Genomic DNA, 113,795 nt, shown 5'->3' with positions numbered 1-113,795 from the left:
GGCTGGGCCCAAGGGTCTGCTTTTCGAACGCATTCTCTGAGGATGCGGGAACAACGCTGACGTCGTGAACTAAGGCCTGTGGAAGTCGGGACACGTGAAGGCGAACAGCAGCTGACGGAAAGCACCTTGCAGGGCCATGGTGTTGGGGGAAGGGACAGGTGAGGACCCTGCTGAGGTGTTTGGCACTAGTAGGCAATCAATATTGAATGACTGAAAGGAGGAAAATGCTTAAAATGGAAACTACTTTGCAAGTTAGCGTGATGGTGGTTGATGGGGTCTGCAGTCAATAAGATGGTTTTAATGCTGAGAAGTCCTCAGAGTAGAACTTTAAGACTAGGGGACACAGGTGTTATTCATCTAACGTATCAGTAAAATGTCCGGCAAAAAAAAAAAAAAATCACACAGAAGTCTTGCAAAAATAACCAAAATTGTGGCAGCACCAAAGGAAATAGCCACTAGCCCCTGAAACCAGGAAAATATAGCAGATTTCTTGTTGTGGTTGTTGTTACATTTCTCTCCCATGCCTTCTCCTTTGACCAGCTTTGGTTTCCTCATCTGTGAAATAAGGAAACTAGAGCTGACGATCTCTTTCAGTTTTTAAAAATTCAGAATTGTAAAGGATCCTCTCGAAACCTTTCCGAAGTGGACTGACATAAATGATTAAAAAAAAAAAACAAAAAAACAAAAAAAACCTTCTAGCAGAGCCCCCTAGCGGTCCTAGGAGGAATAAACTATATACTGTACATAGGTTATGATACAATGGTTTATTGGCAAAATGTAAATTAGGCAATGATTTGTTCCAGTACAAATTATTTGAAGCATATGAATTTTCTGAACACTTTGCATTTACCATTCTTTTTCATTCTGCAGTCCTAAACTTAAAACTTGAAAAGAACTTACTAAACTCAAATAACAGGTGGATGGATATAGATGGATTTGGGTATTTCTTTGAGGGAGTGAGGTTTGGTAACTTCTAAAAAATGCGTAATCCTTAAGTGTGCCACTTCCATTCTCTAGGCCTTCCAGAGAATTAGACAGTAGCATATTAGCCACTGTGAAAGAACCTTCAAGATACCTTTTAAATGAAGACAGCGCCATACTAAAGTAGCATCCTGGGTTAGATTCTAGAACTGGAAGTACATGTTGAAGAAATATGAATAAGTTCTATCGTTTAGTTAGTAGTGCTATAGTGACATTGATTTCTTAGCTTCTGTATGGCAACATAGTTATATGAAAATTTTTAAAAAGATTTATTTTTATTACAAAGTCAGATACACAGAGAGGAGAAACAGAGAGGAAGATCTTCCGTCCGATGATTCACTCCCCAAGTGAGTGCAATGGCTGGTGCTGTGCCAATCCGGAGCCAGGAGGCAGGAACTTCCTCCAGGTCTCCCACACGGGTACAGGATCCCAAAGCATTGGGCTGTCCTTGGCTGCTTTCCCAGGGCATGAGCGGGGAGCTGGATGGGAAGTGGAGCTGCCGGGATTAGAACCAGTGACCATATGGGATCCCGGTGCATTTAAGGCGAGGACTTTAGCCGCTAGGCCATGCTGCCGGGGCCAGTTACATGAAATTTTTAAATACTTGTTTTATCTTTTATAATGATTATATGGTTGATCAGGGTGGGAAGGATTGAGGTTTAGGGAAAAGTGGGTAAACTCACTATTTCCAAATTTGCTATTTCTTCTTGTTTCTGGGGGAAGAGAAGAAATAAAGGGAGAAACAACATCCAGCCTTCCAAATGTTCCAGTCCCCAGGGAGGGAAACTGCCCCCTGATATCAACCCAGGGTCTTGATATTCTGAGGGTTCTGCCCCAGGGCTTTGGATAGTTCTGAAATGCTGTCAGTTTCACTGATCCAAGGATGATGCAGCCCTCCCAATATCCACTGGCTGACATGGTCAACCTCAAGTCTCCATTCACTGAGATTTTACTGTCATTGTTTATCTGGGGTAGTTGTCCAATTTGTTCTGTTTTCCTTCTTCTGCTGTGTATCAAAAGAGCTGCCATATTCTCCATTTGCATCAGGGTCTTTGTCCACTGCTCTGCCTTTTTTACTGAGGAGGACATAGTCTTGCAGGTGAGCCCAAGGATCTGGGCCAGGAGACCTGAGCCTCCCAAATCCCCCACCTCTGGGGCTCACAAACCCAGCACCCACCTCACAGGTGAACACAGGGATCTAGACCAGGCAACCTGAGCCCTACTGGATCCCCTGCCCCCAGAAACTCCCAACCTGGAATCCGCATTATATAAGATTGTAACAGTAGTAGAAATTGAGCAAGAAGGATATAAGATCTCTGTACAATTTTGTATCTTTTCTGTGAGTCTACAATTGTTCCAAAAGAAAAAGCTTACTTTTAAAACAGCACAGTGTCTTCTGTGTTGTGTATAGCATACTACCTTTTGTGTGAGGGAAAAGCAATCCACTTCTGTATATACTGCCTGTGAGTCCATGAAAGATCAATGGAAAAATCTGGAAGAAATGGACAATAATGGTTATTTCAGAGAAGTTAAGTGCTTTGGAGGAGGCCAAGCGGGAGACTTCACCAAGTATCCTGTTGTATTTTTCACCTATTTAAAAACAAAGGTTTTTATTTAACTTTTATTATTATTATTATTATTATTATTATCATTTTATGATACAGTTCCATAGGCCCAGGGATTTCCCTTACCCTCTTGCCCAAGTTCCCCATAAACACACTGAATTCCCCTATAGTATTACTGTATAGTTCTTCATAAACTGTCATGTTTATTATTGCGGGCATGGACAATGGCAAAGAGTCCAGCATCTATTGTCAAGATATAGTTAACAGTTTCATTGGGAGTCCATCTTTGATCTGGAAGTAGAGATGCATACTGCATTGTATCCTCACATCCGAATAGGATAATCTCCATTACACAAATTACTATATATCCCCTTAAATGAAAATCAACAAAACAAAGCCAACAAAAGGAAGAAAAGAAGAAATTAAAAGCACCATGAAGTTAAATAACATGTTACTGAATGACTAATGTGTCACTGAAGAAATGGAAAATAACAGTAGTAGTACAAATTTAAGTAAAGCCCCTCACTCTCATGATTTAGTTCTGATTATTGTCATTAGCTACTTAAATAAACCTTTCTTGACCCTGGCAATGTGACCTAGTGGCTAAAGTCCTCGCCTTGAACGCGCCAGGATCCCTTATGGGTACCAGTTCTAATCCCAGCAGCTCTACTTCCCATCCAGCTCCCTGCTAGTGCCCTGGGAAAGCAGTCAAGGACGGCCCAATGCTTTGGGACCCTGCACCCGTGTGGGAGACCCGGAAGAAGTTCCTGCCTCCTGGCTTCAGATTGGCACAGCACCAGCCATTGCGCTCATTTGTGCTCACTTGGAGAATGAATCATCTGACAGAAGATCTTCCTCGCTGTCTCTCCTCCTCTCTGTATATCTGCCTTTGTAATAAAAATAAATAAATAAATAAATAAATGTTTCTTGAGCATTCAAGGGATTAAAAGCCCCGAGGAATTGTGTAATTTAAATTCTAAAAGGGATGGAGAAAATTCACATCCAACTATGGTCTGTAGACACTTAGAGAATCCCTAAGATGTTTTTAGGGAGTTATCCAGCATGCCTGAACTATTACCAAAATAATACTAAGATATTATTTGTCTTTTTCCTTCTGATGTGTGCACCAATGATGTCAAGCAATAATGGGTCATATAGTTTCTCTCTTAGTAATAAATTCATACCACATATTTTTTTAAATGCCAATTTCACCTTAGAATATCCTTGAAGAAGTAGTAATATTAATTGTATGAATCCCTGACTTTTGAGTAATAGTCTGTGTGGTAAAATGGGAAATATATAGAAAGTACTTCCCATGCTTAACAAAGTCTGTGTGGTAAACACTTTAGCAGTTGGTTGAGCTGCAAAATGAACAAGCTACTTTATTCCCTGGTATATCATATTTTCTTAAAATAATGATTGAGACAAACTTTATTCAGACTCAGGCATTTGGCAACTATTTCATCAAAAATAAAGATAAGCCTGTCATTTCAACAAAAACAACTGGAAGAATCTCAGGCCATTAGTCAAATTCAGCTTTCAGCTGAAAATTTTAGAATTTTAGAACCTATACCTGAGACCATGAATAGATTTGATGAAATTAACAAATGTGGTTTTGTGCCATGAAATGTATTGGCATCTGGAAGATTTGCATGAGTCAATGCACCAGTATTTTTCAAATAATCAATGAGTACTAATAATAATAATGTACTGTAAAAAATCCCTTCAAGATTCAGGAATGAATTTTAGTGCTGAATGTTAACATTGCAGATTGCAGATTGCAGTTAAGAAACCATTACTGGTCTAATTTTAGTGTAGTATCAAACAGCAAGCACATTTCAAAATTCCTCTCCTTTTCAACTACATATCTATATGTAGATTTCCTATGTGTGCTTCAATTCATACAACATATGCCATGTATTGAATGCAAAAGCTAATAGGGGGCCTGGTGCAATTACTAAATGGCTAAAATCCTTGCCTTGCATGCACCATGATCCCATATGAGTTTCGGTAATGTCCTGGCAGCTCCACTTCCCATCCAGCTCCATGCTTGTGGCCTGGGAAAACAGTCAAGGATGGCCCAAAGCCTTGGGACCCTGCACCCGCGTGGGAGCCCTGAAAGAAGCTCCTGACTCTCTCCTCTCTATGTCTGACTTTCCAATAAAAATAAATAAATCTTAAAAAAAAATGCTGATAGGAAAATTTAGCCATGTTGTTAAGCCAAGCATTACAGAGCTTATAGTTTTGAAGAATAATTATTTTTGATTAAAGCTTTAGGGTATATGTAAGCATGCCATGGGGTTGTTAGATTTATTAATGAGTGTTCTAATAGGTTTTTTTTTCATTTTTCATACAATTTTGGCAGATTTCAGCCATGTAAATGAAAGTTGTTTGGGATTGTCCGTATTTTTGAAGAGCACATTTGAGTACCTTTTTTAAAGACAAGAGGATTAGATGTAAAAATCACACACTTTCAGAATATGTAATATACAGAGTGTGTGAAGATTGTGAAATCGCTTTTTGGTTGAATGGAGTAAAGTTCATCAGGTGACTTCAGTTGTCTCTAAATATTTTGATGTGTTGATTCAAGTGAAAAAAAAAAAATTCAGCAAGGCGTCATAGCGCTTGGCTAGCCCGCAATCATTTGAAAATGCAAGCGTTTCAAATGCAAGTCTTCCTTTGGGTAGATCCTGCAAGTTAGTATTACTATCGTTATGATTCACATTTTCTTTTCTTTGGAATGCAGATTAATTTTATTTTTATTATTTCAGCCTTTTCCTGACTTTGTGCTTTGCTGGCTTCTTGACACTTTTTTTCCTGTCTATTTCTTACGGCTGGCTGTTCTCCCAAAGCCTTTCATTGAACTCTCTTTTTGGAATACACAACCCAAACTCTGACAGCATTTTAGTTTTCTCTGAGCTCTGCCCCCTCCGTCTTGTTTGCTCAGCTCCTCTCTCCCTGACACTCTGACCTCCTCTGCAGCTGGAATGAGGAGCTGAAACAACAGGAGTGGACACCAGCCTTCAGAGCCACAAGCTGCTAAATTTAGCTCCAAGTCGGTGGGCACAATGGTATTGATTGTCATGCAGTCTCTATCATTTCCAACGTAGAACCTCCACCACCGTGGCTTTCAGAAAATCCACAGCACGACGTGGAAACTTGGTGTCTGTAACTTCACTGCCAGCTTTTTGCATGGGCCCTGATAGTCACACAGGTCTTTCCAGGAGGTGCTTTTATGGCAAGGACTCTCCTAGGTCTGCTCTGTCCAAGGAGAACACAGAGGCAAGTGAGACAGAGGCAGCTGGGCCCTCACACTCCCCACTCAAGACGCCAGTCACCTTGGAGTGCCCTCAATTGGTCAATTGGTATTGCTGAATTGGTTCATTCCTTGGGCTCCTGTAAAGCAGTCCTTTATTTTAGAGCTTAGAATTGCTGAGGCCTCAATGCGGTAACCCTAAACCCAGTTGAAGGTACTTTCCAAATCTGCCTAACTCTGTCTCAATGACATGAACTGGCCAACAAGACAACTGGCTGTTCACTGAAGTCTACAAGCAACTAGCTTCTACCTAGCCAACCTTTCGATTAGAGTAGCCAGTAAGAGGCTCCCACAGGAGGTGAAGACAGGATTTAATGATGCTGCTTTTGTTTTCTTACCAACATTCCTGCCCGCTAGCTTCCCTTAGCTTCCGCTGCCATACTGCTGTAGTTCTTTCAAGCATCCCTAATCTTGCCCCCGCCTTTCTTCTTCAAGCCGGGAGATTCTAGGGATCCCCTGCTGATTATTAGCCTTTGTCATATTTGTAACTTTTACAAATAGTCAGTTCCTCTAATTCTTCTCATTAACTAGCTATTTCCTACTGCCGAAGGACAAAATTACAACATTTTTGTTTAATGATCTTAATTAGTTTTATTTTTCATTCTGGGATAAAATAAATGACCCGGTGAGCTGAGCAGCAGAGGTGTTTTTGTAGATTGCAAAAGGCTTTTTAAAGGCAACTTCCTTGTAAGGCAGGGACAGGGAGACAGAAAACTAGAAAAACAGCTAATGCAGCCACCAGGTTGTTGCTTTACCTTTTCTTGTGTGTAAAGGACTAAAGTAGTGGGAACATCACCGGCATGCTCATTGAAATGGCACTGTTTGAGGGCCAGGATTATGGCTTAGCAGGTTAGACCTCCCGTGCGAGTCCTGCCCGCTCTGCCTCCAATCAGCTCCATGCATCTGGTGCCCCTTGAACGGTGGTGGAGGATTGCTCAAGTTCTCCCACATGTGCCCATGTGGAAGACCCATGTTGCTGCCCGACTCCTGCCTTGGGCCTGAACTAGTCCTGGCTGTTGCAGCCATCTTGGGAGTGAACTAGCAGATGGCAGATTATCTCTCTGTCTCTCCTTCTCTCTTTGTAACTCTGCCTTTCAAATAAATAATAGTATTCTGCTTTCCCTTCAAATCAAACAACTCTTGCCTTTCACTAAAATAAATAAGTAAATAACATAGTAATAACAATAAAGTGACAACACTGCCTTAAAAAAAAAGATTTAAAAATGTATTGCTTCAGAAATTTGGCTCTCCAAAATTGATCTCTCACAAGGTCATTTCCACCTGAAAACAGGTTTCAGCTTGGTGATATGGAACTTTAGTATGAGCCACACCATTTGGTTTTGGGTCTGGTCTGTCGGGGCCTAGCACAGGAGCTTAGTCCAAAGCAATGGCCTACTGTGGTTTTTATTGAGTGTTGCTATGACTTTGTCTACAATGCCGAGGTCCAACCTTAATTTCTGGCTGTCTCTGGCTGTGTTACTGTTACCGAGGAAAATGACCTGTCTTGTGTTCTGCAAGTGAAGAACCAGCCTCTCAGAGCAGCTCAGTGTTAACACTTTCCCCCCTTGGCTGAACGTCACCATCTGAAAGGCCAAAGGGAAGTGACCTCCGCACGTATCAGCCTCAGGATTCGAGACAGATTTGTCTCTCAGTGCTCAGTGGAAAGGGTATTCGTATTCACCTTCACCTCAGTATAGCTAGGCTGAGTATAGCTGACCCATCTTAGGAATGGCTTCTTTCCAGTGTGCATGACCCAGTTATAAGTCCCTCTTCTCAAAAACTTCAGGGCATAAAATGCAAAAAAATTCTCCCATATCTTCTGAATTTATTTGTTTACCTTCTGAATTTGGTAAACAGCATGACTTAGACACGATCACGCAATCTTACACAAGTCTGATCATTACTTGTTGGAATTAAAACTAAAACCAACCCAGCAGGAACATGCTCTTCATCTACACATCCCAAGAAAAAGCTTTGTGCTGCGAATTTCATACACATCCCAGCATGATGGCCTAGTGGCTAAATTCCTCACCTTGCTTCCACCCAGGATCCCATATGGGCACCAGTTCATATCCCGGCAGCTCCACTTCCCATCCAGCTCCCTGCTTGTGGCCTGGGAAAGCAGTCAAGGATGGCCCAAAGCCTTGGGACGCTGCACCCGCGTGGGAGCCCTTGAAAGAAGCTCCTGGCTCCTGGTTTTGGGTTGGCTCAGCTCTGGTCATTGCAGCCACTTGGAGAGTGAGCCAGCAGATGGAAAATATTTCTCTCTGTCTCTCCTATCTGTAAATCTTACTTTCCAATAAAAATAAGTAAATCTTTTTTAAAAAGAATTTTATACAAATACATTTATTCACCTTTTTATGGTTTTGCATTTTAAAAAAGATTTATTGGCCTGGCACGGTAGCCTAGCAGCTAAAATTCTCACCTTGCATACACTGGAATCCCATGTGGGCACCAGTTCATGTCTGGCAGCCCTGCTTCCTATCCAGCTCCATGCTTGTGGCCTGGGAAAGCAGTCGAGGACAACCCAAAGGTTTGGGACCCTGCACCCACCTGCGTGGGAGACCTGGAGGAATCCCCTGGCTTCACATTGTTCGGTTGTTTGGGGAGTGAGTCAGCAGACAGAAGATCTTTCTCTCTGTCTGTCCTCCTCTCTGTATATCCACATTTCCAGTAGCAATAAAAAGATCTTTAAAAAAATTTTTTTAAGAAAAATGATTTTCACATTTATACATCATTAAGATGTTAGTATAGTTTTTTTTATAAACTATATTGCTATCAGGAGGGATGTTAGTTTTAAAGCAAGATAGCATAAAAGTAATATTGAGTAATCTTGAAATTTCACAATTCTGTGTTTTTGATTAGGGACAACACATCTCATTCCTCAATTAGCTAGCATAACATAGGGTTCCCATATGTATATATAAGTAACAAACTTAAAACTAAGCAGATTTTTTTTAAGATGTGCAAAACCTTTTTACCCATTCTAGATACCAGGGACCAAAGTGGTAGTGTAACAGGCTGATCTCTACCTGTGACACTGGCATTCCATATAAGCAGTGGAGGGTAGCCCAAGTGCTTGGGCATCTGCACCCCTACAGGAAACCCAGAAGAAACTCCAGGCTGCCAGTTTGGGATCAGCCAAAGCTCTAGCCATTGTCGCCATTTGGGGAGTGAGTCAACAGATGAAAGCTCTCTTCCTGTCTCCCTTTCTGTCTCTCTGTAACTCTTTCTTTCCCTCCCTTTCTCTTTCTTCCTTTTTTTTCCCCCTTTCTTTTAAATAAATATTTATTTATTTTTATTGGGAAGGCAGACCAGCTTTATTGAAAGAAGAGACAGAAAGATCTTCCATTCAATGGTTCATTCCCCAAATGGTCACCAAGGCCTGTAGCAGAGCCAATCTGAAGCCAGGAGCCAGAACCTTTCCCAGGCCACAAGTAAGGAGGTAGTTGGGAAATGGAGCAGCAGGGACATGAGCTGATGCCAATGTAGGATCCCAGTGCTTACAAGGCAAGGATTTAGCATTGAATCGTTGCACCAGGCCCATAATTCTGACTTTCAAGTAAAGTAAGTAAAATAATTTTTAAAGTTATGTTCCAAATCTTTCTATACAGACTTACCAGACTTCTTTTCAACATTCCATCTTGAGCATTTTATCTGCAGAAGTGATGGTAAAATATACTTGACATAAAATATGCCATTTTGACGATTAGGTGAAAAACTCAGTGGCCTTATGTATGTTCACCTTGTTCTGCAGCTGTCACCACCTTCTATCTTCAGAACTCTTTCATCTCTAAGCTGAAGCTCTGTACCCACTAAATAATAGCTCCATACTCCCTCTCTGCTGTTGGCTTTGCGAGGCACTATTCTACTTCTTTCTGCCTATCAATTTGAATTCTGGGTACCTCACATCATTGAAGTCATGTAATATTTGACCTTTTGTGCCTGGCTCATGTATAACATCATCACTTTCATCCGTGCTGTCTCATGCACAGAATCTTCAAAATTTCATGGAAAATGAGTACTATGAAAAAATTTTAATTTGGTTTTCCTTGACCTTTTGGCATACTTTTGTATTCATGTTTACTACTGGGTCTCCCACATGAGTGCAGGATCCAAGCACTTGGGCTATCCTCCACTGCGTTCCCAGGCCATTAGCAGGGAGCTGGTGTGGAAATGGAGCAGCCAGGGCTGAAACCAGCACCCTGGAGTTAAACTGAAAATTTACCTGTTGTTCAATATATTCCCTTCTCCACCCTCCCCCCACCCCGCTGCTAGTAATCAACTTTGTACCCCAATCTCTGTGATTCTACATAGAAATGAGGTTACATAATATTTATCTCTCTGTGCTAGCTTATGTCATTTAGCTTATTTTCCCTCAGGGTCTTCTCTGTTGTCACAAGCTATAGCATTTGTCTTTTAAAGGCTATGTAATATTCAGTTATATACATGTATCACATTTGCTTCATCCATTTGTACGTTGATAAACACCTAAGTTGCTTATTTATCTGGGCTAGTATGAAAAATGCCACAATGGGAATGCAGATATTTTGTTGACATACTGATCCCAGGTCCTTTGGATCCATACCCAAAAGTGGAATTGCTAGATCTGACGTGGTAGTTCTGTATTTAATGTTGGGAGAACTACCATGCCTTTTTCCACAGTGGCTCTACCATCTTAGATTTCCAACATGAATGCACATTCAAGTTTTTGGGCATTTTTGATAACTGTTATTATTTTGCTTTTTTTGATAATAGCCATCCTAATGGGTATGAAACTGTATCATTATGGTTTTAATTTGCATATCCCTAATGACATTTCATATCTTTTCATGTGTTTATTGGTCATTTGTACTTTGGAAAAGCATCTATTCAAATCATTTTGCTTATTTTGTTTGTGTGTATGTGAAGAGAAGGCAGAGAGAAGACTAATAGATATCTTCTATTCCCTGGCTCACTCCCCAAATGCCCACAACAGGCAGAGCATGGCCAGGCTAAAGCTGGGAACTGGGAACCCAATCTGAGTGTCCTTGAAGGATGTCAAAGATCCAACTACTTGACTCATCTGCCGCCCAGGGTCTACCTTATTAGGACATTGGGATTTGTAGCTAGAGTCATGAATTGAACTTAGGTACTCTGACGTGGAATGTGGGCATCCTTAACTGCTAGGCCAAACACTTGTCTCATGGAGAAATAAAATCACAGTAGGATGTGGCTCAAATGGCACAAGTGTTTATTCCTCTAAAATGGCCAATTATCTTAACTTCCAGATGTCAAACTTGAAGGAAGAAGTACTGGACCCAAACTACCTCCTTTGCACTGTTATTAACATGGTGGTTAGCAGACAACAAGACTAAACTTGAAGGCTTCTTTGCTATCAGGCTAGGCTCAATTAAAACTTCTGTTTCAAAATAAAACCATATTAGCCAAAATTAAGATACCAATTTGGGCCCAGTGCAATAGCCTAGCAGTTAAAGTCCTTGCCTTGAACGTGCTGGGATCCCATATGGGCACCGGTTCTTATCTTAGCAGCCCTGCTTGCTTTCCAGCTTCCTGCTTGTGGCCTGGGAAAGCAATCAAGGACAGCCCAAAACTTTGGGACCCTGCAACCATGTGGGAGACCTGGAAAAGGCTCCTGGCTTCATATCAGTGCAGTTATGGCCGTTGTGGTCACTTGGGGAGTGAACCATCAAATGGAAGACCTTCCTCTCTGTCTGTCCTCCTCTCTGTATATCTGCCTTTCCAATAAAAATAAATCAATCTTTTTTTAAAATACCAATTTATTTAGATTCACTTGAAACATAATACAGCAAGACAATATAGAAATTCTTGGCCCGCACTCCAGAGCTGTGGCATCAGAGACTCTGGGTTGGAGCCTGGCAATATATGGTTCAGTCCTCCAGGTGATTCTTCAGAGGAATATTTACGAATTGCTTCTCCCGATGACAGTTGGTGAAGACCTGAAAGAGAGTGCCCATAATGTGAATGAAGAAAACTTACTCTGTGTAAGCAAACTATTCCACTATTTCTTGCCAACTATCTGGATATGGAGGGCAGAGAGGAAGCTAAACCAAGGAATTTATGAAAGAACAGTTTATTGAGCCATCACAGATGCCAGCCAGAAAAGGAGCAGGTGCAGGAGCAAATTCCTACAACTATCACTCGCAGGGTTAGTTTAGCCTCCAGAGAAACATGTCTGCTGGACCAGGAGCCAAGAGCATTTTGATGCAGAAAAGTTGTGGAAGAAGAAAATAGTAAATTTGTTGTTTTCATTTGAGCTACAGATAGGAGAGGCAGGATAGAGATAAATTTTGTGATGCTACAGTTAAACCACCGTTTAAGGCACCCATATCCCGTATCTGAGTACCTGTGCTTCCAATGCAGCTGTCTGCCAATGAGCACCCTGCAAGGAAAGAGGGGATACATCAAGAATTTGAGTATCTGCCACCAAGGAGACCTGAATTGAGTTTCTCCCTTGATCTCTTGGCACATGTGGGCGTTTATGGAAGAGTCTCGCTCTGTCTTGCAAATAATACACATTATGAAATATTGATTAAATATGTTATTATATGCTACATATATTTAAGTACAACTTGTTGCTTTTGAATTAGTTGAGGTTGTAAACAGGACTCCACGGTTCCCAGAACATAGAGTCACATTTCATTTTAAATTTTTAAAAGTTTATTTATTTATTTGTAAATAAAAGTTACAGACAGAGCGAGATCTTCCATCTGTTGGTTCATTGCCCAGATGACTGGAAAATCCAGGCCCAACTGGAGTCAGGATCTAGGAACTTCATCCAGGTCTCCCACCTGAGCACAGGGGCCTAAACATTTAGGCCACCTTCTGCTGCTTTTACAGGCACGTTAGTGGGGAGCTGGATCAAAAGTAGAGAAGCTAGGATGCAAGCAACACCCATATGAGGTGCTTCTATGGGACTCTTCAGAGCTTACACCCTTAACTTAAATGTTCTAAATTATAATGATCATAAAACTGAGGGTAGAATTATAGTTATTTGTAGGTGTGATGACACAAAAGATAAGAAAAAACTGAACATTTTTTAGGAACATTCAGTTCAGTAAGGTAGTTGAGTATAAGATAATTATGTAAAATTGCTTTCCTTTCACAACAAAACTAGTCAATTAGTATGCAGAGTAGGTTAAAAAAAATGCTGTTCACAGTAGCAATCTGATCTACAACATTTCTCCAAAACTGGGAAATAAAGCAAAGGATAATTATAAGACCTTTTAATAAGCTAGAACATTTAAAAACTAATAGACACTTTTTAGAGCAGCTTTTGTTTTACGTAAAATTGAGCAGATTGTACGGAGTTCCCACTACCACCCTCCGCTATTTCCCCAGTTTCTCTTGTGGTTAGCATGGTCCTTTCAGCATGACCTGTTGATTGTCGTTGATGAAGCAATACATTCGTTGTTAACTGAATTCCATAGTTTACTTTACAGTTTCACTTTTTGTGTTTGGTTCTGAGTTTGCAACAAATTCATAATGTTGTATATCCATGACAACAGCGGATGGGTCATACAAAATAATTTCACTCGTATATGAAGTCCCCTGTGCTTGCTATATTCAATTCTTCTTTCTTCCTCCCTTGTGTTAACCACTGGTTTGTTGTTTTGTTGGGTTTTTTTTAAAGATTTATTTTTATTATTATTTTTTTTTCATTGGAAAGGCGGATATACAGAGAGGAGAGACAGAGAGGAAGATCTTCCATCTGATGATTCACTCCCCAAGTGAGCACAAAGGCCAGTGCTGCGCCCATCCGAAGCCAGGAGCTAGGACCTCTTCCGGGTCTCCCACGCAGGTGCAGGGTCCCAAAGCTTTGGGCCGTCCTCGACTGCTTTCCCGGGGCCACAGGCAGGGAGCTGGAAGGGAAGCAGGGCCGCCGGGACAGAACTGGTGCCTACATGGGATCCCGGGCGTGCAAGGCGAGGACCTCAACCACTTGCGCCACCGCGCCAGGCCCTGTTTTGTTGTTTTTTAAGCTAGAATTCTAAGGGCCTTCACATCTACCTTTTTTGAAGATTATTCTTTATCTACTAGCTCCATCTTATTGTTATTTTTAATATTTTTAGAATTTATTTTTAATTGTGAAGGCAGATTTACACAAATAAAAAAAGTAAGATCTTCCATCCACTGGTTTAACCCCCAAATTACCACAATGACCAGAACTGAGCCAACCCAAAGCCAGGAGCCAGGAGCTTCTTTGGCTTTTCCACATGGGTGCAGGGTCCCTAGGTCTTGGGTTACCCTCTACTGCTTTCCCAGGCCACAAGCAGGGAGCTGGAAGGGAAGTGGAGCACCTGAGACATGAACTAGTTTTCTTATGTTTTTCTCTGACCTGATATCTATGTCTTTTTATTGCTAAAAAATTGCCTACTATATGGAGAACTCACAGCTTATTTTTCACTCATCTTCCAAGAATATGTTGGTTGAACCCAATTTGACAGTTATGAATAAAACCTTGTATATATGTTTTCACTCCCTTCATAAAATATGTAGACATGAATAGATGTCTTATATGGCTAGACTATGTTGTGTTGTATAAGAAAGTCCCAAACTGAATTTCCAATATGGCTATGCCATTTTTCATTGCTACCAGCAATGAGAGAGAGTTCCTATTGCTCTATATCCTTGCCAGCATTTGCTATTTTCAGTGTTTTGAATTTTTACCCTTTCTAACAGGTCTGCAGTGGTATCTGTTTTTAGTCTGAAATTTCCTAATTACATAGATGCTAAACATCTTACTAATTATTTGCCATCTATATGTTTTCTCTTGTGAAGCATCTTTTGGATGTCTAGACCATTTTTAAGAAGATTTTTATTTGAAAGGCAAATTTACAGAAAGAGAAGGAAAAATACAGAAAAAAAGATCCTCCATTCACTGGTGCACTCATCAAATGAGCTCAAGGGCAAAAACTGAGCCATTCTGAACCCAGGAGCCTGGAGCTTCTTCCCCCACGTGGGTAGAGGACCCCGAGCTCTTGGGCCATTTTGTGTTGCTATCCCAAACATATAAATAGGGAACGGGATCAGAAATAGAGCGGTCAAGACTTGAACCAGTGACCATATAGGATGCCAGTGCTACAGGGAGAGGATTAGCGAGTTACACTACCATGCCTACCCCATAGTAAATCTTTAGGTTGGCTAACGTCAATCCTCTGGCTTTGATATTAAATGTTGTACTGATTATTCTAAGCCAGTGCATTCTTACAGCATTTTAAAGTAAGCCCACCCAGAGATCATTGACTCAGATAATTGATTAGGAGATAGGGCAGACATTATGGTTCAGTGGGTTAAGCTGTCAATAGGGGGTGTAACTCCCAACCACTCTGCTTGTGATCCCACTTCCTGGATTGTATCCTGGGAGACAGCAGATGACAGCTGGAGGGCTTGGACCCCTGCCACCTGCATGGGAGACTTGGGTGGTGTTCCTTGCTCTTGGCTTTTTGGCCTTGACCATCTTTGGTTTGCACACATTTGGGAAGTGCAATCATTGGTTAGAAGATTTCTCTCCTCCTTTTTCTGTCACCCTACCATTCAATTGTATGAAAAGAAATAAATCAACATTTTTTAAAAGATTTTTTAAAATTATTATTGCAAAGTCAGATATACAAAGGAAGAGAGATAGAGAAAAATATCTTCTGTCTGAACCCCAAGTGACCACAATAGCCTGAGCTGCACCAATCCAAAGCCAGGAGCCAGGCACTTCTTCCAGGTATCCCACACAGGTGCAGGGTCCCAAAGCCATCCTTAACTGCCTTCCCAGGCCACAAGCAGGGAGCTGGATGCAAAGTGGAGCTACCAGGATTAGAACCGGTGCCCATAAGGGATCCTGGCGCATTCAAGGCAAGGACTTTAGCTGCTAGGCCATTGCGCCGGGCCCAATCAACACTTTTTAAAAAGACAAAATTATAATAAATTTAATATAGAACTAATTGATGTCAAAAATGACTGATATTCAGGCATGTTCAACCTTTAACAATAGAGCATAATATATAGAAGGAAATAGAGCTGCAATCTTTCTTTCTGTTGGTAGTGAGGATATTTCTTAAAGTTATGCTTTATTGTCTTTCAGTATACTAACCAGGTTTCCCTGTAATTTAGCAATCTTATTTCGGCATTCTTTGACCCACTAATTATATGTTCTTAGTTCTTCTCTCCTAAGGGAGTTCAAACATTTTATCTTAGTGCATGATGTAAAACTTGACATAAATTCACTATTTGTGTAAAGTTTTTTTTTAAATTAAAGAATTATGTTTTCACAAAAGATAATTAGCAATAAACATTGTAATTATATAGTACATATGTTTTTATAAATTACATGATACTTTACTGAGAAAATTTTCTAAATTTGGATAAATTGGATAAATTTTCTAAAATGTATTTCTGGGGCCTGGTGCAATAACCCAGTGGCTAAAACCTTGCCTTGCTTGCACTGGGATCCCATATAGGCCCCAGCTTGTATCACAATGGCCCTGCTTTCCATCCAGCTCCCTGCCTGAGGCCTGGGAAAGCGGTAGAGGACGGCCCAAAGACTTAGGACCCTGCACCTGCATGGGAGACCCGGAAGAAGCTCCTGGCTCCTAGCTTCAGATCAACTTAGCTCTAGCCATTGTGGCCACTTGCAAAGTGAGCCAGTGAATGAAAGATCTTTCTTTCTCTCCTCTTCTCTGTAAATCTGCCTTCCAATAAAAATACATCTTTTTTAAAAATTTATTTATTTCTATTGCAAAATCAGATATACAGAGAGGAGGAAAGACAGGAAGATCTTCCCTCTACTGGCTCACTCCCCAAGTGGCTGCAACAGCAAGAGGTTGGCCAGTTGAAGCCAGGAGCCAGAAGACTCTTCCAGGTCTCCAGTACTGGTGCAGGGTCCCAAGGCTTTGGGCTGTCCTCCACTGCTTTCCCAGGCCACAAGCAGGGAGCTGGATGGGAAGTGGAACTGCTGGGGTTAGAACTGACACTCATATGTGATTCTGGTGTAAGGCAAGGAATTAAACTGCTAGGCTACCATGCCCATGCCCATATGCTATTTTTCAATACTTTTTTTTTTTGGGAAGTGAACCATGTGTTTAATCCAAGAATACTGTGTGAAAGAAACACATTATTATATAAGTTTTAAAGAAGCGAGTTATTTCTTGAACGGACAGAAAGGACAGACTCAAGCATTTGTAAAGTTTAGTATGTGAAGGGCCCAGCGCGGTGGCGCAAGTGGTTAATTCCTCGCCTTGCACGCCTGGGATAGCATATGGGCACCGGTTCTATCCCGGCAGCCCTGCTTCCCTTCCAGCTCCCTGCCTGTGGCCTGGAAAAGCAGTCGAGGACAGCCCAAAGCTTTGGGACCCTGCACCTGCATGGGAGACCCGGAAGAGGCTCCTGGCTTCGGATCGGCATAGCACTGGCCGCTGTGCTCACTTGGGGAGTGAATCATCAGATGGAAGATCTTCCTCTCTGTCTCTCCTCTCTGTATATCCACCTTTCCAATAAAAACATAATAAAAATAAATCTTAAAAAAAAAAGAATTCACTATTTCTCCACCAGTTTGTAATGTCACATACTAATTTTTTTTAAAAGATTTATTTTTATTATTATTATTATTTTTTTTTATTGGAAAAAAATAATTCCCCGATGGCTGGAATGGCCAGGGCTGGGCTAGGTCAAAGCTAGGAGATGGAAATTCCACATAAGTGCAGAGACACAAGCACTTGGGCCATCTCCTGCTGCTTTTTCCAGGTACATCAGCAGGAAGCTGCCTTGCAAGCAGAGCAGCCAGGACTTAAAACCCTGCCCATATGGATGCTGGCATTACAGGCATCAGCTTGACCCACTCTGCCACAAAACCAGCCCCCATCAATTTCATTTTGATGTACAGAGGCTTTATATTGGGTCTAATAATGTTTTTTGACTTGATGGATTAAATTGAATGTAACAGTGCTCTGAGAGTATGATTTGGTGAATGACTAAGTCTGTTTGGTGGTCATGACATAGGCTGTCACTACAGATTGTGTGAGCTTGAATTCCATGTCCCTGTTTACTAGTTGGGTGATCTTGAGCTAAGGACCTACCCTCTCTGCACTACAGCTTCCCACATGAACTGGACATACTTGTGGTTACCTCACAGAATTGTCACAAGCATTTAAATGGTCACATAGCTCTTGCTTCTAGGAAGAAATGGAATGAGCTTGTACTTTTCCCAACTTTTTTTTTTGCTAAAAGCAACTGATATTCCTGGAAATTCTACATAAAACAAAACAAAAGCTCTTAAAAGTGAAAATAAAACATCAGGGGCCCAGCGGCATGGCCTAGCAGCTAAAGTCCTCGCCATGAACGTGCCGGGATCCCATATGGGCGCTGTTTCTAATCCTGGAAGCTCCACTTCCCTTCCAGCTCCCTGCTTGTAGCCTGGGAAAGCAGTCGAGAACGGCCCAAAGCCTTGGGACCCTGCACCTGTGTGGGATACCCAGAAGAAGTTCCTGGATCCTGGCTTTGGCTCGGCATAGCATCGGCTGTTACGCTCACTTGGGGAGTGAATCATCAGACAGAAGATCTTTCTCTCTGTCTCTCCTCCTCTCTGTATATCTGACTTTGAAATAAATAAATATTTTTAAAAAATAAAATAAAAAAAAAATAAAACATCAGGCTTATGAGAGAGACCTTGGGTCCCAATAAGCAACGTGGCGATGAGTTTCCCTAGATTTTATTTTCACCACATTATATTGCAAACTGGATATTGGAAAAGCTACATCCTGGAAAAACCAACAGATAAAGACAAAAACAAAACAAGATAAAAACTCATCCTCTTCCCACAAAATTTGCATTCTTTAACTGAAGGATAAGGAAAAAGACTAACAAGATGAAACACCTTTGGACAATAACTGCTATACTGTGCTTTTTCTCTGTCTTTATCAAATATCACAGAGGAAAAATACAAGGAAGGAAGGAGAGAAGGTAGGAAGAAAGAGTGAAAGAAAGAAGAGACAAAAAGAAAAGAAGGAAGAAAGAAAGAAAGAAAGAAAGAAAGAAAGAAAGAAAGAAAGCAAGCAAACAAGCAAGCAGAAACCACTGGGGCCCAGCTGTGGCCTAGCAGCTATAGTTCTCACCTTGAACATGCTGTGTTCCCATATGAGTGCTGGTTCTAATCCCGGCAGCTCCACTTCCCATCCAGCTCCCTGCTTGTGGCCTGGGAAAGCAGTCGAGGACGGCCCAAAGCCTTGGGACCCTGCACCTGCTTGGGAGACTGGAGGAAGTACCTGGCTCATGGTTTCGGATCAGTGCAACACTGACTGTTGTGGTCATTTGTGGAGTAAATGACTGGATGGAAGATCTTCCTCTCTGTCTCTCCTCCTCTCTGTATATCTGACTTTCCAATAAATAAACAAATGAATCTTGAAAATGAAAAAAAAAAAACCACTGGTCCAAACTCTATTGTGAATAGCAAAAGCTAAGTGGGGCAGTGGGAGCCTAGACTTTCACTCTTTTCAAACTGTAATGAGTTGGTCCAACCACTATAACAGGATAGTGTCAAAGAAAGCCAAATGGAAAGCCTGAAATTTCATCTGTGCCTGGTAGTCCAAAAAAAAAAAGACTGGCTCCTGTGTGAGGGCAGTGGAGACCACATCGGGAGCCTAGACCTCTGTCCCTACCTGGTACCCGTGTTCCACCTTGCAAAGTAACATCAGAGGGCAAGTGAAATGTTGGAGCTTTTTCTAGCTCTTATAATAACAAGCCACATACAGACTCTCACAGCCTCCGTGGGACCACATGGGGAGTCGGAATTCTGACTCCCACTCAGGGGTAGAGAAATATGTCCCTTCTCTCATCCAGAGTCCATGCAGGAGAACCTGGACTTGCACCTGCAGCTGATAATAATCCTTTATCCACCAAAACACTATCAGGAGGACTCTAGTAAAATGCAAGATTTAAGTAAGATCTATAGTCCTGTAACGTCCCAAATTCCCAGGTCTTCATCAAACACCCTGAATCATATATCATATAAAAAGTAAACTCACATTGTTTGAGAAAAATAGATGACAACAGCAATTTGGCACAAATGTTGAAATTATGTGTATGACAAATTTATTTTGTTGCTAAAAAATCATTTACTTACTTGAAAACCAGAGAGGCACAGAGAGAGAGAGAGAGAGAGAGAGAGAGAACTGGTTCTCTCCCTAACTGCCCACAATAGCCTGTAATGGCAGCAAACAAATGGGCACTGTTTCAAGTTCCAGCTGCTTCACTTCCAATACCCAGGTCCCTGAATTCAAACCAGGTCGCCACATGAGTGGCTGGAATTCAGCTATCGGAGCTATTATTTGTTGCTGCCTAGGGTATACCTTAACAGGAAGCTAGACTGGAAGTGGATTTGAGACTTGAACCTAGGCATTCTTATCTTGGATACTGTTATCCCTAGCAGCAACTTAGTTGCTATACTACATGTTCACCACATGAGAAGAATTCTAATACAACAGTCATAAAAAATATTCCAAAGGTCCTGGCACAGTAGCCTAGAGGCTCAAGTCCTCGCCTTGCATGCACCAGAATCCCATATGGGCACCGGTTCTAACCCCAGCAGTCCTGCTTCTCATCCAGTTCCCTGCTTGTTGCCTGGGAAAGCAGTTGAGGATGGCTCAAACTTTTGGGTTCCTGCACCCACATGGGAGACCCAGAAGAGGCTGCTGGCTCATGGCTTCGAATCGGCACAGCTCCTGCTGTTGCGGCCGCTTGGCAGTGAATCATCAAACCGAAGATCTTTCTTTCTCTCTCACTCTCTCTCCTCGTCCTCTGTATATCTGACTTTGCAATTAAAAAAAAATTTAAAAACATACTCCAAGAGTCATTTACTAGAATGCTTCAAACAAATGAAAAAATAGGAAATCTCAACAAAAAAATGAAATTTTTAAGAAAACAGACTGTATGTAAAGGAGAATAAATTTATCTCAGTACATTTTCACAGCCACAGTAAAAACAAAACAAAACAAAATAAAAAAGAGAACCAAGTGGGAATTTACAACTAAAAGTGTAATAACCAACATAGAAATACTTTTTTATTTGTTTTTTTAAGACTTATTTTATTTTTATTGGAAAATCAGATATACAGAGAGGAGAGACAGAGAGGAAGATCTTCCGTTCGTTGATTCACTCCTCAAGCAGCCACAATGGCTGGAACTGAGCCAATCCTAAGCCAGGAGCCAGGAGCTTCTGGGCCATTCTCTGCTGGTTTTCATAGTTCTGAGATCTGCTGATTTTGTTGCTCCAAGGTTTAGGTACTCCTTCCAAGGTCCATTGGCTGACACAGTCCACCTTAGAGTCTCCACTTGCCCAGATTCTTGTTATCAAAACTTGGCCAGGAGAGCTGTCCGGTTTGTTCTGCCCTGCATGGTACTAGACATCCTCTGCTCGCTTCAGTGAACTGGTTGCCATGTCCCCTATGTGCATCTACGCATGCCATCCATTGCACAGGCTTCAACAACTGAGGAGAGAGGAGACCCAGTTCTGCCAAAAGTATTTCACAGTCAGATAACAGATCCTATCATTTGCCCTATAGATGAGTATAAATAAATATTTTTTATGGGAAAGTCAGATTTTTACAGAGAGAGAGAGGAAGAATTTCTGTTCGCTGATTCACTCCCCAGGCAGCCGCCATGGCCAGAGCTGAGCTGATCTAGAGCCAGGAGCCAGGAGCTTGCTCTGTGTCTTCCATGTGGGTACAGGGTCCCTAGGCTTTGAGCCATCCTACACTGCTTTCCCAGGCCACAAGCAGGATCAGGATGGGAAGTGGAGCTGCTGGGACATGAACTGGTGCCCATATAGGATTCTAGTGCATGCAAGATGAGGATTTGGGCATTAGGCTACTGTGACAGGCCCTTGTTGATTTTTTTTTTAAGATTCATTTATTTTTATTGCAAAGTCAGATATACAGAGAGGAGGAGAGATAGAGAGGAAGCAGGGCTGCCAGGATTAGAAACAGCACCCATATGGGATCCTGGCGCATTCAAGGCGAGGACTTTAGCTGGTAGGCCACTGCGCTGGGCCCCCTTGTTGAGTTTTAATGAGACTGTGAAGCTGATCTCGAAGAAGGCCAAGGGTGAGGGCAAAGAGGATTGCCTACTTTGGATTAGATAAAGGGTTGGAAGTAGTTGTCCCAGTCTTATATTTGGGTTTGCCCATACTTTTTTGTGTGTGAAAGATTTAATTATTTATCTGAAAGACAGATTTACAGAGATAAGGAGAGAGAGAAAGAGAGAGAGAGATCTTCCACCTGCTGGTTCAATCTGTAAATGGCCTCAACAAATGAAGCTGGGCTATTGTGAAACAAGGAGGACCTACGAGCCAGGAGCTTCTTTGTATCTGCCATGTGAATGTAGGGTCCAAGCATTTGGGTCATCTTCCACTGCTTTCACAGGCCACTAACAAGGAACCGGATTGGAAGTGGAACAGCTGGGACTGGAACCAACACTCATATGGGATACCAGCACTGCAGAAAAGGCTTAACCTACTACGCCAAGGCACTCATCCCCTGCCCATACTTTTTCCTCCCACTATCTTGCAGGGATTAGACAAATACAAATACCCTGTAGAAAGGAAGAAGGATTTATTTGTATATTATATTGGAGCCAGGATTGTGATACCACCTGCAGTATCAGCATCCCATATGAACCGTGTTTTGGAGTCAAATCTGCTTCATTTCCAATCCAACTCCCGGCTAATGTGCCTGGGAAAACAGCAGGGGATTGCCCAAGTGCCTGGGGCCCTACGTCCATTTAAGAGACCCAGAGAAGCTCTTTCAAGTCCTGGCTTTCAAGTCCTGGCTCAGCTTTGGCTGTCCCAGCCAATAGGGATTGAACCAGTAGATCGAAGATCTCTGTCTCTTCCTCTCTGTAACTCTACCTTCCAAATAAACACACACACAAAAATCTGTTTTAGAAAAGATCTTAGTATATTTGTGCTTCCTCCCTTCCGCCACCAATTTCTAAAGATTGACAAAGCCTTTTGTCTGACTATCTGTCCCAGAATTTTGCCAAAGAAAGTGTGCTCACAGGTCATAGTTTTTCCTTTAGAAAATGGGCGTGTTTGGGGCTGGTGCAGTGGGCTTAACAGGCTAATCTTCCACCTGCAGTGCCAGCATCCTATATGGGCACCAATCTGTGTCCCAGCTGCTCTACTTCTAGTCTGGCTCCCTATTAATGGCCTGGGAAAGCAGTAGAAGACAGCCCAAGTTCTTGGGCTCCTGCTCTCAAGTAAAAAAGATGCAGCTTTGGACTGGCTCAGCTCTGGCCATTGAAGCTGTATGGGAAGTGAACCAACAGACGGAAGACTCTCTCCGTCCTCTCTTTCTCTAATTCTTTCAATTCTAATAATAAATAACTTGTAAAAAGAAGAAAGGATGAAAATGGGAATGTTTGTCCATCTCCTGTTCTCGTACCTCTTCTGTTCCCAATGAAGTTACTACCATCACTTTGATGTCTTTCAGTGATCGGAAAGATGGAGTTATGTTAAGGGATGGATACTCTGGTTGTCCCTCCTCTGCCTCGGGCTTCACATCCCTTCAGATCATAAAGGTCAGATCCCTTCTGAGGAAGATTCTCTGTGATGGAAAACAAAAGCAGAGCAGAAGCTGCTTGATTCTGCCTTTGTCTGTTTTCAATTATCATGACACACTCCGTCCCTCCGTCTTACTCTGCACGTTAGCTGTCCTGACATTGCTTTGATACGTTAGTGCTACTCAACACTGTCATTATATGTTAGTATTTGGGGACTACTCCATTAAAATGTGTCACAAAGGGTTTGATGAAAAATCTTACTTTGAAAAAAGACTATTCTAAAGCATTTTATCACCGTTCTCTTATGTAACAAATAATAATTACAATTCACAAAATATCCTATTTATAATATTTCATCTAAAACATAGTTTCAGGCAGTGATTCAACTATTTTATTGTTCAAATGAAAGCCTTTTCAAATGGTAGGGACAGGGAGTGTGTGCTGTCTCTAGAAAGTACAAAATGATAACATGAGAGAAGCAAGGCACTATATTTATAATAGAACTTTTATTTAGGTATTCTTTCCCCCTTTTCAAGTTACTCACTTTTCTCCAAAACAGTAAACTTGCCTTACGTTTTAACACTTGATTTGAAATCCCATATCTTCTCTGTTTTTAAAACAAAAGATATTTGCTTCTGTTTGTATTTTCCTGAGTGACCACTTCACTGCATCCAGGAACATGCTGTAAAGCTTGGCCAGCAGAGTGGTCCAACCTGTTCTGCTTTCCATCCTTTGACGGAGATACTCGATGTCCTCTGCTGGCTTCATGGAGGTAGGGAGCTGGTGAAGTGTAGCTAGATAGGTGTGGGCATAGCAGTAGGCCAACGCCTGGTATACCTGTGTCCTATGTTGAAGTGCCAGGACTTGGGTTGCAGCTTACCTCTGAGTCCACCCCCTGAGAGACAGCCGGTGATGGCTCAAGTGTTGGATGCCTGCCACTCTGGTGAGAGTGCTGGACTGGGTTCTCAGCTTCAGCCTGGCCCAGCTGGCTATTATTGTGTTTAAGGAGTGAAGCAGCAGAACGGGAGATGCCTGTGTCTCTTTTAGCTTTAACAGAAACTTTTTAAAATATTTATTTATTTTTGTTGGAAAGGCAGATTTACAGAAAGGAGAGACAAAGATCTTCTGTCTGCTGGTTCATTCCCCAGGTGGCCACAACGGCCAGAGCTGAGCTGATCCAAAGCCAAGAGTTTCTTCTGAGTCTCCACTGTGCTCAATTGCTTTCCTAGGCCACAAGCAGGGAGCTGTAAGAGAAGTGGAGCAGCTGGGATACAAACTGGCGCTCATATGGGATCTCGGCTCATTCAAGGCAAGGACTTTAGCTGCTAGGCCATGGCGCCTGGCCCCTGAGCAACTCTTTTGTGTCATTTGTTATTTTTCCTGTTATCCTACAACAACCAGATTTAGCAATCTTTAGTGGACAATATAATGAATCGTGTGTGTGTGTGCATGTGTGTGTGTGTATACATGATTTTGTAAGGTATGGAGGGTTCGTTCTTGTCACATTTTCCCTCCATATTATTACAGTAGTATAGTCCTTTAATAATAGTAACAAGTTTAACTTTTGCTATTTAAATGTATCATATCATGGTATTGCAGGTATAGTCAAAGACAGAAAATTTAGTTTTGTACAGTAAAGGTATATTTAAATGCTTCATTGGGGTCCTACTTTTATCAGACATTTAACAACATATTGTAAAGTTTACTTACTGATACAGTTCACCTATGAGAATATATGTATGTATATATTTGTTTACCTATATCTGCTTCTTTTCCATATTGTGTAAAGGCTGACTTATCTCAGAGAGACCATATGATATTTGTCCTTTTGGGATTAACTTATCTCACTAAGCATAGCGGTTCCGGTTGGGATCATTTTTGTTGCAAAAGGTAGGATTTCATTCTTTTTAAGGCTGAGTAGTATTCCATGGAGTAGATGTACTGTAGTTTATTTATCCACTTCTCTGTTGTTTCCATATCTTTTTCGGCATCTGGGTTGTTTCCATGTCTTTGCTATTGTAGATTGTGCTGCTGTAAATGTAAATCTCTCAAATGAAGATTTCATTTCATTTGAATATATTCCCAAGAGTGAGATGGCCGAGTTGTACAGAAGGTCAGTTCTCAACTGTCTTAGCACTCTCCTTACGGACTCCCACCGTGGCTGTGCTAGTTTACATTGTCACCTATAGTGAAATTTTCCTTACATCCTCGCTAGCAGTTATTATTTATTGATTTCTATATGTATGGCATTCTCCATGGAGTTAGGTGGAACCTCACTGTGATTTTTATTTGCATTTCCTTAATAGGAAGGGAGTCTGAGCATATTTTTCATGTGTCTATTAGTCATTTGAATTTTATCTTTTGAAAAATGTCTCAGGTCCTTTGCACATTTCTTAACAGTTGTTTGTTTAGCTGTCATTGAGTGTGTGAAGTTCTTTGTAGATCTTGGGCACTAGTGCCCTATCTGCTGTACAACAGATTTTCTCCCATTCTCCATTTCTGCCCCCTCCCTTTGTTGACCACTTCCCTTGCTGTACAGAAGCTTCTTAGTTTGCTGGAGTCACATTTGTTCACTTTGGCTTTCATTGCCTGTGCTTTTGGTGCCTTTTCTAAGAAGTCTTCGCCTACGCCTTTTTCTTACAGAGTATTCCCTATGTGTTCCTCTAGTAAATGAGTCATATTTTGGAGATCAGTTTTCTCAGCAGTTGGTGGCTGCAACTCGGTGAATGTTTTCAGTGGAATGCAATTTCCTCTAAGTGCTATTGTCAACTTACCACACAATAAATATTTTATGGGACTGGGTTTGAAAAAAAAAAAACTTTGCATTTGACTTATTTGAAAGAGTAACAGAGAGTTCATGAAATCTTCATCTGTGAGCCTGGTGTTCCATCCAGGTCTGCTGTGTAGGTGGCAGGGGCCCACACACTCAGGCCGTGTTGCACTGTTTCACCCGGCGCATTAGTACAGCACTGGATCAGAAGCAGAGCAGATGCTGTGAACAACCCAGAACTGCAGGCAGTGGCTCAATGTGCTGTGTCACAATACCAGCCCCTGACTCTGCCTGTTTGTCTCTAAAATAGGGATAATAATTCTATGCATATATCTAATTAAAATGGTGAAAGAATGATAAAAAGTATAAAGTGTATTGTTTTCTAGAATATTTATTGTGTTTCTTTTCAAATAAATGACAGTGGTACAAATCGGAACTATGACATACCGTAGAAGGCACTATTTCTCTAAGGAAGTTTAAAATGAATACAACACAAAGTTCTTTTACCTTAAATTCTCATTGTACTCAATCTTTATTCAAGACACTGAAGAAAAAGTACAGTATGAGATTTAAAAATACGTATTTGTACAATGTCCTAAGCAGCATAAAGAAAAGGGAGGACTAGTGACATAAAGGATATATTGAAAAATGTAACTCTAATTAAAAAAAGGCAGAAACAAAAAAAGCTGCAAAAGGCAATAAAGGAGAAAAGGGATAACAAAAAGAAAATGAGGTCAAAGCAAGTTTATTCTATACAACATAATATATGGGACCTATTTTTCCATGTTATAGTAAAAATGCTGATTTGTAATTAACCAGTGATTCTCGGTCTAAATTGGCTCCCTTTGTCACTCTCCTCACCCATCCTGCTCCTTTCAACTGGAGTTACCATGGAAATGCAGAGCAGCATTTTTTATTTTAAATTTTAATTAATACTTAACAGATTAGATACACTTTGTGGGGGGGAGGATTTATTTTTATTTGAAAGGCAGAATTATACAGAGAGGAGAGACAGAGCCATTCCATCCACTGGTCCACTCCCAAAATGGTCATGACAGGCAGAGCTGAGCTGGTCCAAAGCCAGGAGCCAGGAGGTTCTTCCAGGTCTCCCACGTCAGTGCAGATTTCCAAGGCTTTAGGCCATTCTCTCCTGCCTCCCAGACCATAAGCAGGAAGCTGGATTAGAAATGGAAGTGGCTGGGACATGAACTGGCACCCATATGGGATGGCAGTGGAGGCTTAGCCTAGTTGGCTATGACACTGGCCTTTTTTTGGGTACAGTCCTAAAAACACAGTGATATTCGTCTCCTATTTCCTTTCCTTCTCCCTTCTATCCTCCTTGCTTCCATTCACTGTGTCTTCCTTTTTCATAACTTTTGAGATAACATATTTTAGATTTACACTACAATAAAAAGTTTAATTCTCATTTCACTCATATACCATAAATTATAATCCAATCATTAAAACTAGTCATAAAACACTTTTAACTGTTGGAATAAAGTTTTGCAAAACTATGTTTGCAGTGACAAGGATAGCACATTTTTTCTGTTTTTTTTTTTTTTTTAATTGGAAGGGCAGATATACAGAGAGGAGGAGAAATAGAGAAGATCTTCTGTCTAACGATTCACTCCCCAAGTAGCCGCAACAGCCAGAGAAGAGATGATACGAAGTCAAGGGCCTCCTCCAGGTCTCCCACTCGGGCACAGGCTCCCAAGGCTTTGAGCCGTCCTCAATTGCTCTCCCAGGCCACAAGCAGGGAGCTGGATGGGAAGCAGGGCTGCCGGGATTAGAACTGGTGCCCATATGGGAACCCAGTACATGAAAGGCGAGGACACTAGGGTACCACACTTGACCAGCTATTTTTTATTTGGTGAGAACTGACTCTTGAGGTCATTTTCCCATTTCTCATCTGGATTAGTTGTTACCTTTTCTTGAGTTTTTTAAAGTTGCTTATATACACAGAGCATTTTGATAGTAGTGGCTAGTGGGAAAGAAGAAAGGTAAATCCATTTTTTAAAAAGATTTATTTATTTTTATTGCAAAGTCATATATATAGAGAGAGGAGGAGAGACAGAGAGAAAAGACCTTCTGTCTGATGATTCACTTCCCAAGTGAGTGCAATGGCTGGTGCTTCACTGATCCAAAGCCAGGAGCCAGGAACCTCCTCCAGGTCTCCCACATGAGTTCAGGTTCCCAAGGCTTTGGACCATCCTCGACTGCTTTCCCAGGCTACAAGCAGGGAGCTGGTTGGGAAGTGGAACTGCTGAGATTAGGACTGGTGCCCATATGGGATTCTGGTGTATTCAAGTCTGAGGACTTAAGCTGCTAGGCCACTGCTCCAGGCCCAAGAAAGGTAAATGTTAAATAACAAGACTATAAAAGGACTGAAGGATTATGATTGATGGAGGGCTAGCCTGGATTGGGTGTTTTTCAGACTTTTATAAAAGACTTTATGGGATTTTAGATTCCACCAGTGGTCTCACTCCCCACTGCTTGTCCTCTCCACCACCCCCTCTTCTCTCCTCTGCGCTGGAGGTTGACTTCCGCACTTTTAAATTATTGACTTACAGATGAAACCAGGGGGAGCCAGAGAGCTAGCTATTTAGGATTTTATTTAAGTGGAAGTTTCATTTATAGTCAGTCCATCTTGGTTAACCTGCCTAGAAGAGGAAATGGGACTTGAAAATCATAGACTTGTGCAAATTAAATGTTATGCATTTGGTCCACAAATGTACTTGGTTTGAGATTCTAAGGAAATTTTGCTGTCTTTGAGGAAAAAGAAATTTAAAGGGCTCCTCTAGTGACCTGAACATTAGACTATAGGTTAAAAAGCCTGAGCTAACTGGCGGGTCCTGGGTCCCCTGGCCAGTAGCCTGGGCCAGTTCCTTTGCCCTGCTTTTTTATGGTGGGTGCTGTGTCAGTTAGCCCTGGAGGCATGGGGTCCAGTGGGGCCCGGGATGCCTGGCCTGGGCCCTTGGGCCCGCCTGTGAAAATTTGTCCTCCTCAGTAGAAAAGACAGAGCCATGGATGGCAGGCCCAGATACACATGGGGATATGACAGTCCATTGGAGTGTGCTACATCCAGAAGACATCTGAATATAACAGAGGAAGGAGAACAGAACAAATTGGGCAACCACCCCTGCCAAACCGTGACAGCAAAAATCTGGGCGAATGCAGACTCTAAGGCCAACTATGTCAACCAATGGACATTGGAAAAGCTCCTTCACCCTCTGAGCAGTGAGATCGGCAGCATCAGAACTGTTTAAGCCATTCGGGCAGAATCCTTGGGGCGTATGTCACATCAGGACCATGGGTTGATAGCGGGAGGCCATTTCCCATCCCCAGGTACAGGGGTGGTTGGGAGGCTGGGTCTGGCTTCTCCTCTTATCTTCCCCTTCCCCCCAGATACAGGAAAAAGAAATAGAGAATTTGGAAACAATGATTATACCCACTTTTCCCTAACCCTCAATCCTTCCCACCCTGATCAAGATGTAAACATCATCAAAAATGATAAAAAAAAATTTTTTTTTAACCTGAGCCAAACAATTTCTTAATGATCAATCACCTGTTCACCAACTTCAGAGAATTACACCTTGTATCTCATCTATTTTATTCATCCTTGCACCTTCGCCTCCAAAGAATGGTGTAAGGAAGATAGTCTTTAATGGGAATTGGAGGCAGGTGTTTACACAATAGTTAAGATACTACTTGTGATACCTCCTTTTCCACACTGAAGTACCTAGACTCTCCTGGTGATTCTTGCTGAGCAACACCATTGCCTCATCCCCTCGGTGGTCACAGGGGCCTACTGGTCTGAAACCCCTGAGACTTAACAGAAATCACTTTGGAGGAGCAGGAAAAGTTTAACTTTTAGGAATGGGGTGGGGTTGTAGAACTGGGTGTCTTGAACAGGAAGGGTTTGAGCAGGGCAGAGGTGTGGTCTAGGTGTGTTTTCAGGTTAGGAAACAGGGATGGTTCGGAGGACCTCGTCCTGATGTAACCTTGAGTGCTATCCCCTTTGGAACACAAAGGATGTCTGAGTTGGCTAGTGAGTTAACTGACCAGCTAGTCAGTTCAAGTTAGTGTTTAGTGCAACGGTTCAATGGCTAATCCTCGCCTTACACATGCCAGAATCCTATATGGGTGCCGGTTCATATCCTGCTGCTCCACTTCCCACCCAGCTCCCTGCTTAGGGCCTGGGAAAGCAGTAGATAATGACCTAAGGCCTTGGGACCCTGCAGGCATGTGGGGGAGCCAAAGAAGCTCCCGAGTCCTGGATTCAGATTGGTTCATCTCTGGCCTTTTTGACCATTTGGGGAGCAAATCAGTGGATACAAGATCTTTCTGCTTCACCTTCTCTCCATAAATCTGATCTGCCTTTCCAATAACAGTAAATAAATTGTAAAAAGAAATTCAAGTTAGCTAATAAGTTATCTTCCCTCTTCTCTAATTCTCTCTCTCTCTCTCTTTTTTAATTCTCTCTCTCTTTTTTAAAGTTTGGAAAGGCAAATTTACAGAGAGAAGTAGAGGGAGTGAGTGATTCATCTTCCATCCACTGGTTTACTCCCCAAATGGCCACAATTGTCAGAACTAAGCCAACCCAAAGCCAGGAGCATGAAGTTTCCTCCTGGTTTCCCACATGGGTACAGGGGCCCAAGGACTTGAGCCATTCTCTACTGCTTTTTCAGGCCACAATCAGGGAGCTGGATGGGAAGTGGAGTATTTGGGACACGAACAGGTACCTGTATAAGATGCCAGTCGCACAAGCAGAAGATTAGCTTATCACACCACCATGCCAGTTCCTCTAATTCTTTTACAAATATAGTCATGTTCAGCATAATTATATCTTGGTCAGCAACTGACAACATATAACAATAATGGCCCAATAAGATAGAAAATCCTGACATCTATTAATGTAGCTATCATAAAGTCATAGTACTATGTGTTATTCACATGCTTGTAGTGATGCTAATGTAAATAAGCTTGTGTTGCCCATCATGTCAACATACTTGTTAATGTTAATAAATGATGCTTCTGTTTTATAAATTCACTATATCATACTTTTATCATTTAAAATTTTTCTATTTTCATTTTATTTGAAATACAGAGAAAAAGAAAGCAGATCCTCCATCTGCTGGGTCTCTCTCAAATGCCTGCAACTGCTGGTGCTGGTCCAATCTGAAGATACAAGCCTCCTGGGAATCAAATCAAGTGTTGCAAGTGGGTAGCAGAGGCCCAATTACTTGAGCCATCAGCTGCTGCCTCCCATTAGCAGAGTGTGTATCAGTAGGAAGCTGGATGAAAAGTGGAATCACAGGAACTTGCCGGTCAGCACTTCAATAGGGAATGAGGGCAGCCCGAGGAAGGACTTCACACTGAACCAAAAGCACACTCCTGTGTTATCCTTTTAAGGTATGCTCCTTCTGCTCATAAGAAAACCATTCGCTGTGAAACATTATGTCATGTTATAACAGCTTCCTCAGATATTTCATGTGCCTTTGGGATGCATCCAGAGGCCACACTGTGTGACTGACCTGCACCGTTTAGGCTCACATAAATCTGCTCAGTGATGAAGATGCCTAAGGGTGCATTTCTTACAGCGTGCCCCCATGTGTAGGAGACACACTCCTCCTAAGTAAGTATTCTCTATTCCAGCAGAGTCTGTTGTGTTAATCATGTGGAGCGTGAAGAGATAAGATGGTGATGAAAGGGCTCTTCCTCGCAATTTCTTTTCCTCTTCCCAATGGAGAATGCTGTGACTGATGGCTAGGGGTTTAGGTCTCTTGTCATATGGACCTCTAATGATATAGCAGCCGGTGCCCCCAGAATGTGTGATCCTAGCAACAAGGAAGCTAGTCTTTCTGACCTGGTCATGGTCAGAAAGAGACTTGCTATATTCACTAGCTAACCTTGATATTGTGTGAAAAAAGCAGACAGAGTGGGCAAAACACTCATCATCAAAGGCTCTCTTAGAATTTGGCCACCACAGATGAAATCCCTCAATTTATTTGATCACAGATCCCTTTTTGTGCCAATTTCCTGTAACTGTTCAATGGAACACGTTTTGGGAAATGCCATTATAGATAATAGAAATCTATTTGGGTTTCCACAAAGTTATGGCATGGATCTACGTGCTTTGAAAGGTTACCGGCAAAAACAGGTTGGCTGATTGAAAGAAGAGGAGAGGGCCCAGTGCAATAGCTTAGTGGTTGAAGTTCTCGCCTTCAATGCCTGGGATCCCATATGGGCGCTGGTTCCAATCCTGGCAGCCCTGCTTCCCATCCAGCTCCCTGCTTGTGGCCTGGGAAAGCAGTCAGGGACAGCCCAAAGCCTTGGGCTCCTGCACCTGCATGGGAGACCTGGAAGAGGCTCTTGGCTCCTGGCTCCGGATTGGTGCAGCTCCGGCCATTGCAGCCACTTGGGGAGTGAACCATTGGATGGAAGATCTTCCTCTCTGTCTCTCCTCCTCTCCATATATCCGCCTTTCAATAAAAAATAGATAAATAAAATAAAAAATAAATAAAGATTAAAAAAAAAGAAAGAAGAGGAAAGAAAGTTAGACTCTGGTTAGGAAGCTTTGCGACGTTGAAGGACTTGCGGTGTTGTAGATGAGAGTAGGCAGTGGAGGATGGCAGTTGGGGATAAAAAGGAACTAACGTGTGACATGTTGTGAGGTCACAGGCAGCAGAACAGTGTGACTGGCAGAGAAGGTCTCTTGGACCCAGAATTCTAGCTTATGTGATTAGATCCATGATTCCATTAATCAACACTGGAAATTAAAGAATTAGGTGCAGACTGAGTAGAAAAATCACTTCTTGACATTTTGTGTCAGCAAAGGTTCTATTTAGATTAATATAACCATTAATATAACCATTACGTGTGCTTTTGAATACAAGTACAAAACCCCTATTCAAACTGGCTTAAACATTCAGAACAATATTTGCTCAGGATTTGAAACCTAGAGGTGGGGTGGGCTTTAGCGTTTCCGGTTCAGTTTTCTAGTGCTTCTCTTGGTTCTCTTTTCTTCCTCTTATCAGCTTTTTCTGTAGATTACTTTTTTTTTAAGATTTTTTTTTTAAATTGGAAATTTAGACATACAGACAGGAGGAGAGACAAAGAGGAAGATCTTCCATCCATTAGTTCCCTAAAGTGGCTGCATCCAATCCAAAGCCAGGAGCCTGGAGCTTCTTCTGGGTCTCCCACACGGGTGCAGGGTCCCAAGGCTTTGGGCTATCCTTGATTGCTTTCCCAGGCCACAAGCAGGGAGCTGGATGGGAAGCAGGGCTGCGGGGATTAGAACCCATTTGGATCCCAGTACGTTCAAGGCGAGGACTTTAGCCGCTAGACTACTGTACCAGACCCCTGTAGATTACTTTTAAGAACATTAAACTAAGGACCAGCATTGTGGTACAGTGGGTTAAGCTACCACCTGTCACCTTGGCATAGTAGTACAGGATCTGTTCCCTGCTACTGGGAAATAGAAAGCCATCAATGTGGGGTACTCAGTTGTAGTTCCAGGTTCCCGGCTGCAACCTGGCAGAACCCTGGCCATTGCAGCTGCCTGTGGAATGAACCAGATGATGGAAGATCTCTCTTTTTGTCTCCCTCTTTGTACCTTCCAAATAAATAAATAAGTCTCTTTAAAAATTGAAAAATATTGCTGCATCGTTCTGGCCTCATACCTGCTTGTGACTATCCTAGGAGATAGGAGAGAAGAAATCTATATCTTTTCCCTCAACTGTCAAAGCCTTGATCTGGTCTCAATATTGGCAGTCAATGATTCCATGAGGCCACAAAGAATGCTGTGTGCTCGCTGAAGCCAGTCTCTAACAAGGATTCAAATACACCAAGGGTGTCTAGCTCCTATACTCAGGGTGTAATACAAATGGCAAGCCCAGCAGGCTGTTGGAAATGTGATTCCAGAGCATACAAAGATACAGACTTGTGAGTCATTTTCATGGTTTAAGATTTAGGAGTATTTGGGACTATTTAACATGACAGTGACTTGTAAGACAAACAGAACACTGAAGAACAATGCTAGTTAAGAGCCCATATAAGTGATGGAAGCTAGCCCAGGAGAGTGAGGCGGGGCCAGAGGGGCCCTGTTTGTGAAGCCAGGAGAGTAGCAGCTTTTCCGAAATGATGCATGAGTCCTTCAAATGATTTTTTTTTTCCAATTTGTTTTTCTTACCTTAGTGTAGCTCTTCAAGTACAAATGCCCTGCCTTCTAATTTTGTTCTCCCTCTCTCTTATTGCTCATCAGTTTCATTTTTTTAAAGGAAAAATTTCAAAGGCAGAGTGACAAAGAAGAGACAGACCTAGAAATTTCATCTGCCAGTTCATTCTTCAAGTGCCTGCAACAGCAGGGGCTGGGTTCTGGTGATGACAGGAGCCTCAGGCCCAGCGTGATACCCTAGGGGCTAAATCCTCACCTTGCATGCACCAGAATCCCATATGGGCGCCAGTTCATGTCCCAGCTGCTCTACTCCCCATCCAGCTCCCTGCTTATGGCCTGGGAAAGCAGTTGAGGACAGCCCAAAGCCTTGGGACCCTGCACCTGTGTGCGAGACCCAGAGGAAGCTCCTGACTCCTGGCTTTGGATTGGTTCAGTTCCAGCTGTTGTGGCTACTTGTGGAGTGAACCAGTGGTTGAAAGATTTTCCTCTGTCTCTCCTTCTCTCTGTACATCTACTTTTCCAATAAAAACAGATCTTTAAAAAAAATAGGACATCAGCCTGGAACAGCATCTACATCTTCCATTTGGGTGGCAGGCACCCAAGCACTTGTGCCATCTTTGCTGAATTCCCAGCTTCATAGTAGGAAGCTGGACTGTGTTACCAGGTTCCTTCCTCAGCTTAGTATAGAAATAAAAAGCCGCAAATTGGTTGCAGTGAAGTTTTATTTGTGAAGTAGCCAGGGGAATGTGGAAAGAAGAGGGAAAAGGAAACCACCTCCCAGGAGAGGGCTGAAAAATGGGGTTTCTCTCGAGAGACAGTGAGGTTTTCAGAAGGGTCTTGGAGTTTTGAGGGTTCCCTGACTTCTGCTTGTCTGGGTGGGAACCTACAGTGAAGACATTCCCCATTGGTGTTCTCTCAACCAGTTAGGAAATGGTTAGGCAGTTCTTGTGCCACCCACTTCAAGGTGTGCCAAGATTTTAGTGGCCTTGGACAGCCTCTGATTGGAGGCAGAACAGCTGGGATGGGAGCCTGTGCTCTGACATGGGATGTGGCAGTCCCAGAGAGCTGCTGAACTCACTTTGCCACAACTCCCACCCTTGAGGTTCCTTGGCAAATGGCCTATGTTCAGTAGTTATCTATTGGCTGATAAGGATGGGAAATTAATCTAAGAAAATACATGATATGAATGTATACAAGGAAACATGTGACTGAAAGAAATAACTCTGTATGTTAAAGTATTGGTGCCATATTTAACACACCTTTAAAAGATTTTATTTATTCATCTGAAAGTTAGATTGACACACAGAGACACAGACACAGCTCTTTCAGCTGCTAGGCCACTCTTTAAATGATTGCAATAGCCCGCTCTGAGTCTGGCTAAAAGCAGGAATTCAGAACTTCATCCAAATCTTCTCACCTCAACAGCAGGGTCCCAAGTTCTTGGCCCGCTATCTGCTGCCTTTCCAGGCACACTAGTGTGAAGTCAGACAGAAGCAGAGCAGCTTGGACTCGAACCTGCACTATGACATGGGATGCCAACATCACAGTGGCTGCCTAACTACTATGCCATAATGCCCTCTTGTATTTGATAAGATCCCCCTCTAACATTCCTGCATTTCCTTCCACCTTTCCGAGGGCAAAACCTACCAAGTTTGGAAGAGCCTGCAAAAAGCCAGTCTGGCTCTTGGCTGCTTCCCCACTTCTCACAACACCCCAAGACCATAACATTATAAAGGCCCAGCTGCTGAGGAAAAAACTAGACTCTGCCATGTGCTGCCTCTTCCTGCACATTGGTAGCTGGTCACCTCTTTGAATCTATTTTTCTTAAAATAAGTTCAATTTGGTTGTGAGTCCTCTCCCCATCTCTTCTTTGTTGTATGGTACTTTCCCAACAGCCAGGACAGGAGCTGGGCCGATAAAAGCCAGGAACCAAGAGCTTCTTTCAGGTCTCCACTGAAGGTGCAGGGGTTCAAGAACTTAAACCATCTACTGTTGCTTCCTCAGGTCATAAGTGGGGAGCTAGATGGAAAATGGAACAGCTGGGACATAAACCAACACCCATGTGGGATGCTGGCACCACAGGTTGAAGCTTAGCCTACTATACTTGTTAGCGCCAGCCCCAGCATAGGATTTGTAAACTGAAAATTATTTGTAGGCTAATAAAACCATCAGAAGCATCTCCTTAGAAATGCCATTTGAAGTACATTTACCAGTAGCGATTAAGATGTAAAGTCCTGGCTCCTGGCTTTGGCTTGGCCCAGTCCTGGCCATCTTGGCCATCTGGAGAGCGAACCAGAAGATGGTAGATCTCGCCCTCTCTGTAACTTTTTCAATCAATGTTTCCTTTAAAAACTAATGCTGTGATTCATATAAATTTTATATAACCTAAATAAAAAGTTGTTATTTACTACTAATTCTTCATCTGAGGTCATAATTTTTGGTGATTCATGCCTACTTTTTCAACTTTCAGAAATTATTTCTGTATCACATCCACTCGCCATCCTGCATAGATCATTAAACATTGGCCTAGAGGACAGTGATTGAAAGCAGCTGACTCCGAAGTCAGAAAGCTTGGGGGACTTGATATTTCCCAGTTTCCTCATCTGCAAAAAGGTAATGATAACATTATCTATATTACTGTTAGGGAAATCACATACTATACCTCCTGCACAGTATAGGCTTGGCACACCAAAAAAACTCAACTATTGCAGGCTAATGACTGTTATATTTCACTTTAGTCAGTCCCTGATGATCTTTTCTGCCTGCAAGTAAGTGCTGGACAGTCATTCATAATTTAATGGCAGTTGTTGCTTAATGTGATTTACGGCATTTGGGTGGAGAACTACTTGTCAAAGCCAAGAACTGTGTGTTCCCTTGCTATGACATGTTGACTCAATCACTTAATAACCAGAATGCCTGTCTCTAGCCTTATATTACTCAGTGGTTCTATGATTTAATTATTAAAAATGATATCTGGTCTTAAATTACGTTTGTAAGTAGGGTCAGTCTTCCAGTAGGAAAAGCAGGTCCCCACCCAGACAGAACATTCATTCTATCCAAATATTTATGTCCTAGATTTTTGCCACAAGCTCAAAAAAAATCTTGTCTCTTATAATCTTGGGATTTTTAAAAAATTTTATGCTGCACTTTCAAAATATTGCCAAATACCCTCTCTGTCATCCTTATCTTCTGGATCCAGCTGATGCTATGCTCCCTAAACTTTGCCCTGGCTCTAGTTAACGTACCCGCAAAGGCTGAAGAGTCTTCCACGGGAGGCTTCTGTTTCCTGCTTCTTCCCATTTTAGTTCTTGTTGTTTACTTCAAAAGATTCCACAAGGCTCCTTATCCAGGAACACATCCCTTATATTTTCTTATTATCTTTATGTATGAACCATGATGCCCTTAGCTTGGAGCTGGGGAGACTTAGCATTATAACATCATTTATTGAACTCTGACCATACCCTCTCTCTGTTTTTTTGGCGAGGGGGATAACTTTTACCAAGTGACATTAAAGAATTACACCACATGGCTTCAACTGTCATCACAACCAACGTGAGGAAAATGAGCAGTGGCAACTCCCATCTTACTAATGGAAATCGACACGGGGCACTACCAGGATCTCTGTGGAAATTTAAATACTGAGAATTTACGGTGAATTTAATGCTCTATATAATGAGTGAGTCACCTTGGCCAATAATGTGACATTACTCAGAGTGCCCTCCTGGGACACGAAGAAAGGGCCCACCCCACATGGAGGCACAAACATACCGAACCAACACCCTGTGGCCATCTGAGACCACAGGGACCCCAGTTAAGGGAATGTGAAACGTGAATAAGCAACAGTGACCCAAGCCATAGGAAGAACAGTAAAAAACAAAACAGACAGGGAAGGAGGAAACATAGTCAAGGGATTAAGGGCACTAAGACATATCAGGATGTCTTTAAGGGAGAACGTATTGCAGGTTTGGAGGACAGAAAGAAGCAGCCAGAAGACACCAGGATACAAGGTCGAGGGACCCTCTGGCATCAGGTCAGCAGACGTCCCAGTGCCTGCCATGGGAGCACACAGGAGCAATGACAGCTCTGGAGGCTCTCCAGGCAACAGGGAGCAGACGGGCCTCTGCCACACTGGGCACTTATAGGGCAAGATCTTACCGCACATAGCTTACAGAAAGGGAGGGGGAGGTAAGACGTGTCTCATGGCATCTGACCCAGAGTCCTGCCATGGGCAAAAGCCCTGGGCCTGGGGAAGGAAAACCAGCATCCTACTCTGCCCTCCATTCAGGCTCTGCTCATCAAACCCCGCCCACTCTCAGCAGAGGTCCAAAGACATGCAAAGGTCCAGGGAGCAGGCACAGCTCTCTCTCTCAAGGCTCCTGCCTCTCAGAGTCAGTGTGGAGAACGTTTCAAGCCCATTTACTTCCACAGCAGAAAAGACACAGACAGGAGGTGGAGAGCCAAGCTGTAGGTTGCCTTCAGTCTCGCTAGGTCTTTACAGCCGTGTCCCTGGATTTGTTGGCTACTCCCCACCTTTTCAACCCCTGCACACTTCCTTGGGGCAGGTTACCAGTGACTGACACCACATACACACCTGGCTTTGAGTTACGACTCGCTGTCACTGGGAGCCCCAGTGGTGCTCTAGACTCATCACGCAATGATTCCATTAAAGGAGCCAGTGCAGTCACACAGCATCTCCTGGTTGCTCTTCACCTACAGGTGCAATTGTCACAGCCATCCTACTCACACTGCTCGACAGTCTTGAACACGAACACAGCAAGCAAGCCCGTAGGTGACTCAGTTCTCTGGCAGTTTCCAGGGCCACCTTCTTGGATGGGAAGACCAACAACAACAGTCAGGGACATGGCCACTGCTCAATGGCCGCTGGAAGTAAACCTCTGAGCATACTTTTTTTTTTTAAGATTTATTTTTTTATTGGAAAGTCAGATACACAGAGAGAAGAGACAGAGAGAGAGGAAGATCTTCCATCCATTGATTCACTCCCCAAAGCGGCCACAAAAGCCAGAGCTGTGCCAATCTGAAGCCAGGAGCCAAGAACGTCCTCCAGGTCTCCCATTCAGCCACAGGGTCCCAAGGCTTTGGGCCATCCTCAACTTCTTTCCCAGGTTACAAGCAGGGAGCTGGATGGGAAGCAGGGCTGCCGGGATTAGAACCGGCGCCCATATGGGATTGTGGCACATTCAAGGCAAGGATTTTAGCCACTAGGCTACAGTGGTGGGCCCTCTGAGCATACTCTTAGCCACCCATACCCTAATACCACAGCAACTGAAAAATTAGGTAAATGTCTTCATTTCAGATAAACTACTGTGTGCTGCAAATGTCTGTAAGTGGAACTGGGCAGCCAGTTTTGACTCCAGTAGTAAGTAGTAGGGTCCTGGATTTGAAATTAGAGGCTTGCTATTTTACCTCCATTTTCCCCCTAAATTAGGCCTTATTACATTCTTTTGCCATTCTTTGCTTTCATGCTTTCTCTCTCTCTCTCTTTTTTCAAGAACAGTCTGTTGATGAGGCCTGAGAGACTGAATGCGGGAAGAGTGGTGGATTTCATCATTCTGAGAAGTTGTTGGTTTTGTTGCTCCAGCATAGAGAAAATTTTTCCAAAGTTCACTGGTTGACAAAGTCCAAGTTAGTGCATACACAGACCCAGGAACATGCTGCCAGCTTGGCCAAAATTGTCCAACCTGTTCTGCTTTCCATCTGACAAAACAAGCGACATCCCCTGCTGGCCCAGATGAACTGGCTGTCGTGTCCCCTGTCAGTGTCTGGGCGTACTGTGCACTGCACGGGCATCGGCAACTGAGGAGGTCCAGTCTTGACACATGCACTTCAGAGAGGGACCATAAATCCCGCGATTCTTCCTGTGGTCGGGGTCTGAGTCTAGTGGTCTAGTTGGAGAGTCTCCCAAAAACCTTGCTTGGGGTGACCTCAGACCTGACTTTTGTGTACAGCAGCTAGTGCAGGGTCAGATTCATTCTGCCACCTACACCAGCCAACACACATACCCGTGGATGTGAGCTGCCTGGTCAGCTCTGCCTCAGCACTATATTTCACAGAAACTGACAGATACTGCAGCCCACCCCAGCCAGCCCACAAAAACCCGGTCTTTACACAAATATCAGTGGGTGCTGAAGCCTAGTCAGGGTGACCCCCAATAATTCCAAGCAGGCCTGCCCCAGCCCAGGTTTTTGTATGTGCCGGCTTCTGCTTTGGCCTAGTCCAGCTTAAGCCACATCCTATCCAGCCCTTGTGCATACCCATGGGTGCTGTGGCCTAGCTCTGCCCCACCAGCCCCCAGGTCTGGCTCTCACATATGCCAACAGTTACCACAGTCTTGTCCAGCCTGGCCTGCCCTACCCCCCTCTCATCAGCTCTGATTCTCATGTTCCCCAGTGGCAGGTACAGCCTAGCAAGGGAGGGCCCACAGTTCTCCTGCCAGGTTATGGTCCCAGCCCAGATTTTGTACCTAGTAGGGAGTGTACTGCAGTCTAGAATGACATGACTCACACCCAGCCCCAGCACTTGCCAGCTAATGCTGCAGCCCAGCCTGGCTGGCCCACATCCACTGTAGCTCTTGTGAACATTAGCAGGTACGGCAGCCTAACCTAGCCTGCCCACCCCCAGCCCCAAGTCAGCACTCATGCTCACCCATGGAAGCAGCGGCCCAGCAGGTGGGCCCTAGAGGCTCCTTTACTAGGTCTGCTCCCAGCAATGGATACTGTATGTGCAGGCAGGTGCTACTGCCCACACTGACATGGCCAGGCCCCAGTCCTGGCCCTCTCCAGTGGGTACTGGCCCATGCCCATTCAGGCTCTCCCCAATGAATGCTACAGGCTAGCCTAGCCTGGCCTACCCCCAGTCCTGGTTCTCATGTGACCCACAGGTGCCGTGACCTAACCCAGCCTGTCCTATGCCCATTCTGGCTTTTGTGTCTGGGGCCTAGCCCAATCTGGCCCACCTCCAGACCCAGCCCACACACATGATGATGAATGTTACAACCTTGCTTATCCTAGCTTGCCCACGATCCCAGGTCTCACACTTACCAACAAGAGCAGCAGCCCAGCAGGGGTGTCCCCAGAGCTCCCCTACCAAGAGCCAGGAGCTTCTTCCAGGTCTCTTACATGGATGCAGAGAAAAACATACACACTTGATTAATTTTACACTTATAGGATCTCGACAAGATAACGAAGTATAACGAAATGATGAAATACAAGGCATTTAAAATTAAAAGAAAAAGATTATTTAGGGGATGACACCATAGTACGTAGGCTAATCCTGTGGTGCCAGGAGTCCATATGGGCACTGGTTTGTATCCTGGCTGCTCCATTTTCAACCCGGCTCCCTGCTTACACCTAGAAAAGCAGCAGAGGATGGCTTATGTCCTTGGGTCCCGCACCATGTTGGAGGCATGAAAGAAGCAGTTGGCTGTGGATTGGCCCAGATCCAGCTGTTACAACCATTTGGGGAGTCAATGCAGATGAAAAATAAATAAATAAATCTTTTTTTAAAAAGTTGAAATGGATAGCGAAGGAGAGATACAGATCCTCTATCCATTGATTCACTCCCTAAAAGGCTGTGACAGTGGGAGTGGAACAAGCCAAAGCCAGAAGTCAGGAACTCTATCTGGGTCTTCTACATGGGTGGCAGAGGCCCAACTACTTGGGCCAGCATCTGCTGGCTCCCCAGGTGCAGTAGCAGGAAGTGGGGCAGCCTGGACTTGAAGTGAAGCTCTGTTGTTTGAAGTCAAGCATCCCAGGTGGCTTAACCTGAGCCACAGTGTTCACCCTCATGACTGATTTCTGGCTGTCACCAAAGTCAGGGACCCTCTAGTACCACTGGGCATCTCCTGCTACCAATGGGGTTGCTGGACTAAAGTAATAAACCTTAGTGGTGTCACAAAGAGATACAGGGAGGAATGCGAAACCAGTCAAGGATAAGTTATTTCACAAGTTTACTGAAGTTAATTACAGCCCCAGCTACCATAAAGGCCATGTTCCCACCTTAGTATGGGAAAGTCATCCCACTCAAAAAAAGTTTTCTATCTTGCTACACATAGGAAAAGAGAGGCCATTTCATCTTGTCTTGGATGAACTTTTGTCCAAACATTTTGAGTTAAGGGTGAAAGTAGTATTGACTTCTCATTAATAATATTCTTGGATATGTTACTGATAGGAAAGCTTCAAAAGTGATATATGGTCAGGATTTGATCAAAGAGAATGTATCACTGAGAATAACATAAGAATTCCTGTAGGAGTTTAATCTTATGCAATCTTTGAAGTTGATAAACTCTATGGTGAGTTTTCTTTTTATGCCTGGTGCTGGGCCAGGTGTCAGCATGGAAAGCAGTTGAGAAGGAAAGAGGACAAACTAGAACCCCTGGGAACAAGCTGGAACCTGTCTTTGTCCCTTCCCACCTCTAAGTTCAGTGATGCCCATAACCTGCCAGGAGAAGCTAGTAACCTCCATTATGAAGGTAAACGTACACTAGCTCAGGAGTCAGAGAGAGAAGCTCAAAAAGATCATGCGGACAGAGTTGGTGTAGACCAGGCTGCTGCTTCATGGCTCCACAGTGGGCTAGCAAGTTAGTGACAACATGTGACAGCTGAAACAGTGCTGGGTGGCCCATACTGATCTTCCTAAAAAGAATATGGCAATAGGTGATTTAAAGAAGAGAAGGAAATTTTGGGGAATCAAAGTTTCTGCTTAACCAAGTTGTCATAGTACAAATGCACCAAAAGGGGTGGGTGTTGTGGCCCAATACATTGGCCACTACTTAGGGTCTTGCTTTATTTTATATGAAAGGTGGGAGGGGGCAGAGTGAGAGGAGGGGAGGGAGAGAAGGAGAAAGGAAATAAAATATGAGAATCTTCCATCTACTGGTGTACTTCCCAAATGCTCACAATGGTTAAGGCAGGGTTAGGTCAAAGCCAAAAACATGAACTCTGTCCAAGTTTACAAGTGGGTGACAGGAACCCCATCATTTGTGCCATCACTATTATTTCCTAGAGTCTACATGAACAGGAAACTAGGCTCAGGAGGCACAGCTGAAATTCAGTATAAGGCATTTTGATATGGGACACAGGTGTCTCAGTAAGAATTGCAAGTAATAGTCCAGGGCCCAGCTCAATGGCTTAATCCACACCTTGAAAGTGTCAGGATCCAATAGAGGTGCCAGTTCGTGTCTCCAGCTGCTCCACTTCCCATCCAGGTCCCTGCTTATGGCCTGAAAAAACATGAGAGGATGGCCCAAAGCCTTGAGACCTTGCACCTGCGTGGGAGACCCAGAAGAAACCCCAGGTTCTTGACTTTGGATTGGCTCAGCTCTGGCCATTACGACCATTTGGTGAGTGAACCAATGAATTCAAGATCTTTCTGTCTTGCCTTCTCTCCATGAATCTGATCTGCCTTTCTGATAAAAAATAAATCTTAAAAAAAATAATAAGCCAGGGGCTTGACATGGTAGCCTAGTGGCTAAAGTTCTTGTCTTGCACATGCCAGGATCCCATATGGGTGTAGGTTTATATCCTAGCTGCTCCACTTACCATCCAGCTCCCTGCTTGTGGCCTGGGAAAGCAGTAGAGAATGGCCCAAAGCCTTGGGACCCTGCACCCCATGTGGGAGACCTGGAAGAAGCTCCTGGTCGTAACTTTGGATCAGTTCAGCTCCAACCATTGTGGTCAACAGGGGAGTGAATAAGCACATGGAAGATTTTTCTTTTCTCCTTCTCTCTGTGAATCTGCCTTTGCAATAAAAAAAAAAAAATAGGCCAAATGCTTGCCCCTTGATGTGATTTTGATAGCTTTGATCACTTCCTGTATCAGAACTGGCACTCATATGGGATCCCAGCACATGCAAGGCAAGGACCTTAACCACTATGCTATCGTGCTGGGCCCGGAAAGTCAGATTTTCAGAGAAGGAGAGACAGAGAGATCTTTGATCTGCTGGTTCATTCCCTAAGTAGCTGCAAGGGCCAGAGCTGAGCTGATGCAAAGCCAGGAGCTTGGAGCTTCCTCTGAGTCTCCCATGCAGGTGCAGGGTCCCAAGGTTTTGGGTATTCCTTTATTGTTTTCCCAGTCCACATGCCGGGAGCTAGAAGGGAAGTGGAGCAGCCAGGATACAAACTGGCACCTATATGGGATCCTGGTGTGTGCAAGGCGAGGACTTTAGCCACTAGGCTATCATGCTAGTCCCTGTTTTCATCTTTTTGAAAGCCAAAGAGAGCGCGAGCGAGTGAGCGAGCAAAGGATCTTTTATCAGCTAGTTCACTCTCCAAATGCCTACAAGCGCCAGGCCTGTATCAGGTTAAAATGAGGAGACCAGAACTCAATGTGGGGCTCCTACAAGGGTAATAGAGTCCCAATATCTGGAGCCATCATCCACTGCTTCTTAGGATACATTGAAAGGAAGCTGGATTGGAAGCAGAGTACCTTCAGAACTAGAACTAGCATTCCAATATCGTATATAGGTGTCCTGTCTGTGGCTTAACATGCTGCCTGCCTTGGTCCATATGTTTCTTTTTTTTTAAGATTTATTTTTATTGGAAAGTCAGATATACAAGAGGACGAGAGACAGAGAGGAAGATCTTCTGTACGATGGTTCACTGCCCAAGCGGCCATAATGGCTGGATCTAAGCCAATCAGAAGCCAGGAGCAGTAGCTCCACTTCCCATCCAGCTCCCTGCTTGTGGCCTGGGGAAGAAGTCAAGGACGGCCCAAGCCTTGGGACCCTGCACCCACGTGGCAAACCTGGAGGACGTTCCTGGTTCCTGGCTTTGGATTGGCGCAGCTCCGGCTGTTGCAGTCACTTGGGGAGTGAATCAGCAGATGAAAGATCTTCTTCTCTGTTCCTTGTCCTCCCTGTGTATCTGACTTTGCAATAAAAAAAAAATAATAAAATAAATCTTTAAAAAAAAGAAATCCCTCCATGTATTGAAGTGGAAGGGGAGTTAAAGATTCTTTGGAAATATTTTATGTCTTGATCTGGGTGATGTACACATAGGTAAAAATTCAAGTTCTATACTAAGATTTTATTTATTTGTTTGTTTTATTGGACAGATTTACAGACACAAGGAGAGACAGAGGGAAAGATCTTCCTTCTGCTGGTTCACTCCCTAAGTGACCATAATGACCGGAGTTGAGCTGATCTGAGCCAGGAGGCAGCAGCAGGTCTCTTATGTGGGTGCAGAGCCCCAAGGCTTTGGGCCATCCTCCATTCTTTTCCCAGGCCATAAGCAGGGAGCTGGATGGGAAGTGGAGAATTCAGGATATGAACTGGCAACCATATGGGATCCGGGTGCATATAAGACGCGGACTGTAGCCACTAGTTTACTGTACCGGGCCTGCTAAGACTTTTTAATTATGGTTATGCAACTGTCTCAGCAACAACTCTTTACACATTGATTTACTTAAAGAATGCACTCCGTTTAATCAAACTCAATCCTGACCCCAGCAGTATGTGACCTTTGATGAGCTCAATAGGCATTTGTTATCATTGCTGGTGATGATTATTTATAGACTGAACTTTCTTCAAGGTCTAAAACACATTTTGCCTATAAATCAGAGACATGATTAGCTAAAACTACATTTATTCCAGGAGAGCATTTTTTCATTTTGTCCTTGTGGTTTTAAACTATTTATTTTTGATATTGTTTACATAGTTGAGAGGGATGCATGATCATGTGGGCCTCTGATTAGGGTGGGGGGAGTGTCGCACACAGGAAGGTGGGTGAGACAGATGTTTCCATTGTTTTAGTTTTCCTACTGTGTCCACAGGGGAGGGTGGAGGGAGGATGGAGAGAGGGCTGCTCCTTGCTGCCAAGTGCTTCAACGCCTGGGGATAGGGGATGGTCCTTTGAATGAAGCCCCAGGGAGTGATATGGGGGAAGAATGTTCTGACGTTGTTACTTGAGTGGTTTTAATAGTTCTAAGAAAGTTGTTGATTTCATTGCTCCAGGGTTGAGAAAATTTCCCCAAAGTCCATTGGTTGACAAAGTTCGCCTTTGTGCATCCACAGACCCAGGTACATGCTACAAAGCTTGGCCAAGAGAACTGTCCAACCTGTAGTGCTTTTCCAGCCTAGTTCCACCTGTCACCACCCCCAGCTCTAGTGCACACTTGCAGACACTGTAGTCCCACAGGGGTGAGCCCACAAATCTCTATAAAATCTGCTCCCAGGGGCCCTGGTGCAATGGCTCAGTGGCCAAACCCTTGCCTTGCATGTACTGAGATCCCATCTGGATGCTGCAGTGTGTCCAAGCTGCCCCACTTCCTTTCCTGCTCCCTGCTTGTGGCCTGGGAAAGCAGTAAAGGATGGCCCAAAGCCTTGATACCCTGCACCTGCATGGGAAAGAAGCTCCTGGCTCCTGGCTTCGGATCAGCTCAGCTTTGGCCCTTGCGATCACTTGGGGAGTGAGCCAACAGATGGAAGATCTGTCTCTCAATAAATCTGCCTTTCCAATAAAAATAAATAAATCTTAAAAAAAGAAATAAGGAATCTGCTCCCAGATCTGGTTACTGTGACCTAACCCAGTGTAGGCATGCCCCTATCTCCAGATTTTGTGTTCCTCGGCTGACAGCAGGCAATGCCACTCAGTCTAGCCTAGGTCTCCCACCCAGGTGGATGTCTGCTGACCCAGACAATTCCTCCGGTTTCCCCCTCTAAACCACCCTGTCTCAGCTCCCTACCTACTTTTTAAAAAAATTTATTAATTACAGTGCATTATGTGACACAGTTTTATAGGTACTGGGTGGGATTCCTCCCACCCCTTCCCAAACCCTCCCCTATGGTGGATTCCTCCACCTTGCTGCATTGCCACACTTCAAGTTCAGTTGAGATTCTTTCATTGCAATCATTTGCCAAGCATAGGGTCCAGTATCTTATTGTCCAGATAAGTTCAACGGCTTCTTGGGGAGACCATCTCTGGTCTGAAGGTAGAGCTGACAGAGTATCATCCCGATCAATTAAAAACCCAACATAACATTAGCAGCAATTTATAACATTATGGAATTAGTTGACATATCCCTCACCTACTTTCAACTGCAGTGGCCTGGTCCAAGGAATACCCCAAATGTCATTCTTCCCCTGTCAAACATGACCTCAACCCCTCCCACACCAACATGTCCCCAGAACCCTTTCCCTGAGCAATCTGCAGCCTGCCCCCATCCCTCCCCACTTGGGGCTAGGGTGCCATGTTCTAGCCAGGCATTCCCCCGCCTTCCCCACTTCTCTTAAAAAAAAAAAAATAGAATAGACAACTATGCTGGCACACTGGTATAGTTAATACAGATTTGGCATTAACCAGGCTCAGAATGCCCGCCAACTATTGGCTGCTTTTCTCCCAGCAGTGTAATGCTTACCTAAGTACAAGGCAATCTAGGCAGTTGTCTAAGGCCTGGGATAAAATGCTTCATATTTTCATAAAAGCATATGGGAGATATTCCCAAAACTATGACCCTGTATTGTCAAGTTTTTCAGATCATAAGATACAATGTAACATATCCAGTCTCTCCATTACCATTGTATTTTTTGGTTAGGGCCTTAATCCTACAAATGAAATAAATACATTCATAATATTGGCATTTTGAATTATCTCATTAGAATAACTTCCTAATAATAAAGTTAAGTCATTGGATATAAGTACTTTTGTAGTACCTAAAATATTGCCATTTTGATTTACATAAACATACCTACCAATATCAGCATTGGTAATGGTATCAATATTAGGAAATCCTATTTAGAATATTTTCCTGGGAGCAAGCACTTAGCCTAGCCAGGAGCCAGGAACTTCCTCCAGGTCTCCCACACGGGTGCAGGAACCCAAGACTTTGGGCCGTCCTTGACTACTTTATCAGGCCACAAGCAAGGAGCTGGATGGGAAGCACGGCTGCGGAGATTAGAACCAGTGCTCATATGGAATCCTGGTGTGCTCAAGAGTAAGACTTTAGCGGCTAGGCCACCGTACTGAGCCCAAGAAATCTTTCATTTTCTAGAAACTTTTCTCTGCACTCAATATCCACTTTTATTTGAGAAACCCTAGTGCATGATACTCATTTGCTAAAGCTAACTCAGCTTGCTAAGTGGTAATTAAGCAAACAGCTGAAGTAGAGGTTTGGTTGGAGTAGATGAAAAACATCATGAAATTGAGTGAAAGCTTCTTAGAGCTTTCCCTTTTCCTATGGGACAAAGAGGAACTCTCCCTGGGGGCAACAAAGGCTCCCCCCAGGCTCACCCCAAGAGCCCTCAGGGTACTTCCTATGCAAAGTCTCTGTCATCTGTCTGCCTGTGATGTGGTTAAGTTGCTATCCCATAATAGTAGTGTTTGCAAAGAATCTGCTGAGCTTTTTTAGGGTCCTTGATAATATGGCAGAGAACCAGTTGAGCCAAACTTGTGACTGGCACCTGGCCAGGTCACCTGAGACTGAGTGGAGAGTTAACCTCATGGTTTCATTGTTGTGTTAGATGACACACACCTCTGAGGGCGCCTCAGCAGCCCTCCTCAGCTCACGGGAGGCGGGACTTCACACACCATTGGAGGCACCTGCCCTACTCCCTCACTTAACTTCCACCCCATTTCCCCTAACTACATTCCCAAGCTCCTTTTTTAAGGGATATTGTTTTCCCTTATTTCTCTTTGCCCCCCATCCTCCATCCTGCCACCGCCCTCATGAGCCAGTAATAAAGCTTCTCTTCTCTCATAAAATGCATCTGGTGTTTGCCTAACAGCAGTACACACAGGTGGGGCAGGCCTGGTATTTATTCAATAACAGTGCCTTTTGGAAATCTTTGGGACTCTGTTCCATTTAACCATTGCTCACATTGTCAATTCAACGACCTGAGAACATAAGGGGAGCCCTGCCCTTTGGCACGCTGGGAAATTCCGTGTCCTACAGGTTTAGCGAGGACACCGCCAGGCCAAAATGGGAGAAAGACGAGGACTAACTTGCGCAAACAGCATGTGAAGTTCTCAACCAGAAAGTGGAATCTTTCATTCGGGTCCTCAAGACCAGAACAGTAAAGGGTTAGACAAAGGCAAGGGCAGGCTGCTTCACGGCAGCCCTCCCCTCCTGCTGCACACTCTCTCCTCTTCTGTCACATATGCGCTCTTCTATCCCTTGGTCAGTTTTTCTGATGCAAGAACAGCAAAACAAACAAAACGACAGGAAGGGTCACGGGGATCAACCGCCACGTGTGTATTTCTCGATCCTTAGTTTTCACCTGGGTCTTCGTGCCCGAAAAAAAAAAAAGACACAAATCGCTGACAGGTGAGCTCAGGTTCAGCGGATACCCACCTGTGTCCACGACCCCGGTATTTTACAGGGCTGCCGCGGACGCGAGTCCTCGGCTCGGCTCTGGCCAAGGGAGACAAACGCTGGAGGTGACTGCCCAGCCAAGACAAAGGCCAGCGCAGGCCACCTCCACCGACGTGGGCCCTCCGCCCTGCTTCCTTCACAGTCCCCGACCCCACCCTTGGCGACCGGAACTACATCCCTCGGCCTCCGCGCCCCCGCGCGCGGCCGTGACGTAAGCACCCGCCGCCCGCCCCACCTGCTGGCAGACGCAGGACGTGCGCATGCTCGGCAGCCGCCGGCCGCCTGGGTCTCGAGGCGCTGCAATCTGTTGCGCCGCCGCCGCCGCCGCCGCCGCCCGCAGGAGCCGGCAGATCCGGGTCTCGTGGCTGAGAGTGACGTGGTCAATCGAATCCAAACACAGGAGAAGGGGGGCCGTCCGCCGGCGGCCACAGGAGCAGCAGCGGCAGCGGCGTCCGGAGCAGCCGCAGCGTTCCGAGAGCTCCAGGCGGTCCTTCTTGCCGAGAGCGGTTCCCGGCTCCCACCCTCCCCGCCCCGTCGGTTGTTGTCTGGGCGGGTGAGTGTCTTTTCTCCCACCGCCTCACCCGGGGTTTGCCGGGGAGGTTGGGGGGCTCCTCTGGCGCTCTTTCTTGGGGACTGCGACGGCTGCGGCAGAACTGGGGCTGCACCGGGGGAAAAAATCCTGCCGGCACCCCACGAACGTGCGTGCCCCGGGCCAAGAGCGAAGACAGAGAGCCCGTAGTTGTGGTTTTTTGTTTTTTGTTTGTTTTTTGTTTTTTGTTTTTTCCTCTTCAGGAAGCTGGAAATAGGGCTTGACAGGAAAGTGGACGGTAGCCATGGGGTGGTTCTATTTTTTTAAGGGCCAGATCGTGCACACGGGTGGAGAAGTGCACCAGGGAGTTAAAAGAGTGTGTTACAGGATGGAGCTCCTGCTCCGAGCTGGAGCCCAACCTGGGTCCTTTAGCCAGCCGCCTCTGGATAGGTTGAAGTCACTTAGGATGCGTCCTTTGTTGTGACTGACGGCACGCGAAAAAGCTGCGGTCCTCCTGAAAGCGAGAGCTGCCTGACCCCGCGGTGTGTTGGTGAAAGTAAAGGGTTCCCCCCGACACACACACACACATTTTTCCTGCTGTGTGTGGAGTGAGCGGGACCCCAGCCGAAAGTGGAGAGCCAGACACCCCCTGATTGGAACCCAGACCGTGCGGTTACGGGCAGCAGCTGTTACAGCCTTCCCCCTCCATCCTCCAGAGTTTTCCCCGCAAAGTGGCTGTTTAAAATGCCTTCTGGTTTCAACCGAGGCGCTGTGTGGCCAGTGGAATGTTTTTCAGTTGCCCCAGTTGGCAGCAGTGAGGACGTTCCCTGGACGGTCGGACGCGTTAGTCTGGTATCAACTGCACGCCAGCGTGCTGCTTGGGCTCTGTGGAAGAGCCCTTGTCCTGTTGTCCCGAGAGGCAGGCAGCCGGCTGGGCAGCTGGGCGTTGGGGTGCTTGTGTCTGGAGACCCTTCAGAGCTGCGGGGTCCGGGGGGCTGCGTGGCCGGCCACCCGCTTCAGGAGTCTGCTCGCGTGTGTGTGTTCCGAGCTGACGGTGCTCCGCGCTCTCCCACAGCACCCAGCAGAGCCGAAAACCGAGCCTTTGCACCCTACGCTTTTTAAAAGACCCTCTCTCCGCATGCCCCGCACGGTAATAGAACGATAGACGTGTATGTTGATGGCCCCTTGTTGAATCCAAAGGGAGTTCTTCATGAAGTTCAGGGATTTTGTGAGTTTATTCTTGTGGTATAGCATGCATCTTTGAAGTTGAACTCCCATATGTCCCATCGAGATCAGGATTTTTTCCTCCTTGCTTTCAAGTTTCCTCCTTGCTTCAAGTGTAGAGAAAGGATATTATTTTCTTGAAGTTTCTCTTTTTCAGCTGTTTACCTTTCCTATTGACCTTCAACTGAATATTTGTTGCTGATAGAAGTACTTAGAGACAGTGATGATAAAAGCAGACAAGCGAAAAAGCAGAAACCACCAGTAAAACTACCACGAAAATGTTAATGTCCTTCCAGACTTATTTTTTTGCGTTTATGTATGTTTTAAACTACATCATGCAGATACTGTGTTGCATGAACTTTTCTACAGCCTGCCTAGTTCACACGCTAATTTTTTAAAATAAGATTTAAAATTCAATGATAGCGACTTTGAGGCCTTTTATGGAATATTCACTGTGTTCAGAAAACCATAATTCTTAAAATGATGGTGCTGAAAGCATTCCTTCCCTGTAACTATGAAGATATGTTATGATGTAAGAAATTAATGTGTGGCTTAAGGCGAAGTTAGGCTTTGCTTGTTTGAACCTTGGGAGAAGGCGCCTAGCCTGGGTTGAAGGTATGGGAAATCTGCAGAGTTCTTACTGATGCAGTGGTTTGATTACAGGTTTAATTCTGTTCCGTCGTTTTGCTGTGTTCCAGGTGCTGACCAGCTGTTCAAGTTGCCAGCAATAAGGTCCTGGAAAATTTACATTTCCCCATATGTTTTATTAACATTGGTTCTCCTGTGTGTAGCCATTTAGTCCATGTCTTTACCAGTGGTATGTAAGGGATCTACTGTGGAAGCAAATGTTGTTGAGATAACAACTTTAAAGAATAAGTACCCTGAAATATCTCAAATCTGCTAATAATCCGAGTGGGTCCACTTCTCAAGCTTTTTGAACCTTTCTGTCTCTTTCCTTTGATCACTTTAGGGATTAGTTCCCAGTGCTTACTGCTCAGTGTGTGGCTTGGTTCTTTGGTTGTGAAGTACAGCATGTAATGTGTATTCTAGATTTGTCCACTTCTTGGTCTGCACTTCTTGGGCTCCCTGAGCCTGCTTGGACCATTTCTCCGACCCATCTAAGAGAGCCTTTATGGTGTAAATCAGGCTGTCATCCCCTGTGGAAGTCTGCCATGTAAGGTCAGAATGCAAGCCAGACTCCCTACCTGGGCTTGCCCAGTTCTACAAGTTTTGGCATTATCTTATACCTCTCTGCCCAGCTCAGTATTCTGGATTTTATCACATCTGTTCCTTCCTTCAATTCCAGTCCCATTAGCATTATTGTCCCTGGCACTTGCCAGCCCAGCTTCGCTTTGAGGGTCTTTGAACTTCCTGTGTCCTGAATAGATTTGCAGTTCTACTGTGGCAGGTCTCGCTCCTGATATTACCTCTTCTGAGAGTTTGCCTCATGTCTCCGTTTCATTAAAAAAAAAAAATTATTTTTATTTGAAAAGCAATGAGTTACACAGAGAGAAGGAAAGACAGAAATATCTTCCATCTACTGGTTCTCATCCCAAAGAGCTGCAGTGGCCAGAGCTGGCCCAGTTAGAAGCCAGGAGCCAAGAGCTTCTTTGGGTCTCCCCTGTGGGTATGAGGGGGCGGGACAAGGACTCGAGCCATTCTTCTCTGCTTTCTTGGGTCATGAACAGCAAATCAGGAGAAGAGCAGTTAGGACTCAACATCGGCACCCTGTGTGATTCCTGTGTGACAAGCCATGGCCCCTGCCCTCCATTCTGTTTAATTCACAACATTTATCATTCTCTGGAATTCCCTTATTTGAATACTTTTTTTTTTCACTTGAGGGGCAGAGAGAGACAGATCTTTTTTTAATTTTTAAAATATTTTTCATGGTACAATTCTATAGGTTCAGGGATTTTCCCTTCTCATCTTTTTCCCCCCTACCATTTTCCCCTAAATTATTACATATAGTTTAGTTCTTCAACAACAGCCACAAGTCCATCATCCTGCTATTTAAGTGTATCATAACATTATAGGCATATACAATGGTAAAAAGTCCAACATCCTATTGAGAAAGATCTTTTCTCTGCTTAATAACTATTCAATTGCTTGTAACAGCCAAAGTGAGTCTCCCACATGGGTGACAGAGACCCAACTACCTGGGGCCGTCTTGGAAACAGAGCTGGACTTGAACCCACAGACTGATAAGGGATGCAGTTGTCTCCAGCAGCATCCTAACTGCTGTGCCAAATTCCTGCCCCCTTTTTAAATTTTCTGTCTCCTTTGTTGGAATTTAAGCTCTTGAAAACTGGGGACCTTCTCTGTCCTTTTGAAAGATTGTTTTATTTGAAAAGCAGAGTGATATATGTCCTGTTTGCTGGTTAATACCTACAGCTGTCCACAATAACCAGGGCTGAACCAAACCAAAGCCAGGAACCCAGCACCCCATCCAGGGCCCCCACGTAGGTGACAGGGACCGATCACACACTGCCTCACAGGTAGATTAGCAAAAAGGTGGGTGGCAAGCGGACCCGGTGGGAGTGAAGCACACTGCATTATGGGATGTTGGCATCCCACATGGAAGCCTAACCTGGTGTGTCACAGTGTTGGTCTTTTTTTCTTTGCATTGCATTGTGGGTACTCCATGAATGTTGATTAAGTGAAAAAGCTTGATGAAATTGTTCAGGTCCCTGTTGAGCATGCACTCTTATTTTAGGCAAGTTTATTCTGTGAAGGAATTCTTTCAGCTTCTGTTGAAAGTGTAACATGTTACTTCTCCAACTTCAAAAACTGTTCAGATTTGGGCCGAAAAACACTTGCTTTCTACTGAAAACCTATGGGATTCATCCCTGGGAGCAAGGAGTCCTCGGAATCTGCCTTTTCAACAAATGTTTACTGTGATTAAATATATATTGAAGCTGGAGAATGTCGCTTGCTGTTTCTGTGGCTCTTTGAGAGGTTGCTCCTCACTAGACATGATAGCTATCATCTTTTGGAAGATGCTAAAAATCACTTTTTATTTCTCATTTAACTACAGAGCAACTCTGATAGGCTTTCCAGCTCTGATTTTCCAAGCAAGGACACTGAGACGTAGTGAACAGAATCTTGGACTTGAACACATACCTCCTTAGTCGCTGTACCTGTTGGCTTTGAACTACAGTGTTTAGAAATATACACAGCACTGTGGTTAAGATAGGCCATGATTTGGGGGTTTTGTCTATTTGGCCCTGCCTGAAGTTGGACAGCTGGTTAGTGGCCTTAAGAAATGTTCTATCAAGACTCCTGGGTCATCGCGCTTTGCTGTATCCAGTGCTGAAAACTCACCAGAGTGAGTAAAAGTGGAGTTTTTTCTCCTTTCTTGTGTGTTCATATTCCTCACATCTGTCTCTCCTTTTCTATTTATTGATGTGGTCATATGTGTTCTTTCTACATTTTCTCTACTGATTTCAGTGTTTTGCTGAGTTACAGCACCTCTGGATGACCATAAACCTCAGTTTCTCACTGTATGACTCTTTCCCAAATGAGTTCCAATAGTGTTACATGTGTTGCGCTCCTTGGCAGGTGGGTTTCAACCCAGAGGGATGCTAGTTTCTGGTGGTCCTGGCTTCTCAGCCCAGCCAGCTGACGCACATGAGCACTGCAGAGCCATAGTCAGCCCACCTTGTGCTGTTGTATAGTTGTGTATGTATTCCATATTTCACCCGTTTGTTATGGCAAGGTTGTAAACAACACTGCATCAAGCTAACAGAAGTAGAATCTCATTCTTTCGGAAGTTATCTCTGCATGTGTATTACCTTCTGATCTTTTCTTTTTAGAAAACACAGATTTGATATAAATGAGATATTATACCTGCATATACTTGAGTTCTAATTTTTGTTTTTGTTGACCGTAATGAGCTTTTCAGTGTGTCTTTAGAAGCTTTTGAACTGGTTATACATTGTCAGATATTTTGAATAAAGTGATTTAGTGAAAATTTTATTTAATATTGAGCATGACTGTTTGCTTTTCACCATGATAATACTGTGATGAACTACAACTTTAGATAACTAACCCAAATTCTGAATAATTACAGCAACGGCCTAATTTTTTTAAAAAAGATTTATTTATTTATTGGAAAGTTAGATACACAGAGAGGAGGAGAGACAGAGAGGAAGATCTTCCGTCCGATGATTCACTCCCCAAGTGAGCGCAATGGCCGATGCTATGCCGATCCGAAGCCAGGGTCCAGGAACTTCTTCCAGGTCTCCCACGCAGGTGCAGGGTCCCAAAGCCTTGGGCCGTCCTCACTGCTTTCCCAGGCCACAGGCAGGGAGCTGGAAGGGAAGTGGAGCTGCCAGGATTAGAACCGGCGCCCATATGGGATCCCCGGGTGTTCAAGGCGAGGACTTTAGCTGCTAGGCCACGCTGCCAGGCCCAAACAGCCTAATTTTTAAAAAGAGCCATTTAAAACAATTTTTAATGACTTTAAGTTATTTCAATCAAACTTCAAATATATTTAGCATATCTGCTTGCATATACTTTTTTTCATAAAGATTTATTATATTTGAAAGGCAGAGTGACAGAGAAGAAAAGATAGAAGGAGAAAGTCATCTCCCACCTGCTGGTTCATTTTCCAAACAGCAACCATAGCACAGGCTGGGCCAGGAACCAGGAACTACATCCTGCTTTCCCATGTGGGTGGCAGGAGCCAAGGACTTGGGCCCCGTCTTCCGCTGTTGTCCCAGTTGAGTTAGCAGGGAGCTGGATCGAAAGTAGAATATACAGGATGTACATGGGTGCTCTGATACAGGATGTTGGTGTCACAGACAGAGGCTTAACCCACCGAAGCACAGCAAGGTCCTCAGTGTGAAGGTTTTTAATAGAAACTAATTCTGAGGAGAGGCAAGTACGTTTTACTTTTCTAGCTTGTTGATTTTTTTTTTTTTAACTTTTGGTGTTTAAATTTTTTAACTTGGTTTTTAAAAGCATCAACACTTTGGAAAAGGGTCTATCTTTCTAAATCAGCATTTCAGTGTATGGAATAACTTACTGTTTTCAAAGCATTCTACACTACAGTGTTTATTTTGGAGAAAAAAAGTTGCCTTCTTGTTTGTTTTCATATTGAATTTTCATTTCCTCGTTTTCTTTTTTTAAATTGAGGTCAAAGCACAGATGTGAGTTTTAGCTTTGTGAAAGTAAGGAGTGAAACTGGTTTATGCTTCAGTGCACGCATTGACAAGTGTTACAGGTGCAAAACTTTCATAATTTAACAGCTATTAGAGATGCTTCAATTTAGCATAGGGGCGCAGGGAGCAGCTTCATGGAATATACACCAGGCTAAGAGTTCAGTGTTCTGAGTAGTATATGTTTTGTCTTACAAGGTAGATGTTTTTTAAAATTAAAAATTTAATTAAAAAAATATGTACTTATTTATTTATCTATTTATTTGAAAGGCAGAATTACAGACAGACAAGATCTTCCATGCATGGGTTCACTGCCCAAATGGCTCAGCAGTCAGGATTGGGCCAAGCTAAAGCCAGGAGCCTGCAACTCAGTCTAAATATGCCAAAGGGATGACAGAGGCCCAAGGGTTTGGCTTATCTTGTTCAGCTTTCCCAGGCACATTAAGGAAGCTGCATTTGAAGTGCAATAGCCAGGATTCTAACTGTTGGGAAGCTGCAAGTTAATGTGCTATGTCACAGCACTGGCCCCAATATGGATTTTTTTTTTAAAAAATCAGATTCTGTTGAGTATTTCTGTTTTTAACTTGTGAAAAACAGCTGTTTCTCTTAGTTAAAAAAAATTAACGTAGAATATACTTAATGCTCTTGTAGAAATTTTACGAAGTATTTTCAGAATTTGAAACTTTGGGTTATAAAATTGAATAAAAAGAAAGGTGATTTAATTAGTTTTTCTTTGCTTGAACTGATTTGATAACTTTTACTCCTGAACTTTGACCAAGTACAGAGAGGTTGTGTAGGAAATTAGTAGATGAGGAACCGTCAGTAACAAACCCCTTTTCCCTTTTGTGCACAAGACAGACATGCAAAGCAGCACACAGAGAACTTGGTCTGAGACTTACAGGTATCTCAGATTTGAATTGGCCTGGAGATTTTTAAGTTTACAAAGCCCCCTTTCAGCTTTTCACTTGATCCTGCCACACCCTTTATATGAATCGTTTCAGTTAGCACTCCTAGTTTGTAGATCAACTGATGTGATATAGAAGCTAAGTAATCCATTTTCAAGTAATTTCTTTCTTTTACTACTACTTTTTTTTTTTTTTTTTGGTATTCCCTTTCTTTGTCTTTTTGGAAAGTCTCTGAGGACAATTAAAATACTACTTGGCTACTTTAAAATTTTTATTTGAAGGATAGGTTTTTTTTCCCTAAATATTTTTTTTTTTTTTTTTTGTTGGAAAGGCATTGGTTCACCGCCCCCCCCCCCCCACCCAAGTGGCTACATTGGCCAGAGCCGAGCTGATCTATAGCCAGGAGCCAGGAGCTTTTTTAGGTCTCCCACGCGGGTGCAGGGTTGCAAGGCTTTGGACCCTCCTCTTTCCCAGGCCATAAGCAGAGAGCTGGATGTGAAGTAGAGCAGTTGGGACATGAACTGGTACTCATATGGGATCCTGACACTTGCAAGTCAAAGATTAGCCAATTGAGTCATTGTGCTGGGTCCAAGATTTTCTATTTTGTTGTTGTCATTGCTGTTCACTTCCCAAGTTCTTTCATCAATTGTGGCTGGGCCAGGCTCAAGCCAGAAGCCAGGAAGTCCATCTGAGTCTCCTAACATGGATGGCAGGGTCTCAAGTCCATGAACTGTCATCTTCCCAGAAGCAGTAGCAAAAAGCTGGATAAAGTGGAGTAAGCAGGACTCTGACATGGTCGATATTTAATGTGATGCAGGCTTCCCACACAGCTGTTTAACTTGCTGCCCCATAACTCACACCAGTGATTTATTAATTTAGGTATTGATTTGAAAAGAGACATATTTTCCATTCAAAGGCTTACCCAATGCCTCCCGAAGCCCAGAGCCTGAAGCTCAAGCTGGGACTCCATGTGGGTGGCAGGGACTGGCTCTCTGAGTTGTTACCTCCTGTCTCTCAGGTTTGCGTTAGTAGGGAGCTGGGTTGTAGTGGGAGGCAGGATTCAAATGCAGGCACTTGATAGGGAATGTGAGCACCCTACCAGCTATAAAGATGATTATATTTGAAATACAGGGACAGACTTATAGCTCTTTTCTAGTTCACTCCTCAAATCTCTGTAACAGCAGGGACTGGGACAGGCTGACACTAGAATCTGGGAACTCAATTCAGGTCTCCCATGTGGGAGAAAGGATTCTAAGTAGTTTAGCTCTTAGCTCTTCTCTTTCAGGAAGCTAGAGTCACAAGTGGAGGCTTTGCTTGAATCCAGGCTGGCTGGCATAGTTCACCTTAGCATCTCCACTTGCCCAGATTTTCACTGCCAACACTTGGCTGATTTTTGAGACTTAACACTCAGTAAGATCTGCCCTAATGGATTTTGAGCTTCCTTGAGACCTATGCTTCTCTCTTTCCTGTTCTGCTTCTTGCAATGGAAATGTGTGTCCTGGGTCTGTCCCACCAGTGTCCTTGGGAAGCACAGATTCACAGCCAGAGAGCAGTCACCTCCAGGACAAATCATATCTTGAGCTCATCCATGTTTGATGATGCATTCAGATGAGCTTTTAGGTTTCAGATCTTTGATGTAAAAACTTTTGGAGCTATTGAAATACAGTGAGTGTATCTTACATTCAAGTACAACATGAGTTTTGGGGGCCAGGGGCAAAATACTGTAGTCAGAATGTCTCCCAAAATTCATAGATTGAAATCCTGATCACTGGTTCAGTGACATTAGAAGATGTGCCTGAGGGAAGTGATCGCGTCGCAGATGCAGAGCCTCCAAAATAAGATTTGTGCCCTTGGACAGAGGCCCCAGTGGGCTGCTTGCCCTTGCCACTTTATGTAGACACCATGACCTAGAGGGTAGGTCCTCAGCAGCATGAATCTGCCTGTGCGTTCTTGATCTTGAACTTAACCTCTAGACATGTGAGAAATGAATTTGTGTTATTGTAACTTACCCTGTGTATGCTGCCTTGTTTTAGTAGCACAGTGGACTAAGATACGTAACTAGGGAGGGTCATGTTAAATGAGAATTTCAGAAAAAGTGATGGCAGTGGCAGCACTGGGTGTGGATATTAACAGAATCCTGTGTTGCTGACAAATGAGGGAATTACAGAGATGAGGAAATTGTTTATAACCTAGCAGTGAAGGGATCGAAAGATTAAAGGCAGAACCAGTTTGTCTGTGAGTGTGTATGTGAATTTTGTGCTATTTGCAGGGAAATTACAGACTTCCTCTGTGACATTTATCTTGACTCTTCATCATGCATCAGTATGTAATCATGTTTAGTAATGTAATGATTTGGCGGCAGCTCTTAGAAATCTGGGGCTGCCCGGTGTTTTTTCTCTATGTCCCCTTGAACACCGTTGCTGGTCCCCTGAGGACTTGTGAACCGCATCCTTTACGGTTACTCAGTGCCCTGAGCACTTGGGAGATGCATCCTTTTCAGGAAAGGAGAAGTGAAAGAAGACATGGGTTTGACTCTCACCTTTGTATGCAGTGTGACTCTGGGCAAGTTGCTGAAGCTCTCTAGGGCTCAGTTTTCAGATTTCCCTCTTTAAAGGGAGTGGGTGAGAGCTGCCGCATCTTGAGAGTTGTGGTGGTACTCCTTGGTGTTGGATGTGGCTAGGTGAAGTCAAGGTGGCCCCTGTCCATGTCTGATCCTTGTGGTGATGGCTTCCTGGGCCTTCTGGCCAGGCCGAATTGTTGGGTCTGTTCCCATTCCACTCCATGGAGAGTGTTTTTGTTGTTTTCAGCTTCTTTTGTCTTCCTGAGAAGTGTGCCCTCTGAAAGGCTGTCTAGCTTTTAGTTCCTTTTTAAAAGTTATAAGGATTTCAGAGGTAGGTTTTGCATCATTTTGGTTTTCTACTTGTATAAGTAGCTACTTATAAGTAGAATACTATCATGCTATTGGGTTAATATAGGGACTATTTTAATAGATTTGTAGATTTAATTATTTGGCTATTAGGAATATTTTTAAATTTTTATTTCATAATACAGTTCCATAAGCTCATCATTTCCCCTTCTATGCTCCCGCTGTCCCCTCCCACCTATTAGTTTCCCTATATTATTGCAGTAGTATAGTTCTTCAGCAGTAGTCACAAATCCATCATTCTGCTATTTAAGTATAACATGACATTGTAAACATAGACAGTGGTAGAGAGTCCAGCATCCTATTGTCAAGAGTTACTTAACAGTTTCGTTTGGAGTCCCTCTTTTATTCAGGAGTAGAGATGCATACTGCACTGTGTCTTCACTTCCTGTCATGTTAGTCTTCCTTGTACTGTTCCTCTAGATGACTATATGTATATACATGTTTATCTATATGTCTATTGATCTTGTATTTTGCATGGAAATTGCCTTATGTTAGAACATCTGATATTTGTTCTTTGAGGATTGGCTTATTTCACTGAGCATAGTAGTCTCTAGTTGGGGCGATTTTGTTGCAAATGGTAGAATTTTTTTCATTTTTAACATTGTTTACATAGCTGAGAGGGATGTACACTCATGCGGGTCTCCAGTTGAGATAGGGAGAGTTGAGGTATGGAGGAATGTGAGTAGGACAAATGTTTCCATTGTTTATTATACTGTGTTTGCAGGGGATGGAGGGGAGAGGTTCACCTTGCTGTCAGATTACATCAACACCTAGGGATGGAGCGTCGATCATTTGATATTACCTTAGAGTCCCTGGTGGAGGGAAGTGTTCCTCAGGTGTTCCATGAGTGGCGATTTTGATAGTTCTGAGAAGTTTGGTTTTGTTGCTCCAGGGTTGAGAAAATCTGTTGTTTGACAATATCCCCAGGCCCAGGAACATGCTGCCAGCTTAACCAGAGGAAATGTCCAGCCTGTTCTGCTTTCCATTCTCTGACAAGGAAGTTAGCATCCCCTGCTGGCTTAGGTGAGCTGGCTGCTGGCTTAGGTGAGCTGACTGTCACATCCCCTCTGTGCATCTAGACATGCCATCTATTGCTCAGACATCAGCACCTTAGGAGGTCCAGTGCTGATATATGCGTTCCAAGGTCGGACCACACTTCCTGTGATTTTCCCTGTGGCCAGGGTCTAAGTCCAGCAGTCTAGTTGGAAAGTCCCTCAAGAAACCTTGCCTTCAATATGCTCTAGACTGTTTCTTAAATGAACCAGCCAGTGCAGGGTCAGGTTCAGTCTGTCACCTGCACCAGTCAGCATGCATACCAGTGGATGCATCTTGGTCAGTTCTACCCCAGCCCATTTCATATGAACTGATGGGTGCTTTGCCCAGCTCAGCCTAGCCCACCACAGGCCCAATCTTACACACCAGCTGATGCCATGGCTTGGCCTGGGTGACCCCCAATAACTGCCACCAGGCCCATTCCCAGCCCCAGTTTTTGCATGTGACAGCATGTGCTACAGTCTAGCCCAGTCTGTCCTCCTCTCATGCACACCCATGGGTGCTATGACTTAGCCCACTGCGTCTCCAGACCTAGCCTTCACATATGCTGATGGGTGCTGTTATTTGACCAGTCTGGCCTGCCTGCCACCCCCAATTCTGGCTCTCATATCACCACTGGGAGATGCAGCCCTGCAGGGAAATGCTTACAGTCCCTACCAAGCCCGCTCCCGGCCCCACAGCCAGTCGCAGATTTTGCAGGTGCTAGCAGGTGCTTCACCCCTGCCTGGCATGGCCTACCCTCAGTCTCAGCTCTTGCTGGCAGGTGTTGCAGCCTAGTCCAGCTCAGCACAGCCCACACCTTGTCTTGGCACTCCTCAGTGCCAGTGGGTACTGTGACCTGACCCAGTCTGAACTGCCCCCACACCTGTCCCACACAAATACTGAAGAGTGCTTCAGCCTTGCCTGGCCTGTCCCTAGACCAGCTGTTGTACTCCCCAGAGGGAGCTGCAGCCTAGTGGGGTGTTCCCCAAGTTCCCCTGACAGGTCCAGGAGCTCACATGTGCCACCAGGTGCCACAGCCCTGCTTAGCATGGTCAGATCTCAGTCCTGGCCTTTGCATGTGCTGCAGTCTGGCCCTGGCTTTAAATGTCAGGTGGGTTCCTGTCAGGTGAGTTCAGTGATCCAGCCTGGCTTGGCAATCATTACCTGCAGCTTTCCCTCTACGCAAACTGGTGGGTGCTACAGTCCCAGAGGCAAGCCTGTAAGTCCCCTACAGAATGTGGGTACTGTAGCCTAGTCCAACCAGTCATGTCCGCCAGCCCCAGCTTTTGAGTGTGCCAGTGGGTAGCAGGCAATATTTAGAGTGCTGTAGCCTGATCTGTAGAAGCCCCAAAAGTCATTCTTTCCCTATCAAATATGCCTTCAGCTGCTTCCAGACCCCCTTCTCAGAGCCATCTGCAGCCCCCTCCACTCCCCCTGCCTGGGGGCCAGGGTGGCACATTCCAAGGTGGCGTGTCCCAGCTTGGCGTTCTCTGCCTTGCCCACATATTTTTTAAAAAAGAAAAATAAAATAGACAGCTGTGCTTTCATACTGCTATAATTAACACAGGTTTGGCATTAACCAGGCCCACAATGCCCATCAGCTGTTGGCTGCTTTTCTCCTAGAAGTGTAGTTCTTGACTAGGTACAAGGCAACCTGGGCAGTTGCCTATAGCTGGCAGGCTTTTGGAATTTTTAAAATTTGTTACGATGTATGATTGAAAGAGCTTTAACTCCTAGACAGAAGGGATTGTGATATTTGGGATGTATAAGTGGGTTTATTTAACATATTACATTTTCAGTCTTTAACTCCTCCCAGGCATAACTTTAATTTTTAACAAATGATAATTGACTGGCTGGAATGTGAGCCTGCATCTTTTCCATTCCTACTTCTTATCAGAGATGCAAATATAAAAGTATGTCAATAAATGTAACATGAAATTAAAAAATTGCTCCTGGAGCAGGCAAAAAAAATACAAAACCAGTTGATACTTTTTAAATATTTTAAAAAAATATATTTATGTGAAAGGCAGTTACAGAGAGAGAGAGAAAAGGAGATCTTCCATTCCCTAGTTCACTCTCCATATGGCTACAAGAGCCAAAGCTGTGCTGTTTTGAAGCCAGGAACCAGGAGCTTCTTCCATTTTTCCCATGTGAGTACAGAGTCCCAAGGCTTTGGCCCATCCTCTGCTGCTCCCACAAGCAGGGAGTTGAAAGGAGAGTGGAGGAACTGGGACACAAACGAGCACCCATATGGGAGGGGATCCCAAAAAGAAAATACTCTTAGATGTTATGTAATTGGGACTAAGGTAAAGAATACAAAATAGAAAGTGGGTATGAGTGGTTGGCGCGGCAGCTGAGATACTGTTTGGAACACATGCTTCTCTTGGACTGCGGGTTCCACTTGCATTTCTACTTTCTGTTCCATCTTCCTGCTTAGGCAAACAATGTGAGGCAGCCTATGGCTTAAGTCCTGGAGTCCGTCCACCCAAATGGGACACCCAGGCTGTCTGTGGGCTCTTTAACTCAGCCTGGTATATCACCAGCTGTCACGGGCATTATGAGAATGGACCAGTGGAGGGAAAAAAGATCTTTGCCTGCCTTTGCTTAACTTTCTTAAGGATTTATTTGAAAGGTAAAATTACAGAACAAGGGAGAAGAAGGGAGAACTTTTCATCCATTGGTTCACTTCTCAAATGGCCACAACTGCCAGGACTGGATCAGGCTGAAGCCAGGAGCCAGGAGTTTCATCCAGGTCTCCCATGTAGGTTAAGGGGACCAAGGACTTGGGCCATCTGTCACTACTTTGCCAGATGGATCAGTGCCTATATGGGATGCTCTTGTAACAGATGGCAGCTTAACTCTGTACTACATTGCCAGCCTTGTCAGTCCTTATCCAGGCGCTCTAGCAGGAAACTGGATCAGAGGTGGAATGGCTGAGATTCAGACAGCATCATTGGAGAAGATGCATCACAGGTGGTGACTTTTCCTGTACCACAACGAAAACTCCTGTCTGCTTTTTTTTTTTTAAGATTTATTTTTTTTAAAATTTTTATTGGAAAGGCAGATATACAGAGAGGAAGATCTTCCGTCCGATGATTCACTCCCCAAGTGAGCGCAACGGCCAATGCTATGCCGATCCGAAGCCAGGAGCCTCTTCCGGGTCTCCCACGTGGGTGCAGGGTCCCAAAGCTTTAGGCCATCCTCGACTGCTTTCCCAGGCCACAAGCAGGGAGCTGGAAGGGAAGTGGGGCCGCCGGGATTAGAACCGGCTCCCATATGGGATCCCGGGCATGCAAGGCGAGGACCTTAACCACTTGTCCCCCTGTCTGCTTTTAAATAAAAAAGTAGTAATAATAATAATAACAACAAATTCAAGTGTTGGGTTTCTACGCATCCCAGGGGCAGTTTCAGCAACTTCTTGACATATTTCTTTTATTTTATTTTTAGTTCTGAAATTGCAGTTTTACTCAATAGAATGGATGCTTTTTAAAGGATAAAAGTACTCAGAATCCTGCTTCTGAGCTCCACATTTATTGACCACTAGCCCTGTTTTCTTAGAAAAACAAATTGCTTGTGCAGTAAAGTATTACTTTGCATTTTTCTTTTCCTGTGGGTTTTTACTTTTTAAATGGAGAGAGTTTTCATATTGTTTCTTTTCACTCTAAAAATTTGGCTGCTATTTGAAAAAATAATTTCATCATAACTCACATCCTTAAAATTGCAGTGAAGGCATTTCCATCTTCAGGCCTTGAATTAGCCTTGGTATCCCTGCTTGCTCAGGAGGAACCCTCTGTTTGCATTGGGTGGGGATGGAAGAGATTTTTGCTTTCTTTTTCGTTAAAAATGTGTTTTAAAAGACTTCTATGTGAGTTTGAAAATTTGGGTACTAAGAAGTATAGTGCTCTGATGAATGCATGTGCAGCCACACCTAGCTGTGAGAATTGTTCACCTCATGTTTATTTCCTGTGTCCCTCACCCCTTTCATTTTACACAGGATCGTTTGAAACAGGATTCCAGACATTGTATAATTTAAAAAGAGTTATTTGAAAGGTTCAATGACAGGAGTGAGAAACAGAGATCTTACATCGGCCAGTTGAGTCCCCAGATGTCTGCAACATGCAGGACTGTTTACACTGGAGCCAGGAACTCTCTCTCCGACCTAAGTAACAGGCACAAAAGCATTTGAGCCATCATCTGCTCTCTAGGTACATTAGCAGGGAGCTGGGTCAAAAGCAGAGCTGAGGCTTGAACTAGGATGCATCTGTCCCGAGTAGCAGGTTAATCCTCTGACCCTCAACACCTGCCCCTGCAGAATCACTTTTACTGAAAATACTAACTGATCTCTTCCAGATAAAAACTCTTAAAATGTGATGACTGACATTATTTGTAAATGTCTTTTAAATTATCCAGTTCATATGAATGGTTCATCAAAGTTCTTGATGGTCCCATAATGTCCTTGTTCTAGGTTTTTTGTTTGAATCAGGATCATTCTCTTTCCTTTCCATTTATTTGAAAAGGAGTCACAGACATGGAGAAAGAAAGAGAGCTTCCACCTGCTGGTTCCCTTCCTAAATGCTCTCCACAGCAGAGGCTGGGCCAGTTCTAAGGCAGGAACCCCAGAACTTCATCCTGGTCTGCAGGTGGATGGTTAGGATCCAAGTACTTGAGCCATCACCTACTGCTTCCCAGGGTTTACATTAACAGGTAGCAGTAGACAGGATTGAAAGCTGGGAATTGAACTCAGGGAGAGACAGAAAAAAACAACAGCAGCAAAACCCACTTCTGTCTTGTGGTTTGCTTCCGGTATTCCACCTGCATCTCCTATGTGGAAGGGCCCAAGTCCTATCTGCTTTCCCAGATGCATTACCAGGAAGCTGGATGGGAGGTGGAGTAGCTGAGACTTGGAGAAGTGATCTGACATGGGATGCTAGCTAGCACCACTAATGGTGGCATAAACCTGCTGCTCTCTTAATTCTTAAAACTTCATCAGAGAGTTCCTGGGGAGGGAAGCAGTTGACTTTGAAAACTGATCTTACAAAAATGAATGGTTCATATTTAGATGAGAAGCTGATTTTAAAACTATCTAATAGTTTTTAAATTTTTTCCCCTCACATTATTCAAAAGACACAGAGAAAAAGAAAGAGGAAATATGAGTTTCCATCTGCTGCTTCACACTAAATGCCTGCAATTGGGGCCAGTGTTGTGGCATGATTAAGCTGCTGCCTGCAATACCAGTGTTCCATATGGACATCAATTTGAGTCCTGGCTGTTGTGTTTCAGATCCAGCTCCCTAACAGTGCACCTGGGAAAGTAGTAGAAGATGGGTCATCCTTTCCCCTGTACCCACATGGCAGACCCAGATGAAGCTCCCAACTCCTGCCTTCAGCCTCGCCCAGTCCTGTCACAGGTTTTTGGGAGTGAACCAGCAGATGGAAGAACTCTATTCTATCTCCCTTTCTCCCTTTGTCTATAATTCTACCTTTCAATTAATTTAAAAAAAAACTTCTTTTAATAGAAGAAGTTAAAAAAGAAAATACAACAGCTGGGGCTGGACCTGCCTCCCAGGGAAAACATTAGCAAGAAGCTGATTAGAAGCAGTGTAGCTGTGACTTGCACGGCTGCTTGACTCTAGGCTCGGTGCTCCCAAGTGCTATGTGAGCTATTGCACCAAATGTCCACCTGGGGGGCTCTGTCTGAATACGTAGTTCATAATTTCTGCATTGAGAATGGGACTTGGATCATTCCGTAACTCACACATTCCTTTTATTTTGTACACCTTAACTGCAATTAATGGTGGTCTGAAAATATTAGATGGAAATTGTAGAAGTAAAACAATTGTGTATCATTCCAAAAACTGTGAATCTTCCTTTGTCTAGGGTCTCCAGAAAAAGAAAAAAAAATTCATTTTATGTACATATATAGATTCATGATATTTTCTAAACATATATTTTATGATTTGAAAGAGATTTTGTTTCCTTTGATTCATTCCCTAAATGGCCATATGGCTGGCACCGGACTAGGTCAAAACCAGCAGCCTGGAACTACATTCCAGTCTCTCACATGGGTGACAAGGTCACAAGCGCTTGGGCGAGCTGCACTGCCCTCCTAGGAGCATTAGCTGGGAGCTGGAGCACACCTGAGCAGCTGGCTTCACCTGCTGCACGAGGGCGCCAGCCCCCTTCCTGCCAGTGTTGCTGTTATGTCTCAACAAAGGAGAATGTTTTGAGAGAGATCGGAGTCACATTTTTGTTATAGAATGTTGAATTGTTCTATTTAGTTTATTACAAATCTTTTACTGTATCTATCGGTAAGTTAAGCTTTAACTTTTTTTTTTAAGACTTATTTTTATTGGAAAGGCAGACACACAGAGAGGAGGAAAGACAGAGAGGATGATATCCGTCCATTGATTCACTCTCTAAGCGGCTGTGATGGCTGCAGCTGAGCCAATCTGAAGCCAGGAGCTTGGAGCTTCTTCCAGCTCTCCCATGCAGGTACAGGGTCCCAAGGCTTTGGGCCATCCTCAACTGCTTTCCCAGGCCACAAGCAGGGAGCTGGATGGGAAGTGGGGTTGCTGGAATTAGAACCGGTACCCATATAGGATCCTGGTATGTTCAAGGCCAGGACTTGGCTGCTAGGCCATTGTGCCAGGCCCAAGCTTTATGTTTTATGTATATGTTTAAGAACTAACTAGTATATGTAGAGTTTGATCATCTCAGTTCGAGGCATCTTCCAAGGCTCTTGGAATTCCACCCCTGCAGACAAGGGCAGATTTTTATAGTAAATCCTACCGGCAATTTCATTGGTGATGGCGGGTCAGACAGAGTTTGGACAACTTAGCATATTCAATTTCAGACAAAGTTGAGATATAACTATTTATCATAAGTGCTAGTAGTTCTGGTAGGTGAAAGAAAAGTGGTTTTCTGTGGGGTTATTGTTTGAAAAGTTAATCTTTGGATTAGTTAAAATATTCACATGATGTAAAAACAGAAGACACATTGAAGTCATCTTCTGTCTCTAGCCCATTGTAACAGAGGCTACCAATTATATAATTGTTTCAAAATACTAAATTCTTAAGGTTTAAGATGATTTGTTAACATCGTCCCAAAGATAAATACTCTTAAGATGCGTGTGTTTGACAGTCTGAACACCAGCCTTTGATTTTTTTTTTACTTTGGGTAACATCTTTTTAATAGGTAAATTTGTGCATATATGTAGACACTTGTGTATGCCCAAGTATAAATGTATTTTTCAAAAGAATGAAATATACAGAGAAGTAGAAATACAAGAAAAAAGCCATCATCTGATCCACCTTAACAGGAACCTGTGTAATCATTTTACTGCTGAGATCCTGGGTATGTACCAGCTCTTCTGTTTTTTAACCTTTAACCACAAACATTTCACATTGAACATACTCAGTTTCTGACTCATTTCTTACCTGGGAAGCGCATCTCAGTAATGTTGCTCTTGGAAGAAGGAGCAGAGAGCTAAGATTTACCAAAGAAGAAAGGAGATTCAAGATCAGCTAAAAAGAGAGCAGTAAAATAAGGTACATGTTTTTATACTAAAGTCTGGAGAAAAATAAAGAAAAAAATTCAGTTTGCGGTAATTTGGAGTCTTTCAAACTGACTTTTTTCTGGAAGAATGAATTGGAAGTAGATAGAGGACAAACTAACAGTCGCACTGTTCTGTTTTGATGTGGACAGCAGAGAGGATTTATTTAAAAAGGAGAATTTCTCAGGGCTTGCAATGAGTTTGCCTGCCACCTCAGGGGAACCTAAAACACAAAGGGATGAAATGCTTGGGAGATTGCGGTGCCTCCTGGGCAGTGTTAATGTGTAAGCTTCTTGGTGGGCCACAGGAAGGATGAGTCCAGGGAGTCGCTGGAGATCACATAGTTTGGAGACATGTTATGCCTTATGGCATATAGAGAGTCGGAAACCATCTCTGTGTTACAGGAAGTTTCTTAGGATCACCTAGAGCCGATGTTCTAGCCTCACTTTCCTGTAGAGCTTTCAGTTGCTAACTTGGAGTTTTCTACTCTGCTGTTTTTTCAAGAGTAGAAAGTTGCTAAGGTGTGTTTTCCTCCAGCATTTCTTTTTAAGGCTGTGTTTTAGAATCCATAATGTGTGTGCCATTTTGTATTGTTAGTATGCCTTTTCACTGAACAAGTAAACCTTTATCTCTTGCTGTGATGATTTTTATTTTAAAAGCAATATAGTTAGAAATTCATTTAATATTACAGATAATGAATAGCAGCCTGGGGGAGGTGTTGATAACAAAGTGTTGCGCACTGTGAGGACCCGAAAGGGTTGTCATTCTGCGATCTAGCAGGAGCAGGGCATGTTTAGTTTTCTTTGCTGGATTCTGCCTCATGCTAATCTGTTCATATTTGCATACTTGTTTGCTTGTAAGTACCTGGAAAGTGTCTAATTGGAGCCACCATGAGATGTGCAGAGACTCCTCCAGTGTCATTGTGCCAATTCATCCGAGTCTTATCTTTCTTATATGTATATTTTTTTAAAGATTTATTTATTTTTACTGGAAAGGCAGATATATAGAGAGGAAGAGAGACAGAGAGAAAGATCTTGTGTCTGATGGTTCACTCCCCAAGTGACCACAACGGCTGGTGCTGCGCCAATCCGAAGCCAAGAGCCAGGAACGTCCTCCAGGTCTCCCACGTGGGTGCAGGGTCTCAAGGCTTTGGGCCATGCTCGACTGCTTTCTCAGGCCACAAGCAGAGAGCTGGCAGGGAAATGGAGCCACTGGGATTAGAACTGGCACCATATGGGTTTCCAGCACTTTCAAAGCAAGGACTTTGGCTGCTAGGCCACTGCCAGGCTCAAATTATATATTTTTTTATACAGCAAGAAAATAAATTGGGGCTGGTGCTCTGGCGTAGCGGGAAGGCTGCTTTCTGAAGCATAGGAATCCCACATATGAGCCAGTTTGTGTCCTGGTTACTCCACTTCCCATCCAGTTCCTTGCTAATGTGTCCAGAACAGCAGAGGATGACTGAAGTGCTTGGGCCCCTGAACTCCTGTGTGAAACAGGTAAGAAGCTCCTGGCTCTAGACCAACCCAGCTCTGGCCTAGGGCTTTTTAAGGAGTGAACCAATGGATGGAAGACCTCTCTCTCTGACTCTCCCTGTGTCTCTCTCTGTAACTGCCTTCAAATAAATAAGCCTTTTAAAAACAGAAAAAAAAAAAAATATATATATATATATATGTATATAACAACCTCTACCACTGCAAAAGATAAAAGTTGCAGAACATGTATAACATGATCTCATAAAACCAAGCAGAGTGACCCATGCATATATGAGGATTCAAGTGCATATAGAGAGACCTGAAAGTGTTAGCACAGCATGATGACCCTGGTACCACTAGGGAAAGGGAGAATCAAGGTTTGGAGAGTGGGGAAATTGATGTTTTCAACTTTACCTTAGATGGTGTGGAAACCCACTGATGACAATTATTCTGATAAAAATGTATGACTTACAGTTTTGCTGCTGTTAATATTTGCTGCCAGGAGTGGCCTAATTATGACTTTTAAAAAAATTATCGACAGGGCATGGCATGGTAGCCCAGCAGCTAAAGTCCTTGCCTTGCATGCACCAATTGTAATCCCAGCAGCTCCACTTTCCATCCAGCTCTCTGCTTGTGGCCCGGGAAAGCAGTCAAGGACGGCCCAAAGCCTTGGGACCCTGCACCCGCATGGGAGACCTGGAAGAATCTCCAGACTCCTGGCTTCAGATTGGCGTAGCTCTGTCTGTTGTGGCTGCTTGGGGAGTGAGTCAACAGACAAAAGATCTTCCTCTCTGTCTCTCTTCCTCTATATATCTTACTTTACAATAACATTAAATAAATCTTAAAAAAAAAAAATTCTTCAGAGGCTAAGAGACAGATAATCCTGTCACTTGATTCATTGCCCAAGTGCTCATGAAACCGAGGGCTAGGCCAGGCTGACTGAAGCTGGGAGCTAGGCACTTAGGTCTTTGATTTTGGCGGCCTGGTCCCAGCTACCTGACCAGCACTTCATTTCTGCTGTGATCCATCTATGGAAGAAGCTAGGCTTAAGAACATAGCCAGGTCTCAGTCTCACAGCCCTGATGGGAACGGGGAGCCTCTTTACCACAGGGACAGACACCTGTCCCTGAGCCATTGTATGTTTCTTACTAAGAAATCAAATTCTACCTGTAAGCATGTAATCATCTTCAGCGTACTTCCAAAGAACACACTATGGTAAAATTACAATATTTCTTTTTGATAGTTGTATGCATGCATTAAATTTGACCCAGAAGCCCCTCTTCCCCAGTGGTGAAATTAGGTAAATTAGAACCTGCTGTCTGAGCTGGGATGTTTAAGGTTCAAAAAGCAAGTGACCAGTTGGTTAACAGTGTTGGAAAATTCCCTCAGCATGTAAAGAAGCAGGGTGACTCACCTGTCTGACTTGCCCGTCTCCACCAGGAAGAGTTGTGCTGGTTATAAAGGAGAGAGAAATAGCCCAGAGTTGTGGAATGGAAATAATATTGCCTTCTCAATGTACACAGAACATAATTTCACTGCTTTTCTGTGCTGCCAATTATTTAGGAATGCATGGGTTTGAGAATTTTAGATGTTGGAACTTATTTAATGTCACATAAATCACCTATAAACTGCTTATTGTACACATGCCTGGAGCTGAACTATTATTGTGTTACTGTACTGCTAGGAAGAGGCTGATGGCTAAAAGTTCTTTCTTAAGGAGAGTTTCAAAATTTGAAAAATGAGAGCAGTGTATATCCCAGTACTTATCACCTAACTTCAACAATTATCAATTTATTTCATCTGTCCCTTTAAATATTTTCCTCACTCCCCTTAGATGATTTTGAGTTGTTTTCTTGCACTGTTCATGTTTTTAAAATCTTGGGGGGACCTGCTGTACATTTTTGAGAAACAGGTTGTGAAACTGGTTGTCAAAGATCAAGCGCATGACTCTGGAGGCATTGTTCTCCAGTAGCAGAGATGCTATCAGGAGGGTTACAGTTGGGAAACAGGAAAGGCACCAACATCAGTTTACACTACCTTTTTTTTTTTTATGATTTATTTGAAAAGCAGTTACAGAGAGAGAGAGAGAGAAGGGGAGATCTTCTATGCACTTATTTACTCCACAAAGTCTGCAGCTACCAGGACTGTGCTGGGCAGAATCCTCTCAGTCTCCCACGTGGGCACAGAGGCCTAAACACTTGGGCCATTCTCCATTGCTTTCCTAGGTACATTACCAAGGAGCTGAGTCAGAAGTAGAGCAGCCGAAACTCAGACCATTGCTGTGTGGGCTGCCGGCACTCTAGGCAGCAGCTGTGCCGCCCCTAAACTCAGACCATTGCCATGTGGGCTGCTGGCACTCTAGGCAGCAGCTGTGCCGGCCCTAAACTCAGACCATTGCCGTGTGGGCTGCTGGCACTGTGGGCAGCAGCTGTGCCAGCCCTAAACTCAGACCATTGCCGTGTGGGCTGCCGGCACTGTAGGTAGCAGCTGTGCCAGCCCTAAATTACTTTCAACCAAAGGCCTCTGTGAGGCAGATTTACCAGATTCACTGTCCTAGTTGCATGTGACCCTGGATGGAACAGCTTTGTACTGTCTTGGGACACCAGGCAACCATGGGATGAGATCAGTTATTTTGCTTGAGGACTTCGCTTCTTGTACAAATCAATAGTTGTTCTTAACTCCTGACCAAAAGATAGCCATGTGCATTATTTGTGTCTGTGTGTGTATTCATATATTTTAAAGATTTATTTGAAATGCAGAGTTAGAGAAAGACAGAGATATACTATCCACTGGTTCACTGAAATGGCCTCATAGGCCAGGACTGGGACGCGTGGAAACCAGGAATCAGAAACCTCTTCTGAGTCTCCCAATTGAGTACAGGGCCCGAGCCCTTGTGCCATCCTCTGCTGCTTTCCCAGGCGCATTATAGGGGGCTGGGGGCATTTGAGCAGCCAGGACTTGGAACCACCTTGCATGGGATGCTGTTGTCACAGGTAGCGACTTAACCATCGTGCCTCACTGCCAGCCTCTGTACATATATAATATAAATTTCTAAAGACATTTTAGCTGTAATTTTGCTTACTGTAAAATGAAATTTTTAAAATTTTCATTTGTTTGAAATGAAGATAGAGACATAAAAAAAATCAACATCTTCCATCTGTTATTTTACTCCTCAAATGCTCATACAACAGCCAGGGCCGTGCCAGACCAAAGCCAGAAGGCCTGAACTTAATCTAGGTCTCATGTGGGCAGAGCCCAAATACTTGAGCTAAATTTCAAAGCATTGTCAGGTTTCCAACCTAGGCATGCTGATATAGGAGGTAAGCATCCTTTTTTTTTTTTTTTTAATTGACTACATTGCATTATGTGACACAGTTTTATAGGCACTTGGGATTCCTCCCTCCCCTCCCTAACCTCTCCCCTGAGGTAAACATCCTAATGCCAACTTATCACTGTGCCACTTGCCCATGTATTATATTTTCATCCATACAACTAAGATGATTTTAACATGGAAGCTGCTGACTGAAAACTGAATAGTACTTTGGGCCTGGCACAATGATTCAATGGCTAACTTTGCAAGTGCACTCACCTTGCAAGTGCTGGAATCCCATAGGGGTGCCAATTCATTTCCCAGCTGCTCCACTTCCCCTCTAGCTCCCAGCTTGTGGCCTGGAAAAGGTTTAGGACCCTGTATACCCACATGGGAGGACCCGGAGGAAGCTCCTGGTTGCTGGCTTTGGATTGGCTTGGTTCTGGCTATTACAGCCATTTGAGGAACAAACCAGCAGTTGGAAGGTCTTTGTCTCTACTTCTCTCTGTAAAATCTGTTCTGTCTTTCCAATAAATAAATCTTTAAAAAAAAAAAAAACGAATAGTGCTTAAACATCTCAAGTTTATACAAAGGAAGTTCCAATACTAACAAATGTCCTGTTTATAAGTAGATCCTCTTCCGGGTCTCCCATGCAGTGCAGGGTCCCAATCCTTGGGCCATATTTTCTTTCCCAGGCCACAATCAGGGAGTTGGATGGGAAGCAGGGCCACCGGGATTAGAACCAGTGCCAGTATAGCATCCCAGCATGAGCAAGCCAAGGACTTCAGCTGCTACGCTACCGCACAGGCTTTCTAAGCTGAACTGTGCTTACCTAGAAAAGTAGATTGTATTTACCTACAGGGTTTTCTCTTGTTAGCTTTAGATGATCAGTTTTCTAATCAGCTGAAAGAAAGGTGCTGATGTAACTGGATGGTGAGGAGCACCCCCGCCACCCCCAACCTCCTGTGGACACATACTTCCCACACACCAGCTCTGGACAACCACACTGACTTGTTTCTGTTTTCCTCATCTTAAAAATTTCTCTGAATGCTATCCATGGTTCTTCAGTTTTTAGTGTTAAAAAGTCTTCCTTGACACGATTCAACTCTGAGAACCCTCAGTTCTTTGGGGATGGCTGTTTCTAATGCTTGTAAAAAGTGTCCTGAACTTAAGCAATGCAGTTTATATTTTTCTTTTGGCTGCTGCCTACAATGCTGTTATCCCATATGAGCGGTGGTTCCAGTCCCACCTGCTGCACTTTCAGTCCAGCTCTTTGCTAATGTACCTGGGAAAGCAGCACAAGATGTCCCAAGGATTAGGTCCCTTCCCAAGTGGGAGGCCTGGGGGAAATTCCCGCCTCTGTCTGAAGCCTGCTCTGTCCCTGGCCTTGTGGCTTTCTGGGGAGTTAAGCACTGGATCGGAGGGCTCCCTCTCTCTCTCTCAATCTCTCTGTAATTAGCCTTTCAAATAAACAAGTTCAAGAAATTCCGCTTTTCCATGCCCTCGTGTTCAGTTCCCATCTCTGCATCACTTGTTTTCCGTTACGTTTTTCTAGTAGTCCTAATACATGCAAAGAGGTGTCTCATTGTGGTTTTGATTCTCATTTCCGCATTAATTTTTGTTTGCTCATTGGCCATCTTTATGCTTTAGAGAGATGTTTGTTCAGGCCCTTTGCTCGTTTCAAAATCGCCTTTGATATTTGCAGGGATGCTTTATGTGTTCAGGATATTAAATCCTTGTTAGATGGTAAACTTGAACATATTTGCTCCCATTCTGTGGATTGTGTTTTCATTTATGACCCATGTGTCTTTTGCAGCATTTATCAGCTTGTATTGATAATTTTAGAAAGCTTAGTATCTGTTGCCACCATTAGAATGTAAAAGCCATTAAGTTTTGTTTTGTTTTTTTTTACTCATATCCTATACTGCACAAGAGCTATTTTTTGATAAATGAAACTTCCATTTTTAATCACAGTGTGTTTTTTTACTAGTGTTTCTTTATATAGCATTAATTTCACTCATTACCATCCTTTAAAAAAACAGCTTTATTGTGGTATAGTCAGCCAACAATAAACTATGTGTTTTTAAAAACTATATAGTTTGCCAATTTTGATAAATGTATACTTTACTTATATTCATTAGGACACTTAAAGTTATCAGATAGTCCCTAGTCATGTTTTCACTCATCTGGTTTATTCTGTGTTTCCATGTCGGTATTCTGTCTTCTAAGTTAATAATCTTTTCTTCTAAATTGTTTAACTTGCTGTATCTTTCATCCCAGAGATTACGGTTTTCTGGAAATCCAGTTGAGTATTTCTGCTTGTCTGCTTCTCCTGCTCATTGGTACTGCTGGACTTTCCCCTCCCTGTGGTTTGAGAAAATCCCCAGGACAATAAACTGGGTCATGCTTGGGACTCTTGTTGGCTTCCCATCTCTTGGGGGGTCTCTCAGTTGCCCAGTGACTCGCAACTTAAAAACCGTTGCTTTCATGTATTTTGTCCACTTGTAAAAATTATTTTAGGTAAAAGGGTAAATATGCCTGTGGTATTGTACCTTGAGTATCTTATTTCTCTTTATTTCTGTCTCTCTTTGCTTTTTAGAATCTTCCCTGTTCTTTCCTATCTTGTTCATCTTCCCTTAATAATCCTTAGTATCATGTTGAGAGACCTGTTTGTTTTCTTCAGTCAGGTTTAGTTGGTGTAAGGTAAAGAAAGTCTTTCTTTGAAATTTGTGTACTAGATAATAAATAATAATAGAATTAAATAACTCAGTAATTGGGCTGAGGAGGGGATAGTGCCATCCACATTATAGGGGGAGGCAGTTTATAGCATCTAAAGATATTTATTTTACATTCCTGTGAAATTGGTCTGAGAGCAGAAGAGTAGGCACCTTTATTGATATACAGTTTATATGATCAATGTACAATTCATTTAGGATTAGAAATAAATTAATAGATATAGGCCATTATTTAAATATGAGCTAGATGTAGTTTAAGAAAATCTACAAATCTGTGTGAACACACTGTATGACTTTTTCATAGCTCAAGAAAAAGAACAACCCTAAATTGCAGTCTTACACTATTTTTTCCTTTCCTCTAGATTTACCCAGTCACAGGAAGTCGAGCTGGGTCATCATGGCAGAAGGTGGATTCGATCCCTGTGAATGTGTCTGCTCCCATGAACATGCAATGAGAAGGCTGATCAATCTGGTGAGATAAATGGGGCAGTCACAATCAGACTGGTCTCTCTCCTGTCCATCCTGTCTCTGAAAACGTTGTCTCTGAAAAAAATGTTGGAAATTCTACAGTGGTTCAAGTGATCATGGCAAAAATATTTGACAACAACTCTAGGTGGAAACAGATTATAGTCTTGATGGGAGATTCGTGTTGATGAAATTGGCCACCACGGCAATGAAAATCTGATACTTCTTGGGTAGCCTGTTCTGCACTGTGTTAATATCAATACACTGTTCTCAGCTCTGTGGAGCTTGTTGGCCTGCTAAGCCACTACGAAATCTTAGTTTCAGTTAGAATGTGATGCAAATACTACATCTAATCTCTGATATGACAAAAAAATTCTGTGTTAGGCATTTTAAAATCCATATCAATTGTTTGACAGGGGTATATTTCTGAACAAAACGTTTGGATAATCTTGTTGAATCTGTTGTAGTGAGGTTTGAACCAGAGAGTTAAGACATTCCTAGTTTACGAGCTTAAATAGAAATGTGTTTATATTATACACTATACTTGCACTCACTTGGGGAGTGAGTCATCGGACAGAAGATCTTCCTCTCTGTCTCTCCTCTCTGACATCTTAGCCGTGCATGTGAGAAAACTCCAAAAAGTTCATAGAAAGTGTATATTATGATAAAACCATGCAGGGATTTCAAAGGTTTTGTATCAAAATAAGCTTACTTTTGAAAAGAGTTGTAATAATTTATAACATTTTTGAGATGTATTTTCTGTTATCTTATTAATTTATAAAAAATGTAATAACATTTATTTTCATCTACTTGGAAGGTAGAGCAGTAGGGAGAGAGACAGAAACCTGTGTGCTGATTCACTCCTCAGAATGGCCTCTGCAGCCACAGCTGGCCAGGCTGAAGGCAGGAGCACAGACTCCATGTGCGTCTCCCCAACAGGGGAGCACTCATCTGCACCCAGAAGCTAAGTAGCAGGATTTGAAATGGCAGTTCTGCTAGGGGATGCAGGCACCCCATTTAGTGGTTTAACTTGCTGTACTGAAACATCACTGCAAACTTCTGTTTTAATCCTATTTTCAATAGAATTTTTTAAGTACTCTCATGTACACTGGGAAAAACAGGCTTAAAGAAAATAAACAACATGTTAGTAATTCTGGATGGCAGAATTTAGAATGAATATTCTCTTGTGGTTGACCATATAACTTATTCATTCAAGAAGCAGAGACAGGGAGAGGAGAGAATGGAGAGTGCTTGCCCATCTACTAATTCAGTCCCCAAATTCCCATAATGGGCACTGAAGAACTGTGCTGGGAGCCAAGAACTCAATCCACGTCTCTGACATGGATGACAAGAGCCCAGCCACTTGAAGCCAGTACTGCTGCCCCCCAGGGTATGCGTCAGCAGGAAGCTGGAAGCTGGAACAGAGCTGTTACTTGAACCCATGCACTCTGAGAAGGTACACAGGTATCCCAAGCAGCTACAAGGCAAAATGCCTACTCCTGTATTTGTTATGATTATGATTTTTAAAATATTTATTTATTCATTTTTATTGCAAAGTCAGATATACAGAGAGGAGGAAAGACAGATCTTCCATTCGATGCTTCACTCCTCAAGTGAGTACAATGGCCAGTACTGTGCTGATCCGAAGCTGGGAGGGAAGGAGCAGCCGGTTAACAAATTGATTGTCCATATGGGAATCCTGGTATTGCAAGAGACAGATGAACTAATTTAGCCATTATATATCCTACAACCAGGAAAAAGTTAAATGTAAGCCATTACTTTTCCTCTTAATGCTATCAGTACTCTTTTAAAACGTATGAAGTTTTAAAATCTCATGTCTTTGTTTTCTTCGCTTCCAAAAGAACTTTTTTTTTCTCATTCCTGTGATTTTACACTTCAGTAGAACTTTAAACTAGCTCCCAGCCTGTATTTTATAGTTTATCTGAGAGTGTACATTTTCTTGATTTGTTAAAGCTAGGAGAATTTACATTCCTGTGCTCAGGAAAGCCATGGATATCATAACTTTCTGTTAGATTGTGATGAGAGCAGTAGGGGTTGGGTTTAATATTATTTTTCTAAAAACAAAATTTGGTTTTAAAATGAATTTATTTTATTAAATCTTTTTTTTCTATTAAAAATATTCATTTAGTTATTTGAAAGGCAGAGTTAGAGAAAAAGAACTATATTCCTCCCACTGACTCACTCTCCAAATAGCTGTAGTGGGCCAAAACTGCACCACATTGGTGGCAAGGTCCCATGTACTTGGGCAATCTTCTACTTTGCCAGGTGCAGTAGCAGGGTACTTGAGCAGAAGTGAGACAGCCTGCACCTGGCTCAGCAATTTGATTGACTAATCCTCCCTTTCAAGAGCAGGCATACCGTAAAGGTGCCGGTTCTTGTCCTGGCTGCTCCACTTCCAATGCAGCTTCCTGTTTGTGACCTGGGAAGGCAGTAGAGGATGGCCCGATGGACCATGGAAGCCTGCATGGTCGTGGGAGGCCAGGCTAAAGCCAGGAGCTTTCTCCTGGTCTCTGCTGTGGGTACAGAGCTCAAGCACTTGGGCCATCCTTTTCTGCTCTCCTGTGTGCATCAGCAGAGAGCTGCATCGGAAGTGGAGCAGCCGGGGCTTACACTGTCACCTGTGTAGCCCTGTGTAGCAGGCCCCCCGGCTTTCTTAATTTTTAAAGAAATTTCCCCTCTTTGTTACCAAGATAGAACAAGAATTGCTATCAAAGGGAAGTAGAAGATTGGGACATAGGGATTGTATTGTAGGAAGAGAAAGAATAGACCCCTAATTCAGGAATGAAAGAAACAATAAAAGCCTTGGGATAAAGCTTTCCCTACTTTGAGCCTTCTGATAGCACACGCCCCAGGAGGCAGCAGGAGACAGCCCTAGTACAGGGGCCCCTGCCACCCACACTGGCAGCCTGGATGGAGTCCAAGAATCAGACTGCTGCTTGGCCTGGCCTTGATCTTTGCAGCCAATGGGGAGGTGATCCAGCAGATCAAAGATCTGTGTGTCTGTGACACTGCCTTTCAAATAAATCAAGTGTATCTTTAAAAAGTACAAAAAGAAGAACCTTAATTGAAGGCCGTAGAATTTCCTGTGCATGTCTCTGTGTATATGTAAGTAGAAAAATTGTCCATGTCCCCTCAGGCTTTCTGGACATAACAGCAGTTGCAACTTCTTTTTGCTGGTGCCTCATCAGTTCTGATAGACATTTTAGTACAAGGAATTAAATCTGATTTTCATTCAAAATTTTTTGTCTTGTCTGCAGTGTGGAATGTTAAATGATTATCATGGCATATTATTATGGGAGTGTTTTATATGTTATAAACTGTGTGTTCAAGGCTGGTATGACTGCAGTACAAAGAATGTCCATTTTGGGGTGCTCATGACAAAGCTTTTCTTGTATGTGTCCATATGATTTAATGCCATGATTATGTTACGTGAATGTTCTCAGTAAGCTATATTTTGCCAACTCCATAAATGCTTCTATGTATTGTGAAGTGTTCAAAATATTTTTAAAGTAGGTCCTATATTATGTTATAGATGCTTTTCTGCTGTAATACTGTGAAGTTTTTAATGCTTTACTGTTAAATGCTATCTAAAAGCACACAGAGGTAGGAAAATAGATATACTGTGCATCTGTTTTAATTGAAATCAGATGTCTTTTTCATGTTACTTTTAATTCCGTGTCTTATTTGATATGGGAGTATGTCCAGTGCTGAATATCAATTTGTTAGTGATGTAATAAAATACCATGACCTATGTTGAAAGATGTCAGGCCCAAACCCTGGTCTAATCCTGGCATTCTTGTAAGTTGCCTGGTGTTCTTTAAAAAAAAAAAAAAGTAAGGTATTTGTCTAAAGTTACTTTATGTAGTATTTTTTAAAAAAGATTTATCTATTTTTATTGGAAAGACAGATTTGCGGAGAGAAGGAAGGAGAGAGGAAAAGGAGGGGAGAGAGAGGGAATGAGCGTCCATCCACTGGTTCACTTCCGAAATGGCTACTCACACCAGAGCTGAGCCAATCTGAAACCAGGAACCAGGAATTCCCTCCAACTATCTCCCACATGGGTGCAGGGTACCCAGGCTTTGGGCCATCCTGTACTGCTTTCCCAGATCACAAGCAGGAGGATGGATGGGAAGTGAAACAACTGTAACACAAGTCGGTGCCCATATAGGATGTTGGTGCTTGCAGATGCAAGATTGGCCAGTTGAGCCATTGCTCCAGCCCCATGTAGTATTTGTATAAATACACAAAAATCAGTTACTTCTTTGCAAAGTCATGATGGCAGCATGGCAGGGTCATTTGCTCAGCAGTTCCGATCTCTTTGTCTCTCTCTGTAATTCCTTATCCCGGTGCTGTCTCGCTGGCCTTCCCTTGTTTCCGTAGTTTCTTTTCTTTAAGGTTTATTTAATTTATTTATTGGAAAGTCAGATATACAGAGAGGAGGAGATACAGAGAGGAAGATCTTCCATCCATTAATTCACTCCCCAAGTGAGCGCAACTTCTGATGCTGTGCCAATCTGAAGCTGGGAGCCAGGAACCTCTTCCATGTCTCCCACAAGGGTGCAGGGTCCCAGAGCTTTGGGCCGTCCTCAACTGCTTTCCCAGACCACAAGCAGGGAGCCAGATGGGAATCGGGGCTGCCGGGATTAGAACCGGCGCCCATGTAGGATCACAGCACGTTCAAGGCAAGGACTTTTAACTGCTATGCTGTCATGCTGGGCCCAGTTTCTTCTCTTCATGACAGAAATTGCAGAGGCAACAGCCTTGGCAACACTCTGTGTTTTTCTTCTCTCCTATAATTTAGGATTTGGAATGCAGATAGTCCTAATCCTCCTTTTTCTTCTTTAAATTGTTGAGCTCTTGTCTTTCACATCTTAATCCAAATAATGTAACTGAAACTCCCGTCTTCCTTTTTTTGTGTGTGTGTCTGTGTGTTAAAGCACTGTAAGTGTGTGACTTGGGAAACCCTTGGTCAAATTCATCTTTATAACCTTGATGGCATTGTAAATTGTGACTAATGTCTGCTGTCCTTAAATCAGTCACCAAGGCCTCTTGGCTCTTTCTAGCAGAGAAATGTGTACCTGAAAAGCTTGAGAGATCTCTGCGTAGAAAATGGGTCTTTGCTAGATACCTTTAAGAATTTTGTAAAATATTGGGCCCAGTGCGGTAGCCTAGCAGCTAAAGTCCTCACATTACATGCACCAGGATTCTGTTTAGGCACCGGTTCTTATCCTGGCGGCCCTGCTTCCCATCCAACTCCTTGCTTGTGGCCTGGGAAAACAGTCAAGGACAGCTCAACAGCTTGAGACCCTGCACCCATGTGGAAGAGGCTCTGGGTTCCTGGCTTTGGATCGGCTCAGCTCCAGCCATTTTGGCCACTGGGGTAGTGAATCATCAGACGGAAGATTGTCCTCTCTGTCTCTCCTCTGTATGTCTGACTTTCTAATAAAAATAAATTTTTTAACAAAAGAATTTTGTAAAATATTTATGTAGTCAGTGACTATGTTCTTTCAAGAAAAATCAACACATGAAACAATGAAGAGTAAACTTCATCCTTCACTTCTCCAAACCTCGCCTGCTCTCTGCTTATATGAATGAATTTGGTATGTAGCTTCCAAAATTGTTCCATTTACATAATATGGTTCATGTATAGTTTCCCCAATGTATTATTAATGTTTAGCATCTCCCATGTTTCCGAAGCCTTTTGAATCATGTAATTAGCTTTTGGAGTACAGCTAATTAAATCTTACTGAGTATCTTTAAAATCTTAGTTGTTTTTTTTTTTTATCAGTACCATCCAGGATGGTCCTGAATAGTTCTAGTTAATGTTACAATTGATTTTTTGCCAGCTTGGAACTGTGTTCTTAAGAAATGATGCTTCATTTTGTTTAAAAGATTAAGTAACTGATGTTGTGGCACAAACTAGAAGCCAGTATTGAATATGAGACGTGAAAACCTCCCCAGATTCTTCAACTCCTTGTTGCCATTTGATCAAATTAGCAGTTTCCTGTGTGCTGCTCCTGTGACTGTGTAACAGATTATCCCAAAACTCAGTATCATAAAGCAAACACTGAATTAGCTGATAAGCCATGCGGCCCACAGCTTGTCGGCTGCACAGAGTCTATTCTTAGCTAGGAGACTCGGAGGCTGTGGGCAAGTTCCTGCAGGCTTGCCCACTTGTGCTTGATGCTGAAACCCCAGCCCTGTCAGCCAGAATCGCTGCTGAGTGCTTTTTCCTGCGGTTGTTGGGTTTCCTCACAGCATTGTAACTTGGTGCCATGGGCAAGGGGCTGTCCTGAGAGCAGATGACAGAGGCCGGAAGAGTGGAGCAACTGTCCTCCTTTTATGACCTTGAGAACACTCAGCCCTGCTCGGGTTCAAGGGGAGAGCAAATAGATCTGGAAACACTGCTGCGGCTGTTTATGGAACACAGTCAGCCACCTTTTTCTTTCTACAAGTTTTATATGCATTTACCTGTGCATATAGTCTAACTTGGTTTACATACAAAGGTTATCTGTATGCATGTGTAGTTATATATATAGTTACATACAGACATATGAATGTTTGTGTCTACTCAAGTTCATGTTGAGCCACTAATCCTCATTGTGTTGATTTAGAGGTGCTTGGGTCATTAAGGTGGAACCCTTGCAGTAGGATCAGTCCCCTTATAAGAAGCAATGTGAGGCGATGGTGACACAGGACAGGAGCTGCAGTCACCAGTGACTTCATCTTGGCCTTCCTGGCTTCCAGAATTATGAAACTAAGTGCTTGTTTCTTCTTACCTTTTTTTTTTTTAATAAGAAATTACTTTTTTTTTTTTTTAAATCAGAGCCAGATTTACTGAGAGAGAGAAAAACAGAGAGAAAGATCTTATGTCTGCTGGTTCACTGCCCAAGTGGCCATAACAGCCAGAGCTGAGTTAATCTGAAACCAGGAGCCAGGAATCTCTTCCGGATCTCCTACATGGGTGCAGGGTCCCAAGGTTTTGGGCCATCCTCTACTGTTTTCCCAGGCCACAAGCAGGGAGCTGGATGAGAAGTGGAGCTGCCGGGATTAGAACTGGCTCCCATATGGGATCCCAGACACATGCTAGGCGAGGACTTTAGCTACTAGGTTACTGCACTGGGCTCTTAAGTGCTTGTTTTAAAAGCCACCTAATCTGTATCTGTAATTGCAGCCTAAACTCAGATATTGGTACAGAGAAGTAAGATGCTGCTATGACAAGTAGCTGCAAATGTGAGCATAGATACATGCTGGAGGAAAGTTTAGCTGTATACCATAATAAGCTAATGTTGCTGTGAAAAGGCTGTTGGTGGAAACATGGACATGAAATGCAGTTTTTGAAAGGGCTTAGAAAAAATAGCAGAAGAGAAGACGTGCACTTAGAGAATACCTAAGTCATGTGCAGGTTTTGGTGCAGCGAGGAACGCCAGGCCATTTTGATGCCATCTCAGATATAAATGAAACACGTTATTGCAAGAAAGAAAAAGTGACATTTGTTACAAAGTAGCAAATAATGTGATTGAATTCTGTTTGTGTTCTAGGTTTATGAAAGGCATAACTTGTGAGCCAGGAGGTTGGGTATTTAGCTGAGAAGATTTCTCTGTTTTCAGAGAGGCGTGGTTCCTCTTGACTATTCAAACTCTGAAGAGAGAAATTAAATAGAAAGAAACCAGAACTTAAAGATTTAGAAAATTCCCAGCCTGTGATATTCTAGACTGTGAGAGAACATGTTCAGAAGAGAATCCCAAGATTGTGGCTGGCTGATGAGACCCTGCAAGACACTGGGTGTGACAGGAAGGGAAAGAAGACTGAATGGGGTGAAGGTCAGCTGTCCTTGAAGGCAGGGGAGAATGACCCCACAGGTGACTGAAGAGCCATCATGGAGCAGGCGGCTAAGGAGCTTCTGATCCAAGACCTAGAGGGTCAGCAAGCCGTGTGCTTGGGCCTGCTTTCAGTGTCTCCTAGCTTCAGTAGCCACAACTGACCAAGACATTTCTCCGGTTTGGTTGGTTCTGTTTTTTTATTTACTTTGTCTTCTCATGTTAGCAAATTAGAGGCTGATTTTTAATATCTGAGAATATTGAATTTTTATCTTTTAATAGTGCAAATGGTATGTTGAGTAAAGCTTGAAATAATGTAGAAATCCAGAGCAAGATATTAACATCCACGATCCTGTTGCGCCCTGCTCATGGCCACTCTTATTTGCTGTGCCAGAGGTCACATCAAGTTTATGAACCTTCTACACATTTTTGTGCACGTACATACCTTTTTATATAATCAAAATGGACTGTAACTTAAGGGTATGGCTTTAACCTACACTGCTACTTGTCCAGAGGCAATAAGTTACATGGTGATTTTTGGTTCAATAAAGTAATTAACTTCAAATTCAGAAGTTATAGGCTTATGAAAAGTAAATGAGAAAAGTCAAGAGTGGTTGCTCTACTAGGCTACCATTTAGGCAGTGTCAGACTTTAAAGTATTGTGGCATAGTGGGTAAAGCCACTAGCTGTGATGCAAGCATGTCCATATGGATGCTGGTTTGTGTCCCCACTGCTCTACTCGAATCATGAGCCTTGCAAATGGCCTGTGAAATGGCTTCAGAAGATGGCCCAGGTACTTGGGCTGCTGCTACATATGAGAAACCTGGTAGTAGCTGCTGGCTTTGGCATGGCCCAGCTCTGGCCATTGTGGCCATCTGGAGAGATTTTCCATGTGCTGGAAAACCTCTGTCCCTTTCTCTCTGTAACTCTGACTTTCAAACAAATAAATGAATATTTTTATTGTTATAACCTTTTTTTTAAATTAAAAAATTTTAAAGCAGTTAGTCTTGTTTTAACCTGATTAAAATTTTGAAGCTTAAATTCACATTAATGTGGTCCTCAAAATTTTTTGTTTAAGATTTTATTTATTTGAAAGGTAGAATGTATAGAGAGAGAGAGAGAGAAAGACCTTTAATCCTCTGGCTTACTCTCCAGATGACCACAACAACTGGAGTTGGGCCAGTCCAAAGCCAGAAACCAGGAGCTTCATCTGGGTCTCCCATTTGGATGGCAGGGACCCAAGCACTTGGACCATCTTCTGCTCCTGTGCCAGATGATTAGCAGGGAACTGGATTGAAAGCAAACCAGCCAGCCCTGGAATCAGTGTTCATATGGGTGGCTAGCATGGCATCTGGCAAGTTAACATGCTCTAGTATAATGCCATCCCCATTCTTCTGCCCTGTAAGACTCATCATGTGTATAAGGATGTATTTTTAGGGTCAACCACTATTAGCATTTCTCATTTCTAAATTTGGATGGTAGAATTAAATGGAATATTGTATTAAACATTATGGAGAGCTATTTTTGCACATATTCATTATTGATTATTGAGTGGCAAGGAGACAGTAAAATGACATACAGTTATCCCATTTGTAAAATTATATGGATGTGGCCTGACCAGGACGCTTTAGGCCTCTGGCCTAGCATGGTGGTGCAACACAGGTATGGCTTCCTAGGACTCCATGCCATGCCCTTGGCCAGCCAAAGACCAACAGTGGGATGCCCCCTCACCTAGGACCCTAGCCTCAGGCATTTTATATATATTTTTCTTACCCCCCCAAAAATAGTGATCAGTTTCAGTATTTTTGTTCATACAAATAGGCAGCCATGTTTAATATGAAAATGACTCCTTCCTATCTGAGACTTGATTTCTTATATTAAAGCAAAGAAAATGTTTCACATATAGATAAAGCTAGCTAGTTAGACCTGACAAGTTCATGAATTCATTCTTTGGATTTGTGATTTTAAAAAAAAAAGATTTATTTTTATTGCAAAGTCAGATATACAGAGAGAGGAGAGACAGAGAGGATGATTAATTCACTCCCGTCCATTAATTCACTCCCCAAGTGACTGCAACAGCCAGTACTGTGCTAATCTGAAGCCAGGAGCCAGGAACTTCCTCCAGGTCTCCCAAGTGGGTGCAGTGTCCCAAAGCTTTGGGCTGTCCTTGACTGCTTTCCAAGGGAGCTGGATGGGAAGTGGGGCTGCTGGGATTAGAACCGGCACCCATATAGGATCCCGGGCGTGTTCAAGGCGAGGACTTTAGCTGCTAGGCCACTGCGCTGGGCCCCCAATTTTTTTGGACCCAGCATCATTTAAATGAAGACTGAAGCAGAGTTAGTCATAGCAGTTGGGAGGTGACAGCTAGTGGTCTAATGGTGAAGGCATTTGTGGAAACGCCCGCATCCCATATCAAACTAGCTAGACTCAGTGCTTTGCTTGGCTCCTGAGTTGAGCTTCCTGAACCAACTTCAATGCTGCCCATGGACCATGACAGGCATTCAGGAAATAGCCAATGGGTGAGAGCTCTTTCTCTGTCTCGGGTTAAAAAAAAAAAAAGCCTGCAGTTTGTAGTTGAGTGACTCGTAGCATAGACTACAAACTGGTTAGAGCCCAGGCTTGTTCATGAGAAGGAGGAGGAAGTAGTCACAGTGAGGACCCACGAGATCCACTCTGGGCAGGGGCCAAGGCTGCCAGGCGTGAGAAGGGAGGCTGGCCCAGCTGGGGACGGGACTCTATGGAGGAGTAGTGTGAGTGGATAGGGAAACCCTGGGGTATTTCGTACAGAGAACTAGTCATTTATAGACATCACTGAGCTGCAGCAAGTCAGACCTCAAGTCAAGGGCAGCGCTTTTGAACAGAGAACTGATGAATCTGTTGATCATTTAGGTCTCGACTACTGATTTCAGAATATACTGTATTGTTGCTGAAGATTAAACGTGGAAATCAAGTGGGAAGATTACTTTTACTCTTTGTTTGCTATTTAGGTGGTTAAGTGATTCTTGCCCGATCCAAGAGCCTTTTTATCCAATAGCTGTCTTTTTGTTTTATACCCTCTGTGATGCTGCATGGAGTTGGGGATGTAATTGGGACACAGACGTGTGCACATACAAGGGTATATTCAAAGTGTATGGAAAATAGCACAAATGATGATTTATTGTGCAAAAAATATAAGTTTTTATTAATATTCTTTTTTCATAAATTATTGAAAACCCCTCATTGTACATATGCACACAACACAAGATCTTGAGAAAGTTTGTACAAGATATACACTGTCTCTTAAGTCCATTTTCCACAAACTTCTTGAAGTACCCCGTTACCATGTTTGTGAAATGTAAGGACATTGCTTAGGAGAAGGGAGCTGGCAAATGGAGAGAATGAGGGATTTATCTTACAGCGTGTATTTATCTTACAGCGTTGTATTTCATAATTCTTGTTGTATATATATTACTTATTGTAAAACATATATATAATGTAAGCGAAATATATTTGCAGAGTAAGAGGCTTGCTGGGTCTATTTTATGACCACAGTGTCTTAATAGTGTTTTTTTTCTGATATCTTTAAAATGTATAATCTAGTATTGGTGCCTTTCCTATTTAAAAAGAGTTAATATATACAGCAGCTTATGCACTATTTAAGATCTGCTTTCTCATTCAAGTAGGACTGCTTTGAGTGGTGTATTCCTACCAGACTGAAATTGAGCATCTTAGAGAATAATTTCCAAAATGATTTATTGAGATACAAATCCCAATCATTCTCAATGAGGTGACAGTTTTCATGTCGCAGTCCCAATAGCTAATATGTCTTGGGTGTTTTTCACAAGTCACATGTCCTTACTGACTTGTACACTGAGAAGAGCCCTGCCCTGGCCCTGCCTTGTATCCAAATGCCAGCCAAGGGAATGAATGCTTAGATCGTAACACTACCCCCATTTTAGCCAGCAAGGAAGCTAAAACTTGGGTTAGAGAACCTGTCTGTGCAAGGCCTCTAAAGTCTAGACCGTTGCAGGATACACTTGAAATCTAGGTCAGTCCTGTGGCACCGTGTCTGGCCAGATCTGCCCTAGTGCTCTGTGTGACAGTGCTGCCCCAAGAGCCTCAGGAACCAGCTTGGCTTTAGTGGAGCTAGGCAATGTAGTTAATAACGAAACAGATTTCAGAAGTTGTGTGCTCATTTTCCTTATTTGCAAATGTATGAGATTTTCAATTTTTAAAGGTTGTGAAAAGCACCAGAAAATATGTAGTATGTGTCATTCATAAGAGAACATCCTGTGTTACACACAGCCTGTTTTTTTTTTCTCCCTCTCCTTTGTTTAAACATTTATTTATTTGAAAGACAGAGAGAGAGATAGAGAGGGAGAGAGAGTTTGATCCTGCATCTGCTGCCTCCCTCCCTCAAATGGCTGCAACAGCCAGGACTAGATATGGCTGAATTCAGGAGGTTCATCCTGGGCTCCCACGCAGGGACACAAGCACGTGGGGTTTTCTTTGCTGTTTTCCCAGGCATGTTAACAGGTAGCTGGGTCAGAAGTGAAAACAGCCAGGACACAAATGGAAACCTTTATGGTGTTGCAAGCTACGGCTTTACCAGCTGTGCTAGTTACAGGCCTTTTCTCTATAAATTTTCTTTTAGGGATTCATACCATGGTCAATGGGCTAATCCTCCACCGTGTGGTGCCAGCATCCTGTGTAGTTGCAGGTTCATGTCCTGGTTGCTCCGCTTGTGATCCAGCTCCCTGCTTACGGCCTGCAAAGGCAACACCTGGGAAAGCAGCAGCAGATGACCCAAGTCCTCAGGTCCCTGCACCTGTGTGGGAGACCTGGCTGAAGTTCCTGCCCCCCAGTTTCAGATCAGCTTAGCTCTGGCCACTGCAGCCACTTGGGGAAGTGGAAAGGAGGTGAACCAGCTGAGAAAAGACCTTCTCTCTGTAAATCTAGCTTTGAAAATAAAACAGATAAATCTTTTTTTTTTTCAGGTTTACGACATAAAATTTTATTGCCAACTGTTTTTGCTTTTTTTCTCACAACTAAACATATTCATTTTTATTGTTTCCTTCTAACAAAAGATCTGGAAATTTGTTTAGACAATAATAGCTAAGTACATTTCCTTCTTAAACTCTTCTGGGTAATAATAAGAATTATTATGCGTTGAAGATACTTGGCATTAGGATTATGGCTCCCGTTCTGCAGACTCACTGGAATTTTTCAAGTTAACTTTCAAATCTCCCCACAACCTTTTTTGGTCAAAGAAATACTATATTTGAAATAATCAGGGTGATACTTTACAAATCAAAAACTGAGCCACACGACTCTATCACCATGATAACTAATTTTACCAAGTCTCCTACATACATCTTGTATCAGTTTTCTACATTTGTACATATCTACAAAATGTCAACAGTAAGGAAACATTTTAAAATAATAGCACATTTAATTACATGCATTTCCCATCAGCCTATTTATATCGGCCATTTCCACTGGCTGGCAGGAGGTCCTTCCACTAATGGCTCCCATGGTTTCCACTGCATCATTTTTCTTGCCAGACTTAGTTCATTTTCAACTTGAAGAATCACCTCTTCTATTTCACCACCCTGAAGTTTATCTTCTAATTTTTTAACATCTGATTCCATTTTCACCATATTCAGCTTCTCATTTATAATCTGCTGCATATATTTTTTGTATGCTGCAGTTTTAGGCATCTGTGAAAAACATCCAGACTCTTTGCATACAATATTCTTAGCCTCTCGTGCAGATTGTTGCAAACAGCGAAGCCCACAAAACCAGTGGTCTGTGGAAACACAAAACACGGTTCACGCTGCTTGGAGGGGTTGCCATTGCCCACCAAACTCCCGGGCTAGCTCTTAGGGGCGTCCCTTGCCTCTGAGCGAAACCCCGCTGCAGCCTGCAGACCTCAGCCTCCAGCCGCCAACCCCCAACCCCTGGGACACAGGCCACCAGCAGGATCCCACGCCAGCAGTGCAAATCCTAAAACAAATAAATCTTTAAAAACAAATTTTCTTTTAAATTTATGATGCCATTGGTTAAGCTGTTGTTCGGAATGCTCACATCCCATTTCAGAGCACTGGTTCAAGTCCTGGCTACTCTAGTACCAATCCAACTTGTTAAAGTGCCTGGGAAAGCAGCAGATGATGGCTCAAGCACTCTGAGTCCCTGCTGCCCATGGGGAAACCTGACTCCTGATTTTGCTGGCTGTTGCAGACATTTAGGGAGTGAATCTCAGGTGGTCGTGCTCTCTGTTTCTCCCTGTGGCTGTCTATCACTCTGCAGATTTACAGAGAGGAGAGACACAGAGAAAGATCTGTCTTCTCGTTCACTCCCAAATGGCCACAACAGCCAGGGTTGGCCCAAAACAAAGCCAAGAGTCAGAAGATTTTCCTGGGTCTCCCACGTGGATGCAGGGTTTTCCCAGGCCAAAAGCAGTGAGCTGAATGGAAAGTGGAGCAGCCAAGACACAAAACAGTGCCTATATGTGATGCCAGTACTTGAAGGGGAGAGGATTAACTAGCTGAGCCAATGTGCTGGCTCGTAAACAAATACATTTTTAAACAAAGGCTCATCTGAGGCTGGCGTGATGGCTTAACTGGCTACTCCTCTGCCTGTGAATGCTGGCATCCCATATGGGTTCCAGTCTGTGTCCCGGCTGCTCCACTTCCCATTCTGCTTCTTGCTTATGGTCTGAGAAAGCAGTGGATAAAGGCTTAAGTCCTTGGGACCTTGCACCCACATAGGACACCTAGGGGAGGGTCCGGGATCTTGGCTTCAGCTCAGCTCAGCTCCAGCCATTGTGCCAATTTGGAGAGTGAACCTAAAGATGGAAGATCTCTCTATCTCTCCTTCTCGCTGTAAATCTGCCTCTCCGATAAAAATAAATAAATCCTTTAAAAAAGATAATCACCAGATTCTAAAATAAAATTTTATAAAAATAAAGACATTGAAACCTCTGAGTTTCTACCTCTGCTGGGATTTTCTCTACTTTGTTACTCCCTTATCCCCTCGTGATGAATTTGTTGGTTCCTGGTATCTATAACCACCATTTCTTTATGCATATTTTAAGTTGAGGAGCTCTTCCTCCCTTTCAGAGGCAGAATCTGTTTTCTTTATCTACTTCCAGTTTTTCATGAGAAGAATAATCTCATTAATTCTCTGCAATTTAGCACTTTTCCATGGGAAGTCTAATTACATATGGCTACAGGAATTTCTGTCACCAGTGATTGTTTTAAAAATCTTATTTAAATAGATGTGTCACTCACCAGTGGATTTGAAAAATACGTGGTGTAGGAAAAAAAAAAATCTCCCTCAGCTGAATAGCCACTCAAGTGTCTTGTGTTTGTAGTTAATCTTGAAGGTATGATGCATACTCTGATAGCATCCATTAAAAAACAAAACATGGCCTTTGTTGTTATGGTTGTCGTCCTCCAGTTGTGTCTCCCAGCTAACTGTACTTTCTTCCTCATTACAGCTGCGGCAGTCTCAGTCCTACTGCACAGATACCGAGTGTCTCCAGGAATGTAAGTACTGCTGGGACAGCAACAGCTGACACGGGGGCAGAATAGAGGCCATGGCACTGTATCTCTCTGTCCGAAATGATGCTGACAGCTTGCTCATTGAGATGGTTTTCAGTGGTTATTTGCAATTTATATATATGTATGTGTGTGTGTTTTTAAAAAAATTTATGTGTGTTTATTCACAAAGTCAGATATAGAGAGGAGGAGAGACAGAGAAAAAGATCTTCCGTCCAATGATTCACTCCCCAAGTGAGCGCAACAGCCAGAGCCGTATGAATTGCCTGTATTCCAAAGCCAGGAGCCAGTAACTTCCTCCAGGTCTCCCAAGGCTTTGGGCTGTCTTCAACTGCTTTCCCAGGCCACAGGCAAGGGGGCTGCTTGGGAAGCAAGGTCTCTGGGACTAAACCAACGCCCATATGGGATCCCGGCAAGGACTTTAGCCCCTAGGCTACCACACTTGGCCCAACTTACATATATGTTTTAAAGTTTTGTGTATTTTTTTCTTTGAAAGTCAGGGTTAAAGAGAAAAGGGAGAGACGGGGAGAGAGAGATCAATCTTCCTTCTGATGGCTCGTGCTTCAAATGGCCACAACAGTCAGAACTGAGCTGATTCCATCTGAAGCCTGGAGCCAGGATCCTTCTCCAGGTCTCCAATGTGGGTTCAGAGGCCCAAGGACTCAGGCAACTCTGTTGCTTTCACAGGCCTCTGGCAGGGATCTGGATGGGAAGTGGAGTAGCCAGGCCATGAACTGGTACCCATGTGGAATGCCAGGACTGTAAAAGGAGATTTACCCTGTTGAGCCACTGTGCCAGCTCCATATGCATGTGTTTATTTGGAAGACAGTTTACAGAGGAAGAAATATCTTTAATTCATTGGTTCACTCCTCAAGTGGCTGCCATAGCTGGAGCTGATCCAGTCCGAAAGCAGGAGCTTCTTGCAGGTCCGCCATATAGGTATAACAGCCCACATACTTGGTCTGTCCTCTGCTACTTTTCCCAGGCCATTACCATGGAGCTGGATTGGAAGTTGAGCAGCCGGAACTCAAGCCAGCATCCGTATGAATTGCCTGTATTACAAGCTGCAGCTTTACCTGCCATATCACAACTCTGGCCACAAACTAAATTTTCAGTTTTTAACTTGAAAAATAATTTTTTCCTTCTTAAGACTAAACCTTTATTACATTGAATAAAATTATAAAATCATAGATGGAAGTCAAAAAGTAGAGGAAGAAAATCCAGAATGTTAAAAAGGTAAATGCTGTTGGCAGCTTTGTATATTCCTTCCAGGGCTTTTGCTTGGTGAATAGCATTTGACAGGGCATTTGGAGCTAGCAGAAGTAGAACATGAAGGCAACCAAAACAGTTCGCTTACCCATTCCCTAGTGTCTGATTGGCTGGCCTGGGAACTTGTGCGTGAGGGCCAGAGAAGCCTTTGGAAGCCTTGGGTGCCTGGGAGGTTCCCTGCTCATATCCGTGAGGGTGTGGGCAGGGCTGGCGAGCTGCTCCATGTGGCGATGGTAAGAGGACAGATGAGACCAAGAGGGAACCTGCACAGTAAACCTTGTTGGGACCATTTAGAACACTCTAAAGTAGCCTGAAGAATACTGAAAGGGACTCATCAGCCAGCAGGTAAAGCCAATCTTGTGCTATGAGATCGTGAGAAGGAAAGTCTATGACAAGATGAAGAGGGCTAGCAGTGTAGAAATGCTATAGCTGTTGTTTTCTACCACTGTATTATAAATATATTAATACATATCTTAAAACTATTTGTTCACGGAGACTGGCAGAGTGGCATTGCTGGCTCATCCTCTGCCTGTGGCACTGGCAACACCGCTTCAAGTCCTGGCCGCTCCACTTCCAATCCAGCTCCCTGCTTGTAGCCTGGGAAAGCAGCAGAGGATGGCCCAAAGCCTTGGCCCTCTGAAGCATTTGTGAGACCCAGAAGAAGCTCCTGGCTTCAGTTGGCCCTGCTCTGGCCGTTGCAACCATTTGGAGAAGGAACCAACAGAGAGATCTCTCTATGTCTCCTTCCTTTTCTTTGTAACGCTTTCAAGGAAAATAAATAAATCCTTGGGAAAAAAATTTTAAAAAGGAAAACAAAATTTTCTGGCATACAACCAAGCATACTGGATATACCAAAGTTTAAATAATTCATTTTTTTAATTTCATATTGGTTTTTTTCATATTACAGACAATATTTGAGCAAAAATCCTTTGAATTCAGATGTTCAGGAGGTAAAATGTTTTTTTTCCTAGCCTATCATACCTCTTAGCTGGAACACCTTTTACAAAGCACAGATTGAACCCGGCGCAATAGCCTAGCGGCTAAAGTCCTTGCCTTGAATGCGCCGGGATCCCATATAGGTGCCAGTTCTAATCCCAGCGGCCCCACTTTACATCCAGCTCCCTGCTTGTGGCCTGGGAAAGTAGTCAAGGACGGCCCAAGGCCTGCATCCACATGGGAGACCTGGAAGAAGCTCTTGGCTTTAGATCAGCGCAGCTCCAGCTGTTGTGGCCGCTTGGGGAGTGAATTATCAGATGGATGGAAGATCTTCTTCTCTGTCTCTCTCTCTGTATATCTGACTTTGCAATAAAAATAAATTAAAATCTTTAAAAAAAAAGCACAGATTAATGAGAGGAAAAACTAAGCAAGTTATTAACATATGGAGTGCATGCAACATGGGGGAAACCTCAAAAAGTAATGCAGAGTGGTGGCTTCAAACTGGCTCATATATCTTCAACAAAGAGCTGTGAATTTTGGAAAAAAGGACAAAGAAAGGAGGTTTCCAACTTGTGCTACAGATGGTTTGTCCTCTCACAGTTCAGGTGCTGGAAGCTTGGTCCTTCCCCAGTCTAACCCCGCACTGATAGGTGGGTGTGTAAGAGGTGCGGCCTAATGGAAAGTGACTAGGTCCTTTGTAGGAAAGGGTGAGGTCCGGGTTCTGGATTAGTTCTGTAAGAGTGAGTTAGAAACTATTCCCCAGTTGAGATCTGGGATGGGTGGGGCTTTTCCCTTTGTTTCTTCCCTGACCCCAGGCACAGGGGAAAAAATGATAATATTAGTGTGGAAACAATGGTATTATCCACTTTCATCCTGTAACCCTTGATTCTTTGTACCCTAATCAACTAAGTAAGATTATTAAAAAAAAAAAAAGAAATAAAAAAATAGCTAAAAAGAAACTATCCCAGTCTGTTTATGAATAGACTCATCGCTTATATTTGACATCTTGAAGCTAAGGTCTGCTTTAGTGTGTATATGAAATTAAAGCCAAGCCACAGTAATGTAGCATTGTGAAGGGGCTTATCACATTATCTATGATTATTTTATTTTATAAACTTTGTGTGTCATTACATTTTGCAAGTATCACAACTTAGAGATAGTAGGAGCTAGGATAAGGCCTAGCCCAGAGCAGCAATTTTGTCAGACTGCAGATGCTGCTGGGTAAGTGCCACCCGTGTCTGCAGAAGGGAAGCAGCAGCAGTGTACACACGCAGCGGGACGGCACCTGCTGGCTCCTGCACTCCGTGTTGCCCTCTGTTGCTTCCCCCGGGCTTCCATCAGTCCACACGGTGTAGCTCAAGTATGCGCCGTGGCAGGTAAAACTGTTGAAAATGATCCTATATTCAGCTCTTGATGCAGTGCTGATTGCATGTGTGGTATCTGTGACTGTGCCAGCCTCACCTGTAAATCAGATACACTCCTCCTGCTGTGGGTGAAATGCCACTTCCTCCCTTGGAGGAGAAAGACTGAACGCCAGCGTGGCCGTCTGCTGAGTCATGTTGGCAGCTAGTTTTTCCTGCCCAATCCCTTTAGCTATTGGTGATGGAAATCCCTTCTGAGCACCCCTGTTTGAATTGGCTTAAGCTCTGTTTTCTCTAGGAATACTTTTCTGTATATTCTCCTGTGTGTAGCTCCCTTCATGTCAGATCAATATATTACAATTCAGTTTTATTAATAGGTTATTTTAAAAAATTAAGTAATGTGTGGTTTAGGATTGTAGGAATATGAGGCTTCACAATAACTGAAATAAGCCTTGAATAAATACATGTTCTACTCTCCAGTAGTGGTTTGCATTTTTAAACTGTCTCCTTTTGTTCTTTTTCTGCCTTTTTAATCCCTATGCTTCTATTTTGAATGGTTTGTTGTTTTCAAATTCTGTTTAATGCTTGTCCTATGAAAAGGATCATTTGTTTATTTAATCATAGAACCAACTGTTAGTTTTAAAGTTGTTAAAAACACAGACCAAACAATAAATGGAGAAATATGTGTGTTCTTATTTATACAATCTACTTGGGCTTTTGCACTTGGCAATGAATCTGGTTTTTATTATTAAAATCTTATTTTTGTTCTATTTGAATGATTGCTGAAGGCACCTGGTGGTTATTCTGTCTGCTGATTCCCTGCCATTTTTATGTTACTTGCTGTTCTCATTTGGACAGGCATTGCTGCTTACGTGTGTGGTGTCTGTGATTCCTATGCCAGCTGTCAGTCACTTCTCCTAAGGGTAAACTTTGCGGTAGCAGTTTGGCATAATGTTTAAACTCCTGGTTGGGATTGTCTGCATCCCATAATCCAGTACTTGGGTTTGATTCCTGCCTCTAGTTCATTCTAACTCAAAAGGCAAAACAACAGAGAAAAAAGAACGGAAAGAGAGAGAAATGTCTGCTAGCCCCTGGCTTAGTTCGCAAGTGACTTCAGCAATCTGATCTGAGCCAGGCCAAAGCCAGGGGCCAGGAACTGCGTTGTAGTCTCCCACATGAGACTACATGTGGCAGAGACCTAAGTATTTAGGCCGTCATGCATTGCTTTTCCAAACACATTAGGGAAATGGATTGGTAGCAGAGCAGAAGAACCCAGACTAGTGGGCTTGGTGCAATGGCTCAATTGGCTAATCCTCTGCTTCAAGCACCAGGATGCTATGTGGGCACCATTTCATGTCCTGGCTGCTCCACTTCCCGCAAGCTCCCTGCTTGTGGCCTGAGAAGACAGTAGAGTATAGCCCAAAGCCTTGGGACCCTGCACCCACATGGGAGACCGGCAGGACGCTCCAGGCTCAGTTCCAGCTTTTACAGCCACTTGATGAGTGAACCAGTAAATGGAAAATCTTTCTCTCTAAATCTGCCTTTCCAATAAAAATAAATAGATCTTTTTAAAAAATGGGGGGGGGGGCGGATTACTCAGAGTAGTGCTCCTGTGTGTTGATGCTAGCTAGCATTGCAGGTAGCAGCTTAACCTCTTGCACCACAAGCGCAGCCTCCAGCTCCTGCTCCTGACTCTAGCTTCCTGCCAGTGCAGTGGGAGACAGTGGTGGTCCGATTCTTGCCATTCATGTGGGGAAGTGGGGAAGCTGGAATGTATTCTGAGCTTCCAGCTTTGGTCTGGCCCAGCCCCAGCCATTGCAGGCATCAGGCAGTGAGTTAGTAGTTGGGAGCTCTTTGTGTTTCTCTGCTGTTTACATTTCTAATACTTTTAGCTTCTGCTTCTTCATAAAGTGAGAATCTTAAGAATTTATTTGTAACCTTTAATAATTTAATTTCATGAATACTTCTCAAATATGAATTTAGCTCTTACTTTGGCTTCCTTGTCCCAGTTCCAGGCACTCAAATATTTTCTATCCTCTTTCTGGTGCCTGCTCTGTCCCTCTCACCTCTTAACCTTGGAATGTTCCAGAACTCAACTCCTGGACCTCTTCCCTTTCTCCATGACTTCCCTTGGTGATCTCATCTGGTCTCATGGCTCACTATGTGTCTACTGATGACTGTCTTCTGGAATCTCCACCAGTGTGTCTTACAGATGTTTCAAATTCAGCATCTCCTATTTGTGCTCTGTGAGTGTCCCCCCAGTCAACCCCTCTTGTGTTCTTTGCTGTAATAGTTAAGGGTGGTTCCCTACTTCCCAGATTCCTCACCGACCCCTCCTTTCCCGACACTCTGCAGCCGCCTGATGGCAGTCACTGCCTCCAGCATGCAAGGACACTGCAGAAAATTCATGGGAAAATGGAATTAAAAGTTAAAATTCTTTTTTTTAAAGATTTATTTATTTATTGGAAAGTTAATACAGAGAGGAGGAGAGACAGAGAGGAAGATGATTCACTCCCCAAGTGAACGCAACGGCCGGTGCTGTGCCGATCCAAAACCAGGAGCCAGGAGCCTCCTCCAGGTCTCCCACGTGGGTGCAGGGTCCCAAAGCTTTGAGCCGCCCTCAACTGCTTTCCCAGGGCATAAGCAGGGAGCTAGATGGGAAGTGGAGCTGCCAGGATTAGAACCGGCGCCCATATGGGATCCTGGCATGTTCAAGGCAAGGACTTTAGCCGCTAGGCCTCGCTGCCAGGCCCACATTAAAATTATTTCTGTAAGGAAAAAAAAATCACATATTTTTTTTTAATTTATTTTAAAGATTAATTTTATTTATTTGAAAAGTTACAGGGAAAAAGGTACACACACACACACATATATACATATACATAATCCATGTGCTGGTTCACTCTAGATGGCTAGGCTAAACTGGAGCCAGGTACTTCATCCAAGTCTCCCACATGGGTGCTAGGGGACCAAGTACTTGGATCTTTAGCCGATTTTCCCAACCCATGAGCAGAGGGCTGAACCAGAAGAGAACAACCAGGACTGAAACTCATGCTCTCGTGGGATGCCTGTGTTGTTGGGCAGTAGTATTTCTGGCTACACCCCAATGCTGGCTCCCAGATGTAGTTTTTAATCAGTTTTCCCATGAATGTTTTGAAGACTCCACATATACACGAATTTCAAAATTAGAGTCATTTACTGCCTCATTTCTGCAAAACACTTCAGAGGTTTTCTGTTTAATGCTCAACAGAAGCCAAGACCCTTCTGTCCTGGAAGGCCTACGTGATCTGGCTCTTGTTACTCATATGATTTAGTTTTTTAAATACCTCATCCCACCCTTCACTCCCTGTTCACAGCACTCCAGCTCTGTTGCCCTGAGCAGTCATCGCTCCTCCTGCCCCAGGGCCTGCTTCCTGTTCCCTCTACTGGAGTGTCCTTTCAGATGGCCTCACAGCACTGTGCTTTCTTTGCATCTGTACTCCAGTATCACCTGCTCACAGAGACCTCCCTGTCTGGAGTTTCATCTGTGGGATGGACGTTGTGGGTCAGCTATTGAGGTACCTCTTGAGGTACCCATATCCCATACCAGCATGCCCTGGGTTGAGCCCTGGATCTACTTCTAGTTCCTGCTTCTTGCAAATGCACACCCTCAGGCAGCGGATAGTCCCTGCCACCCCTGAAGGAGGCCTGGATTGAGTTCTTGGCTCCCAGTTTTAGCAGGCATTTGGAGTGTGGATGCAAGTGAAGGGTCTCTGTCTAATCCTGCGTCTTTGAGGTATAGGCACTTGGAATGCCCACATACCACGAGAGAGCCAGGTTTGAGACCTGGCTCCCCTGCCTCTGAGCTAGGTTCCTGCTGATGTGCTGAGGAGGCAGCATAGTATGCTCCAGTCTTTGGGCTAGAACACAGAAATTCTAATAATGGAATGCCAGCATTTTAATTGACATTTTTATCAACTCGGCTAAAGGCTTGCCCGGAACTGCTATTCCGTTTCTACTCCCCCGCCCCCGCTAGAAACCTATGTACGACTATAGTAATAATGCATTGGGATTCCCGCTGCCCTGAGGCCTTCCCTCCTTTCTCCCTCACCTTCCTGGTGTCCATGAGAGTTAACAGCTTTGCTGTCAGTATTCCACTAGACATCTTATTTCTAATATCTCTGCCGTGGATTCTGCATATGCTTGCTTATAACCAAAGACTATGGTAGAGAATGTTGCATTTTGGTATACAAAGTCCCTCTATGTTTTTATGTTTTTATATCTTTTCAGACCAACAATAAAAAGAACTTTTTTTTTAGGATTTATTTATTTTTATTGGAAAGGCAGATATACAGAGGGGAGGAGAGACAGAGAGGAAGATCTTCCACAATGGCTGGAGCTGAGCCAATCTGAAGCCAGGAGCCAGAAGCTTCTTCCAGGTCTGCCATGCGGGTGTAGGATCCCAAAGCTTTGGCCCATCCTCGACTACTTTCCCAGGCCACAAGCAGGGAGCTGGATGGAATGCGGGACTGCCAGGATTAGAACTGGCGCCCATATGGGATCCTGGTATGCTCAAGGCGAGGACTTTAACTACTATGCTATCGCGCTGACTCCAAAAGTACTTCTTAAAGCAAGGGGATTTCTATTTAGGGAACAGATTTTGTGTCTCCCATGTGATTGCACTGCTTAATATTTAGAAGCCAAATTGTCACAATGAAAACTGACTTCAGACTACTGCTGCTATTTGTATTCACTAGCTAGTACTTTCTCAGACCACTTTAAAAAAAAAAAAAAAGATTTATTTTTCTTGCAAAGTCAAATATACAGAGAGGAGGAGAGACAGAGAGGAAGATCTTCCATTTGATGATTCACTCCCCAAGTGACCACAACGGCCGAAGCCCAGAGTCTCTTCCAGGTCTCCCATGTGGGTGCAGGGTCCCAAGGCTTTGGGCCATCCTCAACTGCTTTCCCAGGCCACAAGCAGGGAGCTGGATGGGAAGTGGGACTGCCAGGACATGAACCGGCGCCCATTTGGGATCCCAGTGTGTGTAAGGTGAATACTTTAGCCACTAGGCTACCATGCCGGGCCTCAATTTTTTAATATGTATTTTTTTGGAAAGGCAATTACAACAGGAAAGACAAAATGAAAGGTCCTCCATCTTCTGATTCACTCCCGAAATGACTGAAATGACAGGAATTGTGCCAGTCCAAAGTCAGGAGCCAGGACTTTTCCCAGGTCTCCCATGCAGGTACAGGGTCCCAAGGACTTGGGCTGTCCTAAGCTGCTTAACCACAATACCTCTCCTTCTCCCATTCTTTTTACTCATTGTTCTTCACCTACCCTGTTGTTTCTGTTTAAAATACAATTTCTGAGGAGAGGGCAGGGAAATCCCAGACCCTATGGAATTGTGCCATTAAAAAAATGTGTTGGGGCCCGGCGCGGTGGCGCAGTGGTTAAGGTCCTCACCTAGCACGCCCGGGATCCCATATGGGCGCCGGCTCTAATCCCGGCAGCCCCGCTTCCCTTCCAGCTTCCTGCCTGTGGCCCGGGAAAGCAGCAGAGGACGGCCCAAAGCTTTGGGAACCTGCACCCGCGTGGGAGACCTGGAAGAGGCTCCTGGCTTCGGATCGGCATAGCATCGACCCGTTGCGCTCACTTGGGGAGTGAATCATCGGACGGAAGATCTTCCACTCTGTCTCTCCTCTCTGTATATCCGCCTTTCCAATGAAAAAATAATAAAAATAAATCTTTAAAAAAAAAATTTAAAAAAAAAATGTGTTGAGGGCCCGGCAGCGTGGCCTAGCAGCTACATCCTCGCCTTGAATGCTCCGGGAGCCTAAATGGACACTGGTTCTTATCCTGGCAGCCCCACTTCCCATCCAGCTCCCTGCTTATGGCCTGGGAAGGCAGTCGAGGACGGCCCAGAGCCTTGGAATCCTGTACCCATGGGAGACTTGGAGGAGATTCCTGGCTCCTGGCTTTGGATCAGCATAGCTCTGGCCATTACGCTCACTTGGGGAGTGAATCTGGAGTGGAAGATCTTCCTCTCTGTCTCCTCCTCCTCTCTGTATATTTGACTTTGTAATGAAAATAAATCTTTCTTTAAAAAAGTGTTGAAATGATGTAAAAAATAATAAATGAATAAAATTCCCATAGACATTCCATTCATATTTGTTTTATAGCTTTGTAGTAGCCCATTGTATAGGTGTAAAATTGATCGATTAAGGACTTTTGGCAGACATTTAGATTTTTAAATAAACTACCACACCATTGTGAAACTAGGGGGGAGAGAGGGACCTTAGGGAGGGGCATGGGTAACCCCAGAGCCTATGGAACTGTAATATAACAAACTAGAATTATTTTTAAATGTGAAAAAAATGCAAATTTTTAAAAAGGAAGAAAACAACCTCCCACACTATGTCCACATGATAGTATATTCTAGAACCAGTCTTAGTTTCATGGAGCTATTATAAATAGAAAAACATTGCTTGTGATCAACATGTTCTACATTTTTAATTTTTTTAAAAAAAGTTTCATTTGTTTATGTCAAAGAGTTAGAGGATGAGACAGGGTCTCTGATCTGCTAGTTCACTCCCCAGATGACCTCAGCAGGGGTGGCTGGGGCAGGTTGAAGCCAGGAGCCTGGGACTCTACCTGGGTCTCCCATGCGCATGGTGTGGACTCTTCGCTGCATTTCTAGGCATATCTGCAGGTAGATTGGAAGTGAAGTGGCAGAACTCAAACGAGTGCTCTTATGGGATGGTAACATCGCAGGTGGTGCTTCTCCACTGCGTACGACGCCGGTCCCAAGCTGTTGTGTTGTTTTTCTTTTTAAAAATATATTGGTATTTTTATTGGAAAGGTAGATTTACTGAGAGAAGGAGAGACAACGTTGTGCCAGATTTTGAAATCCCCAGAAAATCATCAAGTCCGAGGTCAGTGCTAAGGCATCAAGGTGGTTTATTTAGGTTAACCTAGGTCTCCCAGCCACCTCCACTGCCCCCCTCCCCGCCCCCAGGCCCAGCAGGGCTGGAGGGGGAGGGGCCGCTGCAGACCAGGCTGCTGCAGGAACAGCAGGGAAGGAAAAACAGAGTGCCCCAGGTTGAACAGCACAAGGTTCTTATACATTTTGGGCTGTTAATTATGCAGTCATGATTTAGCAGGCTTCTATTGGTGGATTTGAAGCAAGCAACTTTCAAAAAGTACAAATCGATGAGCTATAGGGCGGTGAATCTTATCAATCACCAGGTACCTCCTTCCTGAGGAGTGGTCTGCCTGCATGACCTGCCAGGTATCTGCCAGGTGTCATGGGTGTCACTAGGCTGTCAGGCCTGGGGTTCACATAGCCCCCAGCCAAGCAATTAAGGCAGAATCACAAAACCAGAAAACATCTAGGTTCTTCAACAGAGACACAGATCTTCTATCTGCTAGTTCACTCCCAAATGGTTGCAAGGCCAGAGCTAAGCTGATCCAAAGCCAGGGCATTCCTTGGGGTTTCCCATGTGGGGCCCAAGGACTTGACCCATCCTCTACTGCTTTCCTAGAGCACTGGTAGGGAGCTGGATGGAAAGTGGAGCAGCTGAGACTAGAACTGGTGTCCATATTGGATACTAATGCTGTAAAATGGAAGATTAGCCTGTTGAGCTACCATGCTAGGCCCACTTCTTCCTCCTCCTCTTTTTTCTGAGAGGGACCTTGACTTGCAGGAAAATAAGAGCAATGATCTTATGAAGTGTTGGAGATGAGGGAAGCAACATCCATTTAACTTCCAAAAAGTAGAGACTTTCTGCATCTGCTGTTCTTGGGGAAGTTTCAAGGGATCCTTTGTCCTTTGACCAGCCCACCTAGTCCCCCAGTGCTGCCCGTCTCTCTCCCGTTGTCTTTTGTGTCTCTGCTTCCTACTCCTGCTTGGCCCTCTTACAGCCTGCTTGTCTGGTCTTTCCTGTGTTCTCATTGATCCTAACACTGATAATGGGTAATGGTTATTAAAGACTCCTGTGTACCAGGCCATGTGCTGACTGGCTTTTCAGGTATGGACCATTTCAGTTATCCCAAGTATTCTTTCAATTTTATTTTAATATTTATTTCAAATGTGAGAGGGTTTCAGATCCATGTGGGCCTCAATGGATGGAGGGGGTTGGGATTGGGAGAGACGGTGGGTGAGATAAATGTTTGTTTCCTCTCCTGTTTCTCAACTATTCTATGAGGTGACCACAATTTCTGTTTCATAGGTTAAAAAACAATTGAGGCGGGCCAGGCTCAGTAGCTCAGTAGCTAAAGTCCTTGCCTTGCATGCACCAGGATCCATAGGGTTCTAATCCCGTTGGCCCAGCTTCTCATCCAACTCACTGCTTGTGGCTTGGGAAAACAGTTGAGGACAGCCCAAAGCTTTGGGACCCTGCACCCACATGGGAGACCTGGAAGAGGCTCTGGGCTCTTGGCTTTGGATCGGCTCAGCACCAGCCGTTGTGAACATTTGGGGAGTGAATCATCAGATGGAGATCTTCCTCTCTGTCTCTCTTCCTCTATATGTTTCTGACTTTTCAATAAAAATAAATAAATTTTATCCCCCACCAAAAAAAAAGACACAATGGAGGCACATAGATTGTATAACTAAGAGGTGGTGCAATCAGACAGCTAGGTGATGGTCTGAAATGTTTGAAAGTTGACTATCTGGAACCCAGCATTGTGGCATAGTGGATAAAGCCACACCTGTGATGCCAGCATCACATTTGGGCACCAGTTCAACACTTGGCTGCCTCACTTCCAATATAGCTCCCTGCTAACAGGCCTAGAAATCAGTGGAGGATAGCGCAAGTACTTAAGCCTCTGCTCCTGTGTGAGAGACCCAGAAGAAATTCTTGGCTTCTGCCTGGCCCAGCTCTAGTCATTGTAATCATTTAAGGATGAACCAGCTTTTGGAAGATCTGTCTTTCACTCTCTCTATATATCTCTGACCTTCAAAATAGCTAAATGTTAAAAAATAATAAAATTGTAAAGTTGCCAATCTGATTAGGAAAAACATAAATCATTTCTTCATTCCAGAAGTAATGCACTAGGCCAGAGAAGGCAGTGATTAGCAGAATTGAGCAGTATAGATGAATCAGTGGAACTTAGTAGCAATAGCATACCAGGCAGGGGAGACCCTGAGTATCCTCAGGGCAGCAGAGTTGTGTAACTGGCATGGCTACCAACAGACTAGCTTTGAACTATTGCAATAGGTTCCTTCAGAAAGCTTGCAAAAAATCCTGTCGGTTCCTGACTACGTGCTTCAGCTGCTCAAGTCGTCCGAGGCACAGGGCCTTAGAGTGTGATGTGCGTAACATCAAAGGCGCTTCTGCTGCACAGCTAGGCCAGGAACCATTGGCTAACGAAGGAAGAGGCGTCGGGCCTGGTGTAGCAGACTAGTGGCTAAAGTCCTTGCATTGTACGTGTCGGGATCCCATATGGGCACCGGTTCTAATCCTGGCGGCCTGCTTCCCATCCAACCCTCTGCCTGTGGCCTGGGAAAGCAGTCGAGGATGAACCAAAGCCTTAGGACCCTGCACCCGTGTGGGAGACCCAAAAGAGGCTCCAGGCTTCGGATCAGCGTAGTTCCGGCTGTTGTCCCTTGGGGAGTGAATCATCGGACAGAAGATCTTTTTCTCTGTCTCTCCTCCCTCATTCTGTATATTTGACTTTGCAAGAAAAATATTTAGAAAAAAATGAAGAAGAAGAAGGAGGAAGAAGTGTGGGGGTAAACAGAACAGAGTATGTGTTTTCTGAAAAGTGGTCAGAGATAAGATTTGACGTTTTGGGGCCGAGTCAGAGGAGGAAAGGCCAGGCTGATGGCTCCAAGCTGAAGCAGTAGGCAGTGGAGAGTGCGTCACTGGATTGGCTGATCTTCAGAGATGTGTTTGAAACAGATTCTTCTGGCTCTGATCCGCAGGAATTAAAGGCTGCGACAGGAAACAAGCCAGGAGACATTGGTGGGGAACGAGGAGTCATGCTATCACCATGGGTGTCTTGAAAAGGGATTTTTTTTTCAGCATTGCTGTGTCTATTAATACAAACTTGCAATCTGAAGTTGGACTCATAATCTTACTTAAAATTATATTAAAAATAAGGGATTCACTCTCCAAATTGAATAATGTAAGAATTAGCCTTGGAGTTAGACTTCATTAAGTAATCTAAATTTACCTAACCATAAATCTTTTTTGAATCTGTGTCTTCTGTTTTTACCTTCCCCATGACTAATACTTTAGGAGTACTGTCTCACTGTGCAATATTGTCTGAGATTATGATACAGCCAAAGGTTAAGAGCACAGATTCTGAAATGAGACTACGTTTTTTTTAAGCTGCACCTTTGCTACATATAAGCTATATGATGTTGCTTTCCAACGGCCAAGGCAGCGGGCCAAGGCAGCGGGCGGTGATGGACAAGTGGTCCCCTGCTCTCCAGCCGCGCCGACCCGGCCAGGAGCGTTCGCTGCGCCCCCGGGACGCTGTGGGAGTCCGGTGCCCAAGCGGAAGCCGGCCGCGCTCCTAGGCATCCCCCTCGGGTGAAGACCTGACCTGTGTACCCCGCGACTGCAGGAGGGCAGGTGGCCCGGTGGAGGAGTGCGCGGGCCCCTGGTTCCCCAGCCTAAGGAGACCCCAGGGGGCAGCCAGCTCCCAGCCACAGCTGCATGAAAGACCAGCCCACAGTGGGGCTATGGTGGACACGGCTTGTCACCAAGGCGTGGCAGAAATGGAATAAATAAACAATAGTGGATTGTGGAAAAAAAAATAAGCTATATGATGTTGGCATTATATTTCCCAATTTCCTCATGGCCAAAGTAAAGCCATGATAGCACCTACCATAAAGTAATATTGTCAAAAGAGCTAAAAGAAGTGGTGGGCATTTGCTGAACAGTGTAGACGGCCATGGCCCACGTCTGAGTGCCTGTGCCTGTACCCTAGCTGTGCCCCTGCCTCCAGCCTCCTGCTGGCACACAGGCTGGGAGGCAGCAGTGTTGGCTCCAGCAGTTGTGTTCCTGCCTCCATCTGAAAGACCTGAACCGAGTTCCCAGCTCCAGGTACTTGAGCATCATTGCTGCCTCCCAGAGTGCCCACTAGTGGGAAGCTGGATTGGAAGTGGAGCTGGAACTTGGTCCTAAGCACTGCCCTGTGGACTGTGGCTATCCCTAGCAGCTGCTTAACGCACTGTGCCATAATACCCACCCCAAATTCCTGCATATTTTAAAAGAATTTGGAAAGTGTAGCAGATGATGGAAGATCTCCTTCTCTACCTCTGTCTCTGTCATTCTACCTTAAAAAAAATTATTTATTTTACTTCTGAGAGAGAGCTTCCCTCCACTGGTTCACTCCCTATGTGTCTGCAACAACCAGAGTTGGGCTGGTCTAAAGCTGGGAGCCATGAGCTTCCCACATGGTTGCAGGGTCCCTAAGCTTTGGGCCATCCCCTGCTGCTTTTCCAGGCCACAAGCAGGGAGCTGCATCAGAACTAGAGCTGCTGGGACTGAAACGGGCCCATAAAAGAAGCTAGTGTTGCATATGAAGGACTAGCTTACTGTGCCACCATGCCGGCCCTATTCTGCCTTTTAAACATTTTTTTATATATATAAAAGCAGTAATTTGTACGGTATGCAAGCTAGATGTTGCCTTTTCCTTGGGTAGCTGACATTTGTTGAGTGTTTATGGTATATATAAGTCTTTATTTTGTATCAGATTCTCAGAGGATTCTGTTACCTCAGAAATATTAAGAACTACTACATTAGTGAAAATCTTCATTTATTAGAATTTGGTTTATGATTATTGAACAACAGTGACTATGTACGTGTCCTCAGTGGAGGAAAGGAAATTAAAGATGCTTTACTTCAAAATTGTACTTCTAAATTATTAATACAATTTTTCTTATGAATGCAGTTTTTGAGACTGGCACTTTAAGCGTGAGAGCCGGTTTTTGCATTTAGCTGTGTTCTATCCTGTTTCAGTCTGTGTTACCACTAGGCTTTGTGTTTGTCCTTAGTGCCAGGACCCGCTGGTGAGGATGGCGTCAGTGTCACGGTGATCCTGATGGCCTGGGTGCTAATTGCAGTCATCCTGTTCTTACTGCGACCTCCTAATCTGAGAGGATCCAACTTACTTGGAAAGCCAACCAGTCCTCACCATGTAAGTGTTGTGCATTACAAATCCTTCCTGAGGGGCGGGCATGTTTGTGTTTGGGGAAGGGCAAGTTTGAGATGAAATACTGTTAACAAAAGGATTGCCTAGCTTGTGGAGTAAGTTCTTCCTATGGAACCCTAGTACATCTTGTTTCCCTAGATGGATTTATTTTTTGTGGAGTTGAGCATAGAAAGTAACATAAACCAGTGGCTCAAAAATAATTTTGAAGTGAATTCCAATCCTAACTCACATGAGAAATACCCAAAATGATCCAGCTAATAACCCACACAACGTGGCTCACCACTTCCCCTGCATTGCCTGGCTCTAGCCAGCTTGCAGTGGATGCCTTGCCTTGTGTTTCCAGCCCCTTACACCTTCCTAGCCCCAGGTCCAGCATTTCAGCCACTGCCATCCTAGCTAGTAAATACAGTAGAGACCCAGAGCCTGTATGTCTAAATTCTCTCCTGTTTCCCGTGTGATTTCTCTCAATCACACTTTCCAGTTTTGTATCACCATATGTCGTCTGAGCTGGTAAAAGGAGTAATAGCAATCCCTCGGCTGATACATCTTGACAGTCATGATTACAATTACTGTTAGAACCTTCTAAATGCAAAGTATGATAGGTGTCCCAACAGGGAGTTTTCTGTACTATTGTTACTGGAACAGAGGTTCTATTGACTTCTTTTTTTTCTTTCTATTTGATTTGATTTGGAAATTTTAAAAATGTCCATGCATATGTTAATCACTTGAATGAAGCCATTCTACAATGTATACACATTTCAAAATAGCATGTTGTACATTGTAAATATGTGTAATCTTTACTCATCCATCTAAACAAATAAATGTTAAAAAATAAGAACACGTAAGAGAGCAAATGTTGTAGCATTTAGGATGCCACTTGGAGGATGCTGTTGTTTACCAATAGGTTAAACCTCCTCTTAAGATGCCAGCATCCTATGTTGATGTTCCAGTTAGAGTCAGATTCCTAGCTGCTCTACTTCCAATCGAGCTCTCTACTAGTGTATCTGGGAAGCCAGTAGAAGATGACCTGGTGTTTGGAAATTTGCTACCCCTCTGGGAGGCCAGGATGGAGTTCCTGGCTCCTGCCTTTGTCCCAGCCCTGTCCTAACCATTGTGGCCATTTGGGAAGTAAACCAATAGATGGAAGATCAGTTTCTCATTCTCCTGCTTCATCCCCCTCCCTCTGCCTTTCAAGAAGAAACGTTTTTTAAATGCCACTTGGGATGCCTGTATCCCCTATCTGAGAACCTGGTTAAATCCCTGGCTCTGCTTCCAATTCTGCCTTGCTGCTAGTGCACACTCTGGGAGTCAGAGCAAGCTGTTGGGTTCCTGCTACGGCTTGGGAGACCCACACTGAGTTCCCGGCTTCAAGTCTTGTTCCGGTCCTACTGTTGAGGCATCTGTGGACTAAACGAATGACTAATGGATAGGAGCTCATTCTTCTCTCCCTTCCCCTCTCCCACTCTCTCTCCTTTACTTCTCTTCTCTCCTCCTCTCCCCACTCTTCTCTCCATTCCTCCTGTCTCACTCAGATGAGCTAGGTAACTGCATCCCTTACCAGGTACCTGAGTGCAGTAACTGCCTCCTGCTCCTGACCCAGCTTCCTGCTCATGTGTTACTACGGAAGGCAGCAGTGATGGCTCAGGTCATTGGGTTACTGCCACCCACACACAATGACCTACATTGAATTCCCTGCTTTTGGCTTCTGCCTAGGCTGGCCCTGGGCAGGCAGGCACTTAGGGAGTGCACAGCATAAAATCATTGGTTTAGTCTTGAGCAAATTGGCGTGTTTGTCATTTTTAATATTCCTTTCCATGTATGTGAATTATGTCTTATTTTGGTCATTTTTAAAGTCTCCAAGAAAAGTTTAGGGTTTTTTTGATTAAAAAACAATAACAACAGGCAGTTCCACAGAACTTTCAGAGATCCGGTTAGCTTTTGCTCTCAGCTTTCTAGCAGGGTGGGCCAGAAGCCAGTGGAGCCGCCCTGTGCCTCATGGCTGACATTCTGTGGTAACAAACCAAAGTCCTTGGCTTCACTGTGAATGAATCGGCTGCACTCAAGCCAATAGCACGCAGGATGGAACTACCTTTCTCGCTTTGTCAGTCAGCCCTGTGGCTGACAGAGTCCTGTCACCATTGGGCCAGTCCCTGTCTTCCAAACCACAGGGAAGAATGAGGGGTGAGAGGGTGCAAAGTCCAAACAAGCAGAGTGTCCGAGATGGGAGACTGGGAAGCTCATATATGTTAGATCAGTTGTGCTGGGATTTAAGAATTCTGCTAAATCACTTACTTATTTTTAATACCAGGGACAAGATCCACCAGCTCCTCCTGTGGATTAACTTTGTGATACGGGAAGTGAAAATAGCTAACACCTTGCACGACCAGATGAACCAAGATGACCAGAGTACTCTTAACCCCATTAGAACTGTTTTTCCTTTTGCATCAGCAATATGGGATGGTATTGTTTTCATCAGCTTCTGAAATTTCACCTGCAAACTTATTTTTGCTTCCTGTATTATCACCAATCCTATCGACAGTATATTTGAGTAAATGATTATATTAAAGAGATACATGGGGCTTTTTGGTTGTCCTAAACTTAAAGCATTCCATTCGTTCTGTTGGTAACTGTGATAATAATTTATGATTTATGGCCTGATTGAAGGAAATTTGAGGTATCTGCATTTAAATATTTTAAATGATTTTGATAGGTTTTTAATTTTTCATAGGTATTTATAAAGTTATTTGGCGTTATCCGGGGCTGTATGAAAAGGAATTAGAACCACACTGTATTTCCATTTAACTTACTGGTTTATTTGTGGGTGATTGGTTTCTCCAGTATTTGGGATTGTAGTAGCTCTTGAAATATTCTACAAATTACAGCTAAAATCTATATCACCCATTAGAACTCGCATATGTGGCTATAGTATGAGAAGGAAAGAAGTCAAATGGTTGTTTATTGGTTTTCTCCCCCATTAAATAAGTGTCTAATGTTAAGAAAACTTTAAATAAACATGATTGATCAATATGGTGGGTGACTTACAGTCCATTGTGTGACTTTCGGAAGCCACAGTACACTAGCCTTACAGGAGTCACAAAAGGAGAAAAAATGTCATTCTTTCTACCTTTGCTGGCTATAATAATTTATGGTATAATTTATTTTTAAAATGAGTGCCTCTCAGGAAGCTGCTTTTTGTCCTAACACATGTTAAATGAAATGACCTTCAATTTGTATTGGGGACTGGTAGGTTATTAACATTTGAATGTCTCTTTTGTTTCCAGAAGAAAATTTTTGTGCCCTGTTATCCCTCCAATTTAGAAACATTTTTAATGAAATATTACTTTATTCCAAGGAAAAACATGGACAATGAGGATCAATCAAGGGTCTTTTTTTCCCCCCTCTTATCTCATTCCTGTTTGATGATGGTATGGCCTGGGGTAGAAAGGAGCATTAATGGAAGTGAAATTTTGCAGTGTGTGTGAGAAGTAAAAGGTTGCATTGTCTTGCTCATTTTGACAGAAAAGCAAACACAAGTGGCATTTCAAAATACCTGTGTGACCCATGTTGCTATGAAACTCTTTCCCTTGCACTTGATTTCAGATGACTTACAGGGGCTGGAAGACACATTAATATTAATGTAAGGATTCCTCACGTGTACGCCCCCTAACCTCAGTTTAGCTTCAAGAAAGTATCTGGGTGACTTGAGCAAACCTCTCTCCATCGCTGTAGTATGTAATACTCTGAAACAATCATGTGACTTTCCCCCTCATTGTTAGTACACTCTGGCCATTTCATTATGTGATCCAACACTGACCACGTGCATCCTCCTTGTGATCTTGGCTTTGTGCTCTACTTGTGGAGATAATATAAGCAACTCTGAGTTGTGCTAATAGAGTGGTGACCTGATACAGGTAAGTTAAATTCTAGACAGATGAATACCACAATTTTTTTCCCCTTGCTGGGGCCTGCTAGAAGTCTTCCCAGTTCTTTTGCTGGTGAAGTAGTTAAAACAGAAAGGGCTGGAATAGTTAAGTCAAAGGTTGGGGCAAAATCCCCCTAGCCTTGGTTTTTCTGCCCTTTGCCCCTTGGGTTTTAAAGGCTTGCACAAGTGTCCTAACTGTCTGTTCTTGAACGTATTAGAAAAGCAATTCCTGGCAGAGAAGTCACTGAATCTGACTGCTAAACAATGGAGAATTAGACAAAACATGGATACAGAGTATCTAGTATTAGAGACCTAAAAATGTAGATTTTTATTCATAGTTCTTCATTTCTATCACATGCATTTAATTGACATTACATCTAAATATAATAGACTTTTCCAATATGAACCATCGATTTAGATAGTAATAAAATGTTTAGTCTTGCTGTTTTTGCTAATGAAGTTTCTCTGCATTCTTGAAAAGGACAGTGTGCTGCACCTAAAGAACTCTCGTGAACCTAACTAGTCATTTATATCCGTAATGCCTACAGCTTCTACATGTGGCCTTTTCATTGAGCACATTCTTAAATAATTACATGGCTTATAAACATTCATCTGAACTATGGCTATACTTTTCAAATATATATAGTAATAAGATAAACCCGACATTTTTATCACGTTTTGCTCTTTTAACAATTCACAAATGCCAATAGGGTTTATTTTATATTCATTTATTATCCTTTTGTGTAAGATAATGGTCTTTTGTTTCCTTCCATATGGAAGAGGTGAACATTGGAACTGTGTATAGTGAAAGATTGTATGTATCCATCCAAGCACTATCAGACTGTCAGCAAGTCACATTGTGTTACTTGTAGCCATTTTCCAGAGCAACTGTTGGCATGGCTATTCCGTAGCTACTTTTGGTATCATTGTGAGATGACAGTGTCTTTGGATTACTGATAGCCTACATTTGTAAAGGAATCTTAAAAATCTGTCACTCGACGTGCTTAAATTTGACCAGATAAGTTTAAGACACAGAGCAGCAGTTTAAAGAAAGGAAAATGAAGACAGTTTACAATTAATGGGTTAAATTGTGTTGGCAATAAGAGGGTTTTGGTCTTTTTATAATATTTCTAAATGAAAAATTATGTTTTTGTTATGTCTGATGATTCCTTTGTCAAAAGCAAAAGTGGTCATGTGATAGACTGAAATGTTAATTGCTGTTTTTAGATGTCGAAAATCCTGTCTGTGCCATTCGAGGTTTATTGTTAAGCTTTTAATGAGCGCTTGGATTGGGGTAAAGGGCTTGTACTATGCACTTTTTATTAATTAATAAATAGAAGATGTTAGTAACACTTGCTGTTTTCTGTTTGGCTTTTGTGGGAAGAAGAAAGTACCTTTTACTTACTAAATAATTTTACCATCCTGTATTCTTTGTGAAATATCACTCACAAAAACTAATAATATTTATAAGAAGATGCTGAATTGTAAGGAAAATGTTTATATGACAGACTGGTATTCGGAAGAAGAGACTCTGAGAATCTCTAGAATATTAGATAGATTGAAATTATGTTTCTTCTTTTTTTTCCTTCTCTTCCTCTTCTTCTGCCTCTTTTTCTTGGTGTTTATTTTACTGTATTTCATAGAGCAACACAAAGAGAGCTCTTCTATCTGCTGATTCACTCCCTAAATGCTCACAACAGCCAGGGCTGGGCCAGGCTGAAGCCTGGAGCTTAAAACTCAATCCAGGTCTTGAGGTGGGACACAGGGACCA

At 43.4% G+C, this 113,795-nt stretch overlaps 1 protein-coding gene and 2 pseudogenes across 4 annotated transcripts; 1 reads left to right on the top strand and 2 right to left on the bottom strand.

Annotated features, from left to right (window-relative positions):
- Window positions 1-38,853: 38,853 nt before the first annotated feature.
- LOC121146772 lies at window positions 38,854-39,799 on the bottom strand (annotated as a pseudogene).
- Window positions 39,800-49,987: 10,188 nt separating this feature from the next.
- SMIM14 (small integral membrane protein 14) lies at window positions 49,988-113,374 on the top strand. Of its 4 annotated transcripts, none has more exons than XM_040966486.1 (6): window positions 49,988-50,245; window positions 52,144-52,177; window positions 76,904-77,013; window positions 92,328-92,376; window positions 107,945-108,087; window positions 110,411-113,374. In XM_040966486.1, exons 3-6 carry the CDS (start codon window positions 76,939-76,941, stop codon window positions 110,441-110,443), a joined length of 300 nt encoding a protein of 99 aa, XP_040822420.1. In that variant the 5' UTR covers window positions 49,988-50,245; window positions 52,144-52,177; window positions 76,904-76,938; the 3' UTR covers window positions 110,444-113,374. The 4 variants fall into 4 exon arrangements, with proteins under 4 accessions (XP_040822420.1, XP_040822419.1, XP_040822417.1 ...); XM_040966485.1 differs by having other exon boundaries at window positions 52,109-52,177; XM_040966483.1 differs by lacking the exon at window positions 52,144-52,177 and having other exon boundaries at window positions 49,989-50,245.
- On the bottom strand, window positions 90,297-92,256 carry LOC121146728 (annotated as a pseudogene).
- Window positions 113,375-113,795: the final 421 nt, after the last annotated feature.

The sequence above is a fragment of the Ochotona curzoniae genome, unplaced genomic scaffold (assembly GCF_017591425.1).
Source record: "Ochotona curzoniae isolate NIBS_2020 unplaced genomic scaffold, NIBS_Ocur_1.0 scaffold_4505, whole genome shotgun sequence".
Lineage (NCBI taxonomy): Eukaryota > Metazoa > Chordata > Mammalia > Lagomorpha > Ochotonidae > Ochotona > Ochotona curzoniae.
The sequence above is the reverse complement of the archived record's forward strand: the minus strand, read 5'-3'. Positions and strand labels throughout refer to the sequence as shown.

Excerpts from the sequence above, each read along its gene's own strand:
- SMIM14 (XM_040966486.1), top strand. The coding sequence starts at position 76,939 with ATGGCAGAAGGTGGATTCGATCCCTGTGAATGTGTCTGCTCCCATGAA. Across the intron at positions 92,377-107,944 it reads TACCGAGTGTCTCCAGGAAT|TGCCAGGACCCGCTGGTGAG; the intron begins GTAAGTACTGCT and ends GTTTGTCCTTAG. Across the intron at positions 108,088-110,410 it reads AGCCAACCAGTCCTCACCAT|GGACAAGATCCACCAGCTCC; the intron begins GTAAGTGTTGTG and ends TTTTAATACCAG.